Source organism: Vombatus ursinus, unplaced genomic scaffold (assembly GCF_900497805.2).
Source record: "Vombatus ursinus unplaced genomic scaffold, bare-nosed wombat genome assembly UNPS02015016.1, whole genome shotgun sequence".
Lineage (NCBI taxonomy): Eukaryota > Metazoa > Chordata > Mammalia > Diprotodontia > Vombatidae > Vombatus > Vombatus ursinus.
This window is the reverse complement of record NW_020954794.1, coordinates 379,623-523,801: the sequence shown is the minus strand read 5'-3', so window position 1 is coordinate 523,801 and position 144,179 is coordinate 379,623. Positions and strand designations below refer to the sequence as shown.

Genomic DNA, 144,179 nt, shown 5'->3' with positions numbered 1-144,179 from the left:
CGACCTTGGGCAGACCTCAGGGAGGCGGTGTCACGGGCTGGGGAGGGGGCTTCGCTGAGAGCCCGAAGGTGGGGAGTGGGTGATGGCGGGCAGCCTCTCCGCACCCACGACCCCCACTGAGGACCACACTGACGGTATCTCCTTTGACCCACCCCACAGCCCCCGGGGGTAGGTGCCCTCTCTTTGGCCGATTTATTTATTTATTTTTCTTTTACAGATGAGGAAACTAAGGCTGAGCGATAAGTGACTGACCCAAGAGTCACCCAGCAGAGTGTCTGGGGCGGGATTCGAACTCGGGTCTTACTGACTCAAGTCTGGCACTCCGTCCATCGGGCCATCTCTTTCGTGCTCTGCCCGTAGAGGAGCATTGACGGGTCAGCCAGCTAGAGCCTACTTGTGGGGGCTGGGGTGGGAGTTGGCCGACCCCTGGACTGGAACATCCAGCTCCAGCTGACTCTAGAAGGAATAGGGGGTCCCCTGGAGTTCATAGAGTAGGGACAGGTCAGGGTCAGACCTACCTTTTAGGATCGTCCCCTTGGCAGCCACCGGAAGGGTGGATGGGAGAGACTGAATATTAGATACTGAGACTCAGGAGATGTGGTCTAGTGGAAAGAGAGCGGGACTGGGAACCAGGAAAGACCTGGAAAGTTGTGTCTTGTAAATAAGGTTTTCTTTGCTGTTTGCTTCATTTCGTAGGAAGCTCTGGAGGAGGGACTTTCTTTACCAATACAGATTGTCACCTGCGCCACTTAGAGGAATAGAGGGTTGTCTCGGGCACTGAGAGCATCACAAAGCCAGGAGGTGGCAGAGGTGGAACTTGAACCCAGGTCTGCCTGACTCGGAGGCCAGTTCTGTCCATATTGCCATGATGCCTTTCTGAAATTTCTAAATTTTGAAATCATAAAACCTTGAGAAAATTCTGATTTCTGAAGTCATAGTACCTTCCTCCAGAAGGGCAACTGATGTAGTGAGTAATCTTACTTCTGACCTGAACTGGCTATGGGATCATGAGCCAGTGCTCCAGGCTTTTTAGGACTGTTAAGTTGCAGTTGAGTTATTATTGGTGTAGATGGAGGGTTTCTGTACCAGGAATTCCCTCTGCTGATGAAATCGCAGTTAGAGACTTCTGAAGAAAGCAATCGTGAGAGAAGTGCTTTGCAAACCTTAAAGATGTGTGTCTGACACAGTTACTGACCCTATTGACTGTGTGGAATTGTGAGGATCTAATGGGATGATGTATTTGAAGTATTCTGTAAGCCTTAAGGCAGTGAGTGTGTATGAGCTTTGAGCCTGAGCTACTTGGACCTTTCATCTTCCTCCTCATTTTATTCCTTTCCCTCATGAACATGGTCCAAAGAAAAGTGCACAGGATTGGTATTGAGTTGACTGTGTGTATATATCTCTCTACTGGCACCTTCCCTTTTCTCTACAAACATGCTCAGATCTTCTCCATTCCCTTCACAATCCCTTTAAGTTATCTATATCTCTTCTTTTGTAGCCAAATTCCTAGAAAATGTGTATTGTCCTTGCCCGACTTCTACCCCTTGCCATCTCATTTCTGATCTCAGCCCTCAACTGAAACTGCTCCTTCAACATCACTCTTCACCTCATAATTACTAAATCTAATGGCTTTTTCTCAATCTTCTTTCTTCTTGGTCTGCAACAGTGGTATCACACTCAAATAGAAATGATCCGTACTGACTTAGAAAACCACAAATTAACATTATCTGTGTTGTATGGCATTTTTATTCATTTTGTTAAATATTTCCCATTTACATTTTAATCTGGTTTTGCCTGACATTCGAGGGCTGAGGATTTGACACTTCTGGTCTACAATATTAGAGTCTGACTACCCCTTCTTCTTGAATAGATAACTAAATAGATAAAGTATTTACTAAGTACTTAGTTTGTGCCAGGCAGTGTGCTAAGCGCCGGGGGAATACAAAAAAGGGAAGGTGGTCCCTTCTCTTAAGGAGTTTACATTCTAATGAGGAAGACAAGATATAAAGGTGGGAGTGCCCTACCCTCTCTTCTCTGGGATTTCCTGACCCTGCTGGCTGCATCATGGAGTTTGTGGAGGAGAGTGAAGTATGAGAAGAAGGAAAAGGTATACAGGGTCAGGTCGTAAAGGTCATAGAGAGCCTTAAATGCCAAAAAGAGGGATTTATATTTGATCCTAAATAAGGAATTTTTGTTGTTTACTGAGTGGGGTGTGTCATGGTCAGACCTACATTTTAGAAAAATCACTTTAGTAATGATATGATTGTGCATATTTTTGCTCTCATTTTTCAGTACATTGTAAGCTCTTGTTTCTACCTGGAGCACAGTAGGTTGCAATAAATTAAAGTTTTACTGATGTTTTTTGTCCTTTCCTCTAGTGATTTCCTGACATACACTTCTCCCTCAATAGAATTTTTCCTTGTGACAAATAAAAACAGTTAAGTTATATCAACAATACAGTAACTGGGTTTTAAAAGGTAGACGTGTGTTTTGCACTGAGTCCACAGCCTCATTTGAGTGTTTGTATTCCCAGCACCTTGCACAGTGTCTGGTACAAAGTAGGGGCTTATTAGATACTTGTTAAGTTGGAAATCTGTGCAGAAGTGTATTCAGTATTTGTGGTTGTGTTGGTTAAGTGCTTGTTGAATGAATGTCAGTTCAGTAAAACTCATTTTGTACCCATTTGCATATCCAAGGAAGTCTTTCCATTTGCTATATAACTGATAATACTGGGCTTTTCTTGGCCACTGTCTTGTGACTGATCTCAGTTCTGCCTGTAGATGAAGGTCAATGCTAGAGAACAAGAATCAGTCCTAGGAGTAAACATCCTGGCCCTAAGACCCTTCAATACAGAAACGGCTGAAAAATTTGCTGCTGGTACTACATTAATATGCCCATTCTGGCCGAGAAGACAAGACTTGGGAAAAGTTACAATGTAAGGAAGGGGGTGACTGGAGTATTTGGGACTAGTGTTTGAGGAGAGGTGAAAAGTACAGAAACCATGTGGGAACCTGTGTGTTGTGAGGAAAACAAGATAATTACCGGGGACCATATAGGAAGGACTTGTCAAGGTAGAAGAGGTCAATATGTATCCCAAGTCCTGACTACTTCCTTAACTCCCTCCCCCACACATGCACAGACAGGATTACCTGGTCCAGTTTCACCAGGGCTTTCTGGACTGAGCTGGCACGTTTCCTTCAGTACCACCATACTACATACACTGTAGGGGTCCCTGCCCAGGATGGGGAAAATCACTCTTCTTGTTCAATCTGGAGAAAGTAGCAATTTTTTACAAGGAAGTTTTAGTGAGAAACTAAGAAGAAAAAACTTGTTTATCTCTATGTAAAAGATTTAGGTTTTAGTAAAAGTAAGTAAAAGAATTAGGTTTTTCTGCATGTTAAGAAGATGTAGTCATGAAGAAATCCAAAAACCAAGAATGAGAAGCATGAAGTGGAGCATTTTTGTAAATACCAATGAAGGGGAAAACAAATACGTTCATCCTCAGTATACCATATACCACCTGGATAGAAAATAGAAATAAGGAATTCGAGAAACAAGATAATGCTAGCACAGAGGCAGGATATTGTAATGAGGAACTTCAATTATCTGGATATCTGCTGGAGCTCCTTTCCAGCTGTAGAACTGCTAATAATGTCTTGGCTTACCATTATCGATGGAGGAATTAACCAGGGGGAATTTTGTACTGGATCTCCTACTACTGAGCTAGAATGAACTGAGAAAAAAGATGAGAACATTGGGGGAAGTGCCCACTTCTGCAGAATTTGTGATAGAGAAAGGAAAACTGCACATAGTCTGATGTATAGTCTAGATAGAATTCATAGGAATAGGTAGCATCCCATGGACTAAATTTATCAGAGCTCAGTCCAGAAAGGACAAGGAACTAAAGACAAATTCAGAAGATAAAAGGAAAAAAAAAATCTTCCAAAGCAGAGGAAAAATGGGAACTATATGAAGAGATTTATGTGGGTGCATGGAAAACTCATTGTTAGATTTTTTTCCTTGTTTATTTTGGTTACATTTGAGTGCCAAGCTGTTTCCCAGCCCTGCACTAGAGAAGGCCAACATTTCACACACACACACACACACACACACATATGCATATGCATATATTCTTTCAGGTGGATAGCCTTCCTTCAAGGTCCTTTGTAGTTAATTTGAGTATTCATTTCAGAGTATCTTAGTCATTCACATATATTCAAATAATGTTGCTGTTAATGTATACAACATTTTCTTGGTTCTGCTCATCATGTCATGCAAGTCTTTCCATGTTTTACTAAAATCCACCTGCTCGTCATAGAGCACATTAGTACTCCGTCACAATCATGTACTACAACTTATCCAGCCATTCTCCAATTGATGGGTATCCCCTCAATTTCCAAATCTTTGCCACCACAGAGATCTGCTATAAATATTTTAGAACGTATAGGTTCTTCTTTTTCCCTGATCATTTTGAGAAACAGACCTAAAGTGGTATTGCTGGGTCAAAGGGTATACACAGTTTTTAATTCTTTGGGCATAATTCCAGATTGCTTTCCAAAATTGTTGGATCAGTTCACAGTTCCACCAGCAGTGTATTAGTTGATTTTTTTTTTTTAAAGAAGTATACAACACATGGTAACAAGGGCAAATAAGCTACAAATGAGCTAAGTCTAAAGAAGAAAAGTAAGGGCAACAAAAGTCTCCTTCTATACAATTTCCCTTGATCTCATTAGCTCCCATGGTTTCAATGGTCATTTTTGCTGAGGATTCTCAGATAACTCTGAACTTACATCTCCAATGGGATGTCCTGCAGACATCATAAACTCAACATGTCCAAAATAGCTCATCCCCCCGCCCACCCCCATACTTGCCCCTTTCTTACTTAGCTGTTACTATCCAGAGCACCACCAGCAGTCAGCCAGGCTCACAACCTAGGAGTCATGGTTAACTCTTCACTCCCTTACTACTACCCCCACATCCAATCTGTGGCCTAGTCCTATTGATTTTACCATTGTAACATTTCTCACATATATAAATATATATGTATGTGTATGTACATATATATATATATCCCTTTTTCCTCTGACACTGACCCTGCTCTGGTGCAGGCCCCCATCATCTCACACCTGGACTGTTGCAATAACCTGCTGGTGGTTCTGCTTGCCTCACATCTCTCCACTCCATCCTCTATTCAGCTACCAAATATATCTTCCTAAGGTGCATATATGATCATGTAACCCCACCACCCCTATTCAGTAAACTCCAATGACTACCTGTCACTGCAATGATTAAATATAAAATCCTGTTAGACATTAAAAACCTTTCATGACTTGGCCCCTTCCTACCTTTCCAGTCTAACACCACACTCCTTACCTAGCTGTCCAGTGATACGGACCTTGCTGTTCATCAAACAAGATAGTCTGTTTCCTTACTCTGGGCTGACTATGTCACTGACTGTCTCCCATGCCTAGAATGCTCTTCTGACTCCCCCCCACTTCGTGCCCCCCAATCTCCACCTCCTGGTTTCAAATTCCTACTAAGATATCATCTTCAATGAGATTCTCCCTTAATCCTAGTGCCTTCCCCCATTATCTCCCATTTATCTTGTATATATCTTGTTTGTACGTAGTTGTTTGAATGTCATCTCCTCCATTAGACTGTGAGCTCCTTGTGTTTTGCCTTTTTATCCCCAGCACTTAGCACTGTAAGTAGAACAGAGTCACTTGATAAATTCTTATTGACTGACTGAAATAGGACAACAAGCTTTTATGTATGTTAGGCACTATGCTAGTTGCTAAGTACACAAGCAAATGTGAAAGTCTCTGCCCCCTCCAAGGAGATTAGTCTCCTGGGATAATACAATATGTATCAGGGAATGTTGTTGTTTGTCCTTTGTTCTTGAAGATGACCCTGATGTCAGGATGGTGATGCCATGACATGCAAGTAAATTGGACTTAAGTGAGGGAGGGCTGTGTAAAGTCACCAGCCTCACTTTCTCTTCTGGAGCCATCTGGGTCCAGTGACCAGATATAGATTTATAGATTAGGATGACTGGACGTGGCCCCCATATCAGGGAATGGTGGCCAAGGGAAAGAAGCGGTTCTTTACCTTTTTTGTGTCTTAGACCCCTTCAGGTGTCAGGTGTGGTGAAACCTCTGAAGTCCTTCTCAAAGTAATGTTTTTAAATGTGTAAAATAAAATACAGAGGATTACAAAGGAAACCAATTATGTTGAAATACAATTGTCAAAATATATATATATTTTAAAAACAAGTTCACAGATCCCAGATCAAGAACCCCTGGTCAAGGCTGTCACAGAGGCTTTGAATAGAGCCATTGTCCCACCTTTTCTAGTGGTAATGGTAAGATTTAACTTATTATCCAAAGCTGCCTCCAATGGAGGCTTCTCCTCTCCAGAGTTCCAAAGATGAGTTGATCAACTTAGGGGTGGGGGTGGCCCAGAAGTAGAATCCAAAGAAAGACAGGAAGGCTTTCTAGGGTTGACAGAGTGATGGGAGAGGTGCTCAACTCTCATTTGTTTGTCTTTTCTCTGCTAAGAAAAATGACCTCTGTTCAGGAAAAGATAGAACAAAGAATGTCCAACCAGGGAGTTATAGGCTGCTTGGGGGTACAGTGGATATAAAGAGTGCTGGAATTAGGGTCAGGAAGACCTGAGTTTGAATGCTGTCTCAGATACTTAGCTGTGTGACCGTGGGAAAGTCACCCAACCACATTCAGCCTCCGTATCCTTATCTGTAAAATGGGGGTAATAATAGCACCTAACTTCCCAGGGTGGTTGAGCAATTCAATATAAAGCAAACCTTGGAGCTCTATATAAGTGCTAGCCATTATTATTACTGAGACTTAAGATACTGAAAGAGAGCATGATGAGTCCAAGTCACATGGCCCATATATGAGCTATGTTCCTGGGTTCTGGAAACACTGATGGATGTGATGGCTGACCCACTGTAAGTAGTTTGGGGAAGATCATAGAGAATGGGGTACCTCTGGTTAGAAGGGCACATGTCCTGATTTTCAAAAAAGGAAAGACAATAGAGTATGCTGTCTTGTAGCCAGTGAGCTTAACTTTGATTCCTAGCAAAACTTGTAATTTAAAAGAGATGGTTAGTAAAAAACTAGAAAAGATGTGGAAGTTCACAAGCTGCCAACATGGCCTCATCAAGAATAGATTTTGCCAAACTAACCTTATTTCCTTTATTGACAGGGCTACTAAACTAGTAGATCAAGGGGATACTGTAAATATAGTTTACCTAGATGTTGGCAAGGTTTTGATAAAATATTGTATTTTTGTGGAAAAGATATGGAGTAGATGATAATAATTAGATGGTTTGGGAACTGGCTAAATGGCCAGACTCAAAGAACAGTCATTAATGATTAAATGTCATCTTGGCAGAAGGCCTCCAGTGAAATGCTCCAGATTTGGTCTTATACTGCTTAACGTTCTAATCGGTATTTTGCATAAAGGCGTAAATGACATGCTTATAAAATTGCAAATGATACAAAGCCAAGGGGGATAGTTAACATACTGGAAGACAGAATTGGTGTTCAAAAAAGATACTGTCTGGCTGAATATAACAAGATAAAATTCAGCAGAGCCTGTTTTAATGTCATACACCGCTTCAAAAAGGAATTTCATTAAGTACAAAATGAAGGGGCATGATTAGATGAAAAAGATCGAATATTTTTTAGTGAATCGTAAGCTCAATCTGAGTCGGAAGTGTGTCGTGGAAGCCAAAGAAGTTATTGCCATCTTGACCTACTTTGAGAGACTCATCCTTTAGGAATGAATATGTCCCTGTGCCCTGTGCAGAGGGGTTTTATGTTCAGTTCTGGGCCCCCTATTGGAGGAAGGATGTTAATAAGATGGAGAATATCCAGAATAGGACAGTCAGGATGGTGAAGGACCTTGAGTCTTTCGTGTAAGGATTGGTGGAAGGAATGGGGGAGCCTGCAGAAGAGAAGGCTCATAGAAACATAAGGACTTCGGATGCCATCTCGTCCAATCCCTTCATCTGGGGAGATGAGACATCTGTGCTGAAGCATTTGAAAGGCTGTCTTGTCAAAGAGGGATTCCACTTGTTTGGGGGGGGAATCCCCAGAGTAGATTGCCACAACAATCCCCACAAACAACGGACAGGTTGCAAAGAGGCAAATGTAGGCTCTAACTCAGAAAAATTCATGAGAATTAGAGCTATTGAAAAGTCAAATGGGCCGCCTCAGGAGACAGTGATTTCCTTCTCCTTGGAGGTCATCAAACAGGAGCTAGAAAATCATTTGTCACGTATATTAAAGTAGGGATTCATGTAGTGGTACAGTTGGGCTTGGCAGCTGCTGAGGTCTCTTCTAACTCTGGGATTCATTGATTCTCTGATACTGTGGTATGTAGAAACACAGAAACATTGCCTACTGGATCACAAAGCTGAAAGAATACCAGGTTTTCCCCCATGAACTGTTGTTCTCATTCAACTTTTGTACTTGATTTTTTTCTCTGCATAATTTTGTCTTACTAGTTTGTGTTCTAAGGTGCCAAGATCTTTTTGTATGCCAATTATTTCATCTAGTATAGTTAATGAGCTGTCCAGCTTTGGTAATACACTATTCCACATTTAATAAGTATGTCATTGCTCACTTTCCTCACCCCCTTCTCCTGCCTTCCCTGGCCTCCTTTAAGACTCAGTTCAAATTTCACTTTCTGCAAAAGTCACTTAGTCACTTAGTCATTCCCACTGGTAGTGCCCTCCCTCTGAAATTACTTCCCATTTACACTGAGTGTGACTTGTATGTCCATAGTTATTTGTGTGTTATCTCCCCTCTTAGAAGATGAGCTCCTTGAGGATAGGGACCATGTTTCTTCTTTCTATCTCCAGTGCTTAGCACAATGCCTAGTACACAGTAAGTACTTAATAAATGCACGTTAACTGACTGTCATCTCTGCCTCCTGATAAAAATATTGAATAAAGCTGACACAGTTAGAGAGATGGCTAGAGAACTCTACCAGAAAACCCTTGTCTAAGCTGACATTGACTTTCTTAAATTTCTGGGTGCAGTCATTCGACCAGTTTTGAATCTAGTCTTCATGTCTCCATCTTGTCCATAAGGATATAAGAAAGCTTGTCAGAGCCTTGCTGTGGTTAAAATATCTCATGTCTGTGACATTCTCTTTATATATTAGTTTAGTAACCTTTGCAGAAAGGAAAAGAGGTCACTTTGACAAGCTGTCACAGAACTGGAAGGTTAAGTGGTGTCTCGGATGTCATTTTGTCTCAGTTGTTTGTATCTGTGAGGGAAACTTGTCTACGTTACCCTCAGCGGTCAGTAATTCAGCCTCCGTCTGGAGACCTCCAGAGATGTAGAACCTGCAGCCTCGCTCCGTGTTCTCTTGGGCAGCTCTAGTTGTTAAGATGCTCCTTGTGTTTGCTGTAAGGCTACGTCCTTGGAGATTTCACTCATTGTTCCTGGCTCTACATTTGGAGCCAAATAGAAGTGTGTCTTTTTGCCTCCTCTTTGCCTGCTTAAACACCCTTGCTTTTTGAAACGGCATGATCTCAAGACCTTCATTTGCCACCTGAGAATTTCAGAACTCAAGGGCATCTCAGAGGCCAATTAGTCCAACCTGTGTCTAACCAGAAATAAAAGCTGACTTCCTCTGGACACTTTCCACATTGTCAGTGATCTTTCTAAAATGTGGTACCCAGAACTGAACACAGTGCCCAACATGTCTGGCCAGAGGAGAGAGAGAGGAAAGCAATACTCTCACCTCCCTCGTTCTAATTAGCACACCGCCTCTCATGCATCCTGAGATTGCATCGCCTCTTTTCATGGTCCCATCACACTGCTGACTCCCTGTATTCTACTAAAACCTCAGTATCTTCAGATGAACTGCAGTCTCTCTCCATCACTCTCACCTTAAGCTTGTAACATTGAGGTTTTGTCCCTATTGAGTTTCACCTTCTTAGATTGAGTTCAGTGTTTTAGCTTCTCAGGGTCTTTTTGGATCCTGAGTCTGTCCAGGATATTAGTTATCCTGCTTGGTTTTGTGTCATCTTTAGATTTGATAAGCGTGTCTTCTGTAGGGACTGGAGTTGGGATTTCACTGGTAGAAGGAACTCCCCACTGGTGCAGGTCAGCCCTTTCTCTGCACCTTATGGACTTAAAGGAGTGGCCTAGAGAAAACGTGTCAATTGCAGTAAGGCTGAACCAGATTAAAATATAATTGGAAAATGTCTAACAAAACACAAAATACAGTATAGATAATGTCAATTTGTGGTTTTCTAAGTCATTATGCTGCACAGGGATCTCTCTCTACTTGAGTTAGGTACCACTTGCCTAGAGCACTGAGAGGTCAAGTTAAGTCAGAGGTGGAACTTGAACCCAGGTCTTCTTGGCTTCAGGGTCCAGCTCTCTGTCCATTTTACCACACTGCCTCTGTATTGCTTGTGTCTTTCTGTTAAATGGCACACATACAAAGTTTTATTAATGGGGCATTCCACTGGAGACCATTAATTTCTCTTTGGGGCCATCCATTCGAGTAGTTTCTAGTCTAGCCAGCTGTACTTTTGACTACCCTATCTCATGTGTCTATTGGAAAAGGAAGGGAAGTTACTCTGGCATGCCTCTGCTATGATGGAGCCGGGCTCCTGGCTCTGAGTCTTTTTTCTAAATATTTGCTGTCTCTTTGTTCCTACTTCTAGAATTTTGCCAGGTGTCAGAGTCAAGCTCATTAGCTTATAGTTTGCAAGTTCTGCTCTCTTCTTTTTTTGAAAACAGGGACCACGTTTGGTCTGACCTTTGAGAGATCACTGGCAACCATGGCTCAGCCATCACATTTTCTGTTCCTTTCCTTGGGCTGGTATGTAGTTCCTTTGGGCCTCATGACTTAAACTCATCAAAGATTTCAAACTCTTTTCTTTCTCTCTATTTATCTTGGGTCTAGACTGTTAGCCTTTTTTTTTCCTTTCAAAAAACTTTTCCCAAAAAATTCAGTAAATGAATTCCTCATATTTCCTCTAAGTGTTGGAAGAGAACAGAATATTTTTTTCTTCCTTAAATGAAGAGATGACTGAGGTACCAAAGCCTCTCGCATAGCACATAGGGGAAGTGCCATGAATTCAGCCTGTGTCCCAATTCTTCCACCAGCGCTCTGTCCCTTGGAACCTGTTATGAGTAGAGGAGGAATCGAGCCAAGGATCCTAAGGAGCTAGAATATGTGATCCTTTCGGATTCTGGAAGGTTGTTCTGCTCCTAGGCTCCGTTTAATCTCACCCTGGAAAGGACCATAGGACTCACTTTCAGATGGTATCAGAGAATTCTATTCCAATGAAATTGGGGAGCTAGAAAGCAGGATTTATTTCCTTTATAACATCTTTCTCCTTCTTTAGTTCTGGCTTCTCAAGACTCTTCCCTTTCCCAAGAAAGGAGAAACAAGGAGTAGGAGGAGGAGGGGATGGCTTCTGGGGTCCTGACAACTAGGTCCCAGGTGAGCTAGGCTGTTTTTCTCTCTTCCAAAACTCTATCTCATTTTTCCAAGTGTAGATACATCTTTCTTTTTCCTCTGTTGTTTTTTATTGACAAGGTTGCATTCAGAGACACAAACCTCAGTTATTCTCCTTTCCAAAGATTGTCCCATTTTATAGATAAGATAAGGTTCATTGGATCATAGAACTAAAGCAGTCTTAGAAGTCATTTAACATTAACTTCAACCCACCTTTCCCTATCATGCATTAATCCCTTGCATGCACTCTGTGGCCCAGTCACACTGGCTTTCTTGCTGTCCCTCCCAGGCCTCTGTGCCCAGGTGGCCCGACAGGCCAAGCCACCTTACCTCGACCTGTTAGAATCCCTCAATTCCTTCAGAGTTTACCTGGAGCACCCCCTCCTACCTGGGGCACTCTGCGATCCCCACTTTGTGCTAGTGCCCCCTCCAGTTACTTTACGTTTTGTGTATACGTGTACATGTCATTACTGCGTGCAGGATTAAATTCCTTGAAGGCAGGGACCATTTCGTATTTATCTTTATAGGTACAGTGCCTGGCACATGGTCTGTTCCTCTAAACAACTGTTGATTGATTCATGTAGTCCATTGCTGTCATTTGCCTGATGAGAAAAGTGAGACCCAGAAAGTTGAAGGGACCTTCACAAGGTCACAGTGTTGGCACAGTACAAAGGAGGGATTCAAAGCAAGGTTCTCTGTCTCCACATCCAGGCTTTATTCCACTATAAGGTGCTGTCTCACTCATGCCTAATGTATCTCTTAGAATTTAAGTTCCTTTAGTACAGGAATTGTTTCTTTCTTTGTGTTTGTAACCCCATCCCCCAGCCCAGTGCCTGGCACCTACCAGGTGTTTAATAAATAAATGCTTGTTGATTGTTGGATTTCTTGATCATTGTACATTCTTTGTATTCCTTAGTACGTCAAAATTGCAAAATAATGTATTAAAGAATCCATTTCCCCCCCTCCCCCATGGCATTCGGTTTTTAAATTTTATCAATGCCTTTTATTTTTAGGCCAGAGTTGCTTCCTCATATGCCCTTACCACCTTAGTAATTTCCTTTGTAACAAAGAAAAAGTTATGTAAAACCAAACCATACAGGAGAATTACCTGAAAGCACACATAATATTCCAAAGACTCAGTCCTCCACTTCTTTACCAAGGAGAAAGCATGTTTTGTTGGATTTCTGGAAGTAGCGTTGGATGTTCCACCCAACCTGAGTTCCGGTGTCTTTTACTGTTGCTCCCATTGACATGATTGTGGTCATTTTCTACTCAGCATCAGCTCATGTTTCTCTTGATTCCTTCTAGTCCTTGATAATTAGGGGGCACTAATATTCCATTATCTTCGTATGCCTAATTTGTTCAGTCATTCTCTAATTGATGGGCACTCACTTTGTTTCCTGTTGTTTGTTACTACAAATAATGCTGCTGCTATACTCATGCAGCCACGAAGCTGTCCAACTGTTCGGATCTAAGTTTGGAATGATGCAACTAAACTGGCCATGTCCTTGGACCCAACACTTCCACTAGTGGGAAAATACCATAAGCAAGTCAAAAGACTTGGGTGGGGGGAAGGTCCATTTTACATATATATATGTGTATACATATTCATAGCAGTATTCTTTGTCATAGCAAAGAACTAGAAACAAAGTAGGTGCCTGCAGATTGGGGAGCAGTTGAAAAAACTCTGGTATTCAAAAATAATTAAATATTATTGTACAGTAAGAAATGATGAATCTGAGAAATTCAGAAAAATTTTGTTTGTGGTATTTGGCCAGTAGTAGAAATGTTGGGTCCAAGGACATGTAATAACAAACAACAGGAAACAAAGTGAGTGCCCATCACTCCATGATTGGGTGACCCTGCATGACATAGCTCATGATTTGTTTGTTTCTGTGTTTTTTTTTCCCAAGAAAAAAGCAATGTTATTTTATTTTTTCACTAAATTGTGTTTTATTTTTTCCCTAGTAAATATAGTTTTCAGCATTCATTTTTGTAAGACTGAGTTCTAATTTTTTCTCCCTCCCTTCCCTCCGCCCTCCCCAAGACAGCAAGCAAGCTGATATGCGATATACATGTATAATCATGTTAAATGTATTTCCACATTAGTCATGTTGTGAAAGAAGAATCAGAACAAAAAGGAAAAACCATGAGAAAGGAAAAACAAAAAACAAAAGTGAAAATAGTATGCTTCAATTTGCATTCAGACTCCATAGTTCTTTCTCTGGATATGGATAGCATTTTCCATCATGTGTCTTTTGGAATTGTCTTGGATCATTGTATTGCTGAGAAGAGCTAAGTCTGTCATAGTTGATCATAGTACAATGTTGCTATTACTGTGTACTGGTTCTGCTCACTTCACTCAGCATCAGTTCATGTAAATCTTTCCAGAGTTTTCTGAAATCTGCCTGCTCATCATTTCTTATAGAACAATAGTATTCCATTACATTGATTTATCACAACTTGTTCAACCATTCCCCAATTGATGGGCATCCCCTCAATTTCCAATTCTTTGCCACAACAAAAAGAGCTGCTATAGATATTTTTGTATATGTGGGTCCTTTCCCCTTTTTTATGATCTCTTTGGGATACAGACGTAGTAGTGGTATTGCTTGGTCAAATGGTATGCATGGTTTGATTGCCCTTTGGACATAGTTCCAAAGTGCTGTCCAGAATGGTTGGATGAGTTGGTTCACAATTCCACCAACAATGCATTAGTGTTCCAATTTTCCCACATCTTCTTCAGTGTTTATCATTTTCCTGTTTTGTTATGTTAACCAATATGATAGGTATGATATGGTACCTTAGAGTTGTTTTAATTTGCATTTCTCTAATCAATAGTGATTTAGAGCATTTTTTCATAGAACGGTTCATTTGAAAACTGCCTGTTCATATCCTTTGACCATTTATCAATTGGGGAATGACTTGTATTCTTAGAAATTTGACTCAGTTCTCTATATATTTGAGAAATGAGGCCTTTATCAGAAATGTTGGCTGTAAAAATTGTTTCCCAGCTTTCTGTTTTCCTTCTAATCTTGGTTGCATTGGCTTTGCCTGTGCAAAAACTTTTTAATTTAAAGTAATCAAAATAATCCATTTTGAATTTCATAATGTTCTCTATCTCTTGTGTGGTCACAAATTCTTCCCTTCTCCATGGATTTGACAGGTAAACTATTCCTTGCTCTCCTCATTTGCTTACAGTACCACCCTTTATGTTTAAATCATATACCCATTTCGACCTTATCTTGGTATAGGGTTTCATTGAGCCACACAAGCCAGTTTAGTTGCAAATAAAGGAGACATAATAGGATGAAAGTGAGTGGAGGTGGTCAAATCAAGTGAGGATTTGGAAACCATGGCAGTATTTGTTGGCAACAGGAAAGGAGCTATAGATAGGGAGAGATTAAAGATTAGGAATGATAGAAAGGGCAGACTTCTGGAGAAGATGGGGAAGGAGGGGGAGAAAAATTAGCCTCAATTTCTTCAGTGAAATGAGGCAAAGTCCTCAGCAAAGAAGAAGGGAGAGGATGGAGGAAGGACATGGGAGGAGGAGGCTGGAAGAGCTTTGGCACAGCTGCTATGGGTTGGGCTTGTGAGCTGATTCAGGAGCAGTAGAAGGACTGCCCCAGTGCTGGAGGAGCATGGGAGAGCAAAAGGCTTATAATTTTGCCCTCTGCTTTTACCGGTCCTCCAACCCACTCATCAGAATAGGTTAGCATTCAGGATCAGTATTGGATGAGTTCGTTTGGGCAGTGGGGAGGAGAACTGCCCACCTGAGTCTCTGTTTAAGGGAAGTCAGGAAAATCACATTCATCTCTATGAAGGATTTCATTTTCTGAACAAAAACCAAAAGACGAATGGGTCTGAAAATCAAGCTCTAAAGTTTCCTCTCAGTTGAAGTTTGGGGGTTTATCTACCATCGGGTTCTATTTTTATTTGTTTCTAGGTCTTACTTGACTGTTCCACTGATCTACTTTTCTGTTTCATAACCATTACCAAATAGTTTTGCCAGCTAATTTTATCATATAATTTCAGATTTAGTAATGTTAACCCTCTTCATTCCATTTAAAAAAAGTATTTCCCTTGAAATGCATGACCTTTTGCTCTTTTTGCTATTTTGTCTAGTTCTAAAAAGTAATACCTTGGAAGACTGGTATGTAATATACTAAATATATGATTAATTTAGATAAGGTCATCAATTTTTCTTATACCAATATGTCCCTATGTAGCTTTCCAATGATCTAAGTCTTCCTTTATTTCTGTAAAGAGGATTTCATAATCAAATTTGTCTATCAATCAATTTATTTTAAATATGCTTTAATATTATCTTAAATATTCAACAATACAGATGAATATATTTAATAACATTTTAATATGCTTTTAAAATATATTTTATATTTAATTCACACCCTTTTCCAAACATTCTAGTTTTTTTGCTACCAAAAAAATGCTACTATGAATATTGTGGTATGTGTGAAGCTTTTTTTTCATTCTTTAATTTCCTTTGGATACTTGCCCCGGAGTGGGATCTCTGGGGTCAAAGGGTATGAATAATTTGATGACTTTTTTTTGCATAATGCTAAATTATTTTCCAGAATGGTTGCACCAATTCACAGCTCTACCGTTAGTGCTAATGTGCTTGTCTTTCCTGAGCTCCACCAACAGTGACTATCTCTGTCTTTTATAGTCTTTATTTGTAAAGATTGTAAAAGGCAAGAATAACTTATGTTGAAGGGACCGTGGCAAGGCAGGCACACTAATACTCTGTTGATGTAGCTATGATTTATCTTAATCTTTTGTAGTTATAGTTAAAAAAGTCCTTTATATGTCTTGGCAGGTTAATTCCCGGTTATCTTATGTGTATTAAAATTATTTTGAATGAAAAATTTTCTGTGGTTTCTATTAATATTGAATAGAAGTACTAATTTTTGTGGATTTATTTTGTATCTTGCTATTTCACTGAAGCTATTAATAATCTCATTTAGTTTCTTTGCTGATGCTTTGATTGCTTTATTAAATAAACCATCACATCTGAAAAATGGAGCAGCTAAGTGGTGCAGCAGAGAGAGTGCCAGGCCTCAAGTCAGAGAGACCTGAGTTCAAATGTGGTCCCAGACATTTACTAGCTGTGTGACTCTGGAAAAGTCACTTAACCCTATCTTCCTCAGTTTCCTTTTCTGTAAAATGAGCTGGAGAATCAAATGGCAAACCACTTCAGGAAAGAGTTGGACAGGACTGGAAACGACTGAACAACAACGTCATCTGAAAATACAGATAATTTGGTCTCCTCTTCACTGAATTCAATACTTTAATTTTGTTTTCTTATTTTATTGCTATAGCTGGCATTTCTAGTACTTCATCAAAGTATAGTGTGGTAAGAGGCTTTTCTTCCATTACCCTTGAATTTATAGTGGTAGAATTATTAATACATTATAAAATCTAGTAATACTCCAGACCTTCATTGGTTTTTTTTTAAATAAATTTATTTATTTTTAGTTTTCAACATTTACTTCCACAAGATTTTGAGTTCCAAATTCTCACCACATCTCACCCCTCCCCCCACCCCAAGATGGTGTACATTCTGAATACCCCTTCCCCTAGTCTGCCCTCCATTCTATCTCTCCCCTCCTTCTCTTATCCCCTTCCCCTTCTAATTTCCTGGAGGGCAGGATAGATTTCTGTAGCCTGTTTCCTGTATTTCTTATTTCCCAGTTGCATGTGAAAACATTTTTTTTAAACATGTGCTTTTAAAACTTTGGGTTCCAAATTTTCTCCCTTCCTCCCTATCCACCCTCATTGAAAAGGCAAGCAACACAATACATGTTATACATGTGCAGTTATGCAAAACACTTCCATAGTAGACATACTGTGAAAAACTAACTCTATTTCCCTTAATTCTATCTGGCCCCCCCCATTTATTCTATTGTTTCTTTTGACCCTGTCCCTCCTCAGAAGTATTTGCTTCTGATTACTCCCTCTCCCAATCTGCCCTCCCTCTATCATCCCCCTACTCTCTTGTCCCCTTTCCCCCCCCCATTTTCCTGTAGGGTAAGACAGATTTTCATACCCAATTGAGTGTGTATGTTATTCCCTCCTTAAGTCAAATCCTATGAGAATAAGATTCACTCATTCCCTCTCACCTTCCCCTGTTTCCCCTCCACTGTAAGAGCCTTTTCTTTTCTGTTTTTTGTGAGATAATTTACCCCATTCTACCTCTCCCTTTCTCCTTCTAGTATAATCCTCTCTCACCCCTTAATTTTATTGTCCAGATATGACCCCTTCATCTTCAACTCACCCTGTGCCCTCTATCTATCTATCTATCTATACATACATATAATTTTTTTCCCTCCAACTACCCTCATACTGACAAAGGTCTCATGAGTTACAAATATCATCTTTCCATGCAGGAATGTAAACAGTTCAACCTTAATAAGTCTCTTATGATTTATCTTTCCTATTTACCTCTCCATGTTCCACTTGAGTCTTGTATTTGAAAGTCAGATTTTCTATTCAGCTCTGGTGTTTTCATCAAGAATGCTTGAAAGTCCTCTATTTCACTGAATGACCATTTTTTCCTGTGAAGGATTGTACTTAGTTTTGCTGGGTAGGTGATTCTTGGTTGTAATCCTGTCTCCTTTGCCCTCCGAAATATTATATTCCATGCCCTAGGGTCCCTTAATGTAGAAGCTGCTAAATCTTGTGTTATCCTGATTGTGTTTCCACAATACTTGAATTGTTTCTTTCTGGCTGCTTGTAATATTTTCTCCTTGACCTGGGAACTTTGGAATTTGGCCACAATATTCCTAGGAGTTTTCCTTTGGGGGTCTCTTTCAGGAGATTGGTGGATTCTTTCAATTTCTATTTTGCCCTCTGGTTCTAAAATATCAGGGCAACTTTCCTTGATAATTTCTTGAAAGATGATGTTGAGGCCCTTTTTTTTGAACATGGCTTTCAAATAGTCCAGCTATTTTTAAATTCTCTCTCCTGGATCTATTTTCCAAGTCAGTTGTTTTTCCATTGAGATATTTCACATTGTTTTCTAATTTTTCATTCTTTTGGGTTTGTTTTACAGTGTCTTGATTTCTCATAAAGTCACTAGCTTCCAATTGCTCTATTCTAATTTTTAAGGAAGTAATTTTTTCAGTAATCTTTTGGACTTCCTTTTCCATTTGACCAGTTTTGCTTTTTAGGGCATTCTTCTCCTCATTGACTTTTTGGACCTCTTTTGCCATTTGGGTTAGGCTATTTTTTAAGGTGTTATTTTCTTCATTATTTTTTTGGGTCTCCTTTAGCAAGCTGTTGACTTGTTTTTCATGATTTTCTTGTATCACTCTCATTTGTCTTCCCAGTTTTTCCTCTACTTCTCTTACTTGCTTCTCAAAGTCCCTTTTGAGCTCTCCCAAGGCCTGGGATTGATTCATATTTTTCTTGGAGGCTTTGGATGTAGGAGCATTGACTTTGTTGTCTTCTTCTGGTTATATGTTTTGATCTTCTTTGTCACCAAAGTAAGATAATATAGTCTGACTCTTTTTGGGCTACTTACTCATGATTCCAGCCAATTATTTGAGTTTTAAACTCTTTGTTAAGGTAAAGTCTGCTTCCAATGTGGAGAATGTACTGTTCCAAGCTTCGGGGGTTTGTACAACTGTTTTCCGAGATACTTCTAGAGACCTGTAAATTTTTACTTCTTCCAAGGTGGTATGATAAGGGGCAAGGTGTTTCCTCTTCACCACCACAACAAGCTTCACCACACTAGTGCTCCTCCTCGCCTCAGGACCGCCCCTCAGAACTGTGACCCAGATCCAAGCACGGGCAAAGCAAGAGATTCCTGCCTCAGCACTGGCAAAGAGATCCCTGCAATCCCCCTCTTATCAGTCACTCAATTCCCCCTCAGTCTGTGGGCTGGAAGCTCAGGAGGCAGCCGCTGCCCTGGGCTGCTCTCAGGACTTGTGACCAAGACCTAGCTTCTAACTCTCACTGCAGACTTTTCCCACTGACCTTCTAAGTTGTCTTTGGTGTTCATGGGTTGAGAAGTCTGGAAACCACCACAGCTGCCTGCGATTCAGTCCTCTGAGGCCTGCTCCAGGTTTGCTGTGGCCTGTGTGCCCATGCCGAACTGCGTTCCTCTCCCCGCTTGGTGCAATATACCTTTCCAATCAACCATCCAGGTTGTCTTGGTCTGGAAATTTGTTTCACTCTGTCTTTTTGTGGGTTCTGCTGCTTTAGAATTTGTTTAGAGCCACTTTTTTTACAGGTATTTGGAGGGGTTTGGGGGAGAGCTCAAGCAAGTCACTGCTTTCATGCCGCCATTTTGGCTCTGCCCCCAGACCTTTATTGTTATGAAGCATCAAGGTGGTACAGCAGATAAAGCATTGGTTCTAGAGTAAGGAAGATCTGAGTTCAAATCCATATTCAACACTTACTAGCTGTGTGACCCTGGGCAATTCTTTGCCTCAGTTTCCTCAAAATGGTAAAATGGGAATTCTAATAGCACTTACCTCCCAGGGTTGTTATGAGGATTAAATGAGATAAGATTAGTAAAAGTACTTAGCATGAGGCCTGGCATAAAGTAGGTGCTGTATAAAATGCTTACTGCCTTCTCCCTTCCCTATGATAACCATTCCCTCCACATTCTGCCAGTTTCATGTCCCCCTCTAGTTCAGTGCTAGGGATGGGTCCTAGGTGTGCAAAGGCATATTCTGATCTTTCAGAAATTGCTGACATTCCAAGATGTGGCCATTGACTTCACCCAGGAAGAGTGGAGACAGTTGGAGCCTGCTCAGAAAGACCTGTACAGGGACGTGATGCTGGAGAACTATGAGAACTTTGTGTCCCTGGGTAAGGATGGCTTTTCTCTCCTGAATCATCTGGGTCCTGCTGTGTTTATCATGTGTGAATTTCAACTTGGCATGTAGGTCTATTCTCATGAAGAGATGCAAGATGAAAAGATTCCTAGTCCTTTGATTCCAAGAGATAAGAGTTTCTATGCCCTCTTTCTGTATGAAGGGTCTTTGCTTTGTACTACTGGAAGTTTACAGCCCTGCATTAGGGTCAAAATGTTTGTGCTGCTCCTAATGCTAAAACTTCCCACCTGTCCATCTAGATCAAAGATTCTCCATTTGCAACTCAGTACAAGTCCTCGAACACATGAAAACTTTTCTTCTTCTTCTTCTTCTTATCAGGAAGCATGTTAAGACAAAAGAATTTTCTCTGAGCCAAAGTCAAACTCTTGGACATACCCCCACACATGATAGAATCATAGTGCAGACAGTCATTCTCAGGTTTGTGATACTACCCTTGGGGTCTTCCTAGGATTCCTTCAATTCCCTAAATAGAAAGTGGGTAAGACCGAATTCTGCGATGTCTCTGTCTTTAGCACAGCACCATTATTTCTCCATGATTAGGGCTTCCAATTTCCAAACCAGACGTGATCTCCCAGTTGGAGCAAAGAGGAGCACCATGGTTCAGAGCACAAGTCCTAAGAAGCACTCATCTGGGTGAGTAAAACCCAGCCAGATGGAAGTTTTGTAAGCAGACGCTCAGCTGGTTATCTTTGAAATGTCAGACAGAGAGATATCCTTAAGGGTCAGCAGCCCCATGGAGAAGAGCTGTCACTGTCCAACTCCCTCCCAGTAACCTCATCTTTCACTTCACTTTTACTTCCAGTGTCATTTTTCTGACATCTCTCCCCTCATGTTTCTCTCCAGGGAAGGGAAGGGAAGAAAATAAGCATGCATATTGCTTCTACTATATGTCATTTATTCCTTACAACAACCCTGAGAGGTAGGTGCTGTTATCCTCATCTTGGAGTTGAGGAAACTGAAGCAAACAGAGGTTAAGTGACTTGCCCAGGGTTACACAGCTAATGAATTAACTGAGGCTGGATTTGAACTCAAGACTTCTAATTCTAGGCCCAGCATTCTAGTCACCAAAAAAAAAAAAAAGAAACTAGATTTTTACAATGGCAGAATTTGTGTCTAGAATAAAACTTATTGTCATTACAGTTTGAATTGCCTTTTGCATAATTTTATCACAGATTGCGAGAGGAAGCATATCCAAAATTCTGATGGACTTTACATACCACACTGGTGCCACAATTCATTTTATAGATTTTAAAGCTATGATTTCATGATATTAGATAAATTTTGTATGAGCATTCCTTTCTATAGGCTGTACATTCTGTGGAGTACATTGTTCTTCAACTCTTACTGACCTTCCAATGAAACTTTTCTCAAGAAGGCAACTACAGAGTGGGTGTGAGTCAGATTCTTGTCTAGACTCCCAACTAAAACTTTGGCTTTGGTTTATCTGTTAAGAATGTTGACTTCTACTAGGAAAATTTTGAATAAATGTGTTTTTGTTGTAGAAAATGATACACTGGATATGTATTTTGTGTTGGAAAGAAGCATGTCTTCTTTTGGATGTTAACACTTCCACCTCTGCTCTGGATCCCACCCTTTCCTGTGACTTCCCATGGTTATTTTCCTTCTACAAATTTAATCTCTCCCTCATCCACATTTCCCTTTCTTCTACTGTCAGAGAGCACAAAGATCACACAATATGAGAGTTGGAAGGGACCTTCCGTAGTGGCCATCTAGTCAACCCAGATATAAAAGGAATCTTCACTTGACCATACTCAGCTCCTTGTCATCTCACTTCTACTCCAAGACTTCCAAGGAGGAGAAATCAGCCACCTCTTGAGGCAGCTCCTTCCACCTGGGGTTGTCCAGGATTGTTGAGGAGGTTTTCTTGACATCAGGCCTCAATTGGCCTCCTAACAGCTCCCACTCTTATCCTAGTTACATTTATTTTGTTAGAGAAAATGCTTTTAAAATTCTTATAATTGAAAATACCTATTTTATCTTTTGTGTTTGTCCTATATCAGCCATAGTTGTGAAAGTCAGTCCATCAATCAAACATTTATTAAGAACTTTCTACATCCCAGGCAGTGTGCTAAGCACTGGCCATGTACTGAAAAACAAAAACACAGTTCCTGCCATCAAGGAGCTCATATTCTAACAGGGGAGACTATATGTATATATGTGTGTGTGTATATATGTACACATATACATATATACATATGTGTATACATGTATATATACATGTATTTATATTATATATAATTACATATTTATACAATGTAAATGTAAGCTAGCCTCAGAAAGGAGGACCTAACAGTGGGACGTGTTGGTAGGGGAGGCTAGGAAAGGCCTGCTGTAGAAAATGGGATGTTAGCTGAGTTTTGAAGAATGCTAGGGGAGTCAGGAGGCAGAGGTGAGGAGGAAAAACCCTCTAGGTATGGGGGAACAGACAAAGAAAAGGCACAATATCAGAAGACAAGGTGTGATGTTCAAGGAACAATGTCTGTATTGTAGAGTGGGTGGGCAGGACATAAAGCATAAGAACACTGGAAAGATAGGGCCCAGGTGGTGAAAGCCTTTAAAAGCCCAACAGAGGATTTTTTTATTTGATCTGAGAGGTAATAGGGAGCCACAGGGGTATATTGAGTAGGGGTGCACGTGCATAGTCAGGCTTGCACTTCAGGAAGATCACTTTGATGGCTTAGTGGAGGATGAGCGGATAGAGACTTGAGGAAGAAGAGTGAAGAGAAGGCCATTGCATAATCCAGGTGTGAAAGTGAGGGCCTGTCCTAGGCTGCTGGCTTTTGAGTAGAGAGAAGGGGGTATGGACAAGAGAGATTGTGGCAGGGCTTGGCAATGAAGTTGAGGATGGCACCCAGATTGGCTACCTGGGCAACTGAGAAGATAATGATGTCCTCAACAGAAGTAGGACATTTGGGGAGAGGAGAGACACTGGGAGGAAAGATAACAAGTACAGTTCTGCATGTCTTGAGTTTAAAATAAGTCTACGGGACATCCAGTTTGAAATGTCCAATAGGCAGCTGATGATGCGAGGGTAGAAGTCAAGAGAGAGACTGAGGCCCTGAGCAGAGATCTGGTAATCATCCGCAGAAAGATGATCGTTGAACCTATAGGAGTGGATGAGATCACCAAGCAAGAGAGTGGAGAGCGACATTCTTAATGTTTTTGTGTCATGGATCCCTTTGGCAATCTAGTGAAACCTATGGACCTTTTCTCAGTATAAATTTTTTTAAAATCATAGTTGAAGGAAATGCCAAGTTTCATTTAGAGGTTAGTGAAAATAATGTTTTTTTTTCCCTATCCCATTCCATAGACCCCTGAAATCTATCCATGGACCCCTTCCCCCATTCGGGGATCCTGGTATAGAGGGAGAAGAGAAGAGACCCAAGATAGAGCTTTGGGAGGCACTCATGGGTAGCAGTGGGACCCAGCTGAAGATCCAGCCAAGGAGACTGAGAAAGAGAAGGCCAACAGGCAGGAGGAGAACCTCAAGAGAAAAGAAGTCCAGGGACGATCATGATCTATAGCATCGAAGGCTGCAGAGAAGGCCAACAGGCAGGAGGAGAACCTCAAGAGAAAAGATGTCCCAGGGACGATCATGATCGATAGTGTTGAAGGCTGCAGAGAAGGCCAACAGGCAGGAGGAGAACCTCGAGAGAAAAGATGTCCCGGGGACGATCACGATCGATAGTGTTGAAGGCTTCAGAGAAGGCCAACAGGCAGGAGGAGAACCTCGAGAGAAAAGATATGCCAGGGACGATCATGATTGATAGCATCGAAGGCTGCAGAGAAGGCCAGCAGGGAGGGGGAGAACCTCGAGAGAAAAGATATCCCAGGGATGATCATGATCGATAGTGTCAAAGGCTACAGAGAAGGCAAACAGAGAGATGACTGAGGAAAGGCCATTAGATTGGGCAACTCAGAGGTCAGAGCAGCTTCAGTGCAACACTGAGTCCAGAAGCCAAATTGCACAGCTTTTGAAAGAGAGTGCCCACCTAATGCAGCTAGGTAGCTCCATCGTGCAGAGTACTGGGTCTGGAGTCAGGAAGACCCATCTTCCTGAGTTCAAATGTGGCTTCAGGCACTTACTAGCCATGTGAGCCTGGGCAAGTCACTTAGCCCTCTTTGCCTCAGTTTCCTCATCAATAAAATGAGCTAGAGAAGGAAATGGCAAACCACTCCAGTACCTTTGCCAAGAAAACCCCAAATGAGGTCACAAAGAGATGGACACAACTGGAAATGACTGAACAACAACAATAGAAGAGGGTGAGAGGAGTTGTAAATGGCTTTCTCAAAGAGTTAAGCTACGAAAAGAAAGAAACAGGCATTTGTTAAGCACCTGCTATGTGCCAACTATTATGCTAAGTGTTTTACCAGTTTCTCATTTGATCCCCACAACAACCCTGGGAGGTAGGCACTATTATTATTATCCCTGTCGCACAGTTGAAATTGAGGCAGACAGTGGTTAAGAGATTTTCCCAGCTAGTAAAGTATCTGAGTCGGAATTTGAACTCAGGTCTTCCTAACTCTAGGCTTAGTGCTCTATCCAATGTACCACCTAACTGCCTCTGAAGCAAGAGAAGAGCCAATATAGGTGGTTGAATCAAGTGAGGGTTTTTTAGGGATAAAGGAAAAGTGGGATTGTTTGTTTGACAACAGGGAAGGAGTCAGTAGTTAGGGAAAGACTGAAAATTAAAGAGGGAGAAGGGATGACAGGGGCAGTCTGCTGGAGAAGATGGCAGGGGAGAGGGTCAAAGGGAGCCACAGAAGGTTGGACTTGGTAAGGAGAAGGGCCACCACTGTGTGAGACAGGGGAGAAGGGGGAGATAGTGGGAGAACACCTCTGGGTGATGTGAGATCAGGAGGAGGGGAGAAGAGGCAGCAAAAGTCTTGATGGACAGGCAGATGGGATGTTCCTTGGGAAGTTTCGGGGGGGTGAGAAGGTTTACAGTAGCTGCTCTGAAGACTGGTCATGTTCTCTTCTCATTTATTTTTTGGTGTGAGAAAAATATGTTCTCCTGGGTCTTGTTAGGTATTTCATCCCTGGCCAAGATCCTGTGGTCAATAAATTCAAAACCTTTTCTAAATCCTTTCTTCTTAACCAGGTGCTTACTCTCAATTAACAGGTTTCAAACAGAGCCCAATTTCACATTGTCATTTTCCAAACTTACTTTCCAAACTTACTTCTTTGCTTTCTATTAGCAGCACCAATCGAAACACTACCAGTGCCCCTTGGTTCTTCGGTCTTTTTTTCCCAGAACTTCATAATCCCTAATAATAATTTCTTGGTTCCTATTGGGAAGTGCCATCTTTCTCCATATGAATCACCAGTAGTAGATAGTAATCATGTATCTTGACATGTGCCAAGGTCAGCTGTGACTACTCAGGTGCTTGCCCTGGTGATGCAATAAACCTCTCTATTGATTTGTTTTTCTTTTTTTTCCCCCCACTTAATAGTATTTTATTTTTTCCAATTACTTGTAAAGCTGGTTTTCAACATTCATTTGTAAGATTATGAGTTCCAGAATTTTTCTCCCTCCTTTCCTCTCCTGACCCCTCCCCAAGATGGCAAGCAATCTGATATAGTAAGCTTCTCTATTATTAATGTCATTGGCAGATAGCCGTCTCATTACCACCTCGCTAGGGAACCTCCAGCAACCATTACTTCTCTCCTAGCCCCCTGTTGTTTACTGAATGAATGCAGGACTGCATCATCACTCCTCATAGCGTAAGAAGCCATGCCATCTTCAGAGGCTGTTACAACTCCCCATGATACTAGAAGAGCCTCATATCTATTACCATTGTCCTTCATCCTTTTCTCTCAAACCTCTTGACACAGGTGAAGATTCTGTATTACTTCTTCAGGTTGTTTTTGTGTTTTTACCTTGAAACTCTCTTTCCATTTTTTCAAGGGAATTCTTATTTTCCACTAACCTATAAATGTATAGGTAATCCTTAAACCCTTGGACCTTTTCTAGGAAAGAAACCCAACTTTACTTTGAGCATGAGTTGTAGCTACCTGGCTATGCCACAAGAAAACCACATACTATATGAGTTCCCTGCAGAATTCTTAGTGAATTCTATACTTGTAGGAGGGACAATCTTAAGTCTTGACTTCTTTATCTTTCTTGTTGGTATCCTTGCAAACAACTTTCACAGTAAACTGTTCTGAGGAGTTGCATGTTGCCAAGGCCTCCCAGAGGGCTTCTAGAATGAGGCTTTATATTTCATGTGGCTTTTTGTTAGGCTAGATGATTCATCTACTCCTAAATAGGCCCCTCCTGCCATTGCCTGGTTTTCTAGACATACAGTTTGTCAATGTTTTGTGCTTTCCAGAACTAAACAAAATGTGCTTTCCAGAACTAAACAAAAAACTGACAGTTTGTCTGAGTAGGGCAGGGTACAATAGTAGCATTAGTATAGACCCTGTGTATCTCTTATTGTACCCTAAAATGTATTTGACTTTTTAGTTTTCACTACGTACTGTTGGTTTATATTAAGTTTGGGATCAAGTAAAATTTCTAGGCCTTTTGAACATGACCTGCCACCATACCAGATGTCTTCAGTCTGATATTCAGTCTCCCGAACTTAAGTTCAAGTCTTTACATTTATGCTTTTGAATTTCACATTGGACTATTCTTCCAGCATGTTGAGATGTTTTTTTAGAAATTTAATTTAGACATCTAATATAGTACATATTCCATATATCTTTGTGTCATCAGAGAACATGATCATTTATTTATGTGATTTCATCAAGTTTCATTAATAAGGTTGAGAAGAATAAAGTCAAGTACAAAATTCTAAGGCATAAAATTAGAAAAACTTGTAAAAGTTTATTAAACTCTGTATTATTTTTTTTGTAAGAGAATTTAACTGGCTCAAAGTATGCTAGGCTATATTATCAGCCAATCCACAATTCTCCATCTTGTCTACAGACATGTCAAGAGACAAAATGGCTTTCCAAAAACTGAATATCCAGGTACTAAAGTAGATATTCAGTTATTAAATCTCTTGTATCCCAGTTCAGAAATCTTATCATAAGGTGCCACAGTGAATAGAATGTTGGACGTGGAATCAAGAAAACCTGAGTTCAGATCTAGCCTTACATGCTTAGTAGTTGTGTGACCCTGGGCAAGTCACTTAAACCTCTGCTTGCCTCAGTTTCCTCATCTGTAAAATTGGGCTAATAGTAGCACCTCCCTCCCAAGATTGCTGTGAAAATCAAATTAGTAATAATTGTAAAGTGCTTAGCACAGTGACTGGCACATAGACACTTTATAATTGTTAGCTATTATCAGTAAAGGAAGTTTTCTTTCTCATAGAAAGAACAATGGCTATTGGCTTTTTTTTTTCTTTCAGATTCCTTGATTCAGAAGAAAAGGTACAAAACCAAGCAATCAACTCCAAAACAGGTTATTTCTATAGGAGAATCACTAAAGGAACAAACCAAGGATCGTTCTTGGGATTGTGATATCAGGCTGGAGAGGCAGAAGGATAACCAGAAAAGACAGTCTAGACAAGTAACAGTCAGTAACAGAAAAATGTTTAACAAAGCGAGTGTGCATAAATATAATACATTTGGGAAAAAGTTCAGAATGGGATCCATCCTTGTTCCACAGCAAGAAGGTCTTAAAGGAGACTGTCTCCACAATGTTGGTACATTTGGAAAGAGCTTCAAACAATGTTCATACCCAATTAACCATAAGAGAATCTCCTTATGGAAGAAACTCCATAAGTATAATAAATGCAGGAAGCGTTTTAGTTACTACTCACACTTGAATCATTACCATAAAATACATATTCAAAGGAAACTTTGTAAATGTAATGAATTTGGCAAAACCTTCAGGATCAATTTATTCTTTAATCTGCATAAAAGAATTAATGTTTTAGAGAAATCCTGTAGATCTATTCAGTGTAGAAAAATCTTTAGCAAGAAGGGACATCTTAAAACACGTAAGATAATTCATAATGGCAAAAAATTATTCAAATGTAATAAATGTGGAAAAGCCTTCAGCAGTAATAAATACCTAACTCAACATCAAATGATTCATAAGGCAAATAAACCTTATAAGTGTAATGAATGTGAAAAAGGCTTTAGCAGTAATCAATATCTAACTCAACATCAAACAATTCATAATGGGAAGAAACCTTTTAAGTGTAGTGAATGTGGTAAGGCCTTCAGCCAAAAGGGAAACCTTAAAATACACATGATAATTCATACTGGAGAGAAACCATTTGAATGTGATGAATGTGGAAAAGCCTTCAGAAGTAATCAATACCTAACTCAACACCAAACAATTCACACTGGAGAGAAACACTTTGAATGTCATGTATGTAAGAAAGGATTTAGGCAGAGTTCATCTCTTATACAGCATCAGAGAATTCACACAGGAGAGAAACCCTACAAATGCAGTGAGTGTGGGAAAGCCTTTAGCCGTAAAGAAAGCCTTAATGCCCATAATAGATTTCATACTGGAGAGAAACCTTATAAATGTGATGAATGTGGAAAAGCCTTCAGCCAAAAGGGAAGCCTTCATGCACATAACAGAATTCATACTGGAGAGAAGCCTTTTCAGTGTAATGAATGTGGGACAGCTTTCAAATGGCGTGTTCATCTTAAGGAACATAAGACAATTCATACTGGAAAGATACACTTTGAATGTAATGAATGTGGAAAAAGCTTTACACATAGCTCATATCTTATGCAACATCAGAGAATTCATACTGGAGAGAAACCATATGAATGTGATCAGTGTGGGAAAGCCTTCAGCCAGAAGGGGCATCTTAATACACACCAAAAAACTCATGCTTCAAAGAAACCCTTTGAACATAAAGAAGGTGGGAAAGCCTATAACTGTCAATTAAACTTTATGACTCTTAATAAAATGCATATGCAAGGGAAATCCTTTGAATGTAAAGAATGTGGTGAAACCTTCTCACACAGCTCATCCCTTAAGAAACATTATAAAATTCACCCTGGAGAAAAACACTTTAAATGTAATGAATGTGGGAAAAGCTTTAGGCATAGTACGTACCTTATGCAACATCAGAGAATTGATAGTGGAGAGAAACCCTATGAATGTAATGAATGTGGGAAATCTTTCAGGCAAAAAGGGACCCTTAATACACATAAGAAAACTCATACCGGAGAAAAACACTATGAATGTAATGAATGTGGGAAAGGCTTCACACATAACTCTTACCTTATACAACATCAGAGAATTCATACTGGAGAGAAACCTTTTGAATGTGGTCAATGTGGGAAATCTTTCAGCCAGAAGGGAACTCTTAATACACATAAGAAAACTCATGCTTGGCAGTAATCTTTCCTGTGTACTAAGTGGGAAAGATTTCAAATTGCATGGGGACATTAATTGATAAGAAACCCTTTAAATAGGTAAAATGTATAGAAAAAGCCTTCTGGAAGAAGTAAAAGTTACTGTAAATCAGAGTTTTCATATGGAAAAAATATTTTCAGTGTAATTAATATTGGCAAACTTTCAAAAAAAGTAGAAACCTTAAGGTTCATAAGAAGAGTTGTACTGGAAAGATTACCTTTATAATGCATGTGGGAAAGCCTTTGCTCCTAAGAAAATTCATACTGGAGAGAACTTTTTTTAAATGTGTTACATTTGGGAAAACCTTCAATTAGAGGAAATACCTTACAGAATATTAGGTAATAGAGGATCAAATGAGATACCATTTGTAAAGTGCTTAGCACAGTGCCTGGCACATAGTAAGTACTATATAAATGTTAACTATTGTCATCAGTGAAACTTGATCATGATAATGCTGGAGCTCACACAGATGTCTAAAAATGGAGGGAAAGCTTCGTAAAATTTCTTATTAAATATTTTGGAGTCAAAATGTTACCTTTTTTCACCAGCATCAGTATTGCTTGTTACTTGTCACTCCTACTTATGTTGTGAACAAAGATAGAGAATACTATGTAACCATTCTGACTGGGTCCACCATCAATTTTATATTACACAACCTCACCTTTCTTATTAACTCACTATCCCACTCTCCACAACAGCTTTTCCAAATCTTATCCTTCCTCTAACCTCGCATGGTTTCCCTCCTTCCACCTATCCCAACTCTTTCAGCTGAGAACTTTCTTCGCTATTTTGCAGATAAAATTGAGGCCATTTGCCAAGAGCACCATCTTCTCCCTTCTTCCTCCTTTTACATCACTCAGCTGCCTTCTGCCACTATGTCTTCCTTCATCCTTCACGTGAAGAGGAGGCCTTACTCCTTACCAAGACTAACCTTTCAAGATGCACAAGGATCCTATTTCATCCCATCTTCCCCAACAGATTGCCCCCTCTGTCATCCTCACTCTATCACTTATTTTCAATCTTTCCCTCTCTAATGGCTCATTGTCTACTACTTCAAAGCATGCCCATGTCTCTCCCATGCTCAAAAATCCCTGATATGATCCTTCCATCCCTGCTAGCATCTCGTATCTCTTTGTGGAAAAACTCCTTGAGAAGACTATCTACAATAGATGCCTCCATTTCCTTTCCTCTCACTCGATTCTTAACCCCACTACAATACAGCTTCTGATCTCATAATTCTATTAAAACTGTTCCCTCCAGTTACCAGTAATCTCCTATTTACCCAACCCAATGACTTTTTTTTCAATCTTCATGCTTCTTGACCTCTCTGTAGCCTCTGACACTGTTGATCACCGTCTCCTCTTTGAATATTCTGTTCTCTCTAGATTTTTGGGACACCACTCTCTCCTACTTCTCCTACCTATCTGACCACTTCTCGGTCTCCTTTGTTGGATCTTCATCCAGGTCATACCCATTTGCTTTGGGTATCTCACAGGGCTCTGTCCTGGATTCTCTTCTTCTCTCCCTTTATATGGCTTCATTTCATGATCTCTTTACCTCCCATTCACTTATCATGTCTATGCTGATGATTCTCAAATCTACCTATCTGGCCCTAACCTCTCTGCTGACCTCCCATCTTGCATCTGTAGTTGCCTTTCAGACATCTTCAGCTGGATGTCCAATAGACATCTTGAATCATATTTCCTCCTAAACACTTCCCCCTTCCAAACTTTTCCATATTACTTTTGAGGATGCCAGCATCTTTCTAGTCCCTCAGCCTCACAACCTAGGTGTCATCCTCAACTCCTTACCGTCTTTCACACACCCCCATATACAATCTGTTGACAAAGGCTGGCAATTTCACCTTTGCAACATCTTTCAAATATGCCCCTTCCTCTCCTCTGTCACTCACCATTCTAGTGCAGGCCTTCATCACCTTCACACCTGGATTATTGCAATACCCCAATAATGAGTCTGCGTGCCACAAGTTTCTCCCCACTTCAGTCTATCCTCCATTCAGCCACCAAAGTAATTTTCCTGCAGGTTCAACCGTGTCACTGTCCTACTCAATAAACTCCAGTGGCTTCCTGTTGCCTCCAGGATCAAATACAAAATCCTTTGGCATTCAAAGCCTTTCATAATCTGTCTTCGCCCCTCCACACCTTTCCAGTCTTCTTATATCTTATAGTCTGCTTCCCCAGCTCCCACTCATTAATCCAGTGAGACTGGCTTCCTTGCTATTCCATGCGCAAAGTATTCATTCCATCTCCCTGCTCTGGGCATTTTTCTTGCTTTCCCCCATACCTAGAATGTTCTCCCTCCTTATTGCCACCTACTGACTTCCCTGGCTTCCTTGAAGTCCCAACTAAAAATCTCACCTTCTACAGGAAGCCTTTCCCCCCAATTTCTCAATTCTAGGGCCTTCCCTCTTTTAATTATTTCCTTTTTATCTTGTATGTAGCTTATTTGTATATATTGTTTGCTCCTGGTCTCCTCCATTAGACTGTGAGTTTCTTGAAGGCAGGGACTGTCTTTTGTTGTTTATATATATATTCAGTGCATAGCACAGTGCTTGGTACATAGTAGGCAGTAAATAAATGTTTATTGACTGACCTCTCATTCAGCCTTCTTGTAGACAGCCCCCTTCTGTACTAGATGGTTTTGGATCGAGACCTGCATTCAAGGACCCTTCTATCCTTTACCACTTGCCTCCTCTTTTCCAGATCACCAGCCCTGGATAAATTCAGTTGTTAAAGATTTAAAACAAAAGCCTAAGACCAGAAACCAAGGGGAACTTTTCAATAAATGTAGCAGGATCTAGATTACAGTATACCACATGGAGCATGGGTAGGGATGGACCTGCGGGAGGCATTCCATGAGCTCCTTTGATTACTTCTGGGGAGTCTTCAACATTGAAAGGGTTCATTGCTTCAGAATGACAGCAATCCTTGGGTTGTCCTTGTTCCCTTATGCTGTGATGATGACTGAAATGCTAGAGGAAGCTACATCCTGCATCAGAGCAGGAATTTGTTTTACTTGATTACATATTTGTAATAGGTTTTACTTTTCTTGCTTTCTCACTGGGTGGGGAAGGGGAGAGAATTTGGAACTAAAAATGAAATTGAATTTTTAAAAGATGGTTGAGATGTGGGGAGAGAGGGAGGGAAATAGTTCAGAACTTAAAATGTAACAAAAAACTAATTTAAAAAATTTTGAGCTAGATCAGAAAAAATTGGCCACAAATTTCTGTCTCTGTTTGTTTCTCTGTGTCCGTCTCTAACATTCTTTCTCTCTCATTGGCTTCTTCACTTTGGGAGGGGCACCTGCCAACTACTAAAGAGAGCCATTGACAGAAGGATGGGACTAGCCTGGCTAGACTAACTTACCAGAAGACGTGTCCAGCCTGGGGAAAGAGGAATGACTCCATTCCTTCAGCTCCAAGCCTGTGTTTCCTCCTCTGAGCTGCCTGAGGTCTAGGGAGGCTCCGCCTTGAGGCCAAACCCTTACGGACAATGAAAATCTAAACTCGTTCTTCCATGATTACTCCTCCCTGGTCATATTCTCCCCATCCCAGTGATTCTGAACCCCTGGTTGTCATCATTCAAACTCTCTTCTCTGATCCCTTATTTCCCTGCCCCTCAGCTGACCCCTACCCCAGTCTCACTCCAAAGCTCCCAGCTTCTACTATGCTTGCTGGAATACTTGCTCCGTAGAGGGAGAAAAATTGCTTTCATCTTAAATCTTTTCCTCTCTTCTTTCTTCTTCTGGCCCTCACTGAGACTTGGTTCCCTCCTGATGACACAGCCTCCTTGGCTACTCATTCCAGAATTGACTACACTTTCATTCATTCCCCCTGATTTCATTAGTCAAGGTGGGAGAGTTGGAATACTGATTGCTCCCCGTTGCCAATTCTAGGTTCTTTCCATATCCCCATCATGCAGTAACCTCTCTTCCTTTGAGGCTGATTCAATCCGTATCTACCACCCAGTCAGAATTTGGATAGCTTTTATCTGTTGATCTCCAGGATGCCCCACCTCCCCTCTACCATCCTCTTTCTTCAATGAGTTCAGTGCCTGGCTCAGTCTTCTCTCCTCCTCAATTCCTGCCCTAATGCTAGGAGACTTACATATTGATACTTCCTCAAGCTCCCTAATATATCAGTTCTGATACAAGTCATTTCACATGATGAGTACCTCCAGGCCACATCAGCTACACACAGAGGTGATCATATCTTTGATTTTGCCGTCACCTACAAATACATCAGAAATTCCCTTATGTGACCTCAATCTGTTATCATTCCTCCTCTTCATCTGCCTTGCAACCTCAAACCCTATTCTCTGGACACTCCATGACCTCCAATCCCTTGAGTCCTCAATTCTTTACTAAGCTATCACTTTGCACTAGCTACCTTCTCCTCCTTTCCCCATCTGTCCCCCTTGGTGGGCCAGTTCAACTCCACACTTTCTTCTTCTGGAGTCCCATGACCTCTCATTCTGTCACTGAGATTGTCCTACTAGGCCTCATCCTTGTCACTTCCAGCATCCACTACCATGCCTCCTACATATATACTGGATGAAGCTGGAGAAAACCAAGAAACTGACTGGGACCACTAAAAATTCATGTTACATAAGCTCAACTGGTCCCTCACTGCTATAAAGCAATTCTTTTACTCCTCCCTAATTAACCTACTGTCCCATCCACTCACCACAGCAGCTATTCCAAACCTTTTCACCAATTCTCAAACTTTCCATGGCTCCCCATCCCCACCACCTACTTAGCTGATAATGTTGCATCATATTTCACTGAAAAAATTGAGAACATTTGCCAAGAGCTTCCTCCCTCTTCCCCCTTCTTTATCTCATATCACTCAGAAGTCTTGTCCACTACCTCCTTCTTCACCCCATCACAAAAAGAGGTGGCCCTTCTCCTTGTCAAGTCAAACCCTTCTAGCTTCACAAATGATCCCATTCCATCCCTTTTTCCAATAGATTGCTTTCTCTATCATCCCCATTCTTTCACTTATCTTCGGTATTCCCTACTGTCTATAAACACGAACAGGTCTCCCCCATCCTTTAAAAACTCTTATGTGATTCATCCATCCCTATTATTGTCCCATATCTCTCATTCCTTTTGTGGCAGAACTCATTACAGTACCATCTACAATAGGTTCTTCCACTTACTCTCCTCTCTCTTTTCTTAATACTCTTTTCTCTATACACTGGCTTCTGACCTCACCATTCAATTGCAACTATGCCCTCCAAAGTCACCAGTGATCTTTTAATTGCCAAATCTAATGACCGTTTCTCAATCCTCATCCTTCTTGACTTCTCTGCAACTATTGACATTGTCATCCATCCTCTTCTCCTTGATACCCTTTTCTTTCTAGGTTTTCTTGACAATACTCTTTCCTGATTCTCCTTCTACCCATCTGACCACCCATCCTCAGTCTCCTTTGCTGGATCCTCATCCAGGCCATGCCTTCTAATGGTAGGAATCTCACAGGGTTCCATCCTGGGCCCTCTTTTCCTTCAATACTATTTCACTTGTTGATCTCATCAGCTCCCATGGATTTAATTAGCATCCATATGCTGCTAATTCTCAAATCTACTTATCCAGCCTTAACCTCTGTATTGACCTCCAGTCTCACATTTCCAACTACGTATTGGACATCTCAAATTCAATGTCCAAAATGGAATTCATTATCTTTCTACCCTAAACCCTCCTCTCTTCTTAACCGTTGAGGGTACTACCAGTCACCCAGGCTCACAACCTAGGGATCGTCCTCAGTTCCTTACTCTCTGTCCCTCACCCTCCCATATCCAATCTGATGTCAAGGTCTGTCAATTTTACCTTTGCAGTGTCTTGAATATCCCCACCTCCTTTGACAGTGCCACCACTCTGGTACAAGTCTCGTCACCTCTCTCTTAGACTATTGCAATAGCCTGTTGGTTGGTGTCTCTGCCACAAGTCTCCCTCCATTCCAGTCTATCCTCCATTCAGCTGTCAAAATGATCTTACTAAAGTGCAGGTCTGACCGTGTCACTTCCTTACTCCTGTGGCTCCCTATCTCCTCCAGGATCAACTATAAAACCCTCCATTTGACATTCAAAGCCCTTTATAACCTGGAGCCTGCCTACCTTTCCAGTCTTCTGCCTTACTTCTCCCTCCCCATATAACTCTACAATCCAGTAACATTGACCTCCTTGCTGTTCCTTGAACAAGACACTCCATTCCCTGATTCCAGGCATTTTCACTGACAGTATCCTATGCCTGGAGTTCTCTTATTCTTTATCTCCACCTTCTGATTTTCTTCAGGTCCCAGCTAAAATTTCACCTTCTATAAGAAGCCTTTCCTGATCACCTTTACTTTTATTGTCGTCCCTCTATTGATTATCTCCAATTTATCGTGTTTATACCTTATCATTTCCCCTATTAGACTGTGAGCTCCTTGAGATTGTGGACTATCTTTTACCTTTCTTTATATCTCCAGTGCTTAGCACAGTGCCTGACATATAGTAGGCACTTAATAAATGCCTTTTCACTGACTGACTGATGTAGAGGGCATTGTTTGTACGGGGCAAAGCCAAAGCAAAGGTGTGATGCCAATTCAGCAGTCCTACAAATTGCTTTATGTTTTAGTTTTTAAGTCTCCAATTCCTAGGAAAGTGTGTAGTTTTTGCTGTTTAAGTCTGTCAATGTACATCTCTAAGTGTCATGTTAAACATTTCTTTTGTTTGAAGGAGCTAAATAGCTCCTTTATATTTATTTATATTATACATTGAGTATCATTCTACTTCTCCCCTCACCCCCCATTTTGGGAAAGGCTTCTTGCAGAGAGATTTTAGTTTAGAAGGAAGCCAAGGAAGTCAGTAGTCAGAGCAGAGAAGGGAGAGCATTCCAGTTATGGGGGTCAGTCAGAGAAAATGCCTAAAGCCAAGAGATGGAGCATATTGAGGACAGTGTCACTGGATCAAAGGATGGTGCACCCTGCAGGATCCCTGTCTATTTGAGTTTGACATTACTGGAGTGGATCACGAGAAAAAAAATATAGAAAATGAGACCAAGGACAGACTAGGACTAGAAGAAGGATAGTGGTCCAGGAAAGAAGAAAGGAGAAATTTTTGGAGGTAGGAGTATGTTAAGTCCAATGGGGAGGTCGAGAAGGATCAGAAAAGAGCCCACTGAGTTTAGTGATAAGGTCATAAGTGACTGTGCAAGGAGAAGTTTCAGTAAAGTGGTATGGATGGAATCCAAATGTACAGGAGTCAAAGGATTAGTGGAGACAGCGAAAATAGACTATGCTTTCTAGAAGTTTACCGGTGAAGTGAGGGACAGAGATACTCCATATGCTCAAAAAGCAGCAGGCTTAAAGAAATAATATTTTAGGATGAGATGAGTTTATTTGAGGGACAAGAGAAAAGACGCACAACAGTCTCTCCCTCTAGCCCTCAAATCTAGCATTCAGAGTCCAGCATCTGGGGAGTCTTGAGCAGAAGGAAAAGGGATGTGGTGGAGGGGAGGCCTCCAACGAGGAAGAGCTGGCGGGGTGTTGGGAGAAGGGGAGCTGTCGCCGATCTTCCTCCTATCCACCTCTCCCAGTCAAGTCCCGAAGTTTGGCGAGGCTCTCTACCCCCGGAGTTCCGGAAACTTAGCCCTGTAGCCGCCAGAGGGAGCGCTTTCCTCATTTGCGAAAGCTCCCAGCACCAGGACCTGCGGCCAAAGGAATAAGGAGCTCAGACTGTGAGTGTCGGGAGCTTGGCTCCCGGAGACGTCAGCACACACTTGGGCTGCCTTACATACTCCTCCCACCAGGTCCCTTCTGCTCCGAGTCTGGGCTTTCTAGTTAACTCGAGCCTCGCCGCCTTTGAAGATGGTGTCCCCTACCCAGCTCCTGGGCTGGTGGGTGTTCTGGATCCCTGGTAAGGGACAGAGGGATGGAGGGAGAGGACATGGGAGGAAAGCGGAGCCAAATCCCTCGGCCTCTGTCTGACCCCACGGGGGAATGGAAAAGGGGAAGAAAGAAGGGTGTAAGAGAAGGAGGAAGGGAGAGAGAAAGGAAGGCAGGGAAGGAGAGGAAGGAAGGAAAGCTGGGAGGGAGGAAGGAAGGGAGGAAGGACGGAAGGGAGGAAGGAAAGGAAGGAAGGAAGGAAGGAAAGGAAGGAAGGAACGAAGGAAAGGAAGGAAGGAAAGGAAAGGAAGGAAGGAAAAGAAGGAAGGAAGGGAAGGAAAGCAGGGAGGGAGGAAGGAAGGGAGGAAGGACGGAAGGGAGGAAGGAAGGAAGGAAGGAAGGAAAGGAAGGAAGGAAAGGAAGGAAGGAAGGAAGGAAGAAAGGAAAGAAGGAAAGCAGGGAGGAAGGGAGGAAGGGAGGAAGGAAGGAAGGAAGGAAAGGAGGGAGGGAGGGAGGGAAGGAAGGAAGGAAGGAAAATGAGATTATATTGACAATAAATGCTCTGGCTTGGCGGGCCGTTGGTAAGGGAGTGAGAAGGCGCTGTGAGGCTGACTTCAGTCTGAATCTTCACTGTTTGAATGTGGTTTCTGATTTCAGGCTCCAGGGGACAGACTGTGGCGATTCAGTCTCCTCTTTAGTCTGCATTTCTGGGAGAGACTGTGCACATTACCTGTAAAACCAGTAAGAGTGTGACTGAAGAGGGAGGTTTTCATTCCCTCCGCTGGTACGAGCAGAAGCCAGGACAGGCTCGTAGGCTGATCATGCATGGGGCATTTAATCCAGTCCCTGGATTCACAGGCTGCTGTGATGATATCTTTGGTGATGATTTCACTGTCACAATACACAGTGTGGAAGCTGAAGATGTGGCAGATTATTATTGCCAGCAGGCTTTCAGCAGCCAGCACCACAGTGTTTCAACCCTAAACAAAAAGTTCCCCAGGACAACTTATTTGCTGTTCCACCTGCTTCCCCTGTCGCCTTTAGAAGCTCCAGCTGGTCTCAGGGGAAAGGCTCCCAACTTTAAGTGTTAAGCCTTTCAAAGTTGTCGTTGTTGTTGTTGTATGCTTTATAATGTGGTAGCCATTGTCACCCTAACCCTAAATTTGTGCTCCTCCTCAGTCTCAGCCCAAGAGGGCAGAGCCAAACCTAATCCGCCCAGGATCAGTTTTCTCGTGGTGTGTTTGACTCAGTCCAGACCTGAGGTCGTTTCACCTAACCCATAGATCAAATTTAAGATTTTTTTCTACACTGCCCAGTCACACTATTGACTCACATTAATTTGTAGTTAAATGTAGTACCCACATCCCAAAATATGGATCTCCCCTAATACGACTCCAGGTTTGAGGCACATTGTGGGTGTGAGTCAGCATCCACTCAAGACCGTACCTCACAATCCATCTCCCCTGAAGTTGGTATTTGCTGATTGTTGGGTTAGTTTCATAGCCCTGAACAATGCTTGGCTCTTCCCAATACTCGAACAGAGTATGCTGAGAAATCTGTGACTATGGTCCGTGCATATAGTCTGTCTCTAGTTTTCAAGAAATGTGTGTAGTAAACATGGCCAGTTCCCATAAAATCATTGAAGGTTTTTGTTTTTGAAATGGTGCCGGGTATAGGATGGCCAATATTTTCACCCCAGAGAAAAATCAGAATCCAAAAGATTTATAGGAGTGCATTAGCAAATGAAGAAAACTCAAAATAGCCCATAAATGATACACAGTTTTCTGTCTCTGATGAACCATACTTTTCTTCTAGGGACTTGCAATCCTAATTTAGTGCCGTGCCATGGTTTTGATTCCCCCTGGAAGGCAATTAAATCCAAGATGGCTGATTGATCTACATCAGGGGTGGGGAACATGCAGCCTCCGAAGCCTTCTAAATCCTTGGGTGTGGCCTTTTGACAGAGTCCAAGTTTTACAGAACAAATCCTTTTATTAAGGGGATTTGTTCTGAGAAGTTTGATAATATTGTCTCTGCTCCTTTCCAGTTCTTAATGTTTATTGACTGACTGACTAATACAGGAGAGAAACTTTTTGAATCTAATGAATGTGGGAAACCTTTCCATACCAATTCTGCCCTTAAAGTACAGAGGGAAATTCATCCCAAAGGATGAATTGAATGTTTATTAATTGGGAAAAGCTTTAGCTGGAAGGGAAATCTTGATTCGCATACTGGGAAGAAGCTATATTCATGTAATAAATTTGGAAAAGGTTTTTCACAGAGCTCAGGCCTTATTTGCCACCAGAGAATTCATTCTGGAAAGAAACCCTACAAATGTAATGAATGTGGGAAAATCTTCAGCTGGAAGGGAAGTCTTGATTCACATAAGAGAATTCACACTAAAGTAAAACCATATTCATGTAATGAATGTGGGCAAGCTTTCAAACGTAAGCAAACTCAATACATATGAGAAAATTTGTACTCAGGAGAAATCCTTGAAATGAAATAAAGAAGGAGGAATCTATATTCAGAACCCAAACTCTAATACACAATAATAAAATTCAGAGAACATGGAGAGACCTTTAGAATGTAAGGAATTTGAGAAATTTTTGCATAGTTTATCAGTTAAAAGTCATGGAATTCAAACAGGGCAGGAACCTTATGAGTAATGAATGTGGTAAAGCCTTCTCCTAGAAAGTGTCAACCATTTACCCAAGGTTTGGTCCAAAGAAACAAACAGAATCAGTTTCCCCCTTAACCAAAGGTTTGTCCAAAGAACAAATAGAATGGGGTTCCCCCTTACCAAAGGTTTGTTCAAGAAACAAATAGTGTCAGGCTGTATGTGTGCTATAACGTGATTATTTATTCTCCTTAAGCCAGAGAATCATGCATGCATGGAGTCAGAAGATAATTCTGAACTCAGAGGTAAACAAGCTGAGAGACACTTTATACATTTAGAGCAATCCCAACTCAGGATGCCTGCATCAACCAAAATTATAGTCTCCCTATGTGTTAACCTGTCAGCCATTACTAAGTTTCTTCTTAGAAAGACTTCCAAAATTAGTCTGAATGTGAGTGTTTATTTCTCTCAAAGCTTGCAAAATATGCATGTAAAGATACTCACGGGAGCTCATCGTGACACAATGAACCCACAGATGGACAGACAAAGAGGATTTTTATATGTTCTGAGCAATTCCCTCTCACCCCTCCCTCCCTTCCTGGCTCAGGATGCCTATGTCAGCCAAAATTATGGTCTCCAAATGTTTAACCATGATATGAGAAAGGAATTTCTTAAGTGAATAGATTGTAAATACATGAGATAGGAGAATGTCAAAGTGTCAATTGAAATTATAGATGCAAGATATCTGTGTTTCTTTTACCATTAACATGACATGACATAGTTTGTGTCCATAAAATTCTAAGATAAGAAAAGTCCCACTATTTCCTTAGCGGTCATAAACAGAAGAATGCTCTTGGTCAGCTTCAGCTGTTAACACAGGGAGGGGCATTCTTAGTTCACTCAGAGAACAGAGCAATACTTGTCCAGAGTACGCAAGGCATTATGGTAGATTAAGCCCAGAGTGGGCCGAAATGTCTCTCCTGATTGGTCAATCCAGGTTTTAGGCCTTTCTCAGGTGTTGGGGTTCAAAAATGGATTGGAGAGGAGTCTACAAACCATAATATGAGACAGGAATTTCTTAATAGGATAGATACATAAATTCAATAAGGTAAGAGAAGTGTCAAAGTGTTGTTATAAAAACCCCAGACTCAATTCAGAATTCAGCCCAAGACTGGGCTTGGTGAATTCCCAGAACAAGAGTTAGCTGGGTCATAATGAAATCACAGTTGTGGAGTGAGAGAAGAGATACCTTTATTATCAATTCTCCTGAGAATTGGGTGTGTTCCCTCATTGGAATCTCACACCTATACAGGAGCAGAGCAAGCAGTTATATAGGATTCCTTGGCTTTAACCCCCAACTTGTCCCAACATTCCTGTACATCCCATTTAACATCTGTGTTTGCAATGCAATATTTATTGTTTCTATAGAGTCTGTGAAAACCAATCTCCCCCTCATCTTGTTTACATATTTGTGTAAACCAGTAAACCAATAAACCAATCTCCCCCTGTCCTGTTTTCTTGTCAGTTCTGTGGGAACCAAACTGTTAGCATTTCTCACAGTGTCAATTGAAATTATAGTTCCAGGATGTGTATGTTTCTTCTACCATTAACATGACATAATATAACATAAGGAAACATTTTAAAAATCCCATTATTTAAGATAGTGTCCAGTTCAAGGCGCCTTGTCCTTGGTAGTCATAATGAGAAGAGTACTCTGGTCAGCTTCATCCATTTTGAGTTCACTAAGAGAGCAAAGAAAAGCATTTCTGTTATACCAGAGCATGCAAGGCATTATGGTAGGTTAAGCTCAGAGTGGGTCAAAATGTCCTTCTCCTGATTGTCCAATCCAGGTTTTAGGTCTTTCTCAGGTGATGGGGGGCTCAAAATAGTTCACAAAAGAAAACTTTAAGACATACAAGAAATTTCTTACTTAAGAGAATCAAGTTTATTAAAGTGTAATTCACATGGGAAAGCTTTCATGTAGTATGGAAACCTTAAGGAATTTTTGATGGTGCTGGAGAGAATCCTATGAATATATCAAAGCCTCATGAGAACTCAAGACACATTGTACCTTAGCTTTCATAAGGAAAGCAAAAACTAAATGATTTTTGTGAATAAAATGTGTGGGCACACTTTGAAACACAATAAAAACCTTGAGAACTGTAAGAGATTTAATACTGGAAAGAAAAATCCTTTGAATATAATGCATGTAAAGAGAGCCTTCAGGCTGCCTAACCTTCAGTACACAGAACAATTGTCACTGTGGAGAATTTTTTAAAATGTTTTTCAGAAAACCTTCAACTAGAAGGAACCTCTTATAGAACAGAAGATAAATCAGACCAGTGAAACTTCATAATTGTGCAAGATTTTTTTTATAACTTTTGCAAAATGCTTTTTTGTCTCCCACTCTAACAGTAGCGTTTCTGAAATTAGGATGCCAGCTAAGTTTAGAAGTTGCTCCATCCTGAGAACTTCTACTCCCCAGTGTCACTAATTGCATATCATCTTTGTGTTAATTATAACAACCAGTTCTCTATATTGCCACACACCCATCCGAGGTTTCCCCACATGCAATAGGCCCTCATACCTGAGACCACTGAAGGCCTTGCACGTATACTAAGATCAAGGTGCCTCAAAGACCAATTATGGATGCAGAAATGCAGATGGATGTCTTCATTCTTGACCCATGTTCACTTTCGAGGTAGCACTCAGAAAAGACTGTCAATGAGATCAGGCTTGCTTCCCCGGGATAATTAATGCTCTTAAATTTTCAATTAACATCTTGGGGAAGGGAATCATTGATAAGGAGTGATGTCAGAAATGCCCCAACTGCACTGCTGCTGAACACTCATCTTGTGACCCTCACACATATCCTGGTACTTGTATTAGCGTGGAGAAGGCTGGTACAGGAGCAGAAACTTTACAGGCCCAACCATGAACAACTATTATCCCTCCGATTATTTGTTTTCCTTTATTTCTGTAAAGCGGTGGCTAGGTGGTGAAATGGCTAGAGTCAGGAAGATTCATTTTCAAATCTGGCTTCAGATACTTACTAACTGTGTGACCCTGGACAAGTCACTTAACCGTGTTTGCCTCAGTTTCCACATCTGTAAAAGGAGCTGGAGAAGAAAATGGCAAAACCACTCCAATATCTACCAAGAAAATCCAAATGGGGTCAGGAAGAGTCAGACATGACTGAAAAATGACTAGACAATAAAAAACAATAACAATGGACTAGAGTTGCGGAATGAGTCACCCATTTTTAGAAAGGGCCAATGTGTTGACTTGTTTTGTTTTAATATAATTTTGGTGGAATGGGACTGAGTTAGTGGAGAGTGATAAAAATGTTCACCCCCCCCAAATCATCAATAAAACATTAAAAAATAAAGAGAAGACACAACACAAAAGAGCAATTTTATTAGTTTGTTATACATATATTTCATATACATTTTTCAAAGCACATTTACATAAAATTCAGTTTCATGTACAACTTTCTTTTTTGTTCTTTGTATATTGAAATGTTTGTTTTTGCGGATGATTGATAGTCATAATAAAAACAAAAAAAACAAAACAAAACAAAACAAAAAAGAACTCTACTGTCTGGGAGGATTGTACTCCTTAACTGAAATTACAGAGGAAGGGGATCTTGGTTGTTTTTGTACTCCTTGACTTCATTTTTCATCCAAGATCTGACTTACTCTATTTCAGATATTTCAATAAATTCCAACAGATTATACACAAGTTGTGTATTGATTTTACTTTTTACCTTTTATTAGCACAGAGGTAATACTACATATCTTTATTCAGAGAGCATGTGCTATTAAATGTTGGGGAATGGGTGGGAGTACATGATTACCTCTTCAAATCTTTAAATTATCCCCCTCAACCTAGGATACAAAGGTCCCAGGAATTTCTTAGAGAATGCAATCAAAATGACAAAATCCTCCACGACTGATAAAGGTTATCTTTTCTTATCTTTCTCTTCAGTGGAAAACAGATAGGATCCATGATACAGTTATAACACTTAGAACCAGTGGTTGCCCTGAAGCTGGATGAGGGAATGTGTTGTTTTCTTCTAAGGACAATAGTAGAGACACATCTTAACCTTCAGAAAAAAGTTTTTAAAAAAAAATCATATTTAGTGTATCTCAACAAGCATCTGGTAAGCCTGTGTTAGGTGTGGGTAGCTCTTCCCCTTTAAAGCTTGGCCTTTCACTGGACACCATCATATCACCGGAATACAGCTGAAAATGGAGTAAAGAATGGTAAAGAGGTGGCCAAAGTCAATTCAAGCCATTTTGAAGATGCTGACAGCTTCTATTGGCTCTGCAGCCAACAGGAAAAGGTTCCTCCCAACCGGAACAAGTTGTAGTATGTCCATATATCCAGAGCCTCCAAGGCATTGTCATGATTCTCCAAGAAGTTCAGTGTCCTCTCTCTCTCGTATTATCTGCTCCCTAGCATCTTCCATGTAGAGATGTCATCTGAGCAAGCTGATGGGGTGTGTGCATGAACCAGGCTCCTGTTCCACAAGAAATAAGAACTGTGTATGGACCTCTGAATCTCCACTATGTACAACTTGTTGGGTCCTTTGTATACTTGAAATTTACCAAGGGCAAATCCAGCACCATTCAACTCATTTGTGTCTCTAGAAGAAATTCTCCATCTCTTTCTTTAATGACTCATGACATGCTTTTCTATCTATCTTTTTTTAGTATCACTATCACTCCCTCATTACTCCCCTAGCACACATCAAAATGCATAGTGTCTTAGACAGGTATCATCACACCACTGGAGCCCAGTTGAAGACAACGGAGCAAAGAATGGCAAAGAGGTGGCCAAAGTTGACTCAAATCCTGTTGAAAGCCTTCCAGTCCTGGCTAGCAATGCCATAAAAAAAATAAAAACCCTTCCCTGTATCAAATACAGTCTGAAATAAACCAACACCTTGGCTGTGACTGAAAAAGAAGGTCTTGTTCTAGGCCTCCGTATGGTCTGTCACCTCTGTCCCAGAAGAGGAAAGCTTGAGTCGTCATGAGTCTCTGAGTCATGATGGGTCATCACATCCACCACACCTCCTAAGTATTTCACTAGCTGTTTTCCTATAAAGTCTTCCCTTGGTTCTGCTTGATTCATTCTGAGTCACTTCATTCCTTCTTTGGTTTCTTGGGATCCATCCCTTGCCTAATTTCTCACAACACGATAATATCAACTGCATCCATATGCCATGATTTGTTCAGCTATCCCATTCCTAATTGGGTGAGAGAAGGGAGGGAAGGGAATAAGCATTTATTAAGCACCTACTATGTGCCCAGCACTATGCTAAGCCCTTAATAATCATTATTTTATTTGATCCTCACAACAACCCTGGGAGGGAGATGCTATGATGGGGATCCATTTTACAGATGAGGAAACTGAGGCAGGCTGGGGTGAAGTGACTTGCCCAAGGTCACCCAGCTAAGGAAGTGTTTGAGGCAGGATTTGAACTCATATTCCTACTGCCAGGCCACCGGGGCTCTGGGCACCATGACATCACTAGCTTCCTATTAACTATCCACCCAATTTGTGTCCAAATCAAATGTCGCTTTTTCCATGATAACTTTTGATTCCCCTTATTTCTCCGCATTTTCCATGACTTTTTCCTCTGATCTACATTTTCAATCCTGGAACACTTAAAATGAACTAGTGACTTCCGGACTCCATTTCCCAGAATCCTTCGAAATGAGGGTCGTTGTTGTTATTGGTTTGATTTTAAACCGGGCCAGACTCCACTTCCCAGAATCCATCTCTCCAGAGGAACAGTTCTCAGACTCTTCCGGCTCCGCCCCATTCACGTTCCCGATGAATTCTGGGAGTCGTAGTTCAGCGCTCACTGTGAGCAGACTCTGTTACCGTCCTGGATTAGGGTTTGAGCCGCACTCTTTATTTTAATTTGCAGGGAGCAGGTGAGTGAGAGAGGCGGGAGCGCGGGTGCTCGGACAGTCTGACCTCTTCCTGGCTGCGAAACCCTGAGCTGGGCCTCAGTTTCCTCCTCTGTCGGATGCGGGCCCCAGCGGGGGGGGGGGGGGGGGGGGGGCCATGGAGGCCTCGATGCCACTTCCCCCACCCAGGGGGGGGGGCCTTGGGGGGGCGGGGCTGAGAGGAGCTGACAGTCTAAGCGGTGGGAGGCACCTGGTGAGAGAACAGGAGCCCTGCCTGGGGGAGGGGGTGGAGCGGGGCGGGGTCTGAGGGGGGGGCGGGGGGCGGATGGGGGGGGGGGGGCGGGGGCGGGGGGCGGGGCCAAGGAGCTGGAGCTGGGGACAGGGGGAGGTGGCTGCACCTTCAGACCACGCCCTTTCTGTTGTGTCCCAATCACTCAATCTCCTCCGATAAGAAGAACAAGGACAATGGAGTCAGGAGAGACCTGGGTTCAAATCCTACCTCGACACTTCTAACTTGTTAGAGCTCTCTCTGAGTCTCATTCCCAGGGTCATCCTACTCTAATGCTTCGTTATGGCAGGCATGTGACCTTGGCTTCTTGGAAGAAAGTCATGAAAGCATTTAATTAAGTGCCTACTGTGCCAGGCACTGTGCTGGGCACCAGGTGTACAAACACAAAGAATAAAATAACCCCTGCTCTTAGAAGGAGTTTACCCGCTAAAGGGGCAGGCAAGTGTGCTTGTGTGTACGAAGTATCTACCATCAATATATATTTAATAAGATGGTTTGGGAGGGGCGGGGGGCGCTGGCTTCCTGTTAAAGGTGGTGCTTGAGCTCAGGGAGACCTGAATCAAATCTGACCTCATACCCTTAATAGCTGTGTGACTCTGGGCAAGTCACTTAACTGCTGCCTCAGTTTCCTCAATTGTAAAATGGGGATGATAATAATTATCTTCCAGGGTTATGGTGAGGATCAGATGAGATATTCGTAAAGCACTTAGCAAAGTGCGTGTAGTAAGTACTTAATAAATGCTTGTTTGTTTACTTACTTCCTTCCCTCCCTCTTTCCTTCCTTTCTTCCTTCCTTTGACCTGATGACTTACTTGCTCTCCTATACCTAAATCAGCTGATGGTATGAGCTGCTGACAGCCCTCATCAGAGCCATCATCTTACATTCCTAAACCAGAACTTATGGAGGGTCAGGTCCGGCGAGCAGTGTTCCTGTGCTCTGTGAGATATCTACATGCAGCCTCTATAGCTGACATCCTAGACAGGGAAGATACTGACTCGGGTTCAATCGGCTCCCTCTATTTGGATTGGCTGGAAAGTTCACTGAGTCTTCTCACTGTTCCTGGGCCATTTTTGTGGTTCAGACAGTCTGAAAAACTGGTAGGCAGTCTCTTTCTGTCAGAGTCCGCTGAGGTAGGTGCCTGTCGTTCTCTTCCTGCTCATCACTGGAGGCATTAAGTGGCCTTCACAGGGTACTTCCCAGTGTCTGGGATTATTCTGCAATGGACAAGTAGCCCAGTCACTACAGCTCCTAAGGAGTCGATTTCCATTGATCTGCTGACTTGTGTGTCCTATGAGCACCAAGATTTCTTAGCAAAACTCTGTTGCTTCAAGTTCTTTTCAATGAGCTTGGGCATCTTTTCCATCTTTGTTTCTATCAAGGTGATGTTACTTATCTGTACAGAGTAATGAGGTCACCTTAAGCTGAGGGTGTAGGGAGGTGATCAGCTTCCCATCTGGCAGTGAGATATGCTGCTGGTGAGTGACTGCAGTCATTTGTTGGGTACTTCATTTTATTCAATTCTCTGCCACCCCCCTTTTTTTGTTATAAAGGATGACTCAGAAAGGGAGAAGGGAGAATTACACTGGGAAATATGGATAATGTTAAAACAAAATATATTAATTTTTAAAAAAAGCTTTCTCCAAAGACTTAAGTAAATTGATTCATCATATATCCTGTCAGGTAAGGAGAGAGAAGAAATGGAAATATGTTTCTTAATTAAATGCAGGGATGATCAAGTCATCAACAACTTGAGTTGACTATTTAGTATTATGAAGAATATAGGGAAAAATTATTTTATTTCAGTCTGTGTTTCCTAAATCCCCTTAGGAGGAGGAAAGAGTCAGTATCTTAGGAACAAAAATTCACGGCCCTTCCTTTTGTTTCTTCAAGAAGATGAGACTTCTTATGTGGGTTTGATGTCTTCTGTAATGAAACAATGAACTCGATTGTACACCAGTAATGCCATCCTGGTGAGTTAAGGTTCTCTGAGGAATGACCAGCCCTCCATTTGTCTTCTTTCTTCTCCTCCAGTTCTGGCTTGTGAAGACTTTGGTCTTGGCCAAGAAGGGAGAATCAAGGTGGAGGACAACATGTACTGGGCACCTGCCAGCCGGTTACCAGGTGAGTAACCCTAACCCTAACCTCCTCTTTCTGCTGAAATGCCACCTTCTTCCTGGAAGTGTGAACAGTTTTCTTTCCCTTGTCTTCACCTACTCCGCATTGCCAAGTTGTATCCAGAGGCCTTTCTGTCATGTCTTTCCTCCCAGAAGACTCTCTGCCCTGGGCTCAGATCCTGCCGCCTGGATGACACTGTGACTTCTGTTTCCCTTTGTTTATCTCTGCGTAGATGTCAGGCTCCTGGCAGTCTTTTGTGCAGGTCTGGATGAGATCCAGGAACCGATAGACATTTCTCTGGTTTTCTTTGTCATTGTTCCATCTGGTACATTTTTTTGCATTTTGACGGAACATTTTGTGAAAGAGCTGGGCTTCTGTATGACATCTCACCTTAACCAGAAACCCCAAAATCCTCTTAAAGAGACAGTAGCACTTTCTTAGTCACTGTAGAAGAGGTTATCGAAGCTGGTGTTAACACTAGTGTGAGAAGTTTCAATGATATCTTGGAGATAGTTCATTTATTAAATTACTCATTCAATAAGCTTTTGAATCATTGAATGTGTTTCATCCTATAGATGCTAAAAATGGGTCATGGATAAAGGAAAGGATGGCAACATGGACTGTCACCATTTCCTATAGAAGTTTAACAGATGTAAAGCACTTGCCAAAATAAGGAGGGAAAGAGAGTCAAAAAATACTCCAACCAATAACCCCTTGGTTGCCTATTTCGCTTTTGAATTTAATGTTATTACTAATCCAAACTGTGAATGTGTGTTCAACCTTCCTTTGACTGGTTCAGGTAAGAGTGAAGTCCATGTAATGCCTGTTCCTCCTCCCTCTTCTCCTCATACACCCTCATGATGAAACGTACAAGAGATATCACATTTTGTCTCTCATTTCTTCCCTGGTGTATTTTTTCACTCTCTTTTAATTTCTCCCCTCTTCTAAGGACCATCAACACAGAACATACCATCCCAATCCTCTTTTGTCTTACTGAACTCCTTCTGTGACCCTTAACTGGTCTCCAAGTTACTTCTTTCTTCTCATGTTAAAATAGAATGTAAGTACTTATCGTCATTGAGCTCCTCCTAGTGGTGAAATGTTGTTACCTTTCTATGTGTCTCTTGACTCCTATGTTTGTAATTCAGTTTCTACTCAGCTTTGACCTTTTCATGTTTCAATGTTTGAAATCCTTCTATTCAATAAACATTCATTTTCCTCTATAATATTAGATTAAGTCTTATAGGGCAAGTTATTTTTGGCTGTAAGCAAAAGTTTATAAAGCAAAAATTAAAACTTTTGCCTTTTAGTGTATTATGGAAGAGGGGCTTTCTCCAGATGGTTAGTGTTGGTATAGTTGATAACACTGCACACGTCCTTCTTGGTTTGGCTACCACTCAGGAGATTGACCTCTCTATTCTTATATGGAAAAGCAAATGCATGATGGATGCCACTGTTAGAAGTATGACACATATTTGGTTAGGAGGTCTACCAGTACACATTTCTAAGACAGGTTCTGTTCTGTAAATGGACAATGAGCCAGACCCAGAACTGAATAGGAGGAAGAGAGTGTGCTTGATTGCCTTTTAGAAATTACAGAAGCCTTGCTGTGAGTTCACCTTTTATCTTGATACTTTAGCACAGGCTGGCTGTCCCCTCTGTCTGGAATGCACTCTCTCTTTATGCTTATTTGAATCTGTTTTTCTTCAGAGCCCTACTTAAATGCCATCTTCTACATGGGTCATTCCTTATCCTTTAACTACTAGGGTTTCCCCCCTTGAAATTGCCTGGTATATATGTTGTATGTTCCTATAGGTATATGTGCTATTTCTTCTGATAGAATATAAACCCCTTGAGGACAGATGGTATTATGTTTTTGTTTTTGTATCCCTAGCACCTGGTACAGTATCCAGCACGGAATAAGCAGGAGCTTATAAATGCTTAATAATGGAGCCCAAGCTGTTTCTGACAGAATAACACATTTTTATTATTGCTAGTTAGCTGATACTAGGCTCTCCAAAGAATCAAACGGTAGGTGCCCGAAGGATAGTGGTCAGGCATGTGGTGGATCTGAAACATAAAAGTCAAAGAAGCCTCATTTGAATTATTGAGTTGTTCATCCTTCGTCTTCTTTTTTTGCTTCTTTTTTTTTTTTGGTGAGGCACTGGGGTTAAGTGACTTGCTCAGGGTCACACAGCTAGTAAGTGTCATGTGTCTGAGACTGGATTTGAATTCAGGTCTTCCTGACTCCAAGGCCAGAGCTCTATCCACTGTATCGTCCTTCATTTTCAAAGAGGATAAATGACATTACAAGTGACATCTTGACTTGTGCTCATCTGCAAGAAATGGCAAAAAAGATGTCATTAAAAAAAGTGACTAGAAAAGAAGGTGGCTATTCATCACTCAGTCAACAGCAGTAGGTTTGGATGATCATTTGTCATGAAGGTTATAGTGGAGATTTCTTTCATGTGTAGGTTGGAGTAGATGGCTGCTAAAGACCCTTTCAACTGTCAAATTCTGTCATTATGTGATTTATGAAGCCTTTCTATGTGCCAGAGACTATGCTATGTCCTGGGAATGCAAGCACAGAAATAAACCACTCTGTACCTTCAAGGTAAAGACAATATACATGGTATATGTATGGTATGGACAAAGTAGATACAAATAATAATATCAGAGGAAGGCATTTGCAGCTGGGGAGATCAGGAAAGGCCTTCCAGGTGTGAGGGATGGTCAATACGAAGACAAAGAAACAGAAGATGAGGAACAGTCAGAAGGCTGGTGTGGCCAGACTGTGGGGTATGGGGGAGGGAGGGGATATATGAGCTTAAAAAGGTTGAGAAGTACTTCAGATGTCACATGGAGGAACAGTTAAGAGGGTATGGTAATTGTACAGGCTAGAGGCGATGAAGGCCTCAATCAGGGTAGTTGTGTGTGAGATGCTATAGAGGTAGAAATAACAAGATTTGGTAGTTATTTAACTATGCAGAGTGAATGACAGTGAGTCTAGGAGTCCAGGATAACACTGAAGTTACAGGCCAGAATGATTGGGGGAATGGGGAGGAAACAAGGATTTATTAAGTCCCTACTACTCACCAGGCATGGTGCTAAATACCTTACAAATATTATCGCACAACAACCCTGGGAAGTAGGTTCTCTTAGCCTCATTTTTCAGTTGAGGAAACTCAGGCTGGCAGAGGTGAAGTGACTTCTCCACAGCTAGTAAATGTTTGAGGCCATATTTGAATTCAGGTCTTCCTGCCTCCAGACCCAGTGTTCTATTGCCTGAGACTCCTAGCTGCCTCTGTGTGGTGCCTTAAATAGAAACCGGCAAGTAGAGAAGAGGGTTGAGTTTGGGGAAAATAAGAATAAATTCTATTTTGGATATAATGAGTTTGAGATGCACATAAGGCATCTTGTTTGAAATGTCCAATAAGCAGCTGATGTTGCAAGACTGGAGATGAGGAAAAGAGATCTGGCCTGGGTCTACAGATTATGGGAATCTTCAGCTTTGTGATGATAATGAAACTCATGTGAACTGATGGGATCACTTGGAGAAAGGGGAGCACGTCCAAACTGTCTTCCTCAGGAACAAGATGTATCTGGAATAAAGGAAGCAGCAGCTTTCGAGAGAGTAATTTCATATTAAGTAGAGATGGCATCAGGGAAGATGTGTATTTTAATCTTCCATTTATCTGAATAATACTGCCCTAGAAGGGGTGCTCAGTCATGAAGAGTGATTGATGTCCGTAGAAAGAAGTGTGATTTTGAAGTGTGAAGGGCACATTTAACTTGAGTCTAAGTGCTGGAACTGATTTGTAAGGCTGACCTTGAGTAATAAAGTTGTTTACAATATAGTGAGTATAAAGGGAGGAAGATGGTAAATAAATCCTCAAGAAATCCTCGACATGGGGTGCTCCAAACCCTTGAAAATCATTCTCTCCTCGTAATACCAACTTCATGTCTCCTAACTTCCTGACCAACTTGAGAGCAGCTTGAGCAGAAACTGCCCCGGAGGACAGACCTGTGCTATCACCATTAGTGTATGCTGTAGCCTCCTACATCGCAGCCAGTATCTCCCTTCACTCCCTGGTCATCTTGCTAGCGGCCTCACTGCCACACACAGGCCTGCTCCCCTCCTTGCCACTTCTTAGACTCTAATCAGATCTTTTCCGTCACTGCTCGTGGAATGGACGCATCCACCTGCTCCTGTGTGTCTCCACTCACCATTCCTGTAACTCTCCAAACCTCTGTGACCATCTCTCCTCTGCATGTGTTGTCTTCTGCTATTAGAAGGTAAGCTTCCTGAGGGGAGGGACTGTCTTTGCTTTTGTTTTTTGCATCCCCAGCACTTAGCATAGTGCTTGGCGCATAATAAGCTCTTAACAAATGCTTCTTCATTCATTCGTGTTCCATAAGAGGAATGTCCCTGTGTGAGAAGGAATTTTTTTGATATTTCAGACAATACTGACATTTCAAGATGTGGCTGTGGATTTCACCCAGGAGGAATGGGGTTTGTTGGAACCAGCTCAGAAGGACTTGTTCAGGGATGTGATGCTGGAGAACTATGAGAATTTTGTCTCCCTGGGTAAGGATGGCTTTTCTCTCCTGAACCATCTGGCCATGGGGATTTCTTGGCATTCTCACTTTTTACAGGTTATGGGATGGCTGAAACGTTTCACGGAGTTTTAATTTCACATGAAGGCATATTGCCATCAATGCCTATAATGTAGAAAGATCCCTAAATCCTTTGGTGTTATTTCTGCTTCCTCTTTCCTATGCATATTCAGTTCTGTGCTAAAGTCCTAGTATAACTGCTTCAAGACATGAAGTTTCCATTTTCATAGTAGAAAGTGTGTTAAAATGAAATCATTTTCTTTCAGTCTAATTCAAACCCTGACACTTGTCTACAGAATGCAATACAGAGTATCCTTCAGAGGTCCTTTCTAGCATGCCTTCTATGCCCCAAAGAGAATATGGCCAAGACTGAACTCTGAGGTCTTTCCATTCTCAGCAATTTTTCAATTATTTTTCCCATGAGCAGGGCTTCCAGTTTCCCAGGGAGATGTCCTCTTCCAGTTGGAGAAAAGAGAAGCACTACTTCCCGAGAAAGAAACTCCAAGAAGCCCTTACCTAGGTGAGTGCCCCTTGAGGCAGCATTCTGTTAGATGATTGCAAGTATCACCCCAGCCTGTCAAGCCAGTATGGAGCCTCACCTTGAATCGTTGGGGTGGTACTCCTTCTTAAAGGGCCCTGAGCCATAGGGAGACATTTCTGACCATCCCTCTGGAGCTACTTCCTCATCTTTCCCCTGAAAAATCACTGTCCTCAATGTCCTGACCTCACATTTCCCTCCAGCCTCAGAGAAATAGATGTTTGGTTTTTTTCTGATGCTAATTCTTCTACCTGTACTATATCCTTTCTTATTATTTTTCAGTCTTCTTGCAGCTGTAGTCCCTCCCTTTTCTAAGGCTTTTTTCCTTCTGCTTTCAGATAGAGATAAGTCTGACTCATATTTAAAAGAACAAACCTTTCGTTGTCCCTCTCGCTTGTTTTATCTGCCTTCCATCACATCTCCATTCACTTCTAAACCTCATAAACATGCAATCTACATCCTCTTCCTCCATTTTCTCTGGTTCCTTTCCTTTCTTGAAATTCTACAATTCATCTTCTATTCCTGTTGTTCTATAGTTGATGGCTTCCCATATTTATAGATTTATATATATATATATATATGCATATATACGTGTGTGTGTGTGTGTGTGTGTGTGTGTATATATATATAAATGTATTACTACCAGTGGCTTATATACCTATAACATTATATGGTTTACAAACTGTGTTTCCAGCCTATGAGGTGGGAAGTGAAAATAATATCATCCCTACTTTATAGATGAAGAGTCTGAGTGAGACTCGGTGAGATTTTTACTTACCCACGATCCCTTAGCCAGTAATACCAGGGACTCAAAGCCAGACTTTCGGCATTTCAGCAAATCTTGGTTCGGGCCTTGCCCTGGTCAGTAAGGCAAACTCAGAAAATAAGACAAAGGAGTTTATTGGCACACCAAGATAGCTTGCAGTTGAGTGTAGCTGCTGGATTCAAACTGCCTGCATACTGCTTTTTATAGACAGGAGTAAACAACTTCCATGTTAGGATAAGATAGTCCTGTTTGGTGCATTTTTTCTGTGAGGACATGGGATTAAAGCCGCTTTAGCTCCTCCCCCTTACAGTACCATAGGAAGATGGGATTGGTGTGCATGCCCAAGGATACTTTCTGGACCACCATCCCCTGCAGGCTGGTTGTGCATTACCCAAAGTCTAAGCAAGGTTTTTAAACTCAGGGTCACTCAGATTGACTCTGCACAAGTCAGTGACTTTGCACATCAGTTTAGCACTCCCCATCCCCATCTGCCAACCCCCAGTTTAGCTGCTCTGCTTTTGGCAGAGTGAGAACACCAGCAGAAATCCAGATAGTTGGAATTCTTATCCCTACTATATTATGCCTCTGTGAAATAATAACACGTCATATTTATATGGTACTTTTAAGACTTGAAAAGTGCTTTATCTCATTTGATTTTCATAACAAACCACCTAGCTGTCTAACATGATCTGTTGCCTAATCAAATCTTCTATACCTGAGTAGTTAGTATTTTAACCCTGTCTGCAGGACTTCACATTTATCTATGTTAAATTTCAAAGTTTGTCTTGGCTTATTTCTCCAGCCTAATGAAATATTTAAAAAATGTCTTCATTTAGTTTATATCTAACAGGTATCCTTATGTACTTTTGTGTCATTATCAGAAGATGAAAAAGTGCCTTCTGTGATTTTATCCAGGATATTGCCAAAATTGTTGAATGGAATAAGGCTGAGGAGAATCCCTAAGGCATGAAACTAGAGAATATAATCCAGATGGACAAAATTCTTTATTCCAGAATATTTTTCATAAGATTTTTTTAACTGGCCATGAACTCAGTGCACATTTCTTCATCTTGTCGGCAAAGACAGCTTGAAAGGTTTTGTCATATGCATTTTTGAAAGCTAGATCTCGACTCTTCCCATCCTTCGTATTCCTATTCATAAATTTTATAAATAATAAGCTTTGTTTTATATGATCCGTTTCTGTTAAATCAGTACTAGAGCTTAGGGATAATCACTTTCTTTTCTAATGCTCTAGCTATCTGTTTGATGGCAAGCTTTTGCCAAGACTGAGTTCGGATTTAACAGTATCTATTTTTCAGAATTAATATGTTGGTTCATTCTGATAATTCAGCTATTTATGAAGTCCTGGGCTATTAAGTGTCCTGTTCCTCTCTCCCCAGTTAACTTGGGCTTCAGTTTCTACTTTTAAAATGTTGGGATTTTTTCCACCTGTTTCAGATTTATGGTCATTCTCCTTGATAAAGGAGATAGAATCTAGATGTTAGTATTGAATATTGATTTTTTTTCCCTCTCCAGAGTTTCCTCAGAAATGTAATGCAGTTGGACAAAAGGGCAGTCAGAAGTCAGTCCTTGCTGCACAACACGGAGCTCCCAAAGTCAACTTCAAATACTTTTCAGACTTAAGTGAATATAATGGAATTGACATAGGTGAGAAACTTTATAAGAAAGGCAAGAAACCCTTTACTGACCACTCAAACTTTATTTATTACCATGGAATATATACTCAAGGAAAACACCCTAAACATAATGAATTTGGCAGAGCCTTCAGTATCAATTCATGCCATCCTGTACATCAAAGAATTCATACTGAAGAGAAACTATTTGAATGTAATGAATGTGGAAAAAACTTTAGCAGTAAACAAAACCTAACTGCACATCAATTAAGTCATACTGGGAAGAAGCCATTTAAATGTAATGAATGTGGAAAAACTTTTAACAGTAATCAAATCTTATCTCAACATCAAAGAATTCATACTAGAGAGAAACCATTTGAATGTAATGAATGTGAAAAATCCTTCAGCCAAAAGGGGAACCTCTATAAACATAAGAGAATTCATACAGGAGAGAAACCATTTGAATGTGATGAATGTAGAAAATCATTCAGCCAAAAGGGAAATCTCTTTAAATATCAGAGAATTCACAGTGGTGAGAAATGTAAAAAAATTCACAATAGAAAAAAACCATATGTATGTAATAAATGTGGAAAAGGCTTTAACGCTAAGCAAAATCTTGAAATACATAAGATAATTCATTCTGGAAAGAAGCCCTGTGAATGCAATGTATGTGGCAAAGCCTTCCACAATAAACATTACTTAGGAAAACATAAAAAAATTCGTACTGGAGAAAAACCTTGTAAATGTAATGAATGTAGAAGAGGCTTCAGGGAGAAAGGCAGCCTTGAAAAACATATGATGATTCATACAGGTGAGAAGCCCTTTGAATGTAGTAAATGTGGAAAAGCCTTCAGCAGTAACAGATATCTACTTCAACATCAAAAAACCCATACAGGAGAGAAACCCTACAAATGTAATGAATGTGGGAAAGCCTTCAGCAGTAATAGGTATTTAATTCAACATCGAAGAATCCATACTGGAGAGAAGCCATATAAATGCAATGAATGTGGAAAAGTCTTCAGTAGTAATAGGTACTTAATTCAACATGAAAGAATTCATACTGGAGAGGAGCCTTATAAATGTAATGAATGTGGGAAAGCCTTCAGTAGTAATAGCTATAAACTTGAACATCAAAGAATACATACTGGAGAGAAGCCTTTTAGATGTAACAAATGTGGGAAAGCTTTCATCAGTAACCAAAAGCTATCACGACATCAAAGAATCCATACAGGAGAGAAGCCCTATAAATGTAATGAATGTGGGAAAGCTTTCATAAGTAATAAACAGCTATCTAGACATCAAAAAATTCTTGCCACAGAGAAGCCATATAAATGTGATGAATGTGGGAAAACCTTCTGCACCAATTCTCTCTTTGAAGCACATAAGGTACTAGTAAGAATTTCTATGAATGTACCCAAGCTTGGAGAAACATAGACATACACCATTTCCAAGAGATGGGTCAACTTTGGGTGGGGGCATAATGAGCCCAAGACAGGAGTAACATCTAAGCCATTTATGCTAAGCTACCTTTTCTTCTAAAAAGGCAAAGAAACTGTTCTTGAGACTTAAATTGCTCCAGGGGACAACCTCTCAAACTGTTATGACAGCTTACTGGTCACCTAAGGCAGAGGTGTCAGTCATGCAGTCCATCTGGGACATTCCTAAGTGAACCAGATTAAAATGCAATTGGGAAATATTTAACAAAATAAATCAAAATACAGTTAAACATAGATCCTATTAATCTGTCATTTTCTAAGTCAGTATGCAACCTATGGGATCCTTATGTATGGGTTAGTAGTCTCATTTTTATTTGACACCACTGATGTAAGGCATAAAAAGCCCTGTGCACAAAAGAGTTGGTTTCTCAAGGCTTGAAGGATTCTACAGTGATCAGGCAGATCTCCATGTGGAGAGGAAGGAAACTGAACAATGCTGAATCTTCCTTAAATGCCATTCCGTGATATTATTAATTAAACTTCCTTTTGTAAAACATTATGGTTCTTCGATGCCTCTTTCATTCTGATCCTAAGCTTGAGCCACTAGACCTGCCTGAGTGCGGCCTGGCTCAGAACATTTAACGTAATGAGAACTGAATTGGAATAACCTCATACCTGAAGTTGAAGAAGGGCAATGAAGAGGAAGAAGGAACCTGCTACCCTCATATAGCAGCTCTGCACACCTCACCCCCACAATGTTGTTGTACTTCTGGCTGCATACCACAAGGCCTCTTAATAGAATAGGGTTAGGGCTTCCACCATCTTGGGGAGATTAGCTCAGTAGATGTTTAAGGGTGTCAAGATGGAGAATAAAGATACTTCAAGGGGCAGTATCCTATGATTCTTTCTCATTACCTTGGCAAAGTTGAATCACCAACACAAGGAAAATCTAACTATCTGCCCTTATTTATCAACTAAATGTTTTCTGGGTCTTCAAGAACCATATCCTTAATGCAAAGGGTTAACTTATGGACACAGTCAATTTTTATTTTCAGTTGTTTGGGTTGAAACAGGCCATTATAAATACTAAACAGGTGGTTAAACATTGTAAAATATTGTTGGTTGAAATGATATAACCTTTTATTTAGGGACTTAATTATATGATCCAAGAACTGTTTTGAGTGAAGTGCTTGGGACTCTATGTGGCTTTCAGAAGATTGTTAAGAACTGTACCATGTGGATTTTATTGAAAATCTGTACCCCAAGGAACAGGAGAAGACAATGGAAAGAACAGTGCTTTAGCTTCCCAGAATCCCAATGAACTTTTTAGAATTGGGGGACAGGACAAATACGGCAAATAGACTACAATTATTTTGCTATGGACAATAAGTATGTAGGAGGGAAGAGCTTAAAGAGCTAAGCACATAGTAGGTGCTTAATAAATGCATATTCCCTTCACCCTAATAAGAGTAATCAACTGACCTCTCCTCAACTTCAAATCACTCTAGCCCTCGAAGATTAAGCTAGTTTTTTTCTCAGAGGTGTTGAAACTGCCCTTGAGATTTAATTGGAGATTTAAATCTTGGACCTTGACCTTGCTTCCTGGTTGTCTGAGCACAAAGACATGACAGGATATAAGAAGTTGGAGAACCTCCCTTAGGTTTCTGACCACAGGAGGACCACAGGAGGCTGAATGAATAAAGGTCCTGTTCTTAATTAAGATGCTTTGTTAGCACTTCCTCTCTGAATTTTCAACCTGGGTTGCCCAGCCGGGTCTGGCCTATTACATAATGCCATTCTTATAAACATCTAAGACATAGATGAAATTATTGAATAGAAGATGACCAGAGACAGCACCTGGTATTCCACCAGATGCCCCTCACTCAAAGTTGACATCAACTAGTTATCACTCTTGGAGTTAGGTCATTCAACTAATTCTGAATCTATGCAGCTAAACTATTGTAATATCTTAGACCCTTAATCACATCCCACAAGGTTTAGATCAGGGGTGGGGAACCTGTGGCCCTCTAGGTCCTCAAGTGCAGCGCTTTGACTGAATTTGGATTCCTGAGGCCCTAGAGGGCCACATGTGTCCTCAAGGCTGAAGGTTCCCCACCCCTGGTTTAGATCAATCACCTTTATGGGTAAACATTCTAAGCTACATCTGAATTTTCATGCCTTCAGGAAAAAAAAGAGCAATACTGTACTCTGAATTTTAGGCACAAGTTTGCCAGAAACCATTTTATTTAACATTATCCTGATATCTAAGCATTTCGTGCCTGAAGAGAGATATGTCCAAACTTGGCATAGTTCCCCCATGCCCTCCAACATGTATCTCTACCCAAAGACAAGGGAGGTGACATTTGTAGGAAGCTTGAATGAGAGAAAGATCATATTATGTTGAAGTGTGGTGTGGGGGGTGAATGTTCCAAAATAGCAGTCAATACTCAGCTCCTTCCTAGACCACTCCTCTCAAGTGTTCTCCTGGAGAAAACAGAGACCTTCTCCCTGCTATATCAGTGAGTAAATAAATAAAACAGTGAATAAGTTAAAATAGTTAATAATTAATACTAAATAATTAAGCACCCACTATGTGCTAAGTGCTGGGGATATGAAGAGTAAAAGATCATCCTTGTCCTGTAAGAACTCATATCTTGAAGGGGAAGACAAAACACAAATAACTATGTACAAACAAACCATGTCCTTGATAATCAACAGTGAAGGCACTAGCATTAAGAGGAATCGGGAATGGCTTCCTGTAGAAGGCCAGATTTTAGCAGGGACCTGAAGGACACTAGGAAAGCCAGGAGCCCAGATAAGGAGGGTGAGCATTAGGTCCATGGGGGAGTGCCAGCAAAAATCTCCAGTTACCAGATAAAATGAATAGCCAGGAGGCCATTGTCACTGGATCACAGAGAACGTGGTAACATGTGAGCGCAAAAAACATGTGACTGAAAAGGAGGTAGGCGGAACATGTGAGGAAGGGTTTGGAACACCAGACGGGGCTTTATTTGATCCTGCAGGTAAGTGGAAGCCACTAAAATTTAGGGCTGCTAGGGGGCGCCATAGTGCATAGAGCCCCGGTCAGGTACACTCATCTTCACCAATTCAAATCCAGCCTCAGATACTTACTAGCTGTACGGCCCTGGGCAAGTCTCGTAACTCTGCCTCAGCTTCCTCATCTGTAAAATGAGCTGGAGAAAGAAATGGCAAACCACTCCAGTATCTTTGCCAAGAAGACCCCAAATGGGTTCTGGAAGAGTCACACAGGACTGCGTAGCTGAGAAGTAGTAGTGGTATACATTTACATAGCACTTCAAGTTTTGCAAAGCACTTTACATTTCTCATTAGATCCCCAGAACAACCCTGGGAAGTAGGCGCTATTATTATGTTCCTCATTTTACTGATGAGGAAACCGAGACAGTTATTTGAATATTTTCTCCCACTAGGATGTGAGCTCTTTGAGTAGAGGGACCGTGCTCTTCCCCTACTTTATATAACCGGTGCTTAACACGGAATATGGTAAGAGCTTAATGGTAAATGTATGCTAGGGACTTCATTTCCCAGAATCCCTCAAGAGCTTTCGCCCCGCCCCCCGCCCTCGCAGTATGAGTCCTGGGCCTCCCTTTGGGCGGGGGAGGGGAGCATGCGCAGTGCGCCCGCGCGTGGGGGCGGGCCTTCCAGCTTGTGGATGTGACCGCAGCCCCCCTGCTCGGCCGGCGACGGAGGCATCCGCTCCCCGAGGACTGAAGGGCGGCGTCACGCGCCGGGGAGGGGCCAGGCCGCCGAGGGGCGGAGGCGACGGGTTGACCCCGGCCCTGATGCTGTGTGACCCCGAGTCGGCCAATACCCTCTCTGGGCCTCAGCTGCCTCCTCTGTACGATGAGAAGGGGCGCCCGATGGCCTCCGCAACCCCTTCCCGGCCCGCCTCGATGACCCCTCGATGGAGGGAGCCGGGCCCGGGGCGGGTCTGGAGCTGGAGCTGCAGCTGGTGCAGAGTCAGTGTCTCCAGAGGGACCCTCCTCCGTCTGGGGGACAAGGTGGGAAGGGGCCGGGGGGTCGGGCTGGTCCCCTGGCCCAAGGGCAGCACCGGCCTCCCGCGTAACCCGCATCTCCTCCCCAGGTCTGGCTGGTCGGGACTCCGGCCTCGCCACAGCGGGGAGAGCCGAGGGGTCGGAGGGCGTGAGCGGCGGCTGGACGCAGGGCCCTCCCCACGTGAGTGACGCATCGTCCCCTCCCCCTGCCCCCCCAGGGGCGGGGCCACCCCCCACTGGGCCCTGAGACCTGAGGGGGGCACGTGAGTGACATACCGTGCCCTCCCCCTCCTTCCCGGGGGCGGGGCCACCCCCCCACTGGGCCCCGAGATCTGAGAGGGGGCACGTGAGTGACGCATCATCCCTCCCCCCTCCCCCCAGGGGCGGTGTCACCCCTCACCACCACTAGACCTGGAGACTGGGGTGGGGGGAGGACAGGGACATGTGAATGACGGTTTGTCCCCTCCCCAGCGGGTGGTGCCACCTCCCCACCCCCCCCCCCTGGGCCCGGGGCCCGGGGGGGGGGAGGGGAGTGACGTATCGCCCCCCCCCGCTCCCCCCGGAGGCAGGGCCACCCCCCTGGGCCCCTAGACCTGAGAGGGAGCATGCATCACCTCTCCCTCCTCCCCAGGGGCGGGGTTAACCCCCCACTGGGCCCTGAGACCTGAGGGGGGGCACTTGAGTGATGCACCGTCCCCTCCCACTTCTCCTCAGGGGCAGGGCCATCTCCATCCCCCTCCCTCACCACCACTGGACCTGGAGTCTGGAGTAGGGGGAGGACAGGGATACGCGAATGACGCTTTGTCCCCTCCCCAGCGGGTGGTGCCACCTCCCACCCACCCCCACTGGGCTCTGAGACTTGCGGGGGGGGGGGGGGCCCACGTGAGTGATGCTTTGTTCCCTCCCACCTCCCCAGAGGGCATGGCCCTCTCCATCTCCCTCCCCAGCCCCCACCAGGCATTGCCTGTCTGACCTACAAAGGGGGATTTGACAGATCCTCCCCTCCAGCCTCTGAAAGGCTCACTGTTGCTCCATATTATTTTTGTTGTTGTTTATTATTATTATTATTACTGCTCCTGAACTATATTTTCCAACATTTTTTACCATCCCAGGCGGTTTAGTGCACAGAGTACTGGGTTTGGAGTCAGGAAGACCCAATTAAAATTTGGCTGCAGACACTTATTATGTAGTCTACCTTTGTGACCCTGGGCAAGTCGCTTAACCTCTATCTGCCTCAGTTTCTTCATCTGTAAAATGGGGATAATAATAGCACCTACCTCCCAGGGTTGTTGTGAGGATCAAATGATATCAATTTATAAAGTGCACAGTACCTGGTACATAGTAAATGTTATATAAATATTAGCTATTATTATCCTTTCTTATGGCCACTTTTGTACTGGTTACTGTCTTTAAGTGTATGATTTAATATGAAATTTCTCATTGAGCTCTTCATAAAATGTCTCAGTTCTGTAGAGACAGATACTGGTCTAGAAGCTGCAGCTATCTTTTTGTTACATAGATGTGTGTGTGTATGTATGCATATAAAATTAATTGGTCTTGCATTTGCTGTGTTGTATGAGATGAAGTATATATCTAAGCTTTTTTTCTAGCAACATTGATTAAGCACTGATCGTTTCCATTTCATCGAGTTTATAATATAATTTTATTTTTAGACAATTTCTTATGACTATTCCTAAACATTAACAAGGTGTTTCATTTTCATCAGGTTTATATTATAATCTTATTTTTAAATAACTCTTTATGAACATAACTATAAACCTTATTGAAATGTTTAATCAGGTTTTAATAGTAATCTTATCTTTGTGAACATAACTGTAACAAAATGTTTCATCAGGTTTCTAATATATCTTATTTTTAATTCCTTGTAAACATAACTAACTTTAACAAAAATACAACTTAACAATTATTGGTGTTTGAATACAAGAATTTTGTTATGTAAAAATGTTACAACAAATCATTTATTTTTTCCATATCACCTTTGACACCCCATTCCTTCTTATATATTTATGTAAACACTTTGGAATTTGTGTAATTGTGTTCATAGTCAACTATCTTTCTGACTTTGCATTCTTTGCTTTACATGTTTCAGATAGATCTTTTCAAGTTTCTTTCTAGTCCTAATTTTTTTTTTTTAATTTTAACTGTGTTTTTCATAGTGGGGCCATCTTGCCACTGGACCCAGATGGCTCCAGAGGAGAAAATGAGGCTGGTGACCTTGCACAGTCCTCCCTAACTTAAATCCAATCCACTGCAAGTCATGACGTCACCTTCCTGATGTCATGGTCCTCTTCAATAACAAAGGACCAGCAACACCAACAACCACCTTGATCTATTCTTTCTCCATATGTGTGTGTGTATGTATGTAAGTATGTGTATATATATGTATGTATGTATGTATGTATGTATGTACATATATAGACATACATATACATCTTACAGGAACTTAATTATTATTTGTTGTCTCCCACATTAATATGTATGCTTCTTTGTTGTCTTTGTTGTTGTTGTTCAGTCTTTTCAGTTGTGTCTGACTCTTTGTGACCCCCATTTGGGGTTTTCTTGGCAAAGATACTGCAGTGGTTTGCCATTTCCTTCTCCTGCTCAGTTGACAGAGCAGGAAAGTGATTTGCTCAGGGTCACACAGCTAGTAAGTGTCTGAGGCAGGATTTGAATTCAGGTCTTCCTGATTCCAGGCCCAGCATTCTATCCACTGTGCCCCCTAGTTGAATTTTGTTTTTGCCTTTCTTTATATCCCCAGTGATTCAGAGGAGGCCATCTCCAGTCACCTTGATCTATATCTTGCCACTGGACCCAGATAGCTCTAGAGGAGAAAGTGAGGCTGGTGACTTTGCACAGCCCTCCCTCACTTAAAACCAATTCAAGTGCAAATCATGGCATCACTTTCAGGATGTCATGGTCCTCTTTGAGAATGAAGGACAAACAACAACTCGTATTCCATAACATAATATAAGCAAATCAAAATTCTATAACATTGCTATTTATTATTCTGTCATTCTCTAAGAGTTGGACATTTCAGGTGCCTTTTTTTTTTTTTTTTTTGCTCCATTAACAGCTAGTTGAATACACAGTTTTTTCTCACCTGTAATATCTGGGTATATTCCTAATAATGGGATTAGTGGAATAAGAGTATGATTGCTTTTGTATGTCTTGCAGTTCCCTACCAGATTGATCTTTTTAAAAGATTCCACTACTTTAAAATTCATCCTGTAGTTTGTATATTTGTTCTTCCATATCCCTGCCATCATTGAGTTTTTATCATTTTAAGCTATTTTTGCCATTTTTTATTGGTGTTAAATGGTACCTGAAAGTTTCTCTTTGTGCTAGTGAGTTTGAGCATTTTTGGTGAGGTGATAATTTATAGTGTTTTCCTCTTTTGTGAATTTCATTCACATCCATTGACCACCTATCTAGTAGGAGTTGGGTTTTGCCCTTTAGTATTATTATACTTATAAATTTTAGTCCTCCAGAAGAGATACCTCTCCTTATTTTGCAGAACTAGATGTGGTATGAAACATTGTGTATATTGTCTGATTTTGCGCTGCATTAATCAATTTTGCGGGGGGAGGTTTCTTGTCCTCTTTTTCTTTTTTTTTTTTAAATTCTTTGTTATAATGGATGACTCTCTGGGACAGAAAGATAGAGAGGTATGGGGAAAATTTGCGTGATGTAAAAGCAGAAGATGTCAATAAAATTAATTTTTAAAAGTATATGTGCAAATCCAAGAGCTAGTATTACGTACAATAGAGAAAAACTGAAGGCTTTCCTAGTACAAATAGGACTAAATCAAAGATGTTTGTTCTCCCAACTAGTATTTGATAAGGATTTAGGAAAGCTAGATTTAGCCATTAGACAAGAAAGAAATGAAAAGTTTACAGATTGGCAGAGGAGATAAAATGATCCATGTTTGCAAGTGACATAATGCTTTACTTATAAAACCCCCAAAGAATCAATGAACAGAGATGACTTATAGCTTCAGTAAAATAATAGGACACAAAAGGTATCCACAAAAATCCTTAACATTTCTATACTGTAGGGGCAGCTAGGTGGCACAGTGAATAGAGCACCAGCCCTGGATTCAGGAGGACCTGACTTCAAATGTGGCCTCAGACACATTAACACTTAACTAGCTGTGTGACTCTGGGCAAGTCACTTAACCCCATTGCCTAACCAAAAAAAACCATTTCTATACTGTACAAGAGAATCGAGAGGAAATGATGATAATAGAAATTCCATTCAAATTAACTATAAAATGCACAAACTATCTGGAGGTTAACCTTCAGAGACACATGGAGAACTTATTTAAATACTAATACAAAACAGCCTTTACTGAACTAGAGGAAGACCAATGAGAAATTTTTTCAGTGCTCATGTTTGCACCATGTAAACATAAAAATGATACTGCATAAATTAATTTTTAGATTTAAGGCTATACTATTAAAGCTACTAAGGTGATTTTAAATAGAACTAGACAAAATAGCTCAAAAGCAATTGGAGAGCAAAATATCTAAAAGGAACGAAGGCATTGTAACATGACCAGAATTAAAGCTATCTGTCCCCTATAAGGGAAGACATAATAAAACAATCTGGTACCCATTATAAGATGGACAAGTAAATCAGTGGAATAGATTTTAAAAAAAGAATAAGTAGCAAATGAAAAGGTCCAGTTTTGATAAAACCAAAAACATGAATTACTGGGAAATACGACTCCCCTTTTGACAAGAACTGTTGGGAAACCTGAAGGGCAATTTGATAGAATTAGGTTTAGACAGTATCTTACACTGTATTTCACAATTAAGTTCCAAATGCATGATCAATCTAATCAGAAAAAATCATATGAAAGAACTAGAAGAAAATGGAATGCATTAACCATGGAACTGCGAAAGGAAGAATTTTTAAAAATATTTTTCCCCAATTACATGTAAAGATAATTTTTAACATTAATTTTTTAAAAATTTTGAGTTCCAAATTTTCTCCCTCCGTCACCTCCCTCTCTCTGAGAAGGTAAGCAGTTTGATACAGGTTAAAAATTTGATACAAGTAAAAAAAACCCACAATAAAATACAGAATGTGAAAAATAGTATGCTCCAATCTGTATTCAGACTTGATCAGTTCTTTCTCTAGAGGTGGATAACATTTTTCGTCATGAGAAAGGACAAAATATCAATTACATAAAATTTTTGTAGAAATAAAATGAATGCAGATAAAGTAAAAAGAGAAGCTAGTAGGAAAACTATTTCTAATTAGTATCACTGATAATAGTCTGATATCCAAAGCCATTTAAGTAACTAGGAAGTGCAGTGAATAGAGTGCTGGACCTGGCATTAAGAAGACCTAAGTTTGACTCTTGCTTCTGACATTTACTAGCTCTGTGATGCTGGGCAAGTCAGCTAACCTTTCCAAGCTTCAGTTTCCTCATATATAAAAAGGAATAAGAATAGTACCTATGTCAGATTTGTTGTGAGGACTGAATAATAATGTTATTATTAAATACCATTTATATAATGCTTTAAGATTTGCAGAGTGTTTTATATATGTTGTTTCATTTGCCCAAATGAGGTAATATATTAAATATTATATAAATGAAATATTATATAAATGCTAGCTTCTGGCAATTTTCAGTGAATAACAAAAATACATAAAATCAAGAGCCATTTCTCAGTTGATAAGTGTTCAAGAATACAGTCAAAGAATTTTCAAAGGAAGAATTGCAAAGTACCAATTACCATTGAAATTATATTGTAAATCACTAAAAAAAGGAAATATGTAAATTAAAACAATTGAGGTTTCTCTTCAAACTGGCAAAATAGTTATTGATTGAGGGGCTTCTGGAAGATAGTCACAACAATATTGTCTTGGGGAAGCTGTGAATTGGTATCACTATTTCAGAAAAAAAAATGTTGAAATTGTTTGGAAAAAAAGTGACTAAACTGTTTATTCCCTTTATTACAGCAATCTTTCTGCTGAACATATACCAGTGGAGGTCAAAGACAGAAGAAAGGCTTCATATATTCAAAAAAAAAAACATTAATAACAGCACTTTTAGTGATAGCAAAGAACTGGAAACAAAGTTGGTACCCATCAGTTGGGGACTGGCTGAACTCTGGTTTATTAACACAATAGAATGTTACTGTGCCATAAGAAATGACAAACATATTCAGAGAATCATAGAAAGATCTATATGAACTCCTGCAGAAGGAAAAGTACCAAGAGAACAACATACAGATTGATCACAACAATAAAACCAAAAGAACAGATTGAACCCAACAACGTAAATAGAACACTAAGAGACAACTAAATTCTAAGCAGTTGTTAAAACAAATCTTGGTCTCAGAAAAGACAATGAAGCATCAGAGAGGGAGCTGACTGTGGATTCAGAAGTTTGTAGACATTGTTAGATATTGTAACTGTGTCGTCATATGTTTCTTAACTTACTATGTTTATTTCAAGAAGAAAGTTTAATTCTCAGGTTGAAGGAAGCAGAGGAATATCCAGAAATGACTGTTACATAAAAACAAAAAGGATAAATAAAATTTTAAAAAATTCTTAGATATTCTACTTTTACCTGTATATTTGCAATATTTTCCTCAATTGATTTTTATTTCTATTTTATTTTTCTGTGTAGAGGTTTTTCATTTTTAAGCAAACTAGTACATCTACCTATAATTACTTCTATTTGTTTAATAACTAAATGTGTATCTCCCCTGTACATTTTAGAAAATTTATTATTCTGTCATTCTCTGTGTACTATTATAGCTTTTTCTGTCTATACTTCATCCTGAATTTAATATGGTATATATTGTGAGATTTGGATCTAAATTTTAAATAAAAAATACTTTATCCCTTTTTTTATTTTCCGTAAGTGTTTTACTAACTCATCTTTTGTATATATTTAGTTTCATGTCATGTTTCTCTTTGTTTTTTGTTTTGCCCAGTACCAGTTATTTTTGATTAGAATTTCTTTGTAATAATTTTTAAAGTCTAGAAGTGCATGCACCCTTTAATATGCTTAATTTTTTTTTTTGGTAAGTTAAATTTCTTGTTTAAGTATGTGGAGGGATTGTTTCATTCTTTGTATCCCAAGCACGATGCCTGGTGCTTAGTAAAAGCTTGTAGGTTGAATTTGAGTGTATAGGAATACAAATGATTTTTGTGGGTTTATCTAGTTTCTTCCTACCTTGCTAACACTTTTTTTTCAATTTTCGGTTGAGAAAGTTTGATTCTCTGGGTATACTGTCATTATATATACATATATCATATATGTCATCTATGAAATTATCCAATAATTTTAGAAAGATATTGTATGCAATTATAATTCTGACATGTATGAAGATGTTGATGCTAAAAAATGGGCAGTGAGTAAAGGAAAAGACATCAACATGAACCCTAACCAATTTCTGTAAATAGCATCAGTCAGTCATTGCTGCAAAGGAAAGGTAAAAACAGCTCAGAACCACCTTAGCTAGCAGTCATTTAAGTTTACTTGTCAAGCAGATTGGCAAAGCTGCCAGAACCAGTAAAATTTTTAGACTAGAAGTTCTCAGGTTTCTTTTTTTCAGGACTCCTTTACACACTTAAAAATTATTGAAGGCTCGGGGCAGCTAGGTGGCACAGTGGATAGAGAACTGGCCCTGACGTCAGCAGTACCTGAGTTCAAATCCGGCCTCAGACCAAACACTTGACACTTACTAGCAGTGCGACCCTGAGCAAGTCACTTAACCCCAATTGCCTAAAAATAAAAAAAAATTAAACAAACAAACAAACAAAAAAATTATTGAAGGCTCAAAAGAGCTTTTTGCTTATGTCGGTTATAGCCAGAGGTGTGCTGGAGCCTGCTGAGGCTTGTATTGACTCAGCCGATTGTTAAATTTTCAGTGTAAGCGTTTAAACCATGGAAATAAGCAAAGGGTTACGAATCAGACCTTAATTTATTATTTTTTAAATTGTCTATGCTTAAGAAAGTGATGGAGAAAATCTTAATGTAGATTACACTTAGAAGTATGTCTTGGTACATCCCCCCATGTCTCCCCCGCCCCAAGCTGGTTGTTAACATAACCAACACACCACTGATTACATCTCTACCATTTTAGAAATTGAAAAGGATACACTGAAACATTTATTTAAAATAATATTAAAACACATAGAGCCTATATCAAATTGCACACCATCTTGGGGAGTGAGGAAGGGAGGTAGGGGGAGAAAATTTTAAACTCAAAAGCTTATGGAAAAGAATGTAGAAAACTAAAAATAATTTTTAAAAATATTAAACCCATTACATGTTAACATTAATATATCTTGATGAAAAATAACTAGTTTTCAAAACAAAATTTAGTGAGAAGAGTGGCACTGTTATACATGTTTTTGCAAATCTCTAATGTCTGACAATAGAAGAAGCTAAATTCTCATTATCTGCTTCTGTATTCAGTCCATTGTGATGTGTTGTTTTGGTTGTAGTATATGAAAAAAATCTAGCTTCACACAGATAGGTAGGAAAGGAAAGGAATATGTTAATAGGCATATCATATCTTGGTATTACTATGAAAATAGTAATTTCCAGGATACCCTGAAAGGGTTGTGGGGCCCTCCAGGGATCCTCCAACCACACAGAGCTTCTGTTTTAGATTGTAAAACCAAAATTCCATATTTCATAGGTCAGAATGACAGAAGGGATATGAGTCTGCAGAAAGTTGTAAAACCCAACAAAGCCTGGTCATCCCCAAAGTATTGAACGAACTGAAAGGAGGCCAGTGAACACGAAAACTATCAGTTTTCCTACAGAAAAACTTCAGTCATAGTGACAGTGGAACCACCGCTCATGAACAACAGCAAATCAGTTCCTGCTATGCTGTAGGAAGAAATGAAAATGGCATTAACAATGAAAGCAAGGAGATGGTCAAACCAGTTGTGTATTTAAGGTTACTTCTATGGAGGTTGGAGTGATCCAGGCAAAAAAAAAAAATTGTGAGTAGCTTTTACTTAATTTATACTAATGTAAGAGTGAGCTCTGAAAAGAAAAGGTCAATGTAACAGACTTGGACCTAGAAAACAAGAAACATACGATCATTCATATGCTAAGATGATTTAAAATAGACACAATGAAAAAAAAAAGTTTATTAGTCCTCTGATTATCAATGTCAAGCTGCCAGTAAACAGAGCCCCATGTTTGCCAAAGTTATTCACCATGTTCCTGAGAGATGAGCTGTACAGGGTCCAAATGGAAGGAGAATTCTGTATAAATGGTAAGGTCCTCCATTTGTGTGCAGCTGATAACTGGGTTGAATGCATCAGGGCCCATAATACCATCTATTCTTTTCAATGAACTACATAGCCATTCAGAAGAGATGGCCCAATGAACCACATATGGAAAGCCAAATGGAGGAAGACTACCTATTACTGGGTTTTTAAAGAAAAAAAGAGGAAAAGTGAGCACAACTGATTAGTACATTGAATAAGGCTGTAAATATAAGCAATATGTAATACCTGTGGACCTCCCATCTCCATGAAGGGCGTGGACTGAGAACATCCTTTCATTTCTCTTTGCTCAAGTCTTGCTTGATCTTTGTAAGTTTTCAACATTCAGTTTTAATTTGTGTATGTGGTTATTCTTTCCATTTATATTCCTGGAGTCAAGTATATTGTGTCTTTGGCTCTGCTTATTTCACTCTTCATCAGTTCATATAAACCTTTCCATTATTCTTCTCATTATTCATCACATACATCACTCTTCATAGCAAACTAATATTCCATTATATTCATGTGCCACAATTTGTTTAGTCATTCCCCAACTGATAAGCGTCTACTTTGTTTCCAATTCTTTGCTATGACAGAAAGTGCTGTTATAAATATTTTGGATGAGCCCAGTAATGGAGTCTGTGGTTCAGAGGGTAAGGACATCTTTCTTACTCACTTTATTTGTGCAATTCCAAATTGCTTTCCAAAATGGTTGTACCATTTCACAGCTCCACCGGCAATTTATTTACTGTTCCCATCCTTCAACCCCTTCAGCACCGAGCATTGCTATTCTTTCTCCCCTTTGCCAATTTTCAGGATATGAGGTGAAACCTCAGGGTTGTTTTGATTTGCATTTTTCTTGTTATTAATGTTTTGGAGCATTTTTAAAAATGTGGTTGTGAATACTTTGTAATTCTTTTGAAAGCTGCTTGTTTATATCCTTTGACCACATATCTATTAAGGAATGTCTGTCATTGGGTTTTCAGTCCATCTGTACATATACCTAGGACAGGCACTTTATTTTATTTATTTATTTATTTATTTATTGCAAGGCGATCAGGGTTAAGTGACTTGCCCATGATCTCACAGCTAGTTGAGTATCATGTGTCTGAGGCCAGATTTCAACTCAGGTCCTCCTGACTCCAGGGCCAGTGCTCTATCCACTGTGCCACCCAGCTGCCCCAAACAGGTACTTTAAATGGACAATGAGCTGGACCTAGAACTGAATAGGAATAAAAGAGTGTAACTGATTATATATTGAAAATTGCATACCGCTTTTAATGAGTCCATCTTCCAACTTGGTACTTTTGCACAATCCTGTCTCCCATGCCTGGAATGTACAGTCTCACCACCTACACTTCTTGAAATCCTTAATTTCCTTTGGAGCCCTGATTAAGTGCTGCTTCCTACAGAAGTCACAGCTAGGTCACGTGGTAGATAGAGTGCTGGACCTGGAGTCGGAGACCTAAGCTCAAATCAAGCCTCGGATACTCAATGACAGTATGACCCCAAGCAAGTCACTTAACTCTGTGTGCTTATCCACAAAGTGAGGATAATAAATAGCACCTACCTCCCAGGGTTGTTATAAAGATCAAATGAGAAAACATTTGTAGAGCACTTTGCAAATCTTTTTTTAAATTAATTAATTATTTTTAGTTTTCAACATTCACTTCCATAAGCTTTCGAGTTTTAAATTTTCTCCCTCTCCCTTCCCAAGATGGTGTGCAATCTGATATAGGCTCTACATATACATTCCTATTAAACATATTTTCAAATTAGTCATGTTGTAAAGAAGAATTAGAACCAATAGGAGGAACCACAAGAAAGAAGGAACAAAACAAAACAAGAAAAAAAAGAGCAAATAGTATGCCTCGATCTGCATTCAGACTCCATAGTTCTTTCTTTGGATGTGGATAGCATTTTCCATCATGAGACTTTTGGAGATGTCTTAGATCCTTTGCTGAGGAGAGCTAGTCATCGCACAACATCACACTGTTACCGGGTACAATGTTCTCCTGGTTCTGCTCACTTCACTCAGCATCAGTCCATACGAGTCTTTCCAGGTTTTTCTGAAGTCTGTCTGCTCATCATTTCTTATAGCACAATAGTATTCCATGACATTCATATACCACAACTTGTTCAGCCATTCCCCAATTGATGGACATCCCCTCAATTTCCAGTTCTTGGCCACCATGAAAAGAACTGCTATAAATATTTTTGTACATGTGGGTCCTTTTCCCATTTTTATCTCTTTGGGATATAGCCCTAGAAGTGTTATTGCTGGGTCAAAGGGTATGCACATGTTTATAGCCCTTTGGGCATAGTTCCAAATTGCTCTCCAGAATGGTTGGATCAGTTCACAACTCCACCAACAATGCATTAGTGTTCGAGTTTTCCCACATCTTCTCCAACATTTATCATTTTCCTGTTTGTCATGTTGGCCAATCTGATAGGATGTGGTGGTCCCTCAGAATTGTTTTGATTTGCATTTCTCTAATCAATAATGATTTAGAGCATTTTTTTCATGACTATAGATAGCTTTAATTTCTTCATCTGAAAACTGTGCACTTTGCAAATCTTAAAGCTCTCTAGAAATGCTAGTAATAATGACGACATCCTTGATCCCTCCAGCTGCTAATGACTCCCTCCAAAGTTATCTTGTGTAACGTAGGTGTACATATTGTCTCCACTGGTGGAATGTAAATTATAAAAGGTAACATATAAGCCTAGAAGTGTAGGTTGATCAAGTTGTGATGGATTGTAAATGTCAAAAAGAGGAACTTAAGTTTGATTCCAGAATTAATAAGATGCCATGGGAGTTTGAGTAGGAGAGTGACATAGTCAGAGCTGTGCTTTACGAAAATTATTTTAGTGGTTATGTAGAGCAGATGTGTCAAACTCATAGCCCACTGTTGCAAGCAGACATTAATTTGCAGTTTTCTAAGTCAATATTCACCCAGAGGGATCTATTTCTATGTGAGTTTGACACCACTGTTGATGAGGATGGAGTGGAGCACGAAGAGACTTGAGGCAGAGGATGTATAAGACTGACCTTGAGTAATGTGGTAGAATTATTTACAATATAGAAAGTCTGTTTTAAAGGGGGTTAAACATAAGTAGAGCCTCAAGAACCCTTAACATGGAGTACTCTAAACCCTGGAGAATCATTCTGTCTTTGTTGAGCCAACTTCACATCTCATTTCCTGACCATCTTGTGAGCAACCCTACTGCCTAAACCAGAAACCATGCCCTGGGGATTCAGCCCTTTCACCTCATTGCTTATGCTAAACCCCAGGACCCAGATGTCTTGGTCAGTGGTTGCTTCAATGTCCCACTACAATTTAGCTCAACTGCTGCCTACTTTCACTCTGGCCATCTTCTCACTAGTAGCCTTGTCTACCCACATGGGCCCACCACTCTGTCCTCTCTTGCTTTCCAATTCTTGAACCATATTCAAATCCACTGTCATTGTTCTTGGAAAGGATATATCAATATACCCCCCTATTGTTCCAATCACTCTTCCTGTAACTCTCCAAACAAAATAATCCTCCATGACAACCATTCCCCTGCACATGCTGTCTTCCTCTTCTAGAATGTAAGCTTCTTAAGGGGAAAGACTGTCTTTGCTTTGTTTTTCCTCCAGCACCTCACATAGTTACTGGCACATAGTAAGCCTTAATAAATGCTTCATTCATTTTTGTGCCATGTAAGGGACACTCCATGTGAAAAAGTAATGTTTTGTGATATTGCAGAAATTACTAACATTCCAAGATGTGGCTGTCAATTTCACCCGGGAGGAATGGGGTTTGTTGGAACCAGCTCAGAAGGACTTGTTCAGGGATGTGATGCTGGAGAACTATGAGAATTTTGTCTCCCTGGGTAAGGACGGCTTCTTTCTCATGAATCATCTGGCCATTGGGATTCTTGGCATTCTTTCTTCCTATAGGTTATGGAGTGTCTGAAGAAGTGCTTCAGTAAGGTTGAACTTTTTGTATGAGGCTATTCTTAGGATTATATATAATATGGAAACATTCCTAAATCTTTTGGTGTAAAGAAGCACAGTGTTTCTGCTCTCAGAATCTAGATGAAAGGTCTTTGCTTTGTATAACTGGTATTCAGAAGCATTATTATGATTCTCCTGAGGAGAATAGTTTTCCTATTGTATGTTTCTTCACTAAAGTCCCAGTGTAGCTACTGGCAGACATGAAAATATCCATCTTCTTAGAGGAATGTGTTTAAATGGAGTAATTTTTTCTCAGCCTAGTTCAGATCCTGTTTTCAGTTCTGCTACTTGATGGTAGCACAAACTCAATACAGAGCATCCTTCAGAAGTCCTTTCTAGTATTCCTTAAAGAAAAAGTGAGCACCTTGAGGGCAAGGACTATCTTTTGCCTCTTTTTGTATCCCCAGTATTTAGTACAGTGCCTGGCACATAGTAGGCACCTAATAAATGTTTACTGACTGAATAGCCAAGATTGAATTCTGAGGTGTCTTTCCATTCTCAGCAATTTCCTATTGTTTCCCCATGTGCAGGGTTTCCAGTTTTCAAGCCAGATGTCATCTCCCAGTTGGAAAAAAGAGAAGTACCAGGGTTGCCGGCTAAAGAAGTTCCAAGAAGCCTTTACCTCGGTGAGTAACAGAAGCCAGGCAGACAGGTAGGACTGCAAGCAGCAACTTAGCTGGTCAGTAAGGGTGCATTACCCTGAAATGGAATTAGAATGGCACTTCTTCTTAAAGGCCACAAGCCATGGGAAGACGTTTCTGATTGCTATCCCTCAGAGCCTACTTCTTCACCTTTCCTCTGAAAGGTCTTAAACCTCCTGACCTTACATTTCCCTCTAGCCTTAGAGGAAGAGGTGTATGTTTTTTTCTGATGTTAATTCTTCTGCCTTTCCTATGATTATTATTTTCTTATTCTTCTTGCATCTTCAGTCCCCCTTTGTTTTAAGGTTCTTCATAGATGTCTGATCTTTACTTAAAAGAGCAAAACCTTTGCTTGTCCCTTTTGTGCATCTTATCTACCTTCCACTTCATTTTCATTCACTTCTAAACCCCACAAACACATGATCTATACCTTTTCTTTTCATTTCTTGTGACCCCTTTACTCCTTGAAATTCAGCAATCTGCCTTCTAGTCCTACTGTTCTGTGGTTGACACAGCCTCCCATGATATGCACGCGTGCGCGCGCACACACACACACACACTTACAGTAGTACATAGATCTATAGTACTTGATTTCCAAAGTGCTTTTCTAACCTATGAGGTGATTCGTAAAAATATTATCATTATTCCTGTCTTAGAGACAAGGAATCTGAATGAGGTAACTGAAATCCCTTATCCTTATTATATCATTCCTCTGTACAAGATCTGTGATATCTTTCCTGAAACTATCATCTATTTCTTTTTTCTGTCCAGGTGGTCTATAGTATCCTCCCAGAAGAGTAACACTTTTGTTTCTCCTGTTGATCTTTACCCAAAAACTTTAATACCTTTGAATCCAAATCATGGTTTCTTGGAGTATAAAGAGCTCTTTCTTCATAAGTCACAACTCCTCATGATGTTGAAATGACCTTATCTCTGTTATTAATCTCCAAATGCTTAGGACTCTTTCATCCCTTTCTCTTTTATGCTGATATTTTCCCTTCAAAGTCTCTTGACATTGGACAGAATTTGACTCTCCCTTTTTTGCTCTTTTTCTTTTTTGTTTTTGCCTTAAAGACCTTCCTCCTCTTTTTAAAGGAATATTTCATTCCCTCTGTTAACATGTCAAATGGAGAAGTCTTTCTTGAGTCTTTTTTATTTCTTTTCTAGTAGGAAAGTATTCCTTCACTTTGAGCATAAATGGCAGTTAACTGACTATGGCAGAAAGATAAACATATTTCTGCAGATCACTGCAAAATTTGTATTGCTTTCCTTCTTTACCGGATAAGAGCCTAAGTTTGATCTTCCCTGTCAATCTTCTTGAGATTCTCCTGGCTAACTTCTGTATCAAAATACTGTGGTGGTTTCCTGTGGGCTATTTCTCTACTCATTGCATTTGTCTATGCCAGTCTTCTTGCCTTGGTGAATGAAACTTTATTTATATCATATGTTTATATTTTGACTTGCCACATGAAATGAAGCTAAATAATCTTTTACCTTTGAAAACCAATTAACAGCTTCCTTCCATTGACCGCTGCCTAGCGCTCTTATTTGTTAGTATCTCCTTTAAACTGTATATAGAACTGGAGAGAAAGTCTACTAAATGTGGTCTGACTAGGACAGAGTGTAATAAGATTATTATTTCTCTGATGTAGACATTATACATTTTTTAACACACCTTAAAATTTAATTAACTTTTTTATTGGCTACAGGATACCACTAATTAATATTGAAATTGTGATCTGCTTCAATCCCCTAGATTTTTTTATGTGATCTGCTGCTAAACCAGACCTTCTAAACTTTGATAATTGATATTTTAATCCAAGCACAGAACTTCACATGTATCCTTGTTAAATTTAATATTGTTTGTCTTGGTCCATTATTCTAACCTGTAGTGATATGTTAAAAACCGTTTCTTTAGTCTTGTATTCTCTTAGGTATCTTTTATAAATTTGCATCATCAAAACAGATGAGTATCTGCTATGATTTCATCTAGAGTATTACTAAAATTGTTGAATGGAAAGTAGAATCTTTCTCCATACATATATATATATATGTGCATGTGTATACCCATACACACATACATATACATATGTGTATATATACACGTACACAACTAAAAAACATAATCGAGATGGGCAAAACTCTTTACTGAATTATCTTTTTCAGTAAGGTTTTTAAATTTGATATAGACACAGTGGGCTATGTTATAATCCAATTCACATTTCTTTATTGTATCCAGAAAGATATCTTGAAAAATTCTGTCAAATTCACTGCTGAAAGTTAGGTATCTGCTATTTACATCCCTTACCCATCTATTTATAAGTCTTATTAATAAGGGAAATGAACTTTGTTTTATATGATTTGCTCCTATTAAATCAATGCTTAGGTGTTTACACATTCTCTTTTAAATGTTCACAAACCATCTATTTGTAATAGGTAAACAAGTTTTGTTACATAAATTGACTTCAGGTTTAGCAGTCTATATTTTCCAGAATTACTTGTTTACCCATAATGATACTCCATCCATTTTCATTAGGTTGCCATTTACTTTAAACTTTAGTTCTTGCTTATAAAAATTTGTTCTATCTATTCTAGAGTAATCATTCTTAATGAAGAAGATAAGACTCTAGAACTTAACATGAAGCAGTTTCCTTTCCTCACAGAAAACATTGAATATTGACACCTTTTTTTTTTCTCCCCAGATTTTCTTCATGAATGTAACACAGTTGAACAAAAGTACAGTCAGGAGTCAATCCCTGATACCCAACAGAGAGTTGCTGAAGTGAATGTAAAACAATACTTGGAAGTAATTGACCATGGTCGAATCTCAGTCAGTGAAAAACTTTATGAATGTAATAAATGCAACAAGCTCTTCATTTACTGTTCAAACCATATTTCTCAACATGGAACAGATACTCTAGGAAAACATCCTAAACATGAGATATCTGGAAAAACCTTTAGCAGTAAACAAAATTATCATTCAGATGATTCTGGAGAGAATCTATTTAAATGTAATGATTTTGGACAAACCTTCAACAAAATTCAAAGCCTATCTCAACATCAAAAGATTCAGAGTAGAGAGTTGTTTGAATGTAAAGAATATAAGAAAGCTTTCAGCAGAAAAGGGAACCTCTATAAATATCAGATGATTCAAAGTGGGGAGAAGCCCTATATATGTAATGAATGTGGCAAAGCCTTTAACCAAAAGGGGACTCTTTGTAAACATAAGAAGATTCACAGTAGTGGGAAGCCTTATGTATGTAACGAATGTGGCAAAACCTTCAAGTACAGGCGACATCTCGAAATAGATAAGATCATTCATTCTGGAAAAAAGCCCTGTGAATGTAATGTATGTGGGAAAGTCTTTAGTAAAAAGCCTTACTTAGAAAAACATCAAAAAATTCATTCTGGAGAGAAACCTTGCAAATGTTCTGACTGTGGGAAAGCTTTCAGCAGTAATAACTACCTAATTGAACATCAAAGAATTCACACTGGAGAGAAACCCTTTGAATGTAAGGAATGTGGGAAAGCCTTCAGCCGAAAGGGGCGACTTTATGAACATAATAGAATTCACACTGGAGAGAATTCCTATGAATGTAATGAATGTGGAAAAACCTTCATCAGTAATCGAAATCTATCACGACATCAAATTATACATACCGGAGAGAAGACCTATAAATGTAATGAATGTGGGAAAGCTTTCATCAGTAAGAGCTACCTAATTCAACATCAAAGAATTCATGCTGATGAGAAGCCTAAAAAATGTAATGAATGTGGGAAAGCCTTTATTAGTAATCAAGACCTATCACGACATCTAATAATCCATACTAGAGAGAAGCCCTATAAATGTAATGAATGTGGGAAAGCTTTCAGGAGTAATAGCTATCTTATTCAACATCAAAAGATCCATAATTTACAGGAGCCCAATAAATGTTATGAATGTGGGAAATCCTTCAGCAGTAATAGCTATCTACTTCAACATAAAAAAATCCATACTGGAGAGAAGCCCTATAAATGCAATGAATGTGGGAAAGCCTTCATTAGTAATAGCTACATAATTGAACATCAAAGAATCCATACTGGAGAGAAGCCCTATAAATGTAGTGAATGTGGGAAAGCTTTCATCACTAATCGAAAGCTATTACAACATCAAAGAATCCATACTAAAGAGAAGCCCTTTATATGTCAAGAATGTGGAAAAGGCCTCAGCACTAAATTGTGCCTAATTCAGCATCAAAGAATCCATACTGGAGAGAAGCCCTATAAATGTAATGAATGTAGGAAAACCTTTATCAGTAATCGAAATCTATTACGACATCAAAGAATCCATACTGGAGAGAAACTCTTTGAATTTGAGGCACCCTTCTACACCAATTCTTTCCTTGATGCACAAAATGAAACTAATGAATGTAGTTCAAAGTTCATGAGAGATTTCATATTGGAAATAAACTGTTCAGATGTAGTAATGGAGGGAGAGGTCCAGAAAATTTCACAGAATCATGGGATTTCAGAGTTAGAAGACTCAGAGATCTTCTAGTCCCATCTTTATCTGACCAAAAAAAAAAGTCCTTTCTGCAAAATAGAACAAGTTATCAAACAACTTTTGTTGTAAGACTTCTAATGAGCACACTTCCTCTTGAACATTTGGCTTCTCTTTTGGATAATTTTAATTATTAAGAAGTTTTTTATTACTTCAAGCCTAAATTAGTCTTTTTGCAATTTATATACATTCTCTTAGTTATAATCTGTCCAAATAGAAATGCCTAATCCCTTTTTATTTTCATAGCTCTTCAAATATTTGGTCACCTCACACACCCAATACATCTTTTTTTTTTCTTCAGGTGAAATGTCCTCAGTTCTATTAACTCATCCTCATGTGTGACATGAATAGAAGCCCCTTAGCTTTCTCTTAACCCTCCTTTCCAAATTCTTCAGTTTAGCAATGTTCTTTCTCCAACTGACAGTATTCTAATTGTGTTCTGAGTCACAGTAGACCTATACTATCATCTCCATCACACGGGGTAGTATGTCTCTTCTAATATAGCTTAAGATTGAAGTAACCTTTTTACTGTCCTTTTACACTATTTGACTCCTTTTAAGCCTATCATCCACCAAAATCTCCAGATATTTTGCAGAGGTACGTGGTGTGCTAAACAGCATTGGAATCAGCATAGATCCCTAGGACTTTTTTTTCCTTCTAAGTTCCTACTGAGCCATTGACATGAACTGAAATTATGATTTATTCAACACTGCATACTCAAAGTATTCGATTTTCACCAGCTACAAGTGGTTGTTTGGAGAGGGAAATGTGACTGAAGTTCTCATGTCTCTCTTTTTGATAATATAAAGTTGCTATTTAGTGGTATTATTCCAGGTGCTGGGGAGATTATGTAAAACATGGTCCCTGACAATGTATCTTGAAGGGTATGACACACTTTGAAATAACTATAATATAAACTAGCATAGCTTATATGTAGTCTAATATGGAAATTCATGTAACTGCTTCCTGAACCTCCAACCTTCCAGGTAGAAGAGAAGTTCCTAATGTTTTCTGTGTCATGAATCCCATTGGCATTCTGGTGAAGATTATGGACTCCTCAAAATGATCTTAAATTCATAAAATAAAGTATATAGGATTTCTTAGGAAACCAATTACATTGAAATAGTTATTTAAAAAAATTTTAATTCATAGACCCCAGATTAAGAACCCTTTGTGTAGAAGATGGTGGGTTGTTTTGTTTTGTTGTCTTTTTTTTTTTTTTAATTCCCTAGAGAGAATAATTCTATAATCTAGCCTTCTAGCAGTGAAGGGAGATTTTGGGGCAGCACCAAATTTGAGCGTTGCCTCACGGGTAGCTCCAATTTTAAGTGTTCTTGAGTTTTGGTTACAAGCACTGTATCTTCTACAGAAATATTTATTGATGCTTCTTGCCCTTGGGAAAGGGAATAAAAATAATAAAAGTGCTTCCTTTGTTGCACTCTAATTAAGGTATATAACCACTGAAGATTTCAACTGAACCAACAACTAGAGGAGCCAATTAGTTTCCAGAAATAACCAGTGGAGTGTATTAGTGGCCCTGAAACCTTCAAGGCATGATTTGCTTTTCCTCATATATGCCTCGGCCCTACCTCTATGCATGTGCCCTGGCTACATACATTCCATATCGGTCTGTCTATTTCTGACCTCTTAAATATGTCCACCCCACCCCCATTACTGGATATGTCTGTGGGAGGATACACCTTAGGTTTGGGGGTAAGATTATTTGTTGCTACCTTTCTTATGGCTTTTTAGTGAATGAATTTGCTTTCAGCTATTTATTTCCTTTTAGCTTACTAGCTAAAGGTAAACATAATAGTGAAGTGCTCCTGTGCTATAAGAGTGCAGACCCACAGAGTACTGTGACCATCCCATCTGGCCAGTATAAATTGCATCCTGTGTGCTTTCCTTCCAGCTGTGTCTGTGATTCTATGATAAAGGTATCTCAAATTCTGCCTTCTGTGGAAGGCTAGGGAAAAAGGATTTGGGGTCAAATAAGAAAGTAGAAATCAAGCAAGTGGTTTGGAGGATTATGAAGGAAGTTAGGGGTCAAATTTTAGGACAAGTTTGGAGAAACTGAAAATTTGAAGAAAAATCACCAGGTGCAGATTCTAACCCAGGTTCTACTTCTAAATTTAAAAAGAACAGGGTCAAGGACAAGGAGGCTAGGAAAGGATTAAAGAAGTTAACAAGTAGAATCAAAACAGGAAAACTTGAGGGGAAAAGTATTTGGCAAGATAGGTAAGGCAAGGTAAATTTTAAAAAGGAAAACTGAACAAGTGGAAGGTACAAATTTAGAGTATGTTGGTGGGGGGGACAAATTGTTGAAACAGGTATGAGGTTGGTAGAAGGCTGAAGGGGAGGTTGGTGTGGCCCCAGAATTCATAAGACTAAGGAAAGGAAGATGAATGAGGTTGTCAAGGTAAGAGGTGATAACTGCCTGCTTTTAACCAGGTGCTTAGGATTGAAATTTAAACATGAAATTTTGAAAAACCCAAAACAATGGCTGGTAATCTTAACCAGTATAGAGAGTAGAGGGAACAAATGAACTGGGAAGGAAGAGAGGCAACTCTTTTCAGGATATGAGAGTTGGAGAGAAAGAGAAATAGACAGCTATAAAATTAGAGCTTAAAAAACTATTTAAGACTTACTAAATTGTAGGGAGCTTGATCATAATCTGAAGAGGCAGAAGCTGGTCCTCCTAGGAATGATATATGAGTTTTGTTTTTTTTTTTTTTAGGCAATTGGGGTTCAGTGGCTATCCCAAGGTCACACTGCTAGTAAGTGTCTGAGGGCAGATTTGAACTCAGGTCCTTCTGACTCCAGGGCTGGTGCTCTATCCACTGCACCATCTAGCTACCCCTCTAGGAATGATATATGGAGCCACAGAAGATAGCCGGCAAGAGATCATTCGGTAAAAATCAGAAGAGAAGAGTAGTAATTGATTTTGTGTTCAGGGGATACTAAGACAGCTATTTGTTCACTTATTAACAATGGAGGAGGGGCAGCTAGGTGGTGCAGCAGATAAAGCAACGGCCCTGAAGTCAGGAGGAACTGAGTTCAAATCCAGCCTCAGACCAAACACTTGACATGTACTAGCTGTGTGACCTTGGGCAAGTCACTTAACTCTGATTGCCTCGCTAAAAAAAAAAAAAAAAAAAAAAACCAACAACAACAATGGAGGCCTGTTTTCTTTCCAGAGCATATATCTAAGACATAAGAGAACCTCCCAAGACTTTTTGAAACAGACTACACCTACATGCTTCTGGTGATTCAAGTAGGGATAAATGACAGTGCCAGAAGGAACATTAAAAATATTGCCAGTGATTGACTTCTTACACAAAAAGCTGGAGACTAGGAGAAAAAAAGTCCCATATTAAAACCCATTGAATTAAATGTCTATGCAGTAATGCCCAGGATTTAAACAACAAACAAAAGTAACTGGAGGGCCTAACACAAGAACGCAAGTTTGACCTGTGTATCACCAAGGCCTGATGGGATGAAATCCATGAGTGGACTATTCATGGTATACCTTATTCAAAATGCATGGATAAAAGTGATGGGGTGGCATAACATTATATATTAAGGTATTCCTATGAGGAAATCCAAGAATAAAAAGGACAAAAGATGACAGTGTTTGGGTGAAGATAAATGGAAGAAAAAACATGATTTAGATATTGGGGTAGTAATGATTTCATTAATCCAAACATCTGAGTAGCTCGGCCAAAAGCAGAGTACCTAATAACTTTTTGCCTTACTACTTTGATCATTTAGTCATCTAAATGTGAAAGAACCGATAAAGAGAGGAAACGCAGTGGGTTTTTTTTTTATCTGATTCTAACAGGGAGGAACTAGTTGTTTGGGGTGGAAATGAGGGGAACTCAGAGCAGAAACAACCACTTTATCTTAGATTTTGTGATAAAGGAGAGGAAATCCTGGGAATCTGATGTGTACTCTAAATTTTGGGAAAATTGATTTCAAAAGGATGAGAAATGATAGGACACAACGGACTAAAATTCCACATGGGAAAGGCAGAGCCAAGATGGCAGAGTGAGAGGAAACATGAGACCCTAGCTTGCCCCTCTGTCTTTTGACAAAGATCTAGGCAATGTACCAGGTTGAATTCTAATCAAGAATCAAGTGTATCATTTTTTCCAATGCAGGGTAGCTTAGGGAGGTTAGGAGAGAGATCTGTAGGTACTGGGGAAAGATTCTGGCCAAGAGCACATGTATCAGTGGGAAGCATTCCAGCACCCAAGGACCAAGAGGGATGAAAAAGAGCACCAGGATAGGAGACACCAGGGCAGAAAGTGATCCCAGAAGATCCCTGAGCAAGCACTGGGTACATAAATGGATGTCATCCAGTTTCAGGTTACAGATCCATGGGAGAAAGGAGCAGTATTGAGTCATGGGCTTTAGCTGTGTACTGAGCAAGGAACCAGTTTGAGGAAGCAAATGGTAGTTGTGTGGCTCTGACCCCAGGTGTAGAGTGCAGCATCTCAGACCATAGGGGGCTAGCAGTTCACTTGCTCTGAGCCTGTGGGGCCTCTAAGTGGCTTACTCAAGCAGCAATTTACTAAAACTCAACCAAAAACAAGCCAATAGACCCAAACTTGGGTCAGGAACTTGTAGAACTCAGGCCAGCAAAAGAGGGAAGAGTCCTCACCCCAGATTACCCCACACTTGTGGAGTCGCCAGCCTGAGCTGTAAAAGCAATAAAAGGATATGAGGACATAAGCTAAGGGCAGATATCCCCCTCAGAAGTCAGCAGAGCCCAGTACTAACAAAGTCCAGAGTTAAGTAGGCCAGGAGAATGAGCAAACAAACAAAAAAATCTGACCACAAAGACCTATTGTGAAGGAAACTCAAGATGAACAGAAGAAAATGACTAAAATATATATAAATATATTAAAATATAAATAAAACATATATAAATATATAAAAATATATATAAAATATAAATATACACATGTGTGTATATGTATATGTATATGTATATGTATATATTTGCAAGCAAAGCCTCAAAGGAAAAAATAGAGTTTCAACACAAGTCCAACAGAAACTCCTTGAAGAATTAATGAAGGAGGTTAAAATTTTAACCAAATGAGTGCAGTAAAGAATAGAAAAAGAGGCAAGACCTAGAGAAGAAATATAGGAAAAGAGAATTAACAACTTGGAAAAAAGAAGTACAAAAATCTTATTGAAGAAAATAACTCTTATTGAATTGGCCAAATAGAAGTTGTCAACCAGACTGGAACTGGCCTCTGATCCGGGAATGGCCAGAGCTGAACAGAGCAGGTCAGAGGCGGGTGTGTCAAGGATTAAACAAGTTTAATTAATTTCAGAGTGAGGAAAATGCAAGTGGAAGCCACCCCCAACCCCCACCCTGAGAAGGAGGGCTTCTGGGACAAAGGCAGGTCATATATACATAAAAAACCACAAGTGGGCTGGACCACAACACCATCATTCTTAGCAATTCCCATGGCAGGTTCGTGGAGGGACAATGCAGAGATTCCTGGGTCCTGTGGGAACAGTTTTTAAGTTGATTGATTGTCTTAAGTCTTGAGTCTTGTGATTACTCAATAGGGTACAGAACCAGAGTCAGTGTGGCAGGAACAGGAGTGCAGTACCTGGTTTGGTTCACTTGGCTGTTATAAGAAACAGGGATTGTGAGCATATCAAGAGATGTAATGGATGGCTTTAGGCTGAAGCACATTGGCTCTCAGGTCCCTGGGAAATAAATCCCTCACTGAGGGAACATAAATCCCTCAGTGAACATCTGATGCTGGTTAAAGCAATATACTTTGTCAGGGGGTGAGATCATCCCCTGACAAAGGGTTGCTGTTATACCAAGCTCAGCCTGCTTTCTAGGCCTTAGCTCTAGGAAACAGAGTGTCTCCAAATACCTTGACAAAGTGAATAGCTCCCATTAAACATCAGAAATAATTAAGTCAAAAGACTGGAAAAAAAAAAACAGAAAAAAATATTAACTATCACACAGGAAAAACAATTGACCTGGAGAACAGAGGGGACATAATTTAAGAATCATTGAACTACCTGAAAGCCATGAACAAAAAACCTACAAATCATCTTTCAAGAAATCATAAAACTACCCAGATATTTTAGATCAGAGGGCAAAGTAGAAATTGAAAGAATCTACCAGTCACCTAAAACAAACCTCAAAATGAAATCTCCAAGGAATATTTTAGCCAAAATCCAGAGCTCCCAAGTTAAGGAAAAAATACTGCAAGTGGCTGGAAAGAATTCAAGTACCAACAAGCCATAGTCAGGAGCACACAATATTTAGCAGCCAACACTATGAAAAAGCAGAGACCTTGGGATATGATATTCCAGAAAGCAAAGGTTCACAACCAAGAATAACCTACCCAACAACATTGAATATAATCCTACAACAGAAAAAAACGGATCCTTAATGAAGTAGAGGATTTTTAAACATTCCTGATTAAAATCTGACATACAAAAATAGGAGTCAAGACAAGCATAGAAAGGTAAATGAGTAAAAAATCAGAAGATACTAAACAAGGTTAAACTGTTTACATTATTATATAGGGAGATGATACATGTAGCCCCCCAGAACTTTATCATCACCAAAAGTCATAGAGGGAGATTAATTGGAGGGTCTTGATGTGATTCTATTTTGTTTGGATGATCTCAAAAGAAAAATGGTATGAGTGAGGAAGGAGAATGGAAAAGAGATGGAAGAAGGGAGAGGAAGAATGGGGAAAATTACCTGACATAATTGGGGGTGCACAAAAAGAAGCTTTTGTAACAAAGAAGAGATGGGGGTTGGAGAGCAAACCGAATTTGGACCTCACTCTCATTTAAACTGGTTTAAGAAAGGAAGGATATGCATGTGTGCACACACATACACACACACAGCTGGATATAGAAATATATCTTACCCAACAAAGAAACAGAAAGGAAAAGGGGTTCAGGAAAAGGGGGAAGGGGAACGAGAGGGAGGGCAGATGAAGAGAAGCATTAGTTGGAAGCAAAACAAATGTAAAGGGGGGCAGGGAAGAAAATAGAAGGATAAATATAAAGGAACAGGATGGAGGGGAAAACATAGCCACCACAATGGTGAATGTAAATAGGGTGAACTCACCCACAGAACAGGATGACAGAATGGATTAGAAACCAGAATCCAACAATATGCTGTTTACAAGAAATACACTTGATACAAAAAGATGCATGTAGAAGTTAAAATAAGGGACTTGAGCAGGACCTTTTATGCTTCAGCTGAAGTAAAAAAGGCAGAGGTTGAAATTGTGATATCAGACAACAAAGAAGAAAACAGAACTAATTAAGAGGTATAAATGGGAAATTATATTTTGCTAAAAGGCACAATGAAGTAACATCAATACTAAACATATGCACTAAATGGTACAGCATCTAAATTCTTAAAGTAAAAGTTAGATGAATTATAGGAGGAAATAGACAATGAAACTATTATAGTAGGGGAACCTCAATTTATCCTTCTCAGATATAGATAAATATAAACATAAAATAAACTAGATAGAGGTTAAGGAGATAAATAGAATTTTAGAAAAGGTAGATATGCTAGAACTCTAGAGACTATTGAATGAAAATAGAAAGTAGTATATTTATTCTCATCTGTGCATGGCACAGAAATTGACCAGGTATTAAGTCATAAAAACTTCACAAATACAGAAAGGCAGAAACATGAAATGCATCTTTTACTAACCATGATGCAAGAAAAATTATATTCAATAAAGGGCCTTTGAAGTGAAGATTAAGCTTTAATGGGAAACTAAATAATCCTATGTCAAAGAACAAATTGTAGCAACAAGCAATTCATTAAAGATAATGACAGCAATGAGACAGCATACCAAAATTTGTGGGAATGCAGCCAAAGCAGTACTTAAAAGAAAATTTATGTCTCTAAACTTTCATCAATAAAAGAGAAAAAGAGCAAATGAATGAACTGAGCATCCAACTAAAAAAAAAAACCTAAGTAAATTAGAAAACCAACAAATTAAAGCACCCCAATTAAACCCACCAAAATGGAAAATTTCAAAATCAAAGAAGAGATGAACAAAATTGAAAGTAAAATAACTATTGAATTAAGAATTAAAACTAGGGCCCATTTCCATAAAACAATAACAACAATAAAACAGTTAAACCATTAGCCAATTTGATTTTTTTAAAAAGCCACATTGCTAGTATCAAAAATGAAAGATGAATTCATCATCAATGAAAAATAAAAGCAATTATTAGTATCTATTTAAACCCAACTATGTGCCAATAAAAATGACAATCTAAACAAAATGAATGTTTTCAAAAATATTCAGATTAACAAGATAGGAAACAGAATACTCAAATAATCTTATGTTAGAAAAATAAGTTGAATAAGCCATAGATGAATTCCCAAAGAAAAAACCCCAGGGCCAGATTTACAAGTAAATTCTACCAAATTTTAAAAATAGGTAAAGAAGAGATCCTACAAATTTTCTTCTTTGACACAAATATAGTTTTGACACCTAAACCAGGGAGCGTTAAAACAATGAAAACTATAGACCAATTTCCCTAATAAAGTTGATGCAAAAATGTAAATAAAATATTAGCAAGGAAACTATACACAGTATTTCACAGTGTGACTAGGCTAGATTTATAATAGGAATGCAAGACTAGTTCAATATTAGGAAAACTATAAACCCAATCGACTATGTTAATAATAAAATCAATAAATATCATATAATTATTTTAATATTTGCAGAAAAGGCTTTTGGTAAAATACAACACTCATTCCTTTTTAAAACACTAGAAAGCACAGGAATAAAGGGAAATTTACCTCAAATGATAAGCAGGAGCTATCCAAAACCAATACCCAGTATGTGTATGGGTAACATGAAAGCCTTTCCAAAAAGATCAGGGATAAAGCAATAATGTTTATCATCACGATTATTGTGCTAGAAATATCGTACTCAAAATGCTTGCTATAGCAATAAGACAAGAAAAAGAAATTGAATGAATAAATATAGGTGAATACAAAACTCAGTTTTTACAGATGATATAATGATTTACTTAGAGATCCCTAGAGAATATAAACTAAATCCACACAAATCAACAATATCTCTGTATATTATCAACAAAACCCAACAGGAAGAGACAGAAAGAGAAATTGCATTTAAAATCACTATAGATGGTATAAAATACTTGGCAGTCTGCCTGTGACTATATACACAGGAACTATATGAACACAGTTACAAAACACTTCACACAAATACAGACATCTAAATAACTGAAGAAATATTAATTGCTCATGGGTAGGTTTAGCTAATACAATAAAAATGACAATACTATCTAAATTAATTGACTTATTCAGTGATATACCAATTAAACTACCAAAGGGCTATTTTATACAGCTAGAAAAAATGATTATGAAATTTATCTAGAGGAACCAAACATCAAGAATATCAAGGGAATCATTGAAAAAAGAACAGTAAGGAAGGGGCCTAGCACTACCAGATTTCAAACTATATTACAAAGTTGTAGTCATCACAACAATTTGGTACAGAATAAGAAATGGGTTAATCAGTGGAAAAGATTAGTTATCTAATATACAGAAGCAAATGAAAACAGTAACCTAGTTTTTGATAAACCCAAAGATCCCAACTACTAGGCCAAGAACTCACTAGTCAATAAAAACTTCTGAAAACTGGTAAGCGGTCTGGCAGAAACCACAAAAAGACCAATATCTAACAATACATACCAAGATAGGCTCAAAATGAGTATGTATAGAGATTTGCAGGAGGTAAAATGAAAAATTTTGATTCAAGAAAATTTTTAAAGTTTTTGCACAAACAAAACCAATGCAGCTAAAATGAGAAGAAAAGCAAGAAACTGGAGGGAAAGGGATCTTTGCAGCAAGTTTCTCTGATAAATATCTCATTTCTAAGATATATAGGGATTCCACAAAGAAGGCAATTTAAATCTGATGTCAGAAAAAGTTTTTTTTAACAACTTTACCTGTCTTGAAGTGGAATGGGCTGCCTCAGGGAGTGGTAGCTTCAAGATTCCAACTACCAGGGTAAGATTCCAACAGGGAAAGCAGGCTGGCAGAAATTGGGTATAGTCTAACAGATTACACCAAGAAGAACTAGAAATGAGTATCTGCTTAGGAAAGGCGACATCATAAATGGATTAGAAAAGCAAGGAAGAAATTAGCTTAACCCAACCATGGATAAAAATTTCATGACCAAATTATGTTTAGAAAAGATCATAGAAGGTAAAATGGACAATTTTCCCCCAATTCAATTAATATTTTGTTTCTTTCCATTACATGTAAAAACAATTTTTAGCATTCAATTTTTAAAATTTTGAGTTCTAAATTCTCTCCCTCCCTCCCCTCTCCCTTTAATGAGAAGGCAGTTTGATATAGGTTATACATATACAGTCATGCAAAACATCTCCATAGTAGTGGAGAGAAAACACAGACACCCCCAAAAACATGAAAAAAATAAAGTAAAAATTAGGATGTTTTGATCTACATTCAGACTCCATCAGATCTTTCTCTTCAGGTGGATAGCACTTTTCATCATAAGGTCTCCAGAATTGTCTTAGATCTTTGTATTGCTGAGATCACAGCTGATCATTGTACAATACTGCTGTTACTGTATACAATATTCTGATTCTGCTCATTTCACTTTGCATCAGTTCATGTAAATCCTTCCAGGTTTTTTCTGAGAGCATCCTGCTTGTCATTTTTTATAGCACAATTTCTGTATTCCATCACAATCATATTCTACAACTTGTTCTGCCATTTCCCAATTGATAGGCATCTCCTAAATCTCCAATTCTTTGCCACCACAAAAAGAGCTACTATAAATATTTCTGTATGTCCTATTCCTTTCTTTTTTAATCTCTTTGGGACACAAATAATGATGGTACTGCTGGGTCAAAGGGTACACACTGTTTTATAGCTCTTCACACATAGTTCCAAATTGCTCTCCAGAATGGCTGGATCAGTTCACAACTCCACCAACAATGCATTAGTGTCCCACTTTTCCCATATCCACTCTGACACTTGTCATAAAAAGGACAATTTTGATGAAATAAAATTTAAAAGTTTTGTACAAATAGCCAAACTGGCAATAATTAGAAGGGAAACAGATAAGTGGGGGGGGGGACGGGGCGTGGAGGATTTTACAACAAGTTTCTCTAACGAAGGTCTCAAATCCAACATGTATAATGTACTGATTAAAATTTATAACAAGATTTATTTCCCAAAAGATAGTCAAAAGATATGAACAGTTTTCAAAGGAAGAAATCCAAGTTATCAGCATCCAGGGGAAAAAAATGTTCCAAATCACTAATAATTAGAGAAATGTTAATTAAAGTAACTGATATTTCCTCTCCCCTTTAAATTGGCAAAGACAAAAACAGAAAATGTTGTTGAAAGGGCTATAGGAAAACAAGTACAACAATGCACTGTTGGTGAAACTGTGAATAAGTCTAGCCATTCTGGAAACCAGAATAATTGAGACCTTCCGTTTCAAATACCATCCTTTTCCTTACATTATTTATAAAGAAACGCCAATTTCATTTGGTGCTTAAATCAGAATTTTTAAAAAGAGTCTTCCCATTCCATGGAGTTGTTAAAGAAGTTGGATAGCCATTTTTCAGGTATGTTACAGTGAGGATCCTTCTGTGAAAAGGTTGCACTAGATGGCAGTTATAGTCCCTACTAGCTCCTACATTTTGTGATTCTGCATGGGAAATACACCTCATAGAATAGCTTGTGTTGTCTAGACAGTCACTCAGCAGGAATTTATTACACACCTACTATATGCCAGACACTGTGCAAAGGGGATACAAAGAAAGAGTAAAGACAATTCCTGCTCTCATCAAGGAGGAATAAAGAAAGGAAACAAGCATTTATTAAGTGCCTGCTATGTTCCAGGTGATGTGCTAAGCATTTTTATAAATACCTCATTTAATCCTCACAAGAACCCTAGACAGTAGGTGCTATTATTTTCTACAGTTGAGGAAACTGAGGTAAACAGAGGTTAAGTGACCTGTCCAGGATCCCACAGCTTAGTGTCTGAGGTTGGATTTGAATTAGGGTGTTTTCCTGACTCTGGGCCCAGTTTTCTATCCACTGTGCCACCCAGTGACCTCTAAGGAGCACAGTCTAATTTCAGAGACAACATGCAAAGAACTATGTACAAACTAGATATACACAACATAAATTGGAGATAATCTCAGAGGGCAGGCATAGCATTAAAGGGGATCAAGAAAGAAGACTTCATGTAGAAAGTGAGATTTTAGGTGGGACTTCAAGGAGATAGTTGGTGGCATTGTAAATAGAGCAGTGAATGTGGAGTCAAGGAAGACCTGAATTCAAATCTGGCCTCAGGAACCTGCCCCATAGGATTAACAGACTACACTGAGAGCCACAACGTCCAAGACTGGGAAGATGATAGTCCTGCTATATTCTGGTCTAGAGATTGTACCCTGTAAAAATTAATTGAAGCAAATGGTGACATTGAGCCTGAAGAAGACATATGGCTTATCACAGTTGTCTTAATGTATTTGACATATACATGTCTTCTACATGTATACAACACGTAGAAGAGGAGTGTGATGGCTTTTGCATAGGGCTAAGAGGACACTGGTGCTAATGGTGGAAGTGGCAAAGCAGCAGGTTTTAACCTGATTTATTTCTACCAAGAAGTGGCACCTATTTAAACCATGATTCACATTAAATCTAAGTTATGTGCTAGGATCAATTATACAAAATCATAGAATTATAGGATTTTGGAACTGGAAGAGACTTTGGAAAACCTCATTTTACTGATGGAGAAACTGAGGCCAAGATTGTAAAGTCACTTGCTCAAATTCGTGAGATAGCTAGTGGCAGAGACAGAACTAGGACGCTGTCTTCCTGTTACTACTGTGTCCATAATGCATGTAGCCTGTAGATCCCATTCATTTTTTTTTTTTTTGGCTTCCAGATAGCACTGTCAGTGTATTCTCTTAACCACATCTCATAGGCACCAGTATAATTCTTCACCTATTTCGTGTCTCCTTCCTATATACTGACCACCTCCTTTTCTAGTCATACATGTTTTTTATGTTGTTTAGCATTCCCATCCTTGATTTTATATATATGTGTGTATAATATATATATATATATATTATATATACATACATGCATATATATGTGGGGTTTTTTGTTCTGGCTAATGATTATTCCTATATGTCTCAAGTGTGACTTAAAGGCCCAAGCAGTAACAAAATAAAACTGGTATTAGGAGAATACTGTGATAAAAGATTAGAGCATCTTAAAATACTCTTTCAAAGAACTCAGGTGAGTGTTCAACATGTGATGTTCAAGGAGGACCAGCACCTCTGGTGTGAGGACTGCTGAGCCCTTTTCAGGGCTGCTCATCCACCTTTGGTGCCCACCTTCACCCACTTCTTACCAGTGGCTCCAAGAAGTGGTATCATGGACAGCGGCCACATCCAGGTAAGACAACTCAAGGGTGACCCGCAAGCCTCTAATCTGTTGGTGAGTTAGGAGAATGTCTACCCCAAGCATGTGAAGACTTTACCTGGTGGAATGAGCAAATGAGGACAACTTGTTCCAATGGCCATGAAGGTAGCTAAAGTAAGCACTGTGGAGCACTTAGAGCTTGGTCAGGCCTCAAAGATGCCAAGATCATCCAATGCATCCTGGGCTATCACCAGTCATCCTGATTTTTCTCCTGCCACTGGATAACTCAGGAAGAGAGAGGCTGACAACTTTGTACAACTCTGCCTCCCTTAAATCCAATTCACTCAAAAGTCAAGACATCACCCCATGATGTCAGTGGTCCCCTTGGAAAAACGCAAGATGAACAACAGGTCCCATGAGATATTTGCCTGGCATGTAGTGCTATATAAACGCTTGTTTCTGCTTTCCCTCTCCCTCCCAAGGACATTGGGCCGCAGAGATGAGGAGAGAGCATAGCCAGTTAAAATGCCTGGAGTCAGGACAGAGTGTCTTATTTGAGGAACAGCAAGAAGGCCAGTGTCACTGGATCACAGAGTAGGGGCAGGGTGCAAAGCATAAATAGACAAGAAAAGGGGGCGGGTTATGAAAGATTTTGAATTGCAATTTTATATTTGGCTATTTCAAATCTTATATTTGATTCAGAAGGTGATAAGGAGTTTACTAGGGAGAGGGGGAGAGGGAGGGGGAGAGAGAGCACTGATAACTTCTGAGAGCAGTTTTAGTTGAATGATGAGTTGCCAGCTGGAGAGAGTTATGGAGTGAGAAGAAAAGCAGTGAAGTATTTATCCAAATAAGGGAGGGCAGATACAGTATAACTAGTGGAGATGGCACATCAAGTGAGGGTTTTTGGAAGATGGGGGAGACAGGAATTTGTGTCGGCAGCAGGGAAGCAGCCGCTAGAAAGGGGGACGTAGAAGAAAAGTGAGAGGACGGGAGACAGAGCGGTAATCTGGCTCAGAAGTGGAGACGGATCGGGATGCCCCCTGGGAGACGGGAGGGGGGAAGGGCCGGCTGGGAAGACGCCGTGGTGAGTGGGAGTGGGGTCGGGGGGTGGGGGGAGATGATTTTTTCCAGCAGTAAGCTGGAGCTCCCGGGCTGGAGGAGAGGCTGAGAATGCCATGGGGTCAGGGGTCAAAGGGCTCAAGGCGGCAGAGGAGAGTTGGGCAGGTTTCCCATGGGGCGAGATGCCATGGGCGAAGAGGCCACCGTGGGGAACGTCTGGCCGGGGGAGGTGGAGGGACTGAGCCCGGGGCCCAGCGGTGGTGTCGGCTCCGGCCAGGGAGGGCCCACCTCGGCGGGAGCCCGCTACCCCCGGACATCGCAGCACCGCGGACACCGCCCGCGGAGGCCCAGACGTCGCGAGCGGACTCGGCCAGCTCGCCCCTCCCCCCCTGAGCCCCGCCCTCCCCGTCCCCAGTCACGCCGCAGGTCGCCGGGGGAGGGGGAAGCCCGCGCGGAGCCGGACCTCGGGGAGTCGGGCCTAGATCTGGGGGCGGGGCGCACGAGGACGAGCTGCCGCAGGGGCCGCCGGACGCCATTTCCCAGAGCCCTTCGGGCCGCCCGTTTTCCGCTGGATTCTGGGAGTCGTAGTTCGGGGCTCCCCCTGCGCCGGCGCAGTACCAGGCGCTTGGGGCGTTCAGCCCATCTTTTTCTTGTTTCTTTTCTTTTTTTTGTGCTGTGACTCCGGGACAGAAGGTGAGTGTGAGCGAGTGTGAGCGTGAGCGCGAGTGTGAACTTGAGTGTGAGCAGAGGGGGCGTGCCTCCGCCCCTCCTCCTCCCCGCCCTCGGATCTGACCTCCCCCCACCCCCTCAGGCCTTGCATCCCAGAGGACAAAGACCCGTTGCCCACGTGTCCGGCCGAGCCCCCGGGCGGAGGAGGAGCCCGGCCTTGGCCCCTCTAGGCCTCAGTTTCCTCCTCTGTCAAACAAGGCCCTGGGGACCTCCAAGGCTTCGGCGCCCCCCCTCCCCGCCCCCAAGGGAGGGCTCCGGGCGGGGGCGGGGCCTGCAGGGGCGGAGCGGGACCTCCGGGTCCGAAAGGAGCTGATCAAGGTGGGGGGGGGGAAGAAGGGGCTCTGGGTGCAAGAGCAGGAACCCCCTCTCCCCCGCGGGGCAGGATCTGGGGATGGGGGTGCAAAAGGGAGGAAGAGCAAGAATTCTCCCCCCTCGGGACAGGGTCCGGTGATGGGGGAGGCTCAAGAGTGCTAGGGAAGGCACCAAGAGAGAAGGGGTCCCGGCACCCCAGGTTCTCCAGAGAGGTGGAGGAAGGCAGGGTCTGGGGATGGGGACGAAGGTCAAGAATAGATTGGGGGGGAGAACACTGGCCTCTTCGCGGTCCTGCTCCTCCTGGACTTCTGCAGCCTTTGTCCCCTTTGCTCTCTCCTGGTTCGCTTCCCACCTGCACCGTAGCTTCTTGGGCACCTTTGCTGATGCAGCATCCTCCCCATGGACTCTTAACTGTGGGTGACCTGCACCCTCTTCTCTCTGTACACCCTCTGACTTGTCGGCCTTCCCCTCGGGCTCAGTTATCTTTATGCAGATGACTGACAGATATATAGGCAGCCCTAATCTCTCTTCTGAGCCCCATAAGTGCATCACCAACTGACTGTATCCCATGTCAGACTGGTTGTCTGAGGATATCTGAAAACTCAGCATAGCCAAATCAGAACTCACCCCTCTTCCAAACCTCCCTATTACTGTCTAGGACACCCTAGTCCTTCTAGGCACCCAGGTTTGTGACCTCGGTGTCATTCTTAGCCCCTCACTCTCATTTACCCCACGTGTCCAGTCAGCTGTTACATTTTGTCATTTATACCTCCACAATGTATCTTCCTTCCTCTCCACTCACACAGCCCAGGCCTTCAACACCTCTCCCCTGGAGTACAGCAACAGCCCCCCTTTTGGTATCTCTGCATCTCGCCCCTTTCCAATCCATTCTCCACACAACTGCAGATTGATTTTCTTAAAATTTAATTCTGATCTTGCTACCTCTATTTCAATGGCCCTCCTCTCTTTTCTTTTTTTAGCATCATTATCAATACCCTTAACCCCATTGAAAAACAAAACAAAACCCTTGTAACAAATAAGCATAATCAATCAAAACAAATATATGCAATGACCGTACAAAGATTTGTCATCTTCTACATCCCAGGTACATTGCCTGTTTAGAGATGGATAATATGCTTCATCATAAGTCCTTTGAAAATGTAGTTGGTTATTACATAAGAATTTTTAAGTCTTTCAAAGTTATTTTTTTCTATAATATTGTTTTCATTATATAAATTATGCTCCCAATTCTGTTTACTTCATTCTTCAACATTTCCTACTTTACAAAATTCTCTAAAATTGTCTCTTTTGTTATTTCCTAAGATGCAGTCATACCATTACATTCGTATACCACTACTTGTGCAGTCATTGCTTAACTGATATACCCCTTAGTTTCTAGTGTTTCCCTCCCCTCCTTTACTTCTCCCTTCTTTTTTCTTCTCCCCTCCCCTGCCCTTCCCATCTCCCCTTTGTAAACATTTAACTTTGTATTGCTTTTGAATGTTCTTTCCCCATGTTATTATTCTCCCATTTACCCACTCCTCCCCATCTGTTTCCCTGTTGAGTTTGATGTATTTCTACACCAAATTCTGTGTATGTGTTTTCAACTCTCCTTTATCCATTTCAGAGATCAAGGTTCATCTGATACTCCCTGTGCTTACCCTGTCTTCTATGTACTTCCCCCATACTTTTTTTTTCTCTCATACTTCAGTTATAAGAAATAGTAAATCCCACCTCCTTGTTCTTCCTTTCTATACTAGTGTATTCCTGTTAGCCTCTTCTCTCTTTTTTCTTAAAACCCTCAGCACAAAACCAGGCCACCCCAGAGGATCTCTGCTTCTCTTATTTAACTACTTCAATGCCCTTTGAAGAGGTTAGAGTTCTGAAGTTGGTTTCCCCTCCACTGTTAGATTGTTACCATCATACAGCCACTCTCAATTCCTCAAATAAATTTACCTTCCTAGGTTTCTCTCATCTTATGGGTTTGTATTTCAAAGTACCTCGTCAAGTCTGGTCCTGTCACCAAAAATATTTGAAAGTCCTTTGTTCCATTAGAGGTGCTTTTTTTTTTTTCCCTTTTAGGATTCTACTCAGTTTTGCAGAGTAAGATATTCTTGGTTGTAAATCTATAGGCTCTTTTGCTTTTTGGAATATTATGGTTTTTAATAGAAGCTGTTAGGTCTTGTATGATCCTGACTATGATTTACTAGACCTTGCACTGCTTTGGGATCTTTTCAGTATTTTTTCATTTAATGTGCATTTTGGTTGATGTTGCTGGGACTTTTACTTTTGTGGTTTCTTTTAGGAGATACACTGTATTCTTTCTGTCTTCGCTTTGCCCTCTGATTCTGATAGATCTGAGCAGTTTTCATTTATGATTTCTTGAAATCTAAGCTTTTATTTTTTTTAAGTAATGGTTTTCAAGGACTCTAGTGATTTTTAAAGTATCTCTCCTTGACCTATTTTCCAGGTCAGCTTTTTGGTATCAGATATCTTAAATATTCTTCTATTTTTTCAGTCTGTTGATTTTGTTATAGTATTTCTTGCTATCTCACAGGGTCATTGATTTCTCTTTGTTCCATTCTAGTTTCCAGGGAGTCTGTTACTTGGGTAAGATTTATCAGTTTCTCTTCTAAGCTATATATTCTCATTCTTTCCTTCAGAATTTTTATCACATTTTAAAAATCTCTTGCTTTTCTTCTAGCTATTCTTGTAGTCCTTGTGGAAAAACCATTTTTCGGTTGAGTCTCTCCATTTTTTGCACTTTGCAGCATGCAAGTGCTCAAGTGCTGCTCCACTTAACCGAATTGGGTCACAGTCCAACTACTAAATTCCCAATCCCCATTTTGCTTCTTGGGATCTACTCACCCAGCCTCATGAACTGAAAACACTGAGGTCCTTTGAGTCAGGACAGACCTGAACTGACCCTTAACTATCTTTGTGACCATTGTCAAGTCTCTCCTCTCTGGATTTCATTTTCCTCATTATCAAATTGAGAATGCAAATGAAAAGAATAATAACACCAGCACCGCCTACCCCCTTGGGTTGTGAGATTCACAGGAGACAATGTGTACTAAGTGCTATGGAAACTTTAAAACACCCTATATGAGTCAGCTGTGCTTCTGACCAACCTTCTCTGCTTCAGACCCCTGCCTTTGACACCATTTTACAGATGCCCATCCTGAGCATGGCACCATGCCGAGAGGATCATATTTGGAATCAGAAGACTTGGGTCTTATGCTCTTAGTGTTTGAATAACCCTGTAGCCCCAAGCAGGCCTCGCCACCTTTCTGACCCATGTTTCCTCATGTCTAAAGGAAGGATTGGATGAGTTGATTTCTAGCCTTCTTTCCAGCTCCATCCTCTTGGTCTCTTTCTCTTCAGCTCTCTTTCCCATGTAGTGGATGGAGTGCTGACATCCAGAAGAGTGGGGTTCACATGAATCCAGCCTCAGATGTGGACTATGTGACCCCAGGTAAATGATTCAACCTCTCTAGCTTCAGTGTCTTCAGTTGTGGGAGGATGTAAGCTGTTCTTTAGGTCTTTGAAGGGAAGCTTATCTCCATCTCTTGTCTATGTGATGTGTGTATAATGTACACATGTATATAACATATGTATACATATATGTGTGTGGAGTTGAAACCACCCCTTTAACTCTGATACCTTAACAAGGTGAGAACATCTCAGTCAGTCAATCAAAAGACCTTAGACTTCAAAGAGGTCTTCAAACTAGAACGGAGTCATGCAAGAATCATGTTCAGAGAGGCCAAGAACACTTGACCAAACCCTTGGGATCATTTATAAATTATTATTCAAGTTGAGAAGGAGAGAATTCCAGAAATTTGAAGAGCAAGTGTGCAGTTGAAAAGGAACCCCAGGGAAGGGGGACAAGAAACAATCCCCTTAAGCATGATGTAGGCTCTTTGTAGAGTCATGAGTCCAATCTGTCTTTGGACCATGAGGATGCAGACACTGCTGTGAAATGATCTGGGGATACCTGTGGGAAGATGGGGAGTCTGACACCTTTTAGTCTTTTCAAAGCTGGCAAAATCCTTCCCTGGTCATAGTGGGTATGAGAAAAGGAGATCTAGCCAGTGGATCTTCAGAGCCCTCTCTGGCATCATGGGACAGGGTTTGAGGAGCCTTTGAGCCCCTGAGCCTGGGCTCTCCCAGTTCACTGCAGTGCCCAGCCTCATCAGCACACCCGTGGCCTTCCTGGGGAAGCTCTTTATGTTTATTGCCTTCAGATACAGAGCTTTGTAGACTGTGCACATTGTATGTTTGATCACACTGGTACTCACTTTACTGGAGGGACCCTCTTTCCTCGTACCTGTGGGCTGCTTAGTAATTTTTTTGTGGTTTTGGGGGTACAGATCATCACTAGTTTTTCACTAAAAAGTGACCAAGAGTGCCAGAATCTCCTGGTGACACCATCTTGTCGATGGCCTCAGACTCTTGATAGGGTCTGCAGCGGCCCAGTTTGGGGCCCGAGTTCTTCCAGAAGGTGACAGTGTTGGAGGGCAAATCTGCAGAGGAAGAATCTATCCCAGGAAGAATCATAACTGCCCTGATACTTTTCATCATTGTCTGTGTAAACATTGATGAGAAGTTGCTGCTGGCATTGTAATTTGCTGATATTGGCTGGGGAGACAAGACTTGGGAAAAGACAGGGATGACTCCAGAGGCCTTGGGCCTAATATTTGAAGGAGGAGTGCAGAATTCTGGAGGGGTGAGGTTGGAGAGGAACCTGGCCAGTGCAGAAGAGCTTGGGAGGGAATGGTCCAGAGTGAAATGATTGACATTGGAGCTGATCCTGACTCTTCCCTTCCCCAAACCCATCCTCACCTGCATCTACACATTTATCTGGCCCATTTCCACCTGTGCTTTCCAGGTTCTGAGCTGGCACAGTCTCCTGGCTACCACCGCACTGGAGTGTAGGGGTCATTGCCTGAGGCAGGAAAATAGTCCTTCAATCAGTCCAAAATAATATTTTTGTCAGAAAAAACTTGCACTGAGAAATTTAGAGGGACACCAGAATCAAAACCTTCATACTCCTAAACACAGAAATGGATGGGGCAGTTTTTTTCCTAATGGTCTTACAAGTGTTTAGCTAGTGGTTCACTGAGACTAGCAGGTCTTTTTCTCATGAACTCTTGTTCTCTCCCCAACTTGTGCAATTGTTTGAACCCAGATGTAGTGTTTTTCACTTATCTCTTTAATTTCATCTAATTAAATGTGGCTTTACGTTCTAGGCTGCTGAGATTGGTGTTCATTTTTTAATGCTAATCTTCTCATCCACTGTACAAAATTTAAATCTACATTCCCACTCTGCCCTTGGAGACAAAAAGAACCTGTCTAATCTCTGTTCCATATAACAAGCTTTGAATTGCAGCTATCGTGGCAGCCTTAAGTCTTCATTTATTAGAATAAACACCCTAGTTTTTGAACTGAAGCTTTGCTATATAAAAATGAAGTTGTGTCAGAGACCATTTTGTCTGTACATGAACAGGACCCTTAGCCATGCTCCTTTGGATAGTCTGCATTTTATCGAAGTTCTTCCTAAAACGTGAAGTCCAGAACCAAGCATAACAGTATCCAGGCATCCTCTGACCAGGGCCACCACAGCCTTTCCTCTCCCTCATTCTGTGCAGCCTGAGATTGGACTAGGTGTTTTGGCTGCCATATTGCACGCTCGTATTGAGCTGCTAAGTCTCTAGGGTAGCTCCTTACACTTTCTCACATGACCTGCAGGCTGGCTACACGTCCTGTCCTTGTACCTGTGCAGTTCATACTTTGTACCCAGGTGTTAAACTTAACATTTACCCTTTTGTTAGATTTCATCATTTAGATTCAATCCAGTCCTGACTGTTGTCTAGTATGTTAATAGTCCTTCCCAGCTGAGTGTCACCTGGTACACATGCTGTCAGTGGATGCCTTTATCTAAGTACAGGATGACCATGGCCAGGGACAGATTCCTGGAAACTCTCCAGTGACAGCCTTACACTTGGTCAATAATGACTTCTTTTGGAGCTCAGCCATTCAGACAATTTCCAGCCCACCTAACTGTATGTACTCCTATGTAGCCAAACCCTTTTCATTTTGTTGACAAGGATGATATAAGGCAAGCTTTATCTCCTGCATTTCTTTGACCTACCATCCCTACTGAAAAGGAAATGAGGTTAGTCTCATAAGACCTTGAAAAATCAAAGCCTTTTCTTTTTATGTCAGTTACTTCTGGATGAGAGAAACTACACTTTCCCTCCACCACCAGAATTAAACCCTCCTATATAAAAAAGAAAAACAGATAAAACTAATTGAACAGCTGAGGTATATGAAACTTCTGACCTACAGACTCTCCTTTCCATAGAAGACAGAAGGGCATTTCTTCATCTCTCCATCCCTATGGGGCCAGGAATGGTCATCACATTTAATCTGTGCTTAAATAATGTCTTTTACTTTTATTTACATTCACATTGTTGAAGTCATTGTGTCTATTTTCCTGGTTCTGTTTTCCTCCTCCATCAGTTCATATAAATCTTCATGGTTCTTTGAATTCCTCATATTTGTCATTCTGTACTGCAAAATAATATTCTGATACTTTCATTCACCATTAAAAAAAACAACAAAAACAACACTATTTCCCAGTACCCCCTTAGTTTCTAGTTCTTTGCTGCCACAGAGTATTGCTGTGAATATTTTCCCACATATTGGACCTTTCTGTCTTTGATCTCTTGGGTCATGTACTGGGGTATATGCCTGGTAGTAGGGTAGTTGAATCAGAGGATAAGATCAGTTAACTTACTTGTAGAATTTCAGATCGAAATCCAAAATGGTTAGACCATTTCCCACAGTCTCTCCAACATTGACTATTCTCATCTTTTGTCATCACACCAGTTTGTATGGTATGATCTGAAATCTCAGATTGTTTTGATTTTTTTTTTCATTATTAGTGATTTTGACCATTAATAGTTTGCAGTTCTTTGATCTCCTTTGACTTCTCATCTTTTGAGGAATGACTGTCGATATTATGTATTTGTTTCAGGTCTCTGTATATTTTAGAAATAAGACATTTATTATGATATTACACAGTCTTTCAAAGATCATGGGCAGAAGCTCAACTATCACAACTGCAAATTCTTCTGGACTCTGGGAGGTAGTTCCTCTGGGCCTTGTGATTTGAACTGATCAAAGGTAACTAGGTATTATTTTCATATTTCTGTGGGCTTTGAATTTCCTATTAGTCACTTTTTCCTGCTTTCCAGTCTTTCCCTAAAGGTTTTATCAAATTTGATTCTGCACAGATCCTGTTGGGCATGGAGGAGATTGAAAATATTTTTAATTCAGTGAAGAAATTGCTGAACCATAGAGAACTTGCTTTACATACTCAGTATCATGCAGTTCTTAGGGTCAAGTCCTATGAATTCATCACCCGTCTTCTCCATCACCTTAGAGTGTCCAGCACTATTATCCACAGCTCTTCCTCCTGGTTCTAGGAAAAGATGGATTCTGAGTGGGGTTGGCTTCTCCCTCTGGAAGAGCCCTATGTAAACTTACACCTAGATTGGGGGTCATGGGGCCTGGTGGATATTTCTATCCTGGTGACTGTAGAAGCTGGCCGGGAAGGGAGGACTGGGATTCTTCATAACTTTTTTGCTACTTATCTGTTCTGGCTCCTCAGGATTCTGGCCTTTCCCAGGAAGGAAGGAAGAACTGAAGTGAAGGAGAAGATGATGTCTGGGTTCCTGGCAGCCTGGTCTCAGGTGAGTCATCGTTCCTCTCTTGCCTGAAATGCTGTCTCGTTCCTCAAAGTAGGGGCACCTTTCTTACCCTTTTCTCCAGTTTCTCTCCTCTGCCAGGATAAATCCGGGCTCCTAAACATCTGTTGTTCTTTCACAGATGTCTCTGGCCATCCTTATGGATGATGTAGGATTTCTGGTATTCATATCACGCAGTCATCCACAAGACGTGAGTGTCAGCAGACACTGTGCTAGGGTACGAGAATACAAATGAAAAAACCAAATGGTCCCTCTCCTCAAGGAGCCGACACTCTGTTGGGAGAATCAGTGTGCATGTATATAGGTGTAAATGGGAAATATATACAATTTTAAAATGTTCTAGTCCAATACCCCATCAGGGCGTGGAAGTAACCTTGAGTTCTCCAAGGTTCCACAAGCTCTTTCAGCTTTTGCCATGCTGGAAGGCTTTGTGCATAAACCCAGCAGCAGACTGAAGCTGTTTTCTGGGGTTCATCATAGGTAAGGACGGAGAGGTACACACCCAAGAGGCCAGCTGCCTGAGAATGAGGGGCGGTGCTTGGGCCCTGAAACAAAGAAAAGTACAAAATGGCCCTTGATTCTCTTCACCCTCTATTCCTTCTGCTTGCATGGTGATGGGGGCATGGAAGTGAAAAAGGGGTAGAAGGGGCTAAGAATTATGGATGGTTTTTAAACCATCCATAAACTTTAATTTGAATATTACTACTCTAAATGTGAGGTCTGTGTAGTGACTGGGGGCACATCTTGCTGTAGAATTGACATTCTTGCTAAAAATGAAACCAGAAGTAAAAAAAGGGAATGGAAGGATGGAAAAAAGAAAGAAAAGACAGTTGCTGCCCTTAAGGAGTTTGCAGTGTAATGGGAAGATACAACCTAAGTAAGGGAATGCTGGCAGGACAGAGTATTTTAATTTGCAGAGTTACTTGGATGTTAAGTGGAGGACAGGCTTTCTAGGAGTAATGATAAAGTTGATTTAATTATGCATCCAGATCTAGGAAAGGGGGAAGGACACATGGGTGGTGGCAGGTGGCTGATGAGGTTGCCAGGGAGTGCAGTGAAACATTGCTGGGGTCTACCAATCAGGACCCCGGGAATCCAGCATGACAGTTTCAGGGCTGCAGTGGTTAAATCCTTCAGGTCTTGGCTTCTGGTCAGGGTAGCAGGGCAGCTCTTGAGAAGACAGCCAGGAAGTGATGAGTGGAATTCAACGAAGAACTTGATCAGATGCTTCAAATTAAAGCAGTCTCTGCCCCGCTCCGTGGTGACCCTGTGTCAAGGCGGGCCAAGGTGAGGATGGGGAGAACTATGTGGGAAAGCTTGTTCAGGAAGGGGTGAGAGAGGCCAAGGACTTAGAGATTTGAGAAAGAACACATCTTTGTCGTGAAACCTTCCTTTGTGAAAAAAGATCGGTGAGCCCTGGACAGAGCAAGCACCAAATAACTTTGAAAAAAAAAAGAAAGAAATAGATTATTCTTTAGAAGACAGGCAGCATCGGTGCAATGGAAGAGGCAGTGGCTCCAGAACCAGAGGATCCAGGTTCAAATCCCACCTCAAGGACGACCTGCATGACCTTGAGCAAGTCACTTCTCCTTGGCCGCAGTTTCCTCAGCTAAAAAATGAGGGGGTTGGATTAGATGGCCTCTGAAATACCTTCTGGCTCTCGATGAGGATCCTATGAAAAGATTTGTTTTGATATGAGAGTTATCCCTGATTCCACTGTGTGAATGTCCAGTTAGAACATGGACTTGTCACAGTTAAGATCAGAATGAGTAAAAAGCAAGAAGAGAGGAGAGTAAAAAAGATAAGACATGGCTTACAACTGAAACAGCTCATTCCCGAACTATTTCAACAGTGAAGAAGATAAATGGACAACAGAAATGACATCGTCACAATGAGAAGACACAGACATCCCAGGGAGCACCTTAGTTTTCAAACATCGGACTTGTTAGAAGGAGAGAGACAGTCATGAAAGGTCCAGGTTTAGATCATAAACTCATTTGTAAAATTAAAAAAAAATGACAGGACATTTCTGAGCAGTAATATCTCATAAAACAGAGAGGCCCGAGGTGGGGGGTGGGGTGGTGGTGTAAAATCAGGTAAGGGGTGCGTGGCAAGACAGCAAAGTCATCCCAAAGGCATTTAAATATGAAAACAAATAGAAGAATAATGGGAAAGATTTATAAACATCCTTATAAGAGTTTACTCCATCAAAGACATCAGAACCCCCATACTTGATCACTAGCATCAGAGTCTTGGATGTGCTCTTAGGGAAGCCAGAAATAGTACTAGAGAAAACAAAGATGGGAAAAGCAGCCAGATTGGATTTGACCTCATGCATCCAGAGGGATTAGATTCCTGCAGGAGTGATAGAATTGTGAGGACATTGAGGAATCAATAGACAAGCTACCTGAAGGAGAGGAAGATACCAGTAATGTGTAGAAAAATCTCTTACACATTAATACCCAAAAAAGGCAGCTGAGAAAACATCTATAACTACTGACCTCTGTGTCTCGTGTTCCACGTATACAGAATAATTTATCTATGCTCAAATCAAGGGCCTACTCAGTGCAGGTATTCTCTGAGAATAAGCAGGCTTTCCCAGGAATATCCAAGAATAGACCGTGTCAGTCAATCAACAGACATTTACTAAGTCCTTGCCATCTGCAAAACGCTGGGGATTCAGAGACAAAAGGGGAAGATTTCCTTCTCTCAGAGAGCTCACATTCCGGTAGAGGAGATAATACATATACACGTGAGTATATGTGCAACGTGTACACATCTTTACCATTTTACAACTGATGAAAACACATAGAGAGTATACATTTCCACACTACCTGTTGCTTATCAATTATGAAAAAGTATTTGGTTCTATAGAACAAAACACTTCTTCACAGCTTAAACAGAAATAACGAGGTTTAGCAACCCTCTGATCTTGACCATTAGGCAACACATAAAACAGGGAGATGAATAGTTATCAAAAAAGGAAATGTAAGAGTCAAAATTTAAAAAGATGTAAGAGTCCATTTCTCCTTCTGCTCCCTCCTTCCCAGACCTCATAGGATAACCTGGAGAAAATAAGTGATGGGGGCCTCTTCTCCCCCATCCTTTCTGCCAGTGTCACCTTCCTCTTTCTTGATTTTAGCTGGACATTATTCCCCAACTTGCCCACCTTACCTCTGTCCCCCATCACTACCTGTGTAGGAAGGAACCCAGAATCTCATTCCACTTATACTCTTAAGCTCCTTCTCGGTTTCCCAGTGGTGCTGGACCAGTCGCCTTAAGGCTCCCCACCCTGCAGAGTGGACATGGCTGCTAACACAGGTTAAATGAACTAGGAATCACCAACTATAATCCTGGTGAGTTGGAGGACCACCAGGCCTTACTTACTGTCTGCCATTCTCCTATGTCTTAAAGTCTTCTGGACCCTGCTGTTAAGCCCTTCAGATGCCCAGGCACTCTCAACTGACCTGCCATGTCTCCCTAAGGATCCTTGGACTTTGCCACCCTCCTCACCATTGTACCCTTAGAACTGGGTCTTTCCATGTATCTGGCAGCCAGACCCTCATAAATGTGTTATCTCCCCCAGTTAGAGTGGGAGCACCTTGAGGGCAGGGATTGTCTCAGTTTTTCTCCCCCTAGTGCCTTGCACGGGACTTGGCACATAGAAAGCACTTAATAATTAGTTATTTCATTGATCATAGCTCTTGAATCTGTCAAAGTTGTTTTCATTTATATTGTCGTAGTAATTATATAATTTGTTCTCCTGGTCTGTTCACTTCAGTCTGCAGCCGTTTATACAAGTCTTAACAGGTTTCTCTGAATCTATCTTTTTCATCATTTCTTGCAATAATGTTGCATATCCCTTATATTCGTGTGACATAGTTTGTTGAGCCCTTCTCCAGTTAGTGGATACCCACTTTGTGTCTAGTTCTTTAGAAAGTACTGATATAAAAATTTTTGTACATATACATCCTTTTCCTCTGTCTTTGATCTCTCTAGACTGTATGCGTAGCAGTGGCATTGCCAAATCAAAAGTGTGCACAATTTAATGCTTTGGGGGGGTCGGTGTAGTTCCGGGGTGGAGAACTACATGTGGCCTCGAGGCTGCAGGTTCCCCACCCCTGGTAGAGTTGCTTTCCAGAATTGGTTTCCAGAAATTGCTTTCCAGAATGGTTGAACCAATTCACAGCTTCACAGTAAAAGGATGGCTCTGATGTTATAGTCCAAGTAGAATCATTATTGGAGAAAAGAGTTTACTGTAGTAGTCTTCATAGCTCTTTTCCATTTTTCATACTTTTATTGACCTTCAGGTTTCATCCTTAAAAAACCCTCAGGATTTTAGATCTCACCATACTTTCTGTGAAATGTTTTTACTCCTCTTGTCCTTGATTTATAAGGTGATACTGCTCATATTAGAGGACATTGCTGATGATATTCCACCATCCATAGCCAGCAACCTCTTGATTTTTATTTCCTTTCCAAGCTTTAGAAAGACAAAGATTTTAAAGATGGTAATATTTGAAAGTATCAACTAAAATTAATATTACATCACGAAACAACTAAGAGTGGTAGAAGGACCACAGGAGTCCAGAAAGCTTATTGTGAGACCTAATTAAGTCTGACCATTCCAAGAATATTCACCAGTCAAGCTAGAAGGACAGCAAACTCAAGAAGAAGGGAACCGATTTTCATCATTCCTATAAAATACCATTTTCAGTGGCAGTGGTGCCACCAAGTGTAGATTCTGACACAGCAGTCCCTAATGGGCTATAGGAAGAAATAGAAAATCAAACCAGCTAGTCCAGACTTGTATTTGTAATGATTTCTATTTATGTAGCAGGGATGCAGGCAAAAAAAAATGTCAGTGGGTAACTTTCTACATTTCAGGAAAATTCATTTATACTAATGAAGGGGTGATATGCTTGAGTGTGCTCCATAAAAGATTGGTACATCGAATGGGCCACTGATGGCTTTTTAGGGATTGGAATAGGAATAACACAGGGCATCCCTTGGCTTGTTTTGCTTCTCATCCACCATGATAAGCACCAAAAAAATTACTTTACAGCCATAATACACTGTGCTTTATGTTTCTTCCCCTCTGGAGACAGTGTGGGATAGACCATACTGGACATGGATTTATGAAGTACTTGGTTTTCAGTTGTAAAGACAAACAACTTTGAAAGACTTAGAAGCTCTGATCAACACAATGACCATCAACAATTCCAGAGGACTAATGATGAAACGTGCTTCCCACCTCCTGATAGAGAGGTGATAGAGACATTTGGACGAGCTACTGCTGGAATTTGTTTTTACTTGATTATACATGTTTGTAACAGGGGTTTTGTTTTGTTTTACTTTTTTGCTTTCTCAGTAGGGGAGAGAGAAGGGGAGGAAAGAGAGAATGTGAATCTGAAAATAAAATTTAATTAGGAAAATGTTTTTAAAAGTACCTGGTTTTTGAATCTCACCTCTGACATATAGTAACTGTATTTAATCCATGACAAGTCATTTAGGAATAAGCAAGATAAAAAAACAATCCTAATAGAAAGAGGCAAATTTCATCTTAAAGTTATCACTAAACCTTTGTGTGATGAGACCCATGACTTAATTATTACTAGGGAAAGATATAATCTATTCAAAAGATATAAGAAAGGTAAAGGGGTGGGGTAATGTGGCAGCATTGTATATTAAGAAGAAATCATCACATGAAGAAATGTAGGAACCAGAGGAGTTTGGTAGGAGCAGTATCCTAACCCTTCCTCCCATGCAAGTTACACTTATTTTTCCTTAAAAGGTATTGAGATCATTCTTGAGTCTTGATTAGCTCAGGGGACTAAGGCTTAGACTATTGAAATTACTTCCTAGTCACCTGAGTTACAAAACATCCAGGAAGAACTTTGAGGGAGCTGATGCTTGGTTGGTGAATCCCAGTAGGCAACTCAAGCTTCCTTTAGCATAATCAACTCAAGATGTGCTCAGTGCCTATCCATGTTGAATATCCTCCTTCTGCTATGGCTAAACATATCTTTTTCGTTAAATGCTGAATGACCTACAATTGACTAATTAGGTAGTACTTTATCTATACAAGTCTTTTGTGTGCTTTGAAAGGTTGATTTCTAGATATTTTATACATTTGTAGTTATTTGGAATGGCGTTTCCTCTTCTATTATTGCCTTTTGGATTTTGTTCCAATATCAAACCAAGACTTATTAGAGTACTGAGTCAATTCTAGTCCTGAATGTGGAGGGTAGTTACGTGGCAAAGAACATTGGGTAAAGGTAAACAGAAGCAGACATTGGAACAGTGTTGCCACTGAAATATTTTACAGACTATCTATACCAATAGTGGAATTCTCCTGAAATAGAGGCATGATGACATGGAGATGGGGTATTTTAATGATATGTTCATTTATTCAAGCTCTCTCTCTGCTAAAAGCAGTAGTCAATTTCTTGACTTAATCACAACTTAATTCTTTATAAGGTAAAGTATTAAATTTCCCCAAGAGGAAATTCTATTCTTTATCTGATAGGAAGGAACTGATTTCTGGGTTGGAAATGATAGGATTCCCTGATTCTAACTTTTTCCCCAGTCTACAATGATCATTACCACCTGCTCCTGGCCTACCATTACCTTACCCTTCCAGATCACCGTATGATAATGGGATCTGTGGATTTCTGCAAGCAAAATAATGAGAGAATAGCGGGATTGTCTTATTTAGAGAACAAAGCATTTGCATTTTCTCATCCATTTGTGGCCTGGTTTCTGAGTAATGCTGGTTACTAGGACAAGAGAATGATTGATATTTTGTATCTAATTAGGAAGTAATGTAATTTTTGAAGAATAAGGCACACACTCACTGAACACTTGGGACCCAGTGTGGGAAATGATTCATCAGGTTCTCCTTAAGTTTGGAAGTAAAATTATTTTTTATGTAGAGTCTGGTATAAAGTATGTAGATACATGAGAAACTCTTAACATGGTGTATTCCAAACTCCGAATGCTGTAAGAACCATTCCCTATGTGTTGTACCAACTTCACGTCTCCCTTAATGCTCTCCAATGAGTGTGAATATGTTTGGATATTTCAGAAATCACTGACATTCCAGGATGTTGCTGTGGAGTTCACCCAGGAGGAATGGGGGCTGTTGGAGCCAGCTCAGAAGGACCTGTTCAGGGAAGTGATGCTGGAAAACTATGAGAATTTTGTCTCCCTTGGTAAGGATGGTTTCTTTCTCATGAATCATCTGGCCAGAGAGGTGACTTTGTAATCTCACTTCCTAAAGGTGGTTGGAAACCAGAAATGCTTAGCCAAGTTTTGACTGGTATGCAGGATGACGTAATTGTAAATGCATATGACGTGGAAAGATTTCTAAATCCTTTGGTGTTAACAGTCACAGTGTTTCTGCTCCCTCTTTCCAGATAGAAGATCTTTGTTCTGTACAATTAGAAATCAGCAACTTTACTGGGTTGTCTTCCTGAGGCTACAACTTCTCTACCATTCGCTCCTCCAGGTCAAAGTTTCAGTGTAGATACCTGAAAACAAAACATTTCTATCCTCTTAGCACAGAGTGTGTTAAAATGAACTCATTTTTTCTGAACCCAAATCAAACCCTATCACTTATTCCACATACATTAATCAGAACATAAAACAGAACTTACTTCGAGGCCCTTCATAGCATGCCCTATTCCCTAAAGCTAAAGAGGCTAAGATGGAATTCTGAGATGTCAATCTGTTTATAGCATTTTTCTCATTATTACCCTATGTTCAGGGCTTCCAGTTTCTAAACCAGATGTGACCTCTCACCTGGAGAGAAGGGAAACATTCAGGCTGCCAGAGGGAGAAGTCCCAAGAGGCACTTACCTAGGTGAGTGAATAAAAACCAAGCCAGTGTGTGTGATTGTGGATCGGTAGAGGGGGTATTACCTTTGACATGTTGGGTTAGGACTTTTCCTTAAGGTCCTTTAAGCCTTTTGAGAAGGGTTGTGATTGTCCCTCTTGAGCTCCTTCCTATAACTTCATCTTTCAGTTCAGCAAATGAGTCTCCTGATCTTCTTTTCTTTATTTTTCCCTACATTATCAGAGAAAGAATTTTCTTTTCTTTTTTCTTGATGCTAAGAAAAAGCAGTATGGTGTAGTGGATAGAGCACTAGAGTTGTATTCAGTAAGACCTGGGTCTGAATTCGTCCTTAGATACTCACCCTAAGCAAGTCTCTCTGAGCCTCAGTTTCCACATATGTAAAACAAGAAGTTTGCACTTGATAGTCTCAGATGTGTCTTCCAACTATACAACAACAATCTTAAGATCCCTCTCCCTGTACTCTGGAGCCTATTCTTTCTTGCCCCTTCCTGTGATTATTTTCTTGTCATCTTCTGTCCTCAGTCCTTCCTTCTTCAAAGATTCTCTTGCTTCAGGTCTAGCTAAGTCTGATCTCAGTTTAAGAGAATTCAGCTTTTGCTTGTTCCTGTTGCCTGTGTTATCTCCTTTCTCATTCTTCTCACTCCATTTATTGCCAAACCCCACAAATATGAGTTATGTCCTTTGTCTCTTGCTCCTCTGTCTGTATATCCTCTGGTCCCATTCTGCCTTCTATTCACATCTCTCCATGGAAAATAACATTTCACCTTGTGATGGACTTCTGTGATACTACCAGGGGTTTGCATTCCTATACCACTTTATGGTTTATAAAGTGATTTTCTGTCCTGGAAGGTGGGAAGTTAAAATAATACTCCCCCCATTTTATTGAAGAGGATCATGGAGAGACTCCATGAGGCTTGGCTTATCTGTGGTCACTTGGCTAGCAGTATCAGAGATTTAACATAAGGTTCTCAGTCTCTCACTCCACTGCTTATCCTCCTCCACCATGCTGATTCTCTTTCCTTTACCTAAATGGAAATGTATTTTTCAAATCTTCATCACTTTCACCTCTTTGCAGCTGTTTGTAATTTTGCTGACTATTCATGAAATTTCATGTTGATATCGTGAAGGCGATTCTTTGTTGGGTACAGATTGGACTAGATGTACTCTGGTTTCCTTTCCAACTCTGAGGTCTTATGATAGCCTGCTATACTCTGCCCTGGTTAGACCACATCTGGTCAGCTGTGGGCAGTTTTGTGTTTCATAGTTTAGGGAGGAATTAGACAAGTTGGGGCATTATCAGGAAGGTGACTAGAATGGTGAGAAGATTGGAGATCGCGTCATTATAGGACTGGTTGGAGGAACTAGGTTGGAGGAGCTGGGTATGTCTGGTCTGAAGAATAAGAGGGAGGTGATAGTTATCTCTAAGTTTTTATTGTATCATTTATATTATAGATTTTCTGCTTTTCCAAATATTTTCCTACATAAAGAATAGAAAACAAGGGTTGTATTTGAACTCCTATCATGTACATTTTTGTGTACATGAAATGCTCCTAATGTCATTTTCTTGGCAACTCCTGTCATATACATCTTGGTATCAACACTGCCTTGCTTGTGTCCCCTTTAAACTTCCTTTTGCTCTCCCTATAATTGTGTTAGGTATCTCCTTCCCTGCTTATCTAATTTATGATACGACCTTTTATATCTAGGTCATGTGTTTTGGAGTTTATTTTGGTTTTTAGTGTGAGATGTTCTAAAACAAATTCTGCCATGCTCTTTCTAGTTTTTCTGGTGGCTTTTTCTCAAGTAGTCATTACTCAAATAGTTGATTTCCTTAGGTTTTTCAAACATAATGTCATATTAATTGCTTCTGGACCTTGTGTTCATGTTCTGTTCCATTGAACAACTTCTGTATTTTTTAACTAGTACCACATAATTTTAGTGATTACTGCTTTGTAGAATGGTTTGAGATCTGGTACAGCAAAATTTCCTTCCTACTCACTTTTTTCATTATTTCCCTTTAAGTTACTGGACTTCTCTTCCTCCAAATGAATTTTATTATTATTTGGTCTAGTTTTATAAAGTGACCCATTGATACTTTGATGGTATTACCCTGAAATAATACATTAATTTAGGTAGGACTATCATTTTTATTCTTTTGGTACAGCCCAACCATGAGCAAATAATCTCTCACCAATTATGCAAGATAGCTTTCTCTTAGTATTTTAGGAGCTGTCATTTGGAAGATGGACTCAACTCATTCTTCTTGGTTCTACGGGAAATAACTAGTAACATTGAGTAGAAATTGTAGAGACAGGTTTAGACTTGATAGAAGCAAAAACTCTATATCATTTGGTTCTGTCCAGGGGGAAAAGGGCTACTTTAAGAAAGAATAGTTTCTCCCTAAGTAGAAGTCTTCAGGCAGAAGCTGGATGACCATTTGTCAACAATACTATAGAGGGGAGTATTGTTCATGTACAAGGTTTATGGTTGGTGCGAGAAAAAACTTCCTACCAATCAGCTATCTCAAAATGTGATGGTCTGTCTCTGGAGGTAATGGTTTCTCCCTCACTAGAGTTCTCTGAGTCAAGGTTTGATCACTATTTGTTAGGTATTTTTTAAGGCAGGGAGGGGTAGAGATTCTCAAACAAATATGGATTGTACTAGAAGATTTCTTGAGTGCTTTACTAATGAGATTCTTTTCTCATGTTTGAGACATTTACAGCCCTGTAGCCTCCTCCCTTGGGGAGTTCTTTCCTGGAACTTCCATTTTAGAAGGCATCTAAGAGGAAGATAGCTTGGAAGGGGGAAAGACTTGCTTTTTTTATCTTAATCAGAGTAAGATCTTATGATCCTCAAAGATGTAGGTCTTTATTCCCCGACCAATCTTACTGATATTGTTGTGGCCATTTATGATCAACTTTAATCCCCAAGACTTTTGAACATGATCTGCTGCTTAACCAAGTATCCACTATACTCTATTTGGTCAATTGATATTTTAAACCAATGGGCAGGATTTTATATTTATTCTTGTTAAATTTCAAATTGTTTGTCTTAGCTCACTCATCTAGCCCATTTAGATTATGAAAAAATTCTTAATTCAGTCATGTAGTCCATCAGGTATCTTATATCCTTTTTGTCATCATTAAATTATTCAGGACTGTTTTTAGTAATATTTTTAATTGGCTACAAACTCAGTAGACTATATTACATGCCGATGTGCATATATCTTAACCATGTCCATAAAGATATCATGAAAATTTTTTGTCAAATCAGTTACTTAAAATTAGATATCAGTTACTTAAATCCCTCATGCACTTGTTCACAAAACTCATTAATGATTATGAGTCTTAGGGATCAATATTTTTCTTTTCTAAACACTCAAAAATGGAAAATGGAATTTTGCTAGAGACTGGCTTCAGGCTTAGTGATCTATGTTTTCCAGAATTAATCTGTTACTTTTTTCTGATTATTCAACCATTCATTAAATCCTTAGTTATTAGGTGTTCTTTTAGTTTCTCTTCGTTTACCTTGGATTTCAGTTCCTTCTTAGGAATATTTGTTCTACCTATTCCTGATTGTTCTTCATTTTCTTTGATGAAGGCCACAATCAAGAACTTAGTGTAAAGCAATTTTCTTTCATAACAGCATTGAATATTGACACCTTTTTTTCCCCAGATTTTCTTCATGAATGTAATATATTTGGACGAAAATATAGTCTGGGAACGATCCTCATCCCATGGCAGAGAATACCTATAGGAAAATATCTCCATAACTATGATACACTTGGAAAGAGCTTCAAACATTTTTCAGATCTCATTGAACATAATAGAATTTCTGTAGGGGAAAATCTTTGTACTTATAATAAATGCAAGAAGCCCTTCATTTACCATTCAAATGGCATTCATTACAATGGAATGTTTAATCAAGAAAAACACCCTAAATGTGATGAATTTGGTGGAGCCTTCAGCATCAATTCATGCCTTCTGGTACATCAAAGAATTCATACTCCATTGAAACCATTCGAATATAATGAATGTGAGAAAGCCTTCAGCCCAAGGGGAAACCTCTTTTCACATAAGAGAATTCACAGTGGAGAAAAACCCTATAAATATAATGGGTATGGAAAAGTCTTCAGCAACAATCAAAAGCTATCTCCCCATCAAAGAATCCATATTGAAGAAAAGTATCATAATTATAATGAGTGTGAAAAAATTTTCATGCAAAGCTCATCCCTTATGCAACATCAAACAATTTACACTGAAGGGAAACCCTATACATGTAATCAATGTGGAAAAATCTTTAGCAGTAATAACTATCTTATTCAGCATCAAAGAATCCATACTGAAGAAAAGCCCTATAAATGTAATGAATGTGGGAAAGCCTTCATTGATAATCAAAACCTATCACAGCATCAAAGAACCCATACTGGAGAGAAGCCCTATAAATGTAATGAATGTGGGAAGGTCTTCATCAATAATCGAAACCTATCACGACATCAAAGAATACATAGTGGAGAGAAGCCCTATAAATGTAATGAATGTGGGAAAGCCTTCTGTACCACTTCTCGTCTTGATGTACATAAGGTAATTCACCCTGGAGAGAGACTCTTTGAATGTAATGAATGTGGGAAAGGCTTTAGGTTCAGGTCTGCCTTTATGAAACATCTGAGAAGTCATACTGGAGAGAAACCCTATGAATGTAATGAATGTGGGAAAGCTTTCAGCTGGAAGGGAAACCTTAATACACATAAGAGAATTCATACTGGGGAAAAACCATATTTATGTAATGAATGTGGGAAAGCCTTTAGTAATAATGAAAGCCTAACACGACATCAAAGAATCCATACCGGAGAAAGACCCTACAAGTGTAATGAATGTGGGAAAAGCTTCAGGCAAAGCTCATCTCTTATGCAGCATCATAGAATTCATACTGGAGAGAAACCTTACAAATGCAGTGAATGTGGGAAAGCCTTCAATAATAGTCAAAACCTAACAAGACATCAAAGAATTCATACTGGAGAGAGACCCTTTGAATGTAATGAATGTGGGGAAGGCTTCAGATTCAGCTCAAGTCTTATGAAACATAAGAGTAGTCATATTGGAGACAAACCTTATAATAATAATGAATGTGGGATAAATTTCAGCCAGAAGGGAAACTTTAATACACTTGAGAATTCATACAGGTGACATTCCCCACCCCCACTCCCCCTCTTTGAATCTAATGAATGTGGGAAAACCTTTAATCAGAAAGGAAACCTTAAAAAAAACTAATACTAAAACTAATACTAATATTAAGGAAAAACCTTTTTAGTGTAATGAGTGTCAAAAAGCTTTCAAATGGTGTGGAAACATAGTCCTCCTGCCTAGACATAGACAATAGGAGCTAGAAACCTGTTGAATGTAAGGAATGTGAGAAGAGTTTCATGAGGAAGCCACTCTTGCTGCACATGAGAGCTTTCATCCTGATTACAAAGACATTCAGGGTAATGGATGAGGGAAGAATTTTAGAGTAAGACCTTGAGGACCATAAGAAACAATACTGGAGGGAGAAATCTTTTTAATGTAATGAATGTGTGGAAGTATTCAGGCTGGGTCAATTTTTTGCTACATATAAGGGAATTATTACTGTATAGAACTTTAAGTATATAATGTATGTGGGAAAGTTTCAGCTAGTGGGAACATCTTTCAGATAATTAGTGCTCATGAGAATCTCCATGAATGTAGTTAAAAGCTCATGAGAGATTTCATACTGGATATTACCTGTGCAGATATAATCATGTAGGAAAAGTTTCAGAAAATTTTGCAGTCACAGAATTCCAGAGTTGGAAGAAGCCATCGAGATCACCTGGTGCAACCTTTATCTGTAGAAGAATTCTATGTATACAGTCAAATAAGTCACTATGCAGCCTTTGTTTGAAGACCTCTATTGAAGGAGAAACTCCTGTCTTCTGAGGCAGGCAGCTCTGCTTTTGGGTGATGCTAATCATTAGGAAATTTGCCCTTCCTTGTCAATCCTATCTTTATTTGCCTCATTAATTTCCACCCCATTTCTCATAGTTTTACCCACTGTAGCCAAGCTGAACAAGTATAGTCCCATTTCCTTTGAAAGCCTAAAATGCTTGGAGTAAAGTTATATGTCCTTACTAGGTCTTCTCTTCTCCCATGGTTACAGACCCATTTGCTTCAACTGGTCTTCACATGACATGAGCTAGCTGCCCTTTACAATACTGGTTGCCCTCCACGTCATTCCTGAAATGGAGTGCCCAGAAGTAATCAATGCCTCTGTCAGTCTGGGTCCTATGCCTCTCCTAATGCAGCCCAGGGGCAAATGGGCATCTGGGGCTGCTCTTTGGCACTGTTGACTCCTTGTGAACTAGTCTTAGGATCTTTTTTCCCCCAGATGGATGGCTGTATAGCTTTGCCACCTCTATTTTGTACTTGTTCAATTAATGTTTTGAACCGAAGTATGAGACTTCACATTTATCCCCTTACATTTCATCTTATTTATTTTGTCCCAGCGATCTCACAGCTAAGATATTATGAATTCTAATTCTTTGTTTCATTGTGTGAGCTCTCCCTCCCAGGTTTGTGTCATCGGAGAATTTGATTTGATAGGTATTCCCTCTATGACTTGATCCAAACCATTAACAGTAATGTTAAATGGCACAGGTGCTAGCACCGATCCCTGGGATGTTCCATTGGAGATCTCCTTCTGTGTTGATACTGAACCGGTGACATAAAATTGAATCATAATTCAACACTTGAGATTCAGGGTATCAGATTTTTGCCATAAGCTATAATTACATGTTGCTTTTAGGGAGAAAAATGGACAAGCATTATATGCTTCTTTCTGGTGATACCCAGCTGACACCATTCTAGGTGCTATGGGAAAATAAATAAAACATGGTCCCTGATTGCATGTAGCTTGCAGTCAGGGTCTAGGGGTAAGGGTGAAGAACATGACACATAATACAAATAACTAATGACACATGATAAATGTAGAGTTTGTGTTGTCCCAAGTAGGGAAGAATCATTACTTAATTGTTGGGTTTGTTTTTTTGTTCTTTTAACAAGCATTTATTAAGCGCCTAATATGTGCCAGGCACTGTGCTAAGCACTTTATAATATTATTTCACTTTATCTTCACAACAACCTGAGGAGGTAGGTGCAATCATTATCCCTATTTTACAAATGAAGACACTGAGGCAGATGAAGGATTAGTGACTTGACCAGGGTCACACAGCAAGTAAATGAGGTCAGATTGGAACTCAGCTCTTCCTAACTCAAAATCCAGGGCTCTAGCCACTTTACCACCTAGCTATCCCTTACATAGTGAGGGAATCAGAGAAAGATTCATTGAAGACTACGTGTGCCGAGATAAAGGACAGGGAAAATTTCAGCAGATAGAAATAGCAATGGGAAGGTCCTTACAGATTTAGTAAGCACTTTGAACAAAGGGAGTGTGGACAGGGCTAGTCAAGAGTCTGATTTGGCAAGATCATAGGTTGTACATAAGAGGTGACTGTAGTATGGGGGTCTGCACTAAAAGACCACACGTCCCCAGCAGTGAGTTACTCTCTCCTTTCAGGATTCATACTCGATGCTGAGGTTCGTTAGAACCCACCTACTTGACAGAGGTTCTGTATAACTGGAACTTTCACATTCACAGCTAGATAGTGTAGACCAACAATTAACTAATCTGATACCATGAGCCATCTTGTCTTAGGTTCTTCCAATCACAATGAGGTCATCCAGGTTTAAAAAAAAAAACACAACCTCCAAGTAGTGTATGACTCCATTCCCTTTTTCCATGTGCTACTAAAAAATGGCGACCCTCCACTCCCTGAAATTCTTTAGGTTGTGCCATAAAATTTGTAGAATCCTACCATCTCTTCCTTGTTGTCTATGGTAGGGATCTGAAAGTACCTAGTGTACAGTGATATCACTTGGTATAACCAGTTGGACTAATACTCCAAACATACCTGAACACTGAGAAAAAGTTAAGAAACACTGTTTTGAAAGTTCAGGAAACAGCTAATAGGTTAGAGTGTAGAGTACATAAGGGGGAGTAATAGGAAATAAGACTGGAAAGCAAAGGTGGGAGCCAATGTGTGGAAGGCTTTAAATGCCAGGCTAAGGAGTTTGGGTCATAAGTGAAAGGACTTTGGGAGCCACTGAAGGCCTCTTTTGTTCCGATACATTAAAAACACCTCCTTACCCCCATGGGGGCAATTAAACAAGAGCATCTAATGATGACAAATGCAAATGAGGGCCTCAGAATTTTTGTTTTAAGTTTTGAGCAGGATTTTTTGGGGACAAGTCTGTGATTTCATGGTTCGAGTATTATGCAGTGGGGAGCCTCCCTCAGCATGGTACATTGCACTGAAAGAGCGCTGGATTTGGAATTAGATAACCCCAGGTTCAAATCCTGGATTTGATTCTTAATAGCTAGGCCACTTAGCTTTTCTGAGCCTCGGTATCTTCTTCAATAAAATTAGGGTCCTAGACTAGATTAAGGTTACTTCCAGTTCTGCATGTACAAACCTGTCATCCACCAATGTAGATCAGCAACTCATGTAATGTATAGTCTTAGGGAGGGCTCAAATGGCTAGCCCTTATAAAGCTAGAATGTATCGTGACTTGTGCCCAGGTCTTTCTGTCCCAAAGGCCAGCCCTCAACCCACTGTACACTAATAGTAAATATATGTCTCATGTTCGTAGTTTACTGTTTGTTCGTGGAAAGGAAGGCTGTGTCCTTTTATCATAGTGATGTGGAACTATCCTAACTGTGGCCAGGCCTGTATACATTATGAGGAAGGAAGTAGGTTTGAAGGAGCAGTTAGGATTTCCTGAGGATAGTACCGGGGCTGCAGTAGGGTCAGGCTTTCCCAGGGCAAGTCCCTATCAAGCCACTGGTAGTTAGAGGATGCGAGGCAGTGGTTCAAAGGTTTCTTTGTTTCATGCTCACCTGAAGGTTTTGCACAGGTAATGTATCTGATAGGCTCCCCTCTCCCCCAATGGACACATTAAACCTCCCACACAGGGGTCATATTGCCTCAGACCAGTAGATCTGAGGCATCTGAAGTAGCCATTTTGTGAGCATCATGTCCACCAGGGAAAGGGAGACAAAAAGAGAACTTTGCCCTCAACTGAATGAGATTTGGGTCAGCGTGAATCAGAACCGTCACCAGGACTACCGACACGTATCCTTCTCTGTAGTCAATAACTGTATCCTTATTCTAAGTAAACGTATTCTTTTATCTTCCTTGCTTGTGCCATCCAGGTACCTGGGCTTAGGTTGGCTTTCTGAGCCTCCTGGCATGCTTGCCCACTGTATTCACCCTAAGTGTTGTCACCTCTTGGTATTGTTTCATTCACATCATTGAAATTATGCCATGTGTTATTCTTTTAGCTCTGCACTCTTCACTGTGTTACTTAATACAAGGCTCTGTGTTTCTCTGAATTCATATTGATCATTACATTCTTATAATCCTGTTTGTTCAATCATTTCCCAATCATTGGACTCATCTCCTCCTCCCCTATTTTTGATATCACATATAATCCTGTGCAAACTATTTCGGCACATATGAGTTCCCTCAGGTGTTTTTCTTCATTTGCTTATAGACTGCCATCAGTTGCATCTTCTGCATTTTCAGCAAGTCTGTTGGTTGCAATAAAAGCTGTCCTGTACCCAGTACTTTCTATTACCTCGAGTGCTTTAATATGAACTGAGTCACTTTGATACAGACGATTTTCAGAGATTTCCCAGTGTGAACTCTGGGCTTTGGTATGATGACCTACAGGCTGAGACTGATCTTTTGTGTTGACTCCTGAGATCACACGGTTTGTAAGAATCCAGAACTTGAGTCACCCCAGATCTTCCCACCTCCCTGCAGGAGGCTGGGGTTTAGGAGCATTCTCCCTGCACTCCCCACTCTGACCCCAGATGCTTCTGGTGCAAAGTGGCCATTAACGAGCCTGGGGCAGGGGGCATAGATTCTCCCCAGTTACTGCCACCCCAGAGAGTTCTCAGAATTTTAGGGGAAGAAGGGTACAAGAGACAGTGGAAAGAAGCAAAATAAGCTTGAGCAGGTTTATTAGATCACTTTGGGGAAGGGCCTGTACTAAGGAGTTTCTCCCAAGAGGCCTCTGGTATTTACTGTGGCAAATCTCTGGACCTGGCCTGCATGAAGCTTGTGTCTGGGATTCCACAGATGGGCGTAACAGGGTCCATGGCTCCTTTACAAGCACTCAGTCTTACAATTCACACAGGGGTCGGGAAAGCTGTTATTTCACTCTAGAGACAATGCAGAAACCCAAGACTTACAGGAGACTATAAATAAATGTGGAAAATGCATAAAGGAACTCAAAATTGCCTAGAAGCAATCCACAGCCTTCCTCTCTCACTGCTCAGCTCTACTTTTCCACCAAGGTCCTAAAGTCCTTCTGACACAGCACATCTGGGCATTCCTCTTGGAAGGCAACTGAACTTCTGGTTGCCACTCTTAACGTACTGTGGAATTCCTTGACTCCACACCATTCTCTGCAAGACTAGCAGTGCCAAATTGTGCTTTGGATTCCCTTCAGGAGGAAATATACACTTCAGGGTTCTTGATCAGGCAATGCCCATCCTTTCAGACTTGCACTGTATCAGAATAGCTCATGGTTATTTCCATTTCACTCAGAATTTCAGTTGGAGAAAAGTGGAAAGGAAAAGGCAGAAGGCCAAGGAGGCCATGCAGGTTTGTCAATTGCCTTTTAGGCCCTCACAAAAGGATATCTCCTCCCTACAGAGTCTTTCCTTCCACCTCTCAAGACTTAAGAGCCAACTCATTTATCTTAGAGACAACCCAGTCACTAAAATATCCCCTAAGATAGTCATCTCCAAGGTGAAGAAAATATTAGAGTTTCTGTATTCTATTCTAAACACATAAGTTAAACTTTACTAATATTTAACTTTTGGATGGACTCTGGTGCCCTTATGTCAGATAATTACCTTTTAATATGGTTTTCTGAATGAAGAATGAGAGTACCAGATTCCAGGGGCATTCACAGTGTCACTTTCAACTATTCATTTGCTTTCAGCATATTATTGTGTTATGATTTGCATGTTCTTGGGTAAGTGGATTTCTAGATCAAATTATATAGTCCTAATTAAACTAACATTCACACATGAACAAACAGCTTCGAAGGATTCCTGCAAAAAATCCTCAGATTGGATATAACACTAATACTGTGAGAAAAAAATAAACCAAAATAAAATGGCAGAGCCAACACCTCTTACTCCTAATATATCCCTTTCTGCCATGTTACAAGTTAAAAATAATGATGAGCTAATCAGATGTGACACATTGGGCAAAAACATTTCCAAATTATTTGAAATATGGATTTACATCCCCTTTAGCTAATGATGAACCTTGCCCTATGTGATAGGAGCCTTCATTACCTCCTAAAGTTCTGCCACATTGGTGAGACTAGCTTTTTCTGGGACTCTGCCCCACTCAGAAGAGGCTAATTTTTCATTTAAAGGTATTGAAACTGTACTCAAGACTTAGTTGGCCCATTGACTAAGGCTAAAAACATTGCCATAGCTTTGTGGTGGCCTAAAAGCCAGCACACGAGGAATCAGGAGCTTCTTCAGAGTTTTGACCAGCATGGCCAATACAGAGGCAGGTAAGTCTGAATCAGTGTCAGCTAGGTGGCTCAAAAGGGTGGGCCTGGAGTCAGGAAGACCTCAGTTCAAGTCTAGCTAGTTTCTAGTCATGTGGCCTTGGGCAAGTCAGTTAACCTCTGACTCAGTTTCCTCACCTTTAAAATGAGGATAATCATAGCACTTGCCTGGTAGGGTCGTTGTGAAGATCAAATGAGATATTTGTCAAAGTACTTAGCACAGTGCAGGTCAACCAGTAAGCATTTATTAAGCACCTACTATGTGCCAGGCACTGTGCTAAGTGCTGGGGATACAAAAAAAAGGCAAAAGACAGTCTCTGCCCTCAAAGAGCTCACAATCTAATAGAGTAAGTGTTCGTTCTCATTCTTGTTTTCTGACTCTCTGTCTCTCTGCTTCTGTCTGTATCTCTATCTCTTCTCCCTCCCCCCTTACTGAATATCTTTCCCTTTCTGGGGCTAAGTAGATTTCCTTTTGTTTGATGGAAGGAACTGAGAAATCAATCCTGTACCATTGAAGTGGCCTGAGTCAGACCTAGTCTGCAAGTTCCTGGGTGTCTGTTGTTCCTTTGGACATTAGCTAATGATAATAGGGAACCATAATTATTAAGACATCAAAAAACTCTGCTTTTGTTACCAAAACAGTGTGTCACCTGTAAGAACATGCATATATACATACTTTAAAAACTTGGAAAATTTTTCTAACTTCTTTTAAAATTTTCCAAATGAAGCTTTTCAGAGGATTTTGTGCTGATTTGTTAAAAAGTATATAAAAAAATAATATCTTCCAACTAGTTTGCAAGGGCAACATTTTCCAGGGAAAATGGAAATGTAATACCTCAACTTTAACAAAAGCCTTTATGTTTATCAGTGGCTGGCACTGAAAAAGACGACCATGATTTAGTTAAGTGTGGTCAATTTCTTCCATTAGGAGCTACATATTCTGTAACTTTCATCTATGGCAGCCATTCACACCAAGTACCAAAATAAATAATTTAGAGCCAGACTTTTGAATTGCTGTTTCACAGTGTTAAACTAAGATTCTCAAAAAGTAACAAAGTATATTGAATCATATTCCTCTTACAAAAACCTTATCATTGATATTTGTTATCAGAGAGGCAGTATGATACAGAGAGCCATCCTCAGAGTCAGGAAAACTTGTTTCACATACTGCCTCTGACACAGAGTGGCTGAATGACCTTGGGCAAGTCATTTTCCCAGCTACTGCCCCATTCAAGTCTTTAAGGCTGGCAGCTAAGAGGCTTAGTGGATAGAGTGTTGGATTTGGAATCAGGAAGACCTAAATTCAAATCCTGCCTCAGACACCTTCTGGCTTTAGGATCACAGGTAAGTCACTTACCCTCTCTAAGCTTCAGTTTTCTCATCTTTAAAATGGGGATAATAAAAGCCTCTACCTCTTAGGGTTATATGGATAAGATGAGGTAATATGAGTAAAGCACTTTGCAAACCTAAAAGCACTACATAAATGCAAGCTATCAGTTGTATGGGTGCAGACCTGCATTGCTAGAGAGTTTCCTCACATGGTGTTCCCTATACCAGTGAAATAGAAGATCTCTGCCTAAATCTTATTGTTATTATTAATGAATTAGAATGTAAGCTCCTTGTGAGTAGGAAATATTTTATTCTTTGTATCACCAGCACTTAGTACAGTACCTGGCACACAGTAGGCACTTAATGCTTGTCGATTGATAGACAAATATTCTACCCATTGTTGTTGTTATTAATATTTTAAACTGAAAGCAAAACATTTTATTCTACTAATAAATAAGATACTTTTAAATATTGTTTATTTCAAGTAAAAAACAAGTATTTATCAAGTGCTTACTATGTAGTGTACTTACTATGCACTGGATATACAAAGATAAAAAGTCACTTTTCATCTTCATCACGTCCTTAAGCATTTTCTATTGTGCATATTTTATAATGTACATGATATATATTGTGTTAGTACATGTATATATACTGAGTAAATTCTCAAAAATGTTTGCTGATAGGAGTATGAGAACAAAAAAGTTAGGAGACCGCTCTCCTAGGAGATGCCACGGAACAGCTCCAGACCAGTTTATCTTGGGGCAACCACAGTCACTGAGACTTAATCAGGAATCATCTTTTTTCTTTTAACAAGGCACAGATGGACATATCCATAATCTTTAGAGAGAGGCATAAGCAGTCCAAGATTACAAACAAAGACTCATTGCCTCATGAGCTCATCAAGTGGATTTGGGAAATTTCCTTTAATAAACCCCTTTGATATGTGAACATATTCCAAGGCTGCTTCCTCTGAGAAGGAATAGTTGTGAGGAGAGGAGAGAGAACCTTTGGCTCCTCCCCTCTCTCATCGTAGACCAAAGAAAGACCTTACAAACTTATAAAGGTGGAAAGATGTGGCACTTCCCCTTGGCATCCTAGAAGGGTCTCTAGAGCAACAATGGCTGACAGTAGCCCCTGCATTGGCATGGAGAGCAAACAAGATACACTGAAGAAAAGCAGCTCAGGACCTTATAAGGAACCCAACAGAAATCTACACCATACCTAAGGGGAACTTCATGAGGACTCCATAAAGAGAGAAAAGGACTTCTATCAGCCAAGAGCTACGAGTTACCCCTTGGCTATATCTGCTTTCTAAGCTTGGGCCCACTTTCCCTGGGAGTCTTCATGTTCTTATGGGAGAATATACTTCTGGTTTGGGGGAAATCTTTTGTATCAAGTGTTCTAACTATATCACCTTAGTATATACTCCTAACTAGAAACAAATAAAGTCTGAATGTGTCATACCCTTGTTTAATTGACAACAATGCCTCCCTGTTACCTTCAGGATCAAATATAAAATGCGTCACATTTAAAGCCCTTCACCTTTCTATGTATTGTATGACTCTACCTACAAAACACTCTTTATAGAAAAAGTAAAGATATACTTAAATAATTGGACAGATATTAATGGCCCATAGTTGGGCCATGACAATCTAATAATAATGACAATGCTACCTTAATTAATTTACATATTCAACACCATACCAAACTACCAAAGAGTTACTTTATAAAACTGGACAAAATAATTTAAACAGTTCACTTGGAGGAACAAAAATTCAAGGATTTGAAGGGGAATAATAAAAAGAAGTGAAAAGGAAGTGGACATCGCTCCACCAGCTCTCAGGCTGTACTACAAAGCAGTAATAATTCAGAATGATTTGGTACTGGTTTAAAAAACAGAGAAATTGTTTTATGAAACAGATTAGATAATAAGACCCTGAAACAATCCAACATAATAATATAGTGTTTGGTAAATCCAAAGGCTCTGATTGCTGTGGTGATAAAACTATTTGAAAATAACTACTGGGAAAGCTAGAAAGCAGTGTGACAGAGATTAGGTTTAGACCAGCATCTCACACCATATACATAATCACAAAATGAACAAATGACCTTGGTTTTAAAAAGGTTATATTACGCACAAATTAGAGGAGCAGGAAAGGAGATAGTTGTCACAACTATGGTAGGTTAATAGGAAATCATGTGGACAACCTTAGTTATATAAAATTGAAAAGCTTTTGTACAAATATCAATGCAGTTAGAATTAGAAGGAAAACAGTTAACTTGGAAAAAATCATTAAAGCAAATCTCTCTGTTAAAGATATGATATCTAAGGCATGTAACTAATTCAAATATATTTTAAAAATTCCATTTCCTAATAGATTGGTGAAAGACTATGAATAGTCAGCTCTCAAAATAAAGGCAAGCTATCAATAACTGTGGAAAAAATGTTCCAAATCACTAATAATAAGAGAAATGTCAATTACAACAACTGGAGAGCCTCATAGCTATTCAGATCAGCAAAGATGAACCCCCCCCCAAAAAAAACCAAAACATCAGGATAATGACAATTGGATGGGCTGTAATAGTGCATATTAGTGCACTACTAGTGGAGGGTAAAATGATCCAACCATTCTGGAAAACAATTTCAAACTGAGAGCTAGAGGAAACAAAGACATCTCCAGCAAGCTTTCTGCAACTCTGCCCCTAATGCAGGCATGAAGCATGGAGCAATTGTTTATGAATGAGGAGAGTCTTATGCCGATGGCCTTGAGTCCTAGGTTGTAGTCCCTGTTTCATTTGGCACTCCAACAGGGACTTCAGATATTTGTCCTTCATTCTTGAAGAGGACCATGATATCAGGAAGGTGATGTTATAACATGCAAGTGAATTGGATTTAAGTGAGGGAAGGCTGTGCAGAGTCACCAGTCTCATTCTCTCCTCTGGAGCTATCTAGGTCCATGGCAAGATATAGATCATGACAACTGTAGAGTGTTAGGAAAATGGCAATATATCTATTAATCCAACCTGTAACTCCCCAGACCACCTCTCCACCTCTAACCCAGTGACCTTCTCATGCTGGCAATGTTTCCATCTCATGGCCTCATTTTCTAATTGCTTAGTTCTTCTCTGAACATCCATTTGAAGAAGCCCCTATGCCAGCCATCATATTCTTTTCAAACCAGGACATGCCCATGTATTTAACCTACCATTGCTCAGCATATAATCCAAAGAGGTCAAAGTGACACTGTATACCCAAATACTGATTGCAATATTTTTTGTGCCTTACCGATGTAATGAAAATAACAGTACTGCATAAATAATTTTCAGATTTAGTGCTATGCAATCAAACTACAAAGAAGTGTTTTGTAGAACTAGAGAATGTAATCCATTAACAAAATTTATTTAATTTCAAGGAAAATAGGGAAACAATAGGAATGAAAGAGGGAGGAGAAGAAGAATGCTTCCAGGATTCAAATTATATTTTAAAGCAGTAATCATCAAAACTATTTGGTTCTAGCTAAAAGGTAGAAATCAGTTGAATGGGATGTATGAATGTACAATGGTGCCTCTTCCTAATTAGGACCATTTTATTGATTAAAAGGAGATAGGATTTTGGTCAGTTCTGTCTAAAACACTGAAAAAGCAGCCTCTCAGAGGAAAATTACTTAAGGCAAAGATGACCCAAGTGCCCTGTTTCCCAATATCTAATTTAGATATGACTGGTAGGACAATTTTGAGGTTGATAGTTGGGAAACCCTAATTACTTATTATTGGCTTAGCTAGCACAAATGTAGCTTTTGACCTGCAACTCAGTCTAAGAAGATTCTTTAGAATTGGGTACAAGAAACAATTTCAGAGCTGGGTCTGAATCACTGAGAGTCAGATTCTCTAAGAGTCTGAGAATCTGTACTGCCTGCCACCTGTTGAGCTGATTGGAGGAAGACAGGTTTGCAGCTGCTCCTTGGAAGAGAATAAACTGGAAAGAGTGAAGGTTTTCTGGAAGAACTGAATGGAGAAAAAAAAAAGACTTTACTCCCTTTACCTTTACTTGCATTGCCACCAAGCCCCCACTTGTCTGCTTCCAATTTAAGTAAATCAGCCCAGTTAATGATGCCATTAACTTTTAATCAGGAATTTTATTAAGCAAAAGCAAAGCATAACATTCTAACCATAATCCTGGGACACATGACTTAGTGTCTTTGGGGAAGACTCCCTCAGAACCCAACAAAGGGAGCAGGAAAACCTCTGCATGTCCCAGCTAAGGTGTGCGCTCGCGCTCTCTCTCTCTCGCTCTCTCTCTCTCTCTCTCTCTCTCTCTCTCTCTCTCTCTCTCTCTCCCCTCTGTCTCCCTCCCTCCCTCTCTCTCCCTCCCTTCTTCCCTCCCTCCCTACTTTCTGTCTCTAAGGTTAAGGCATGGCTGGGTATAATTGGAGATATGTTAAAAGGTCTAAGGATTCAAGAGAGGGAAGCACTGTGGAATTGAATTGGTTTATCCAGGAGTCAAGATGAGTTGAAGAGGAGAGAGTGACTAATGCAGCGGAGATAGCCTGAAAGAGAATAGAGGGGTCAAAGGATTGGAGGTCATGGTACAGATGAAGAGTAGGAAGGCAGAAGGAGAGGTGAAAAGCTATAGATTATGGTCATATAAGGGGATTTCAGAATTCTTGAAAATGGAGGTGGTATATTTGTGAATGATGGCAAGATCAAGGGTATGAACATCTTTGTGTGTGGCTGAGGTGAAGTAGCTCATAGGAGGTGAACAGGTTGAGGAACTAAGTGGTTAGGGTATTTGAGGGAGAATCAATATGTTTGTTGAAGTCCTACTGTGATGGCAGGAACTGGAGAGGAAAGAAAAATTGTAAGCCAGGTATCAAACCCATTAATGAAGAAAGGGTCTATAGACAACAGCTACCACAATTTTTATTGATTTTTGATGTTTTAATTACTTTTGGTTTGCTTTCTGTTTTTGTAAATGTTCCTAATTAAAAGTTAATGATGTGGCCAAGATGGTAGAATAAAGGGAGCATTGCAGCTGAACTTTCCCAACATTCCCCTCCAAACAACTTTAAAATGATATGTCAGATCGAATTCTGGAACAGCATAGCCAATAAAAGTTCAAAGTGGGACATTTTCCAGCCTAAGATAACTTAGGAGGTCAGAAGGAGAAGTCTGTGACACTGGGGTGGGAACTGACCAGGAGTACGGCATGGCAGCAACATCAGTTGTGGGTCTTAGAGGCAGCAGCAGCAGCACCAGCAGAAGCAATAGTTCTAGAACCTCTCATTGCCCATGGTAAGAGGACTGAACAAGTGGTCAGAAAGAGACTACAGAGAACTCCTATGTTGGCACTGGGTACATGATCAGCCTCCATTGCCCATTACCCCATTCCACATCACCGTTTCAGGACAGAGAGAACAAAGGTGCTAGTTCCTAGTAGCAGTTCTAGGGTAGAGAGGAGCACTTCCAGAAACAAGGAAACTTGGGCCCTGGTCATAGTTCCAGGACAGAGAGAAAGTAGGGGCCCTAATTGCTTGTAGCAGTACCAGGTGAAGAACTAAAGTGAGGAGCAGTAGCCCTTACAGTTGCCAGGAATCAGGGGCCCTTCTTGGGTAAGGACAAGAACACAGATCAGGAAAGCAACGACCAAATCACACCACTTTAGAAGTACCAAAAACTTAGAGACCCTCAGAATTAGCTGTGAAAACAACAGGGTGAAAAAGCCTGAAGCTTTGAACATTAACTGCCTCCACCTAGGTGAGCGGAACTCAACCCTAAGATGAAGTATAAACTCAATAAATAGATGGGGAAAATGAGCAAACAACAAAAAGAATCTGACCATAAAAATCCACTGGTAACAGTTAAGCTCAAGATACAAACTCAAAAGAAGTCAATGATGGGCAAATATCTATAAGCAAAGCCTCAAAGAAAAATGCAGATTGGACACAAGCCCAACAAGAATTCCTAGAAATGCAAAAGAGAGTTTTTTTTAAAAGTTATTTTTAAAATCAAATAAAAGCAATAGGAAAAGAAATGAGAGCAGTGCAAGAAAATTATGAAAATAGAATTTAAAAGCTTGGTAAAAAGCACAAAAATATTGAAGAAAATAATTTCTTAAAAATAGAATTAGCTAAATGGAAAAAGAGGTACAAAACTTCACTGAAAAAATAATTCCTTAAAAATTAGAATCAGTCATGTGGAAGATACATCAAGAAACAATAAAACAAAGCCAAAATAAAAAAGGAAGAAAATGTAAAATATCTCATCAGAACAAAAATTGACATGGAAAATAGTTCAAGGAGAGATAAGAATTATTTGGACTATCTGAAAGACATGATAAAAAAAGATCCTAGACACCATAGTTCAAGAAATTATAAAGGAAAATTGCCCAGTTGTTTTAGAACCAGGGGGATAAATAGGTCTCCTAAAAGAGATCTTTAAATGAAAACTCAGGGGCAGCTAGGTGGTGCAGTGGATAGAGCACCGGCCCTGAAGTCAGGAGGACCTGAGTTCAAATCCAGCCTCAGACCAAACACTTGACACTTACTAGCTGTGTGACCCTGGGCAAGTCACTTAACCCCATTGCCTAGCCAAAAAAAAAAAAAAGAGAGAGAGAGAGAATGGAAGGGTGAGAAAAAAAGGATACACTGGTAGAAGGGTGAAGGGAGAGGAAGACTGGGGGGAAAAAACCACCTTACATAAAAGAAATATGCAAGGAAGATTTTGTACAGTAGAAGGGGAAATGAGGGGGGAGGCAACACTTGAAACTCTCATCTGAACTGGTTCAAAGAGGGAAGAATATGCATACATATTCAGTTGGCTATAGAAATCTATTTTATTCAATAGGGAAGTAGGAAGGGAAGAGGATAAGAGAGAGGGAGCAGGGAATAAGAAAGAGAGTGGATTAAAGGAGACAGTGGTCAGAAGCAAAACAGTTTTTGAGGAGGGGCAGGGTAAAAAAAAGAGAGATAAGGATAAACAGAAGAGAATAGGATGAAGGAAAATACATAGTTATCATAATTGTGAATGTCAATGGGATGAACACACCCATAAAATGGAAGAGGGTAGCAGAATGGATTAGAAACCAGAATCCAACATGTTGTTTACACGAAGCACAGTTGAAATGGAAAGACACACACTGAGTTAAAATTATTAGCTGGAGTAGAATCTATTATGCTTCAGCTGAAGTAAAAAAGGTAGGGGTAGCAATCATAATCTCAGACAAAGCAAAAGCAAAACCAGACATAATTAAAAGAGATAATCAGGGAAACTACACTTTGCTAAAAGATACCCTAGACAATGAAGTAATATCAATTCTAAATATATATGCACCAAATGGGATAGCACCAAAATACTTAAAGGAAAAGTTAAATGAGTTATAGGAGGAAATGGTAAAACTATACTAGTGGAGGACCTCAATTTATCCTTCTCAGAGATAGATGTTTCTAAATATAAAATAAATAAGAAAGAAGTTAAGGAGAGGAATAGAATTTTAGAAAAGTTAGTTATGACAGTCCTTTGAAGAAAACCGAATAGAAATAGAAAGGAGTGTACATTTTCTTAGCCATATATGGCACCTTCACAAAAATTAAACATGTATTAGGGCAGTAAAGCCTCCTAGACAGATACAGAAAAGCAGAAATATTAAATGCACCCTTTTGGGACAAAAAAGCAATAAAAATTATAATCAATAACAGAAACACAGATTGGAAAATGAATTGGAAACTAAATAATCTAATCCTAAAGAATGAGTGAATCAAAGAACAAATAATAGAAAAAAATAAATAATTTCATTATGATAATGAAGAGATAACATACCAAAATTTGTGGAATGCGGCCAAGACAGTACTTAAGGGAAAATGTATATCTCTAAGTGTTTACATCAGTAAAAGATCAGATCAATAAATTGGGCATGCAACTGAAAACAAATTAGAAAAAGAACAAATTAAAAACAACAAATTAAACACCAAAATAGAAATCCTGAAAATCAAAACAAAATAATAAAATTTTAAAAAATAATAAAACTAGGAGCTTGTTTTATGAAAAAAAATAAAATAGATAAATCATTGGCTATTTTGATTGAAAAAAGAAGAAAACCAAATTGTGAATATCAAAAATTAAAAAGCTAATTACAGCAAAATATCACAAAGGTCACACACAATGACCAAGCTGGATTTATACCAGGAATGTAGGGCTAGTTCAATAGTAGGATAACTAAGCATAATTGACCATATCAATAACAAAGACAACAAAAATCATATTATATCAATAGACTCAGAAAAACTCTTGATAAAATATAACATTCATTCCTATTTAACACACTAGAAAGCATAGGAATAAATGGAGCTTTCATTAAAATGATAAATAGTATTTATCTAAAACCAAGAGCAATCGTTATCTGGAATGCAGATCAACTAGAAGGTTTTCCAGCAAAATTAAGGGTGAAGCAAGGATGTCCAATATTATCATGAATTTTTAATATTGTACTAGAAATGCTAGCTATAACAATAAGACAAGAAAAAGAAATAGAAGTAATTGGCAAACATAACGAGGAACCAAAACTGTCAATCTTTGCATATGACGTGGTGGTATACTTAGAGAACCGTAGAATATCAACTAAAAAATTAATTGAAACAATTAACAACTTTAGCAAAGTTGCTAGATATAAAATAAAACCACACAAGTAATCAACATTTCTATATATTACCAACAAAACCCATCAGGAAGAGATAGAAAGAGAAATTCCATTTAAAATAACTGCAAACGGTATAAAATACTGGGAATCTACTTTCTAAATCATACACGGGAACTATATGAACACAGTTGTAAAACACTTCACACAAATAAAGACAGAGCTAAACAACCGGAGAAATACTAAGTAGATGAGTCAATATAATAAAAATTACTACACTACCTAAATTAATTTACTCATTCAGTATCATTCCAATCCAATTACCAAAGAATTACTCTATAGAACTAGGCAAAAATGACAAAATTCATCTGGAGGAATAAAGGGTAATATTAAGGGAATTAATTTTTTAAAATACGAAGGAAGGTTGTCCAGCAGTACCACGTCTCAAACTATTCCACGAAGCTGCAACCATTAAAGCAATTTGGTACTGAATAAGAAATAGAATGATTGATCAATTGAACATATTAGGTATATAATATAGAGAAGCATATGAGCACAGTAACTTTATATTTGATAAACTCAAAGATCCCAGTTGTGAAAAGATAAAAAGTAATATTACCTCTCAGGCCCACTGTATTGATTTTTACAATATAATTGATTTTATGCTGTATTGATTTTTATGAGTACAGTTTTTCCTAGTTTGCATTAGTTTAAAGATGTGGTTGAAAGGGAATGTTGTCACTCATGTAGTTAGCCCCTAGGACACCTGCTTGTCTGTAAGCCCCAACCAGCTTAACCTGGTGCCATCTCTCCCCCAAAGACATGTTATCTGTCCTTACCTATCTTTGTGCAATCAGGGGGTGTGTGAGCTCCATCTCCCCATACCCCACCCCAGGAAACAACTAACCTGGTGGTTCTTATTTCCCAGCCAAGATTACAAGAGGCAAATAAATCCCATTAAAACAATTAATATTCCTTAATTGTCAGAGAGAGGCATAATTAGCCACACCTGAGTGTCAACCCACTTTTTTTTTTTTTAGTATAGCTAATTGTGATGTTTCAAAACTACCCAGACCTACCTCCATTCCTGTGTGTTAATAAAGAGGTGTCCCCCTTCTCACTGGTGTTGCTAGCCTTACTGAGGTAGCCAGTCTGACCTGCTTTGTTAATAGTTGTGTGAGTCACAATAAACTGCTTTTGCTCAAAGTATGTACCTCAGTTTACCCTTACTTCATTTACTTGCCACACAGCTAATGGAGCACGAACTCACTATTTGACAAAAATTGTCAGGAAAACTGGAAAGTTATTTGTCAGAAACTAGACATAGATCAACATGTCTTACCACATACCAAGATAAAGCTCAAAATGGGTATATGGGTTAGATATAAAGGGTGCTATCAAACAAATTAGAGGTACAGGGAAGAAAGTTCCTGTTAGAGATGTGGATAGGGGAAGAGTTAATGACCAGACCAGAGATAGGGAGGTTCATGGGAGGCAAAATGATTGATTTTGATTACATAAAATTTAAAAAAGTGTTGTGGAAACAAAATCAATGTAGTCAAAATTAGAAGAAAAGCAGGAAACTGTGAAAAAAATTACAGCAAATATCTCTGATAAAAATGTCATTTCTCAAATATAAGAATGTTCCCCATTGATAAATGGTCAAAGGATGTGAACACTCAGTTTTCAGAGGACAAACTCAAAGTTATCAATAGTCATATAAAAATGCTCTAAATCACTAATAATTACAGAAATGTAAATTAAAACTCAGAGTTACCACCTCAAACCTATCAGATTGGCTAACCTGACAGCTAAGCTGAAAAGCTTGTAGGAAAACATGCACACTGATGCACTCTTGGTAGAGCTGTGAACTAATCCAACCATTCTGGAAAGCAGAATGCTCAAAAAGCTATTACACTATGCATACCATTTGACTCAGTGATAATGCTACTAAGTCTATAGCCCAGAAAGAGCAAAGGAAGAGGAGAAGGACCCATATGTACAGAAATATTTATAGCAGCCATTTTTGTTGTGGCAAAGAATTACAAACTGAGAGGATGCCTATCAATTGGGGAATGGCCGAACAAACTGTGTTATATGAATGCAATGGAATACTATTGTGCTGTAAGAAATGATGAGAGAGTTTTTGAAAAACCTGGGAAGACTTGTATGAACAGATACAAAGTGAAGTGACCAGAACCAGGAGAACAATGTATACAATATCATAAATATTGTAGAGATAATAAACTTTGATAGACTTGATAATTTTTTTTTTTTTAGGCAATTGGGGTTAAGTGACTTGCCTAGGGTCACACAGCTAGTAAGTGTCAAGTGTTTGGTCTGAGGCTGGATGTGAACTCAATTCCTCCTGACTTCAGGGCCAGTGCTCTAGTCACTTTGCCACCTAGCTGCCCCGACTTCATAATTCTGATCAACACAATATCCAACCATAATTCTGGAGGACTCATGAGGAAACATATTATCCACTTCTAGACAAAGAGCCAATGGACAGAGTGGAGAATGAAATATATTTTCCTCACTTTCTTTTTCATTCTTTCTTCCTTTTTTTCCTGTCAATATGCAAATGCAGGAATTTGTTTTGTATTACTATACATATTTGTAATGATTTTTTTTTTCTTTTCCTTCTCAATGAGTGGGGAGAAAGTGGAGGAAGAGAAAGAATTTGGAACTCAAAATAAAAATAAAGTTTAATTTTCTTTTTAAAAAAGAAAATACATCTGGAATTTCACCTATATGGAAAATTAACATAAAATTTTTCTAGCACATTCATCCTTGAGTGAGACTGAGTCCACACTTTATAGACCAATTATGTTTCCTCTTTCACCACCTTGATGTCCTTGGAAGGCAAGCTTCCCCAACTCAGATAGTAGTATGGTTTTAGAGAGAATTTCCAAAGATAGGTCCACATCTGTCTATCACAGATAGAATTACCTCAACAGTCAATAGTCAAACCGTAAACATTTATTAAGTGCTTACTGTGTGACAGGCACTGTGCTAAGTACTAGGGATACAGAAAAAAAAACAGTCCCTGCCCTCAAAAAGCTCACATTCTAATGGGGGAGACAATGTACAAACAACTATGTACATACAAAATATATTTATAAGGTACAGTGGAAGTAATCTCAGAGAGAGGGCACTAGAATTAAGGGAAACCAGTACTCAGAGTAAAGGATAGGCCCTCTGAGAAGGGTAGAGAAGCTTTCCTCAGAGACAAATTACAAAGTGAAAATGTCATTATAAATAACAAAGATAAACCTAATTTGGGAACATTTTCAGGGAAGATCCCTTGCTGCCCCAAGGAAGACTCTCGAAGACCAGCTTGGGTGTGCAACAGAACGCTGGCATTGATGGGTCTCTGAGACAATTAAAATATTTCCAGAGAAATAGTTTCTGGGTAATTTAATCATTTTATTCATAAGGCCAGCACATTATTAATAAAAGGATGGTCATTTGGCCATCTCTCTTAGACCAAAGACCTGTAATGGTGGTGGGGTCACAGTTTACATGCCCTTTGAAGAGTAGGTGTTCCTGAGACATGGCAAGCTACTCGGACTGGTTTACACAATGGGAAGGATGTGCTAATTAAAATGACAACAATGCTGTATCTACATCCCTGACTCCTCCGCCAACCTTACAGATAGTATAAGCCATATAAAGAGCAGTTAATTAGTTACATAATAAGTGCTACAAAGAGGGGTTCTATTTAGCTGTCTGGCTAGTCAGTCAATAAGTATTCAGCGCTTACTATATGCCAGGCATTATGCTTAGTGCTAGGGATCCATAGAAAGGCAAAAGACAGTTCCCTGTTCTTAAAGAGTTCACAGTCTAATGGACGAGACAACATAAAAACAATTATTCATAAACAAGATATACAGAAGCTAAATTGGAGCTCAGCAACAGAAGGAAGGCACTAGCTTTAAGGGGAATGGCAAAGGCTTCTTGTAGAAGCGGAGATTTGAGAAGGTGAGATTTAGCTGAGGCTTAAAGGAAGCTGGTGAAGCCAAGAGACAGAGACAAGGAGGGAGGGTATTCTAGGAATGGAGGTGTTCAACAGGTAAACGCACCAACTACACCATTTCTTAGGTAGGAGACACAGGAAGGCTTCTAGCATCTCTCTCACTAGCAGGTTCACTTTGTATCTGATCAGACAGGAAAACAGGAATGGAGTCATTATAAGGAGTTAAATAAGCTTACTTTATTCTAGTCTAGTCTTCTCAAAGGAAGTTTGCTGATAATGGGAGCACAACTTCTACAGCATTCCATAACAACCCTTCTCAAAGGGACTGGGTGAAGGGGGGGGGAACGAAAGAGAAAGAGAAGGGGTCTGAGACAGACCCCTCTGTCTTGATGGGGTCAATCGAGACCAGCTCAACTTGTGCATTCCCCTAAATCCCCTCAAGACTCGGTGGGGGCTGGTTGAAGCAAACACACAGATTCCCCCTCCCAAGCCTTGATGCTGTCCGATCAAGGTATGCACAGCATTCAATATCATGCATTCACCCCTAAGGCATCCCCAGTCACTGACCAGTGCCCACTTGCTTTATAGGGCAACAGACAAAGAAGGCATATTGCCAACAATAGCCTCACAATTTTACATTACTTCATCCCTATATCTACTGCAACTGCACAGTAGAAACTGTTTTCAACCATGATTGTGAGAACTCATATCTAATACCTGGAAACTAGAGATTGTTATGGTTATGGATCCTGGAAAGAAAACTCTAAGAAAGAATAACAAAAATCCACCTTGTACACATGCTAAAATTCACCTTAATAACAGGGGAAATGTCCAGAGTGTCAAGAGATGGAGTGTCTTGTTAAAGGAATGGCACTTTTGCTTTTATGGATTCACATGATGCCTAGTGAATTCTGTTCCAAACTCTAATTTTGATTCTAGGTGTGATTCTCCTACCATAATTCAGTCATTCCCTAATTGCTGAGCACCCTCTTAGTTTCCAATTCTAAGCTACTAAAAAAAAAGAGCTGCTATAAATATTTTTATACATATGGATATTTTTCTTTTCTTTGATCTCTTTGGAGTGTAGCTCAAAGGGTATACACAGTTTAATAACTTTGGGGGCATAGTTCCAAATTGCTTTCCAGAATGGCTAGACTAATTCCTAACTCCATCAACACCCACTAGTGTGCCTGTTTTCATCCAACCTTTCCACATTTGTTATTTTCCATTTTTGTCATTGTTGTCAATCTGATAGATTTAAGGTTGCTTTAAATTTCTTTTCCCTAATTATTAGTCATTTGGGAATTTTTTTTCCCTACATAGCTGTCCATAGCTTGGATTTAATCCTTTGAAAAGTCCCTGCTCATATCCTTCGATCACTTAATAGTCGGGAAATATTTTCACACATTTCAATCAGTTCCTTAAATACCTTGGAAATGAGATCTTTAACAGAGAAATTTGCTGCAAAAATATTTTCCCAGTTAACTGTTTGCCATCTAATTTTTAACTGCATTGTTTTTATGTAGGTGGTGCAGTGGACAGAGCTCCAGTCTTGGAGTCAGGAAGACCTGAGTTCAAATCCGGCCTTAGACACTTGACACTTAATAGCTGTGTGACCCTGGGCAAGTCACTTAACCCCAATTGCTTCACAAAACAAAACAAAAAACCCTTTATGTAACAAAATTGTCCATTTACTATCTGTGATTCTTTCTATTCTTTGCACAAACTCTTCCCCTGGCTATAGCTCCAAAATGAATTTCCAATTTCTTCCTTATTTATTTATGATGTAACCTTTTATATCTAGCTCCATTTGGATCTTATTGTGGTAAATGGTGTGACCTGTTGGTTTAGACCTAATTCTGCCAGGCTGCTTTTTAGTTTTTCAGAAATTCTTGTCAAATAATGATTCCTCATTCAGTAACTTTAAGGTTACTGAATACTTGGCTGCTAGTTTCATTCTTTTTCTGCATGTTCCTGTTGCATGAATTTTCTGATAGTTCATTTGACTAGCTCCTACCATTTAAGGCAGCATGAGCCAGAGACAGATTTTCCTGTAGCTTATTCACTCAGAGTGAGACCCACTCCACTAGCAGTTAATGGACATGTGTCTCTCAATTCAGCTAGGAAAATCTACAGGTTACATGAGGCAGTGAACAAAATGGTTGCTCATTAGTGTAGCTGGTTATTTACAAAGGAAAAACAGTGTGCTTATCCAAGAGAATGTAGATCAGAAGTTACAGCAGATAGCAACAAAAAAAAAAAAATGCCTTTATCCAGCTAGTCCCATTAAATCAAAGGAGACCAATATCACTTATGAGACAAGATAAAAGGGTGAGGGCACCTTGAACTATTGAAGGCCTTTAAGGCAAGTTAGGTCTTTACAATTAGGAAAGGAAAGAAGACATTGAAGGAAACTAGCCATTTTAAGTTGGCTCTCCATTTCATGCAGAGATCATACATAGCAAAATGGAGACTATAGAACAAAATCAAAAGCCCACTCCTGGCTCTTAAAAATCAACTTTCGGGCAGCTAGGTGGCACAGTGGATACAGCACCGGCCCTGAAGTCAGGAGGACCTGAGTTCAAATCTTGCCTCAGACTAAACACTTGACACTTACTAGCTGTGTGACCCTGGGCAAGTCACTTAACCCTAATTGCCTTAAAAAAAAAATCAACTTCCAACATTCTTAATTGGTTCCAGTGATTTTTCTATTTTTTAAGCTAGTACCAAACATTTCTGATAATTATTGTGCTGTAGTAGTTTGGAATCTGGTACTGCTAGGTCCCTTTCTTCCTTTTTCATCATTCGAGATTCTTGACCTTTTGTTCTCCAGCTGAATTTGTTTTAAAATTTCTATAATTTCCTGACCCTTTGTTCTTCCAGTTGAATTGTGTTGTTTTATTTTTTTTAGCTGTAAAATAATCCCTTGGCCTTTTGCTTCTCCGGTTGAAGTTTTTTTTTTCTTTTTGGTGAGGCAGTTGGGGTTAAGTGACTTGCCCTGGGTCACACAGCTAGTGTCAAGTGTCTGAAGCCACATTTGAACTCAGGTCCTGACTCCAAGGCCAGAGCTCTACCCACTGCACCACCTAGCTGCCCCTCCGGTTGAATTTTGTTTTTTTAACTTTAGTAACACTGACAATGGTAAGCTTTGGTAGTTTGACTGGCAGGGCATTGAATAAGTTAATTTAGGCAGCACCGTCATCTTCATCATACACAGGCTTGGTCCGTGGTGATGTGTGTGGAGAGGTCTGTAATGGTTTTCATACGCTGTAGTGGGTCATGGGAGCAGCCTTCCAAATATTTCACACATTCTGAAATTACTTTAAACGGCCTTTTTCTTGCCATCTCTCCCTCTGGGCTGGGCTGGGCTGGGGACGAGAGAGCCGCTGACACGGATGACCCGAGGTGCAACGCCTCGTGCAGCGAGGCTCACGGGGCAGGCGGGACGAGGCCCTGCCAGGCAAAGAAGACCGGGGGAGGACAGAGGCTTTGGTTAGCGCAGACCCGCAAAAGTAGCCCTTCGACTACATTTCCCAGCATTCCGGGGCACCGAGAGCTTTCGCTTGGAAACGCCATTTCCCAGAATCCATCTGAGTGAGTGGGATTGTTTACTGCTTCGGGCCCCTCGTGTTCTCCACCTCCCGGAGTCTCGGCTTCCTGGTGGATTCTGGGAATTGTAGTTCGGGGGAAGTTCTTAATGTGCGCAGGCGCAGTCCCAGGAAGGTTAAGATTCGAAGTTGGGCATTTTTTTTTGCCTCCGGTGAGTGCGTGTGCGTGCGCGTGCACGACGGGACGTCCCCTTCAGCCGAGGCCTCTGTTGTCTCTGGCTTGGGGATCACGGCGTCAGCGGCCCCGGGTCTGAACTTTGGTTCCCTTTTCTGTAAAATGAAGCCGGAAGTGGGGGAGGAGTAGGGAGAGGGAAGGAGCTTGGTGGTTCCCCCAACCTACTCCCCCGCCAAACCCCGGGGGAGGGGCCGAGTCTGGCGCTGGGGAGGCTGGGGGGCGGGGCCCGAAAGGAGCCCTCGAAGGTGGGGGTGGGACTCAGATGCGAACGCATGAACCCTCCCCCCTTGGGGAACGGAGGAGCGTGGCTGCGCTTCCCTCCCTCCTTTTGGTGCAGCCCCTCCCCCGCCCCAGTTGTCTGGGCCCCCCAGACCACGCCCTTCTGTGGTGTCCTCCTCTTGGTCTGTCCCTGGCACCAGGTCCTTTGTTGGCTAGAGCTGGGATCCTGGAGTTCGGAGAGACCTGGGCTCGAGCCAGTCTCGTCTCTGCGAGCGTCGTCTTCCTCGTCTGCAAAATGTGATCAGTCATCCTAGGCTCCCTCCCGCCAGTTATTCCTTCCACATACCCTTTGATTTCCCCTCAGGCCCCACCCCTCACCCCCAGTTATTGCTATATATTTTATATATTTTAGCTTTTGTGCAGTCATGTTGAAAGTATCTTAATTTTCTGATTCTTATTTCTTTTTTCTGCAGTGCTTCATTTAGATCTTACCATCTTTCTTCCATTTTAATTATAGCATTCCAAAACACTAATGTAATGTAAATTATTTTGCCAGTCTCAATTTTTGAATGTTTCAATTATTCCCCTTTGCCTTCCCTCCAGTGGCAAATATTTAAGCACAGAGTTTCTCCCTACCACTATATCTTGGATATAATAGGATTATGCCTAATAGTAAGATTGTTGGTTAAAGCCATGATTATTTGTATGCGTCTTGCCAGAGTAAACTTTTACAAGATTTAACATGCAGTTTAAGTCCATCACTTTTGTCATTTTCTCACCACTTTTGAATTTTATTATTAGGAATGATTTTTGCCATTTCCATGGATGTTAGGTGATATCTGACAGTTGTTGGACTTCAAGCTTCTCTGAGTAGAAAAGTTGCTAACCAACCGATCAGGCACCTCTCACGTAAGACTTGACAGTATATATTGCCTCCTTTGTAAATTTTACTTCTATCCTCGAACTGTTTGTCTTTTGGGAATTAGGTTTGGCCCTGAACTATTTTTATACTTTTGAAAACAAATTTCAGATAATTATGTTTTTATTTATATATTTATTCTATTTTCCCCAGCTTGTTTTTGTTATTTTTAGTTTACTATATTTTGCTGTATAATTTTTCTTTTTATGTAACTTGCTACATTGTTCTTGCCCCTAATAATTTTTCCGTATGTTTAATAAAAATTTCCCCTCTACAGTTGAGAGAAGTATGTTATTTTGTTGTCTTCTATGTATTTGTATTTAATCACTTTATTTTTATGCTGTGTATAAATGTACTTGTTTTTCCTTTTAGAATGTAAGTTCCTCGTAAGTATGGATTGTTTGATAATTTATATTCTCAGTATCTAACATATATTAGGTGCTTAATAACTGGATCTTAATATGGCATATATTGTGAGGTATAGATTTAAGTTTTAAATAAAAAAATCCATTCTTCAATTTTTATTTCCATGGATATATCAGATACTGATCTTTTATATGTATTTTGTTTGATGTCTAAGATCTCTTTCATTTCTATTTTTTGCTAATGTTTTTTGTTCAGTACCAGATGGTTCTAATAATTACTTTGTAATATGTTTAAAAGTCTGAAATTCCAAGTCTACCTTAATTAGCATTTAAGAAAAAAATTTGAAATAGGATTTTTAAAAAAGATTTTTAAAATCTTTGAGTATATAGGAATGCAAATGGCTTTTATGGATTTAGTTAATGTTTTTTAAAATTATGTTTATTCTTTAATGTTCATATTTTTAAAATTTTGAGTTCTAAATTCTCTCCCTCTCTCAAACTCCTCCCTCACCCCTTGAGAAGGCAAGCAGTATGATAATCATTATACATATGAAGTTTTGCAAAACATATCCATATTAGCCATGTTAAACAAAAAAAAGCAAGAAAAACAAAGACTTTTTTAAAAATATGCTTCAGTTTACACTCAAAGTTCATCAGTTCTCTCTGATGGTTGATAGCATTTTTCATCATGACTTCTTTGGAATTGTCATGGATCATTTTATTGATCAGAGTAGCAAAGTCTTTCACAGTTGATCGTAGTTACAATATTGCTGTTACTCTGTAGGATGTTTTCCTGGTTCTACTTCACTTTGTATCAATCTCAGGTTTTTCTGAAACCATCCCCCTCATCATTTCTTTTTTTTTTTTAATTAATTAATTAATTTTTAGTTTTCAACAATCACTTCCAAAGGCTTTTGAATTTTAAATTTTCTCCCCCTCCCTCCCCAAGATGGTGTGAAATCTGATATAAGCTCTACATGTACATTCCTATTAAACATATTTTCACGTTAGTCATGTTGTAAAGAAGAATTAGAACCCATGAGAGGAACCACAAGAAAGAAACAAAACAAAACAGAAGAAAAAAAAAGAGCAAATAGTATGCCTCGATCTGCATTCAGACTCCATAGTTCTTTCTTTGGATGTGGATAGCATTTGCCAGCATGAGACTTTTGGAGATGTCTTAGATCCTTGTATTGCTGAGAAGGGTTAAGTCTATCAAAGTTAGTCATCACACAATGCAGCTGTTACTGTGTACAACGTTCTCCTGGTTCTGCTCACTTAACTCAGCATCAGTCCATACAAGTCTTTCCAGGTTTTTCTGAAGTCTGCGTGTTCATCATTTCTTATAGTGCAATAGTATTCCACTCTATTCATATACCACAACTTATTCAGCCATTCCCCAATTGATGGGCATCCCCTCAATTTCCAATTCTTTGCCACCACAGAAACAGCTGCTATAAATATTTTTGTACATGTAGGTCCTTTTCCCATTTTTATGATCTCTTTGAGATACAGCCCTAGAAGTGTTATTGCTGGGCCAAAGGGTATGCACATTTTTATAGCCCTTTGGGCATAGTTCCAAATTGCTCTCCAGAATGGTTGGATCAGTTCACAACTCTATTAACAATGCATTAGTGTTGCAATTTTCCCACATCTTCTCCAACATTTATCATTTTCCTGTATTGTCATGTTGGCCAATCTGATAGGTGTGATGTGGTACCTCAGAGTCCCCTTCATCATTTCTTGCAGAACAATAATATTCGATCACAATTATATATCCCAGCTTGTTCAGCCATTTCCCTATTGATAGGCATCCCCTCAATTTCTAATTTTTTGGTACCATGAAAAAGGCTGCTATAAATATTTTTGTACATATAGATACTTCTTCTTCTTTGACTTCTTTGGGATATCTGATATTTTGTTACCAAGTGAAGTTATTTAGTGTCTGTATCCTTTTTTGTTGTTGAGAATGTTGGATTTTCTAGTTACATAGTCATATTGATATTATGTAACTTATGTCACTCTTTTGT

The 144,179-nt window shown here is 40.0% G+C and overlaps 4 protein-coding genes across 9 annotated transcripts in view; all 4 read left to right on the top strand.

The window, feature by feature from the left end:
* Window positions 1–30,212, top strand: part of LOC114030834 (zinc finger protein 883-like) — a 30,476-nt gene extending 264 nt beyond the window's left edge. Inside the window, exons 2-5 of one of the 3 annotated variants that reach the window (XM_027845739.1) lie at window positions 218–374; window positions 20,223–20,349; window positions 20,916–21,008; window positions 27,753–30,212. In XM_027845739.1, coding sequence (XP_027701540.1) covers window positions 20,316–20,349; window positions 20,916–21,008; window positions 27,753–29,716 — 2,091 coding nt within the window. In that variant the 5' untranslated portion in view covers window positions 218–374; window positions 20,223–20,315 and the 3' untranslated portion in view covers window positions 29,717–30,212. Of the gene's footprint in view, window positions 1–217; window positions 375–696; window positions 1,691–11,437; window positions 11,497–20,222; window positions 20,350–20,915; window positions 21,009–27,752 lie in introns of those variants that run through there. The other 2 variants (XM_027845738.1, XR_003567680.1) reach the window with 2 other exon arrangements.
* A 17,137-nt stretch (window positions 30,213–47,349) lies between these two features.
* On the top strand, window positions 47,350–58,742 carry LOC114030850 (zinc finger protein 883-like). The gene is made up of 5 exons (XM_027845751.1): window positions 47,350–47,580; window positions 48,482–48,571; window positions 53,027–53,153; window positions 53,610–53,702; window positions 56,023–58,742. Exons 1-5 carry the CDS (start codon window positions 47,350–47,352, stop codon window positions 57,552–57,554), a joined length of 2,073 nt encoding a protein of 690 aa, XP_027701552.1. The 3' UTR covers window positions 57,555–58,742.
* Window positions 58,743–61,340: 2,598 nt separating this feature from the next.
* On the top strand, window positions 61,341–81,189 carry LOC114030832 (zinc finger protein 345-like). 3 transcript variants are annotated; one of them, XM_027845735.1, is made up of 5 exons: window positions 61,341–61,596; window positions 61,680–61,771; window positions 74,613–74,739; window positions 75,394–75,489; window positions 78,207–81,189. In XM_027845735.1, exons 1-5 carry the CDS (start codon window positions 61,500–61,502, stop codon window positions 80,039–80,041), a joined length of 2,247 nt encoding a protein of 748 aa, XP_027701536.1. In that variant the 5' UTR covers window positions 61,341–61,499; the 3' UTR covers window positions 80,042–81,189. The 3 variants fall into 3 exon arrangements, with proteins under 3 accessions (XP_027701536.1, XP_027701538.1, XP_027701537.1); XM_027845737.1 differs by lacking the exons at window positions 61,341–61,596; window positions 61,680–61,771 and adding an exon at window positions 61,847–61,936; XM_027845736.1 differs by lacking the exons at window positions 61,341–61,596; window positions 61,680–61,771 and adding an exon at window positions 70,243–70,590.
* A 14,008-nt stretch (window positions 81,190–95,197) lies between these two features.
* On the top strand, window positions 95,198–117,260 carry LOC114030837 (zinc finger protein 883-like). Of its 2 annotated transcripts, XM_027845744.1 has the most exons (6): window positions 95,226–95,276; window positions 102,667–102,815; window positions 103,303–103,384; window positions 110,487–110,613; window positions 111,168–111,263; window positions 114,933–117,260. In XM_027845744.1, exons 3-6 carry the CDS (start codon window positions 103,352–103,354, stop codon window positions 116,441–116,443), a joined length of 1,767 nt encoding a protein of 588 aa, XP_027701545.1. In that variant the 5' UTR covers window positions 95,226–95,276; window positions 102,667–102,815; window positions 103,303–103,351; the 3' UTR covers window positions 116,444–117,260. The 2 variants fall into 2 exon arrangements, with proteins under 2 accessions (XP_027701546.1, XP_027701545.1); XM_027845745.1 differs by lacking the exon at window positions 102,667–102,815 and having other exon boundaries at window positions 95,198–95,276.
* Window positions 117,261–144,179: the final 26,919 nt, after the last annotated feature.

Excerpts from the sequence above, each read along its gene's own strand:
- LOC114030850 (XM_027845751.1), top strand. The coding sequence starts at position 47,350 with ATGGAGGGTCAGGTCCGGCGAGCAGTGTTCCTGTGCTCTGTGAGATAT. Across the intron at positions 47,581-48,481 it reads TTCTGTCAGAGTCCGCTGAG|TTCTGGCTTGTGAAGACTTT; the intron begins GTAGGTGCCTGT and ends CTTCTCCTCCAG. Across the intron at positions 53,703-56,022 it reads TCCAAGAAGCCCTTACCTAG|AGTTTCCTCAGAAATGTAAT; the intron begins GTGAGTGCCCCT and ends TTCCCTCTCCAG.
- LOC114030832 (XM_027845735.1), top strand. The coding sequence starts at position 61,500 with ATGGAGGGAGCCGGGCCCGGGGCGGGTCTGGAGCTGGAGCTGCAGCTG. Across the intron at positions 61,772-74,612 it reads GGACGCAGGGCCCTCCCCAC|AAATTACTAACATTCCAAGA; the intron begins GTGAGTGACGCA and ends GTGATATTGCAG. Across the intron at positions 74,740-75,393 it reads TGAGAATTTTGTCTCCCTGG|GGTTTCCAGTTTTCAAGCCA; the intron begins GTAAGGACGGCT and ends CCCCATGTGCAG.
- LOC114030837 (XM_027845745.1), top strand. The coding sequence starts at position 103,352 with ATGATGTCTGGGTTCCTGGCAGCCTGGTCTCAG. Across the intron at positions 103,385-110,486 it reads TCCTGGCAGCCTGGTCTCAG|AAATCACTGACATTCCAGGA; the intron begins GTGAGTCATCGT and ends TGGATATTTCAG. Across the intron at positions 111,264-114,932 it reads CCCAAGAGGCACTTACCTAG|ATTTTCTTCATGAATGTAAT; the intron begins GTGAGTGAATAA and ends TTTTTTCCCCAG.